Source organism: Maylandia zebra, linkage group LG10 (genome assembly GCF_041146795.1).
Source record: "Maylandia zebra isolate NMK-2024a linkage group LG10, Mzebra_GT3a, whole genome shotgun sequence".
Taxonomy (NCBI): domain Eukaryota; kingdom Metazoa; phylum Chordata; class Actinopteri; order Cichliformes; family Cichlidae; genus Maylandia; species Maylandia zebra.
In genome coordinates this window covers 25,976,483-26,101,302 of record NC_135176.1, presented here as the reverse complement: position 1 = coordinate 26,101,302, position 124,820 = coordinate 25,976,483, and the positions used below count along the sequence as shown (strand labels likewise).

Sequence of the window (124,820 nt, the reverse complement as noted above, 5' to 3'; positions counted from 1 at the left end):
TGTTGCAAATGTCTAGCTAACAAAAAAATAATAATTTTTCTTTATGACTCCACTCTTTAACCATTTATACACAGGGAACACTGACTCACCTATAGTTTGTGATTTAGCATTGATAAACTAAAGGAGCACTGATGGTGGCTTTAAACAGTCACATACGTCCATTAGTTGTGTCAGCTATAAAATAAAAAAAAAACAAAAAAACACAAAAACACAAAAACAAAACACCCATATATTCATTCTGTGCCACTTGTCCAGGCCCGGGTTGCGGGGGCAGTAGACCCTCTCCTCAGCCACCTCCTCCCGCTCTTCCAGGGTGACCCCATGTGTTCCCAAGCCAGCCAAAAGATACAGTCTCTCCAGCACTGCCTCAATATGACATCCCCTAAATACCTCACCTAGGAACCCTTACAAGAGCACCTTTTAATGCACAGAAATGTCGTCTCTATGCCAAACTCCTCGTCAAGCTTCTCACCCTACCTAACACGGTAAGGTGAGACCATTTGTAAAATAACGAACGAATAAAAATCAAGCTCACTCTCAGTTCCAACAAAGTGAAATTTAATATCTACAGAAAATGTGGGAGAAACTAATTTCAGTCAGAGAAAAAAAAAAAAGCACACTTTCTCAGTAACATGACTTGAATATTTTGGTATTGTACTGGAGATCATTTCTAAATGAACTTTTTTCTGATCCTCATTTTAAAATGCAAAATTAATCTGAATTCTAGACAATTAAATTAACTTGTATTCACCATGTCCTCTTCTTCCTTGGAAAAAAAAAAATCACTTGATATTCTCTCCATGAACAGTATTTTTCAGTCTGCCCTTCTCTTTTGTGGCCTACAGGGGGCATACAGTGCACATTTTATGTTTATGAAAAGCTACAGCCTGGCAGTGAAATTCAAAATGTGCAAAACCACTCTCAGCATTTTTTTTTTTTAATAGGAGGAATCCTCAAAATGCTCTTTACAGTAATATTTCCAAAAGGAGATACAAACCTCAAATGTTCACCTGCATTTTTTGAAGCTATGATTGTTTATGCTCCCTCGCCTTAACGTGTATACGCTAAAGTATATACAAGAACTTCAAGACTGTCAAATCAGTAATAAAAACATGTAGAAGGCTTCATCAAGAATACAGGTACAGACAGTATACCCTCTCTGACCTTTAAACAGTTAATCATAGGGGGCTGTTTTTGCTTCACAAAATGTCAAAATAAATACCAGCCTTTACAAAATTAAATAGATTCTGAAGGCAAAAGAATACGTTCACAATGTTTCACAGGTTTAAAATGGCATTTGAACTAATTTGTATGTAAAATCAGGGAAAGAAGAAATGAAGCTTTCTCTACTCAACTTTTTAAAGATCTTTGTCATTTTGTTTCTAACCAGTTCATAGTCTATACAAGTAATATGCATTCAGCTGTAGAATAATATGTCACACAACTTCAGGCTAATGATAAAGACCGTATCACTGAAATCTAAAAACAAACAAACAAACAAACAAACAAAAACCTGACGGATTTTAAAAATTTAGAGATGTTACATCTTGCAGATAACATCCTAAGATTTCTAATGCCCTTTCAAATGAAACAAAAAAAGTTAATGCAATAACAAGCCCACGGATCAAACAGAAGAGGTGTAGCTTTCTGATTGATCTGTTGGAGCTGGGACCCACTGGGGAATGTTCAACAAACTGCAAGGAGTGTTTGTGTTAACTCATATATCGCAACTTTTTCAACACCTGACTCTGCTCGATTTTTTTTCTCTACTCCCAACAGTGTCCGTACAGATGCTGCTGTGATTTTCTTGTACAAATACTGAGATCACAACATGGTTATCTCATTATTTTCTCAAACACATTCTGTTTTTCATCGGTCCATCTATGCATCTATTTTCTGGAGCCCCAGCCTATCGCAGGGCAAACACAGAGAGACGGACAATTTTGTGTCACCAATCACCCTAACATGTACACCTTTAGACTGTGGGAGGAAGCCGGAAGCTTTGAACCCACCTGTAGGGTACTGGTGCTACTTTTTCATCCACCAAATTGACAATCACACTGACTATACACACACATAAAGTGTGTCCTACTTACAAGTTTGGCCATTCACAATAATGACATAATCAAGCAGTGATCTATACCTAATAGAAGACCAGCAAACTTGGCTAACGGTGGAGAAACTCCTTTGTCTACTGATGCTGTGAAATTAAATGGGACCTTCTGCAAAGCCTTGTTTTAAAAAGAAAATATACACCTTCCTAAAGAAAAACTGTGAGAAAACAGTCAAATAACGAATAAAGAAGCGTATATCAGACAATACTTCTCTGGTATATTGTTACTTTGAAAGTTGTTACAATGTTAAAGCCTGCTATGATCTGCACTGAGCATTACAACAGGAAACCTATTCATTACTAGTGAAACGTTCTGACATGGTGTGCGTCTGTGTGACCCAATAAAGGTAAGTACCACAAAGAAAACAAAAGAACTCAGCATGCAGTTAAAGGACTAGTGTCACGCGTAAGGCAGCTGAACATCTCGGTCGACTTCCCCGTTCAAAAGCTCTGCAAAGACGCTGCTCGACGAAGACGCTCATCAGAACAGAAGACAGAAATGTGTTAATGAGCATTTGGTGTTTTTGGCAGTTTCTTCTGTTTTTAAGAGCCACAGCTGTACAGCAGAAGAAGAAAGCGGTGTTTGAGGAGAGCGCATGAGCTTTAAGAAGAGGATAATTAAGCGAAGCATGTATACTGCTTCTACCAACGTTTCCCCTTGCAGTCAATGACACGCTGGGAGGATTTGGTAATTTAACACATGAGCAGCATTGATAACTTTGAGGAGATTTTGACAGGGCTGCTGGAGTGTCTCAATAGTTCCACTTGAAACATTTATCATCGAAATTTCTACTTTGAGGCTATTAGATATGCAACTTCATCATGAACTTCTTTAAAACTGAAGCTCTTCTTTCTTGCTTTCCTCTGTCTCTCATAATCATCGTCATCAATAATATCAATTATCATGCACAGTTTGTCCCGATAACCTACACATTCAAAGTTCATTACCCGCCCCGCCCCTCAAACTTCAATACAACATGCCACAGGGTACAAAACAAAAAGAACACAAAAGGAAAAACAACAGAAATCATCACCTTGACAGGTAACATAGCTTATAATCAGTCTAAGGCAAAAAGACAAACTAAAGAACAAGTAGTGGGTTAGTGAATTTAGGAGCTTTCTGAAAAACACTTTTCGTCCTCGTCCTCACCAGCCTTCGTCGTGGGAAACCCTCTGCACTCCTGCACGGCCTGATTTCCTGGCTGGCGTCTACATGGATTACTGACGTGGGGAACCCTTACACCCTGAAGCTCTCTCCTTTGCCATCAATATGGCGCAGACGCAGATAAACATCAGTGCCAATGCCCTGCATAGACTGAATAGACAGAGAGCCACCGAGGTACTCCGCATAGGCCCTAGACGTGGGTAGGCCGAAGCCAAACCTGTACAACACACAGGCAACAGGTTTAAGGTGATTACGTGAAGTGACAGAATCACACCAGGCTGAAAGTGATTTACTGTAGGTGAAACATTAAGCTGCAGGTAAATACAGGCAGCCATCAGAGCTTTTACTGGCTCATAAAGAAGCCTACTGGAATCATCGAGACTGGATAAAATCAATACTCCTCTCTTATCTTTGACACAAACAGAAGTGCATCAGTAAAGAGCTTACCCATGCATAGGGTTAGACTGATTCCCACTGTTGGTGATGTTGTTGAAGAGGTTGCTCATGCGGGGATCCTGTGCACTCTCCTCAGCTGTGCTGAAGTGGTAGTCCATCACCTTGTCTATGATATTGTGAGGGATACCGCCGCCGCGATCCGAGATCCTGAATTAGAAAGAAATGGCAACAAAAACTTGTAACGATACCTTCTGTTACAGGAAGTCTCCCCTGCAGCAGTGAGGAGCGCACAGATTTGCAAAGGAAGTACAAATTATTGGTCCTACACATTAAAAGAAATCAACTGGGCTGGTTTGGGTATTTGGTCACCATGCCTGGACAGGTAAACCTGCTCAGAGGCTCAGGACACACCTGGATTACAATTCTGGCACTCACCTGATGACAAAATCTATGTCGTTATTAGCGATGGTGACAACCACATCGGGGAGATTGTATGGGGTGTCCAGATGGCTCTCCATGGTGGCCCTGAAGATGCAAATTGAAGATCGATGTGACAACTGTACTCCCATTTAATAACAATCCACTATGCAAAAAAAAAAAAAAAAAATCTTTTTAATAATACTTTTGTTTTTCTACAGTCTGTCAATCAGAGGAGGCAAGAGCAAGTATTCAGCTCATTTAATTGATTAACTGATGCAATCCACTTTTAAATTTAAGTTGTGTGCTAAAAAGCAGATGTGTAGTCTAAACTACATACTTTTTCAGGCTTTTGAGCGAACAGTGAAGATTCTGTTGCAAACCTGTTCTTCTTGTGCATAATACTAAATTAAATTGTGCCAGAGCCACTGTTGTGACACATGAAAATCTCAATTTTTCCAGGTGGATGACACACAATAATCTTTCTAAATGCTGGTCCAATAGCCCAGTAAAAATTTTTTTAAAAGGACCTGTGTGCACACCGACTTGGACTTGGCTTCTATGTCCAAGCTGAAATCAACAACATTCTCTACACTCGTTAAAAGCTACATCAAAAGAGCCAGTCATTTTCCAAACTGCACCCCTTCTCTCCCGCTGTTGCCCTGGAAACCATTAGCAACAGCTACACTGGTGCCAACATTAAGCCAGCTCCAGGGCTCACTCACACCAGTCAAACAGCACCAACTAAAATCTTCACTGCTCTCCCTCAATGATCCTTTATTGCCATCACATTATTGCTCATCTATTATTTTACTGATTCACATAATTTTTCACTGTCAGACAAAAAAAAAAAAACCCAGCCAAATCATTCAATATAACTTTATTTAACACAAGCTGATTTGAGGTCAGTGGACATCTCCGTGGGTGAGTGAGTGGTTAGTTTACCTCATGGCGTTCTTGAGGAGCTCTGGCAGGATGTAATCCAGAGGCAGAGGGATGAACGGGAAGCGAGCTGCTACGTGTCCGTTGATCCTCACCCTGGGCGAGTTACCGTACTGGTGCTCGCAGAGACGTCTATCAAACACCAAGAACATTTCTCATAATATTGAAGACTACAAGGTCAAAAATATATACAAATTCTCTGCTTCCACACAACGACTGAAATGAAACTGTTTCATGACACTTTTTAAAAAAATATTAATGACTTTTTTACCTGATTAAAAAAAAGGAGGAGGAGCCACACGTAGTGTAGGGTGTTACCATGGACAAAGCACTAAGTAAACCTCACAGTTATGGGAAAGGTGTTAGTTTTGTCTGCGTGGGATTAGAAACCAAAGCAGTGGACCTACTAATGCTGCTGGATGACAATTACAGTTCATACAGTTCATTAAATGGAAGTCCAATTTCATTCATACAAATGTTAAACTGTAACGACAGAGAACACGCTGTATCTCTGATTGTTTCTTTGCAAACTTCCTTTGAACTTGGTTAAAACAAGTCTATAAAAGGTCACTTGATTAGATTACCAAAGACAAACAAGAATGAGAGCCCATTCACAGCTCCACATGCCATTTCTGAAAGGTTATCTGATGAACTCTGGTTTGCCTCGGTCAGCACAGAGACAAAGTCACCGAAACGTGAAATAAACTAAGCCGTACCAAACACTCACCTGGCAAAATCCACCCACTTCTCGATGATCTTTTTGGGTGAGAGACGTCTGCATATGATCCCAACAAAATCAGGCTGGAATGAACAAAAAAACAACAACGAAAAAAACAAACATTCTTTTTAGTCAAGTCTAAAAAGTATTTCACAAAATAACTAAATCCCCGCTGATTAATCAACACTGTTGGTTTAATTACACAATAGCGTTTACTTAAATAGCCAGCTGCCAAAACAAACATGACGTATTTTATGCTTCCTTGTAGCTGAAGGTAAACACCATGAAACCAGCAACTTCTATTTGACAGGATCCTGTTGTCCCAACCAGAGATGGGCAGTAACGCGTTACTGTAATCTGATTACTTTTTTTCAGGTAACGAGTAAAGTAAGGGATTACTATTGCAAAAACGGTAATTAGATTACCGTTACTTTCCCGTAGGAACGCTGCGTTACTGCGTTACTAAAACCGTGATTTTTTTTGCGAGAATGTCTCATGACAGTGACGTAAGCGAGTCCGTGACAACAGCTGTGTGCAGATCAACAATGGATCATATATTGAGTGCCGGAGAGAGTATGAGCGTGCAGCGTTTAAAGCGTGGAAGTACTGACCTTGCTTTGAGTTTGATTCCATAAAAAGTGACAAAAACATTAGCGTCCGTTGTGCGTGGGAAGAAAACATCTTTTTACAGCGAAAAAAAACCCCCTAAACTTCCAAGCAAGCACCGAGTAGCTACGACGTAATGGGAAACTCACAGAGAAACTCGCGGATTCTTCAACTGACCGCGGCACACCTGCACCAGGGTAAACCTCCGCCTACCCTACTCCTGCTTTACAGGTGAAAATAGAGCAAAAGGACCGCTAGTCTTTGATGTTATTTATTTTCTGCTGTGTTTTACTTGCATCTATTTGAAAGACTGAGTGTAAACACACAAAAAAAAAAAAAATTATGTGCTGGAATGTGCAGAAAATAGGTTTAAATGTTAAACAAATTTCTTCCAGTCAGAGAATGTTGCATATAATTAAATTTTTGCTTGATGCATAAAGTTAAAAGATTAAAACTGATTAAACAAGTTTTAAAAAAGAGACTTTTCCATTTGATTACATTTTGTATGATGGATTATGCAGAAAAAGTAGAATTGGGCTGAAAGATCTATCGCTTTATCACCTATTCAGGTTGTAAATTGTGTTTTTAAAAAGTAACTAAGTAACTAAGTAATTATTTACTTTTGAAAATAAGTAATCAGTAAAGTAACGGGATTACTTTTTTGGGAAAGTAATCGGTAATTAGTTACTGATTACTTTTTCTAGTAACTTGACCAACACTGGTCCCAACCCAACATTAATCCCATGTTTGCAGAAAAGCTGGACAACTATCACCTTTCCCCTTAACAGTTACCGCATGATTTGCTCTGGGTAACCGTCACCGTTCAGAGGTTTTCAAATCCTTTGAATAACAGTTGCACGTACATTATCTTCATGAAGGGCGAGATGGTGCGTGGCCAGCATTCGTATTCCCAAACGAGAGCACAGCGTTGTATCCAGGAAGTTGCGGATGACCATCTCATCCTGTGACAGCAAATAAAAAAAAGCAACTGAAACTTCACAGTTGAAACTAACTTATCAACTCTAACAGCTTTTGGTGAATCACAGCAAATGTTTTATTTTAGCTCTACCTCCCATAAAGGTTCTGACATAAAGATGTGATTTAATGACCATTAGAAAAGTTTCCAGGTTTTTCCTGTGTAGCTGCAAATGCAAAGACCGCCCTCACTAACTTCTAATGCAGCCCCAGTAATTTAGTTCTGTAAGCAGGCCTGAAATATGACATAAAGAGCCTCAAGAGTGACTCCCTGAAAGCTTTAAGGAGTAAAGAGTTAAAGGCAGATCAGCAGCTTTCTTAAGAAAACACATCATTGTTAGCTGAGAAAGCCTTAAATAGTCTTTCCAAATAATAAAATAGTGTTTAATTAAACTGAATAACAAACAAACTGACATTAATAACCTAACCTGTGCAGACCGAGAGTAAGTTGTTTTAGTAAGGAGTCATTTCCAGCAAATGGTGAATCAGGTCAGTCTTAGTATCTCTGTACCTGGATGTGTCTGCGACACTCCCTGAAGCCCTGTGCCAGCATTGTGACCACATCCTTGTGGTCGTCCAGCAGCTGCCGCACTAGTTTGCAGAAACGAGCCTCCACGTCCTGATCCTTGATCTGCAAACAGAGATGCTTCACACTAAACCCGAGAAACCCGACGTTTAAAGAAACAGCCTGCTCTAAGAAGAGCCTTTTAATTATTTTGGATTTTATATTTATTCTGGCTTGAATGACTCAACGCTTCATGTTTACCTGCTGCACTGATAGAGTCAGCTTCAGTGCAGCAACAGCCTCATACTCAACACTTCTACTGCACAGAGATTTTTTTTTTCTTCTTTCACAGAAACGCTGCTTCCATTTATGAAATTGTCCGTTTCTTTCACGACTAGAGCTTCACATTAACGGTTGTTTAAATCCATAAATGGTGTATTGAGAAATAAATAAAGAATGCACAGGACCAGTGACTGAGAATCAGTCGAGCAATTCTGTGCAAACCGCTGTCATTTTAAAGCCACCAATGAGAGAATTCAAATGTAAAAGCAAAGCAGGTTTCAGGCATACAGATAAAAGCCGGGTGAGCGTGACCTGCCTCTGTAGCACAGAGATGTTTTTAGACACTATGATTTCCCCTGAGAGCTATTGTAGTATAGGTGACTCCAACCCAGAGTCACATTATCTGATCCTTTGTCTCTGTAGTTTCCTCTTAAATCTAGGGACCTTTTATTTTTAGCTAACCTTGCATCTGCCTCATCTCTTTAGAAATGTGTTTATACAAGAGAACAAGAGGAGTCTGAAAGTCTCAGCACAGTGCAGTGTTGCAACGCTCCATAAAGAAGGCACACACCTTTATAGGCACTGAAATAGGTGTTGTTTTTCTTAACCTGACAATGTTAGGGTTACTTATCAGATTTAAGTGTTTACATTAACACAGAGGAAAACACGTTCAGCCAGTTTGAAATCTCCAATCATACATGTGCGAACACACTGAGGAACTGGGTGTACTCGTCTGCTTTGTCCAGACCTAAAAAGAACAGAACACAATGATCACTTTGCTACTGCATGCAGCAGTCAGTGAGACAGTTTGGCACTGATAACCCAGGAAATGCATTACATCTAGCAAGCAAGGATGACTGTGATGGAACACGTGTTATAGCCCTGACAGTACACAAATAAATACAAACAATAATCAGTGTCGTAGAAAAGCTACAAATCCTAAACTCGATAGCAGAGAAGAGTTATCCACTAACCTTCCCTCTACGACCTTTCAATGCCAAACAGAATGATTGGCGAGAAACAGATTTTTATTGACTCGAACAATGCATACGGCTAATGTTTCATTAGTTTTAATAACAGAGTCACGGCTTGTTTACTACTCAAATGAGCCAATCCTAAAGCGGCTGCGGGCAGATTCATCACACGTCTCGACAGGAAAAAGGTTCACACTTCCTGTTTTTGCTCATGAGCAAACCCACTCCCTGAGAAATAAAACTTGAACTTGTGACCCGTGTTTGTGCGCGTGTGTGTTTACTGTTCGTGTTTGAGTGGGTCGGGCACTCACCTCTGGAAAGTCACTGAGCATGTGATAGGCTCTGATATACAGTTCATGCTGTGAGAAAAGAAGAGAGATGCGGGCTATGGTTAGACCGATTTCTCTGTGATCGTTCACTCAGCCAGAAAACATCACACCACAAGCACTGTCCCCCCTGACTGGGCCTCACTGTGTTACTGACAAGTCCATGTGAGGCTTACACGTGGCAACTTTCTCCAAGCATCAGTGGGATGAGTTTTCTGTTACTTGCAGAGTTGAGCAATTTCTCTGAATCAGAATTCTGCATAAATGACTAGACTGGCTTATTAAAATCCATCTGATCATCTTGATGTGCAAAAGTTGGAGAGTTAAAATCAGTTCCAGCAATTATTTCACTTCTGATCAAAGAGCTAAACAGTGAAGGTACAGTCACTCCGACGTCACAAGTAGTGGCACAGAAAAGGAGCTTTTGCTTTATGTAATCGACACAGAGCGGTTCCGTGATACCAGAAAAGGAAGGAATCTGGGTGAAAGTTCACCAGCAACGAGACATGCAGAGGCAGCGAAATACTCCAAGTGCTTGCAGGGGAATTAAAGGCTCAGCGGGAACAATGACAACAACAATTCTTTTGGTGTCAAAGAGTCTGTTATATCCAGACACATGTGTATTTTTCTGGTTAAGTTTTTGAGATCTATGTATAAAGGAGCTTTAAAGGACCTCTGTCTGAAATGGCATCTGAAAAACTAAACAGCCCTGCAAGATCAGAATCCTGCTGATGTGGACAGTTTCTGCTGGAAGAAACATTTCCCATGAAAAATTAGGAAAGTAGAGAATGACAGCATAGTCATTAAGTATGAGTTATTGATATGACAGGCCTAAGTCAGGTGTGAAATAACAGTATCAAAATTATTTACTGGACAGGGTGTGGCACTGATGTCGTTACAGTTAATCAAAAACAACCTTGCCTGCAAAAAGTTTGGAAGACTGTCAGAAACTTAAATAAAACAGTGTTTTCGATGTCATTTAAACCCTATTTATGATTTAAAAATAGTACAATGGCAAATATTACCAAATCTGAGAAATTGCATTGTTTCAAAATATTTTGCATTTGGTGCCAGAAAATCATTCCAAAGTAGTTGCGACAGCTGGCAGGAAAGTGGAAAGTGGCAGGAAAACAAACCACAATTAAGTGCCAAAAGGCTCCTCGAATGGCCACATGAGGTTGTTTCTGAAAGTGGATCAATCTCCATAGACTCCTGTGTTAAAATGACCAACTAAACAGCCCCGGAAAGCATCCAGAAAATAAAAGGTTTTGTGGGACTTTTTTCTGCTTCCTACATTTGGATACTGTTGAAGCTAACCGTTAAGGGCACGGCAGCTTAGACTGACAGGTGTGCTGACACCTTACTGCCTGCGCTCACCTCTGCTAACTCAAATAAGTGAACTGAACCTCTCCACTGTGTTTGCAGTGTTGGTGCCTTCTGAAGTTTTTTTTTTAAATGACAAATAATAAGACAAGCTTTCTGATAATGACCATCCAGGCAGCCTGTGCTTCAGTTTTGTGTATTTGTCTGTTACTAAGCACCACTTATGTGTTTATAAGCATGTTTATGATGCATATTGCAAACCAAGCTTCCTAAAAAAAAACCAAAAAAAAAAAAAAAAAAAAAAAAAAAAATCAGATGATAACTTAAAACCCCATCACTTTGTCCAAATATGGGAACTTCCACCTAAAAATGTCAAATGTGCAATTTGTTGCGGTAATATGCAATGCTCTTCCTGAAAAACAACATCTGGGTGGCAGAAAACAAAACCTGCATTTATTGTTCAGCATTAATAGTACCCAGGACAGTTTTACTACAAACCTGAATACAAACATGTGCTTTCAAATCACAAGCTGCAGCTCCTGCGTCAGCCATTGATGCTCTTTATTTTAATAAAAAAACAGAACGGTACAACATTCCTGGTATGACCCATCTTTACAGGATATGGATATCCCATAAAGAGTCTACAGGTTGTTTGATGTCACCATTATGTGTATAAATAAAACCCCTCCTTTCAGTTCTTGCAGTCGTATTTCAGCTTGGTATTGAACCATAAACCTGCTGTACCTCTTAATGCACAGCCATACCTCCCTGTCCACTCTGACGGGAGTGGACAGGGAGCATCTTAAGAGCGCTTTCTGTCAAGACTTTCCTGCGCAGTATTGTTACTTTCTATTTATATAATCAGTTACAGGGCCCACTTCCTGTATAGCTCAGCAATCTGTAAACTGTATTTGGGTGTGTCTGGAGAGCTGTGCGCTTACCACTTGCAGAATCGTGGGGTTGCAGCCAATAATGAAGGGCAAACTACGGAAACCCTTGATGCGATGAGCGATTCGTACAGGCAGCTCCTTGTGGAGGTACTTGGCACTGCTCTGTGAGCGTAGAAACACACAGAAATAACAATGAAGAGTCTCAGAAGTCTCATTATTGTTACACTTTACAGAAATCCCAGCACGGCTGAAATATTTACCAAGATGTGGTGTCCATCGGCAGACTTCCCAGAATACAACAGGGTTGCTAAAGTCAGTCGAACAGAGGCCTAGGGAGAAAGCGGCACATAAAATTACACACACAATCATAACAGCAGGGTTGAGATTGTGTTTTAGTTTCGAGTGTGCAGCCGTAAAAACACACATGATTGTTATCCACATAAATGACTGGCTGTTTAGCCTGTGACAGATAAAGTCCTTCAGGCAGTTCATGCAGATTTTTAGCTGGGACACTGAAGGACACTCCATACTTGTCTTAGCTGTACACTCTGGTCCAGGTGACGAGCAGAGCTGAGTGTTCGCAAAACATAACGAAACATTTTCACTGCGGTATATAATTTATATTCAGAAAGTCCATAATCTGGCCTTCCAAACTGCAGTAACTCAGAAAACTAAAGCATTACTTTGTGATTGTTTGATGGCGGTTAAGTCTACCCAGACAGAGAGACCTGGAGCTGTGAAAGCAGAAAAGACAGCTGTCTTTATCCAATCACTACATTTCTAAAAAGTCACACATGTAAAAACATTAGCAACTTTTTTTTGTCTGTGAACTTATTTGCCTGGTCGTGAAACAAAGGTTCCTGAGACTAAAAGCTCTGGGCACTTTGAAAAAACTGCAAAAGTGCTTGGAGCGAAACATCTAAAACTCAGCTTGTTATACGCTCGCTGCATGACTGTGTGTTTTATTTCCTCTCGTGAGGCCAAGCCTTCAAAAGCATGCACCGATGTCGAAGGCAGGATATGGATGTACAAAACAGCACTGCTATTTTGATGTGCTTGCAGCAACAATGATGCATTTGCTTAGTGTATTATTATGTTCTCATTTGGTCCATTTTGGTGCTGTAGATAATAGAAAGAACACATGAAACACTCCCTTCATATCTGCACACACAGAGCCTGAAGCAGAAAAACTGGTCTGCAGAGAAAGTTGATAACCAGCTTCGTGATACCTGTTATCACTGACTAGGCCTGTAGATTTTGTTGACTCAATTTGTTAAAACAAAGCCTTAAGACTGTTAAATCACAGTTCTGATAATTGTTTTAATTTAACAAAATGCATTAGAAAGAAAAGACGGTGGCTGCAGCAGACACCCTTCATTGTTTTAAATGCAATTAAATGTTAGCACTTCGCTCTTCTCTACACACAGCCCACAATTAGCTATCCTGTCTGCTAACGCACTGCCAACAGAGAACCATGTTCAGCGCATTACAGCTTCAACATCACCTAGACATCGTTGTTAGACTTTCTTGTAAGAATACGTTTGTTTTCAAGAATTATTTTCCATCTCTATATCGATTAGAATATAATCAGATTTAAAGAAAAAATTATCGATAGAAAGACAGGGAAGATATATATCTCTCAGATAAAGTCAGTGTCTGACAGTGATAGTTACTAGAGCAGGGCGATATGGCCAAAAATATTTATCACGATATATATTTGAAAATTTGCGATAACGATATAACCGACGATATAATTGATGCGAGACAAAATACAACTCCACAACATTACTAGCGCAAAAAGACAACCTTCCATTTATATTCACTTAAACAAGAAGCTGGTTTTTATGTACATTAAAGCTTTATAAAAATGTAACAGTACAAATGCAAATTGCTTGCTGAAAGTTTAACCAAAAGGCATTTCCACTAGAAATGGGCTGACATGTCCTGAGCATAACCATGTATAATATCCACTGAAGTTAAAAAGAGGTGCTTTGCAACATTAAACTGCAGTGTGCAGTACGCATTTTTCGGACCATAAGGTGCACGGGATTATAAGGCACATTAAGCGAAACAAAGCAGTCAGATAAATCAAACTTTATTAAACTCATTCTTCTTGCTTCCTCCACTTCTGTACCATTGATTCCTTAATGTTGAATTCTCTGGCAGCTGCTCTATTCCCATGTTGTTGCAGTATATTAATGACTAACCTCGTATTGTGGATGGATTATCTCAGTTGTTCTCCTGACTGAAGTTTGGTCCGTTTACAGCATCCTGCCATGCGATTGCATTTGTCTCTAACCATGAAGAACCTTCACGTTAACTTTTATAAGTGGAAAAGTGTTAGTGTTCGTCCTCCAGCTTCACTGTTTATGTTATGCTAACATAGCTGTGTCGCTAGCGATCACGTAGCACATCATTATATACCAGCTAGCCCAACTTCAGTAACCCTACAAACGTCACTGCTGTTTAGTTTCCTGTCTTCATTTATGTTGCAAGTGATAGCAGAGGTGTACGTTTGATTTTTTTCAGAAATCTCTCAGTCAGAACATGCAATATCATGCTTAGGTAACTAGCGAGCTAACTTCCGCTAGCTTCCTGCTAACTTCTAACTCCGTTAAATGTAATAACTTTTGTTTTCATGGATGCCTGGAAGTTAAACTTCATAGTTACACCTGGTAAAGCAGCAATGCTGATCGTTTTATTAAAGATGAAAGAATTTAGACTGTTTTTAACTCTAAGTGATGCTGCAGTGTTCGTTTGACCTGAAGTTTACGGAGTTTAGGACCCAGATTACTCCCAGATTTAAGAGCATCTTAGTCCGACAAATACGACAATAACAACGGCCGCTTGCATGTTCTGCAAAAAAATGTGCTTTGTTGTGTATCTGACGGACAAACACCAAACCAGTTCCACATCATGGAAGTTGCACCATTTTTACAAACCAATTCTGGATCATCTGTTTCACTCAACAATCGGCCATGTGCGTATGAAAACAAAGGCACTGCGCATGCGCGTTTTACTCCCATTCTATCGCGATATTTCATTTTCCTATCGTTGCCTAACATTATACCGGTATTACCGTGAACGGTATAATATGGCCCAGCCCTATTAGTTACAGAGGCTAAGATGGAGGTAAGTCACTGTGGTAAAGCAAGTCTAACATTTAATACTGTGCTCAGTCATCACTGACTAATGTATGTAAACTTGCCACATTATAAAACCTTACAACAGGCATGTGCACTATAACAGTGCACATGCATGCATGCAATGTTACGGTGTGCTCCAGTACTTTATAGCACTCCAACTCTGCTCACCAGCTGGAGCAAGTCGTGGCATCAGCTCCAAAATGGATCCGAGGGTGCCACAGCGAGATGCCAGTAGCACAATCTGAGCTAGCTAGAAAGACAAGAACACTAAAGAAATGGTTCATGGTTTGGATTTCCTGTTGAATCACTGCAGTAGCCTGATTAAATCAAACATACTACAGTGTGATAAAAAACATAAAAACTGTAGTAACTGTTAGAATAATGCATCTTTAAATTGCAGGTCCAGTCAATAACATTCATTCACACCCCACAGTAAGATGCAATTTGCAGGTGCACAAGTAAAAAGCATTGTGTAAATACAAGCAGAATGCACAGCTGTATGCCTGGTGATGGTCTACAGATCTGGGAACAGATCTCAAGTTAGAACCCAGGATAAATGGAGCCTAACAGGCACACCTAAGTCAAACAGGCATCAGTTTTATAAGCTCTAGCTGTGTTTACCCCAAAAGGACACTGACACTCCAGTGCTAAACCGACATGCACAAGTGGAGAATGTACAAGTGGAAAAACACTACTCATTGCTCCAGGATCTAAATGCTAAGTAATGTCAGTGCAGTCCTAATGTTTGCAGTAGGTCCTACCTGCGGGTGTAGGACCCACTGGAAACAACAATCTGCTGGATTGGTCGTATTACATTATGTATACTGATGCAAACATTAAGCCATCGCATCGATATCACTGTACAAAACAATAACATTTGTCTTCCGTAAAGTGAAAATGTTGTCGTTGGGTAGTGTTTTGTTTCAATATTTCAATTCCTTCCTCTTTTTTGCTGTAAGAGTACTTCTTATATTCACTCCAGTAAGTGAGTAAGTAAGTAAGTGAAAAAAAACTGAAGAATGTGACCAAAAAAACAAAACAAAACTGAGCCAGGAGGAAGAAAAGCATCTATGCTATTTTTATTGGTAACAATAACAATAATAATAATAATACTAGTTAACATGGCGACATTCATTCAGGAGTTGTGTTTTCTTTCTTTTATTTCACTTTAAGGCAAAGTATTTTAGAGATTGGCAGAACAGATTGTTAGACTTGCTTCTCATTAACTGGGGCAACGTCAGCTCAGCTCCATCGCTGAAACTTTACACCATCAAGTCTCCTGTTACTGGACAATCGTCTTATGTCTATAGTGTAGCTAATATTACAATTTTGCGTTGGCACCTCGTCTGGTCCGGTAAACATCAGCGACAGCAAAGAACCGACGTTATAATTTGTCTAGAAGCTCAGCAGGCTGCAGATAAATTTACCCGGGCGTTGCGTTCAGGTCTTCGGTACCGGGCATGTCAGCCGCTTTACATTATTACTGAATTATTATTATTATTAAATAGACCATTATAATTCAATACACTATATGACTTAAAACAACAACAACAACAAAATAACAGAACAAAGCACGCTCTTTTCTTTTGCTAGAGGAATCTCCGAAATATTAAAGGAAAATTACAAATTACAACTACAGACACTGCAATGTAGGTGACAGCTTTATTCCTCTTATAGAAGGAATTCGTTTTTAAGCTTCTAACTGACAAAACATTAGTTCTGAAGGCTAAAGCACTGCTCTTTTAAGTAGCAGCATGTCACTGTTTTTCCACCTGCCCCTGAACGTAGCACAACCCAGCCGCAGCTAGCTACAGCTAGCTTAGTTACCCAAGAGTTCTGAGACCTTTTCAGGAGAAAAGACCGGGAACCCGTCACATTTATTACCTTTTCTGCAGAAGAATCTATTGCAGACTGGTTATAAAACGACGTGACAGTCTTCGACCGCTCTCGTGCCATCTCTGAATATCCCTGCATCGAGGACGTTGACCGAAATCTCTGGCTCCCCGTGCCTGCCAGCGGCGGTACTGTTTTGGTGGCGGGGGCCAGCAAGAAGGTGCCGAGCCTCGGCCTAGCTCTGCTGGCTGCGCCGCTCAGCATCTCAGCCGCTACACCCGCCAGGGCCAGACGCATCTGGAGATGAGCTGTGTGTGCGAACAGGGCTGCCCTGCTCTCATACAAACACGGAATATCACAGTCGCTACGAGGCCATTAGGGTCGCGTCGTACTAGAGCACAAAGGCATGTATCTCTGAATACAGTTGCGTTGAGGGTGCAGAGAGGGCTTTGTGCGCATTGGCCAGTGGGGAAGAGAGCTGGGGGAACGACATGACAGCTCAGCCAATCAGTCCACCAGAGGCGGAGCGAAGCAACATCAACAACACCCCGGAGCCCAGAGTCTGCAAAGCCCCCCCGCAATGTACTGTTCTGTACTGTACTGTACTGGAGGCAAAGCAGGAACAGCCGATTGTCAAATTGCACCAGTCATAAGTTTTATTGGCCGACTTGAGGCTGAAGGGGACATTTTAACATGTATGTTACTTGTGAATCGTTTATGCAGGTAGAAACGAGCTCAGGACCATTAATTAGAATGCCTTTTGCTACTTAGGATTTTTCCTGTTTGTTGAAAAAAACAAAACGTGGTTCAGGGACCTGCAGTTAGTGTTTGCTGTGTGCCTGTTAAGAAGTGAAAAATGCAAATCCCACAAGTTTCACTTCCTGTTAAATAAATGTAAATAATGATAGAGAATGTCCCAATAATCCGCCCCAAGAACCACGGATTGAACCGCCCAGCCTCTTGCCTTTTACTGCCACCCAACACACTTTGAACCCAATCCTCATTGGGGATCCTGTATGTGGTGAGCCCACAGAAGACCCTGTCCCTCAAGCTCCTTCCCCAGCCCCTGCCCAAGAGTGCAACTCCAGTAACCCTAACCCCCTAACCCTAATCCAGAGTAAACAGGTCCCTTCATTTTTTTTTTTTTTAATCTTTCATGGTACCCTCATCCAGGATTTGCCTTGGGAGACCCTACCAAAGGCAAAAGCCCCCTGACAACCCTGGGATCTTAGGATACATAGATCCCAGAAAATAGCTTCCTCCAAACGGTAGATCGCTTCTTGCTTAGAGATAGGGTGAGGAGTTAATAAGTAATTTGGGAGGGAGTCCCAAATGAGTTTTCCAGGCATGTCCTAACAGAAGGAGGGCCGAAAATAGGTGTCACAGGATAGGTGTTAGAAAATGAAATGATGAATAATAAAGAATGATGTGTCATCATTGTGTAGAATTTTTTCAAACTACTGGTGAGAGGGCACTTCTTAATACCTGCTATATTTCAATGTTAGGAAGATGACTAGGGCAGAAACACTGAAGGTGAAGAGAAAGACTCCCTCGGTCTTGTTTTGCACTCATATAGCCTTACATGAAGTGTGGTTGAATTAATACAAAAGTGCATTCTTTCTAAACTGTTAACAAAGGGACTCTGCTGACCTATGAAGACAAAACAGGACAAAAGTCTGAGGTAAAAGTTTGGACATCCTGCATGGTTGGATAACCTGCTCAGTAAAACTTGTTTGGGGAAGTTTTTTTTTGTAGCAGCAAGTCTTTTGATTCTTGTGTAGAGAATTTACAGCCATCCCTGCCAAAGTCTTGGGTTCCCAGGAGTCTCAGAACACCTTTAGGAGATTTCCTATTATTGTTTAGGTTTGTGGACCGGGAGAGTCACGTCAAAACCTTCATCTTACACTTTCTGAGCTGGTCCATTGTAGATTTTTCATAGTTTTGGAACATTTTCTTCTTTTCATCTTTGTCTTTTACAGATACTTCAATGTTTACTCCTGGAAATCATTTGTGTAATTGAATCCATTCTTCCTTGTAGCACCAAAGTACTCCCAGTAAAATAAGCTGAGTGGTTCTTTTCATCTAATTTTTGAACCCCTTTTCCAAACATATGATTCTGTAATGAAATCTTCTGTTTTTATTGTTTGTTTTTTAAGCATATACATTACTGGGCACAGTGGGTAGCAAGCACCCTTCAAGTAAATTCCTTCCAAAGAATGTAGTCTGTGTTTTCAGAGCTAAGGAAAAAACAACCATGCCAGCCACCAAGTGGTTAAAATGAGAATAGTCAATACCAGGTACAACAGAACAACCTGTTTACATCTTTGCTGTACTTCTTAAGAATTCAGACATTTGATTCAACAACAGAATACACTTAAAAGCCAAAAGCAGTTAGAAGCAAGCTAAAAACTTCTTTAATTAAATAAAATAAAAAAAACAGTCCACTTTCAGCTTTAAAGCATAAAAACACAATAAGCACACTGACATGAGAAGTATTCAGAAAAGTAAATGTTGCAGCAGTTTCACTCTTCAGTGTTATCTGATCATTAAAAAAGTAGCACAGGAAAATAAAAGCCTCAATCATTCACATTCAAAAACTATACTTATCAACAAAGCATATATTTCAAAAAAGAAACAAGCCGCAGACTCTTGACGGCTTAAATCTGAATGAACCAATTTAATGTGAAACATGAAGTTTGTTACAGTGAAAATGTGGATAAACTGTAGCCCTTAAAACATCCTGCAGACACTGAGCAGTCTTATTATGTGGAGTCACAATCTGCTGTGTGCTAGGACTGCTTTTTCTGCAAAAACCAGGTCCTTACTGGTGGAAACAAGGGTGATGGAGGGGTGAGACCTTACCACAACACATCATTAAAGTTAGGAATAATTCTTTGACACGAACTCGTGACCGTTCTGACATTACACACAGATCTGCTAAAAAAAAGTTTAACAAAGCTTTAACTAATTCAAGTTAAACTTAAACCAGCTAAATGGCTTTGTTAATGTTGGGCTCGCTTGTACTTTTACACTGAAGTTTGCACATCCAAACTGTGAAACTGTGCCAGGGAGTAGAAACAAGAAAACAAATTCAGTCATCAGCTGAATTTTGAAGTCCACGGTTCATTATTGTAACCATGTAGATCTAAATGGAGCCGTTTCTGTCCATTCTGGACAAATCAACGGATAATTCTGTCACAGTCAAAGTCACCTAGCTATGATCACCTATAACTCATAACAGCAGCAACTTTAAGTAAAAACAAAAACATCTGAAAATTACAGTTTTATGTTTAAACTCCACATAATACATTATTGTGTAAAAAAAGTAACAGAGTTCTTTTGTTCTTCAGTCTGTGATGCTTTTTGATGCTGATGTAGCATCAACACTCGCAAATTATGAATGTGCACATTTTCAGTAATGGGGCACACTCAGATTCTTTATGGCTGTGCAGTCCATGGTTGCTCAGGGCGACTCCTCTCTCTTCCACACTATCACCATATTCTTGTCACTAAGGGCAACTAGATAGCATAGCTCAGGGTCCATGGCTACGCTGTTGATGGAGGGGCCTTCTACCTTGCCGTGGCCGTTCTTAACTGGGGTCGGCCACTCCAACACCTGCCAAAAACAAACAACATGTTAGTGCTGAGTGGAGAGAAAAGCGAAATGCATCTGAAGTTTAGGCTCATTACACGCAGCCGACGTGAAGCTTTGGAAGTCTCAAATCACTAGTCTTTACATTTCATGTGCAGGCTGAAAGAGGCAAGCAAACTGAGCTCTCTTTAAAGAGTGAAGATGGATAGTGACATTTATTTCATTGAAATGTAGGTTTAAAATGTCTCCATCCTTTACGTTATCTTAATGGCCTGCACAGGCACTCCTGTGCACGATAATCCTGTGTTTATATGTGAGAGCTGGTCATTGTGTAATCTTCCAAAATGAAACAAAAATCAACTACACAGCTCAGATCTCTCATATTTATGGTGGTTGCACACATCTGTTATCAGAGATGCAGACAAAATCTGAGGAAATTATGCTGAAGCTAAAATAATACTTGAATGGCCCGTGTTTATCTATTGTAAGCTTCCTGTGTGCATTCCTGTGCACGTGTATTTCTCTAGGAACAACACAATTAACTGCTTCTGCAAATTTAAATGTCTTGTGAGTGCAAGACAAAGAAACTCTCTCTTTACGGGACTTCAGTGGATTCACACATGAAGGACAATGTTTCAGCCCAGTGCTGAGATCTGGGTATGTTGTGACATCACCAGAAATCCAGCTGGAAAACAAACAAGTGGGCGGATGAAGCTCCATGTGTTTTCACTTTTCAGAGCTAAGATTGTGAAACAACTTTAATAAGACATAAAAGTAAAAGAGAGCAAAAACAAGGACAATGAAGGAAAGTATAACTGATGATTAGGATAACGTTCACTAATCTGAGAGTTTGTTTTGTCTGACTGCAACTACCTCCCAGACTAATTTAATAGACTCATTTTTAGGAAAAAAAAGAACAAAAAAACAATCGATATTTCTCTAAACAAGAATCGTAAGAGAAAGCTACTGTCTGAGAATACAGATACCTCAGTGGGCAGTATGGGTTTCCCAGTGTGGAAGCTGTTTTTCTGGAGGTTGGGGATGTGGTATGTCCATATCTTGCCTTTGTCATCACCGCACACCATGTAGGCTTGACCTAATGATAGGAATGAGAACACAGAAAAGTACACGTGGTGAGTATCTGTGATGTTCTTGGTCTAAGCACTAAAGTAGTTTTTTCACAAGTTACTACCAGGAACCTTTAAATGAACTTTAAAGTCCTTCAGGTCATTAGCTGTCTGCATTTCAAGATCTTCTAAATTAGTTCACAGCATAGAGTGATTGAGTTACATCAGCTGTCCTCTCTGTTGTTTCAGAGCTGCAGGTCTGAGTGTGTGGCTTCGGTGAAGGTGTGCACTCATCTATTTGTGCTTTAGAATGTTTTATTTATCTGATTCACCACAATCTGGAGGGTTAAAATCATAACCCTGGAACGTAATTTAGATTGTAAAGTGAAAACATCCAGTTCTACAGTAAAGCCGACAGTCAGGGCAACTATGGAGTGGCTTCAGACCCAGTCTGGACTGTCCTTCTGTGTCCCAGCTCCCAAAATATCTGTGGTGACCGGAAGATGGCAGTTAATGAGCTTACTGCCTTTGTCTACACTGATGATGACCTGAAATGACGACTGAATGTTAAATGCATCAGAACTGATGAGATGAGGTGAACTTACCAGGACAGGTGTTGAGAGCCAGGTAGGGAATCTGAGTGTTGGTCCACTGCAGCTCAGCCAGAACCACAGCACGCACTGCTTTGCTCTTCTTGTCAGGCCGCTGAACCTTGGTCCTGCTCCAGCTCCACAGGTAGATGCAACCATACAGGTAGTTCTTGGATGCTATCATAATTGACAGAGCGCGCAAAAGATTAGGAAAAAAAATGAGAAAAGGGAAGTCAGGAATAGTAATAAGCAGGAGATTTTAAGCTAGACAATTTTATTTATGTAGCACCAATTTACAACAGAAGTCACCTCAAGGCGATTGATATTGTACAGTGAGACTATGACACTACAGAGTGCCAGAGTCAGATCCTCAAACTTAAATGAAGTCAGGACCAACCTGGACTGACTGCCAACGCCAAGCATCGCTGAAAGGTCTAATTATATCCAGCATGAGTCAATGTTTCCAGCTCAGAGTGGCATGTGTTTAAAGGCACTGTAAATAAAACTACAGTGGTATTGTGGTACACTTACCCACTATGTCATCATTAAGAAAACTCAGGCCGTCCACCGTGTGGTAGTCATGGTCTTTGTCTTCCTTCTTGTATATGGGGAAAGTTATCTCCATTTCTTTTGACCTACCAAGGAGATAAAAACAAAAACACTGTAATTGTTTCTGGGTGGGCCACATATGTATTCATAGTTTTCTCATTAAAACATCAGTGAACAGATATAGTGAGCCAGTATAGTCTAGGTCACTGACTGTCACCAGAATAAAAGGTAGACTGGGAGAGATTCAAATCTCACCTCTTACTGGTGTTGTTGGCACCGAGCTGTGTGTTGTAGCAGTGCAAGCCGTCCTCACAGGCAGTCAGTAGGTGTGCACTGGGAGCAGTGGGGGGCAAGCAGATGTGCAGAGGGGTGGTACCGATTTCCAATACCAGCAGCTGACTGGAGGGTCAAACAGCAAATTTTCAACATCACAGTCTGAACCGTTCATCTTAATGTCAATGGTAGCAGTTTGAAAAAACATAAAAAAATATATTTAAAAATGTATTATTGATAAACAGTTATATATTTTAGAAAAGTCAGTACAACAGATGTGATCTGCTAAAGAAATTGCATCGCAAACACTTTTCCTGGCAGAAAGACTCACACAACTTTGAAGTTGTACTGGCTGTCCACCCCGCCGATATCCCACATCAAGATCTTGTTGTCGTACGATCCCGCTACAAGACAGAAGTTGAGGCGGTGTTACTTTACAAGTAACCCACTTTAAACAAGAGCAAATCAAACTATGTAAAGCCCACTACTCTAACAGGTGAGCAAATTATTGCTAAAGCAATATCAGTGAGATGTGAGGACTTAAGAGCAGGCATAGCTAAGAATACAACTAGAACACAGAGACAGGAGTGTCACTTTCCATAGCCAACTGTTTACAAACGGCATCAGATCCCTAAAACCTTAAAAAATATATCTAACAGAGAGAAAAACATGAGCAGAAAACAGTCCAGCAAACATTCAAAGAGGTGGTAATAATTCCTAACTGGACAATTACACTACATCAGATCACAGCTGAAGCAGAGGTTGATATGTAAACAATGGTAAATGATTACAACAGACATGGGTAATCACCTCGCTATTCATTTGTTTTCTCTTTATAAGTTTAAGCCTGACAAAAGATTTATTTACAAACCATCTGATTCTCTGTCAGAACTTTAAACTCCCAATTTTTATCCATACTCGCTATTATGGTTTGAGTTTGTGTAATTAATTACTCACTGAAGAGGAAGTTTCCCTGCTGGTGGTTAAATCGGAGGACAGACAGCGCCTTTCGGCTGGCTCTGAACTCTCCGTAGGCCACGTTGTTTCTGGGATGAATCAGTTTGACTATCCCTCTCTTCCCACCGGCTGCAAGAATGCTGCAGTGCTGCGCTGAAGCATTGCCTCCTCTGGACATCAGCACTGTAGTCCAGGCCAGGGAGAAGAACTCCTGGTGTAAAGGAAAGCAACAGACAGAGAGCTTTATTGTTTTCTTGCCATTATGAACCAAGTATCCTACGAGTCTGAGCAAAAGACAGAGAGAAAATTCAGGTTTTTAAAGCCTAACTACTGCAGACTAATCCGAATAAATGGAGCATACCTCCCCGGGAACTTTGTACTTCTTCATCACCATCCCCATTTCACAGTCAATCAAACAGATAGAGTCTCCTCCACAAGTAGCGACCAAACGACTTCCTCCAGCGTTGCCTGTTAATAAAGATAAAAAGCCTGAGTTTAATCCCACATTTACAAAAAACAACAACTTTCAAATCTCTTTCTTCTAATCCTTAAAGCTTTGTTTGACTTGGAGATGCCCTGCAACTGTTTTTCAACGTGTATTCAAACAATACCAGCAGAATCAGGCAGTGGCTGGAAAGCACAGGCCCACAGCTGGGTGGAGAAGTCCTCTAAGCTGTCCTGTTTGCTGTGGCACTGAAGAACATGGAGCGGCTTGAGATGCACCGGCTGTTGGAGGAAGGAATCATGAGATGGAGAAGGGAGATAGGGGGAGAAACTTTAATGAAGGCACAATCTGATGATACCTATAGTGATGCTACCAATACTGATGCACACAAAGCTCGAGCAAAAAAAAAAAAGAAAAGTGGGGGGTTCACAGCTATTTTGACAATAAACCAGGTTATTAGACAAAAGAAAAGACCTGTTGGAGCTAAATGAAAAATTAAAGAAGAGCCAAATTACTAAAATTCATCAAGAGGGGACATATGTTCTGTACCAGCTGCCAGATGTACAAGTCTGCATGGAAACACAGACTAATACTGCCACCTACTGGCTGTCTCAAGATACATTTTGACTTCAGGTATGTTTTTTCCTTTTTTTTTTTTTTTTTAGATCTTTTGTCTTGGGAATTCAGGCAGATCAATTTTCCAGTGATCAATGGCATTGGCAGCAAATTTCCTGAGAATCTGACTGGCCAGACTAAAATTTAAATGACTGCATTTAGCAAAGAAGGTATATTTCCCTTACCTGTGTGTCGCTGCGAATTTCTACTGTTTGCAGCATGTCAGCATCTCTCCGTGAATCCTTTTTGCCCAAACTTTCCTTCCGTTTCTTCTGAGCATCATCCTCGCTGGTTTGCTGCTCTTGAAAACTTCTCTTGGGTCTCTCTGATCTCCTCTCTCCCCTGCTCGGGGTAATGGGAGGCCGACTTGTTTTGCTGGGGACATTCCTGATTGTGTCGATTGGATCTTGTGTCTGAGGCTTGAGGCGGAATCTCGACTGGCGTGGACTGTCTGAGGCTGCAGAGGCTGCGGGATCTGTGCGAGGCTTTTTGTGAGGCCTCAGTCTTATGCTGGTGTCTATAACTGATTCAGTTTGTTTCCTCTTCGCAGGCTTCGAGACATCCTGTGTAAGACGAAGCCACTGTATGAACTTTAAATCTTCTAACATCATCATCAGCTGACTACAGAACTTTGGATATAAAAGCATATTCTGGACTAAAGCAGAGACACTAAGTAGGAAGCTGCTGATCTCTGGTGCAACTTCATTAATGCAGCAATATTTAGTGCACACAATGACTCACAGAGTTATTTTGAGTGCCTGTAGTCTCCACGCTATCAACTTCTTTCTTTGGTTCTGTCAGTGAGAGAAGATACTCCTTAGCTAATATCCCCACCTAGGATCCAAAGGAGACAAAGAAGAAGTTATTAAATGTAACAGAAAGCAGCCAAAAACAAGTGCTAAAGCACTCTAAACTTACCCTCCACCTGGTGAAGTCACTGACTGAATTGGGCCCAAATTTAACTTGATAAGAAGCAGTGCTGACAAACTTGCTCTCCAAGACATCTATTTTCTCTGCTGTGATGGGATCAGGGAGGCAGAAGCTATTCTCCCAAAGAGCAGCAATCTAAAATAAACAGCAATAGTTAGGACAGCGATTCCAGGCTACGTGATGAAACGATGACGCATTGCCACATCTGGGCCAGAAGTTGTTTTTTTTTCCAAAACAACAGCTGCTAAAAATCATTTTTTGGTGCATGTTATGACTTTGTACAGTATCAAATGCAGGAACATTAACACCAACACCATGAAGTAGAGCAAAATAAGATATTAGTTCCATACCCTGGTCCTCAGATTATCACTGTAGACATAACGCAAGTGGTTGGCATAAGTACTGACATCTTTACCGTTGTAAATCCTCAGATTGGGCAGCAACACCATCAGCTTGTAAGTGTCACTCACCTGATAACCAAAAGAAACGTTAACAATTAAGTCAGTGTGGCGGCATTTTATGATGAAGGGACCTAAAAAAGCAGTCTCTCTGTGAACACTTTCAAAAATACTGTACATTTGATATGACTGTGCAAATGTGGAAGACACTGGAGATCACAGCAAAAAAGGAAAAGAGTTTAATTCCTCCATTATTTGCAGTTCAGTGAATGATTTATACTTCAGAATTATTATGTAATTACTCATTCTGATCACTGAGCTGACAAAGATCATATATATTTGTTGTGTGCCAGCTATTTGATCTTGTTTATGAGTGGCAGCCAATCAGAAGCAAATGATGAAAATGAGCGGAAACCATTTTTAAAAGAATTTCTCTGCTAATAATACAGTTTTCATTGGGGCACTGGGATAATAAGAATGCAGGGATGTGTTTTGCTTTATCATATGAATCACCTAGAAAAACAACCAGATCCTACAGAGGAGCAAGGATTTCCTTATTTCCATTTATCATCTGCAGGATAGTGGGGGCTGAAACTGTGTCTCTTTCACAGTGGGGGGAAAAGGCTGGACAACAGTCTATCTTAGAGTTGACACAAAAAAGAGCCATTCACACCTACAGGACTTCATTTCACATCATCAGCATGTGTTTGCATTGCAGGAGGAAACCCTTAAGACAGAATACACAAACTCAGCAGACAAAGGCCTGAGCTGGCTGAGGGAGTCAAACACATGAATATTTTATTGTCATGACAACTGATGCAGGGTGCTCCCTTGCAATGCTAACACTAATAATCAGCTGATATGATCATTCAGCAATGTGGCCTGACTCAAATATTTCTCCATGAGCCAAGCCAGACAGCAGTAGGTGTAGATGTATGTGATTTTATGAAATACTGATGACAAGTGTCAGTTATAACCTGTTCATGTATTTGCCATTTGTGCTGTAGCTGCAAAGAGTGACACTAAAACAGGAGTGTAAGGAGAAAACAAAGCGATGTGCTCACAGTGATGTAGAGGTTGCCATCCATCCTCAGCTCTTCTACGTTGCTTAGCGAGTCCAGAGTGGTAACGTCCTCGATCTGGTTGTCGCTCAGGTCCAGGAAACGAAGAGCAGGAAGCTCCAGGTTCTTGGGAAATTCCTGCAGCATGTTTCCAGAAAGATCCAACTTCTCCAGAGACTGGAGACGGGACAGCAGCTTGACAGGTAGATCCTGAAGCTTCAACCTCATCTTAGACAGGCTGAAACACAAAGAGCACCAAAGTTAGTGTTTCCATGGGGTATGAAATAAAATTACATATGACACCGTTTAGTGATTATAGTATTACATCTATAATCATTTATTTAAATCTTATTGCATACACACAAATATCACAAAAGTATAAAAATATTTCCATTAATTCAATGTTTTATTCCAGTTTTTAAATAGCCAACTGGAAAATGTCTTTGACTATTAGGGCCTTAGCTGTTTATGTGCACTCAGCATTGGTATAAATGTCATGGTCATTTAGGGCTTCATAATTTCCAGGGTGGAATGAATGGATACATTTTAATTACTTTAAAAAAAACAAGAATCATCATAAAAATACCATGACAATCATGCCCATGATGAGTGGATGTAAACTTGTCACCACAACTGTAACTAAGCATTACCAGTTTACTTCAGTGCAACTTTAACAGCAAGACAGCAAGACACCTACAGGGCATAATAAGAAGAATAAGAATAAGAAGAATAAGAAGTCCTTACTTCAAAGTCATGATTTGCTCCAGTTTGTTGGCTTTTGGAGAGGCTTTCTCCAGTAAAAGTTTCTCAGTGATTTTTTCCATCACTTATCTGCAGGAAGAAGCACAATTCAGGAGTGAAGATGGCAAACTGAAGCTAGGGCTGAGAGAAGTGTCCTCCTAGTTTGTTTATATTGTCAATCCTGTTCTAATCACACAACCAGAGCACCGCCCACATGGCCAAAACAAACTGACTACATCAAGGACTGAAACTCCGTAAAAGCTCTTTAAGAATATAATTAGATACAAACAATAGGGTAAGGTCTGTAACTGCTTTAGAAGGCCTGATTAGTAATCAACACCACTGATCAGCCTCGAGAACAATGAAAATTCCTGTGGATGAGAAACGCTGTAGTACAGACAAAGACTTAGAAAAGTAGATTTGTGTTTAATATTATTACACAGATATTGTTTACAACTGAGCTTGTTCCACTTGTTTTAGCTGATCTAATTACTCTTTTTTGGCATTTTTTCCATTTAGCAATTAAAATCCCCTCTAGCTCCTCAGCATGATGAATCTGTTAAAGAAATGGAAGATTTCCTCCAAAAACAGTTTACAATAAATTAGCGGCTATTCAACAATAACAGGCTAAATGCGATTTCATAACGCGCTATCCTTTAAGTAACGTTATCATAACGTCTATATATAGATCCATACATACTAAGGTGAGGAAGGATATTTCACTTAAAGAAGATGAGAAAGTGTTATATGAGAATAAGTTTGAGTTTCTTCTAGCTAACCACGTTGCAGTGCCGACAGCCGTATATATCTCTATATATTTATATTTCTCGGCTACAAACACAAATAACAATTATTGGCTTAATTAGAGCAAGCGTTAGTGGTTTTGATTTTATTATTAAACAACTTAAAACTTGCCAATATCTGTGATTAATATCACTTACCAAACACTTGAGCGAACTCAAAACACTCTTGCCGAAACCGAGCTTTCCCGGGGAAATGTTACGTATATCCGGTGGGCGTGGTTTAAACACGAAATTGTTTTTACAGCCTGGGTTTTGCCTGCCAGGCACTAACCTTAACCCTATGACAATTGTACAATAACTTAGTTTTTATTAATATGATTCTTTTTCATTTACGTTAAGCACATTGAGTTTAAGTGTAATTAAAAGTGCTGTATAAATTAAATTGACATTGATTTAAAATTACGTTATTTTAAGTTCTTTGGATCACAAAGAAGTGAAATAGTATTGACATTTCATTCCAAAAAGCCATCATCTGAATATTTTCTGCTTTTGTATAGTTCCAATGTGATAAAACAAAAAAGGTAAAATTCATGTCATTTTTGAATGATTTAGTTGAAGTTGTGCCGTTAATCACCACTCAGAACATTTTCAGGATGTGGTTCAAAAGAAAGGGTCTAGAACTGAAGAGTAGATTATGCTGTCTGTAGCCCCTGAAATGCATTCATTCTGGCACTCCCAGTTTAGAGCAATGAACAATGAAGACTTTAACAGAACGGCAAGGAGGGGCAAGAGGTCTAGGCAGGGTGGCACTGAAGTATATGAAAATCTCCTATATGTTAACGGAGTCAACAAAATATCCGCAAAAACACTTTAAAATTATTTATTGTACCATTATCTGTTCTAAGAAAACAAAGGCAATAAGAGGCTTTTGGACAAACAAGCAAACAGTTTTTACAAGTATTTTAAGGACATAAAAGTTGGAGGGCAGATTTTTAAGGCAGCCACTCCCGACATTTACCCTTATATCACGATCAACAATCTCTCTCTATATATATATGAATATATATATATATATATATATGTGTGTGTGTGTGTGTGTGTGTGTGTGTGTGTGTGTGTGTGTGTGTGTGTGTGTGTGTGTGTGTGTATTTTTTATATTCAGAAATGTGTTTTCTTATTTGCATCCTCTTTTAGCTTTGGTTGGATAATTCTCAAACCCTGAAAATACCCGCATTCTCCGCTAGGTGTCGATAAAAAATGTTTTCGTTTGCTGCCTCTTCCTGACACAAGAAGAAGATGCAGGATGATGGCTCCCGACACCAGTGACGACGTGCCTTCATGCGCTTGTAAAGGTGTCCGCCGGTGTCTCGTTTGCGAAGGGTTGAAAGAGAAAGTACAACCGGAGGCGAGTGAATCAAAGGTACTGTTTTCCAACAGAATACTTATATATTGTGCTTATAACAGTTAAAAAAATAATCAAATACTGCTAACAGCAGCGCACACACAACAAGCTACGGGTGCCCTCTGAGGACATTCCATCCTTATTAAAGGGATATTACTGCGGTTATAAATGTGTGCCAACAGCTAGTGATGGCCAAATGAAGCTTTCCGAAGCACTGAAGCTTGTATTGAAAAACGGTTCATTACTCGAAGCTTTTCAACACAGTCCTCTCCGGTGACATCTGGTGGTGAAAATTTTGAAGAGCAGCTTGAATCTGCAAAATAAAACGGACTGCTCAATTATCACTGCTCACTCAAGAGTGGAGTTCTCTCTGATATTGGGCCACCGTTCCGTTGCTTTGAACATGTAATTGGTTTTGTTTTCTCGATTGGGGGGCTGAAAAAAATGTAATGCGTATCTGCGTAATACATTTTGATCAATAAACTTTCCCTATTTAAACATGCACTATGGTGTGGCCTTTCTTTGCTCATAACTCCTTGATGTTGGTAAATACAATAAGTGAGCAATATATATAATATACATATGAGAATGCACAGCATATTATGGAGTATGCCCCTGCTGTGAAGTCCTGCCTCCATCTACTTGTCGTTTAATCACTGGACAGCTTGACAGGTTCATACAAAATATTAGATTAGGCCAATTCCTATACATATTTTTGACCTAGGGGTGGGATTGATTGTGAACTGGAAAGGGAAAATGCTTAGGGGGCTGAGTATGGCTGCATCGTCACTGATTTGTAGAATCATTTTGATTCGATACAGGATCCGATTCAATTTGATTGGAATCTGGAAAGTTTTGCCTCAGTCAGAACTATTACAATTCTGATCATTTAACAGTATATATCCATAATTTTGTATATGTTAAAAGAAAGCTGACACATGTTAGACTTAATTAGAGATGTAAACAGAGAGTTATGAAACCTGCAGCTGCAGAAGCCAGCGAAAAAAAAAAAGAGGCAAACACAGCGCGGACCCGACGACACATCAAAATCTGATTCTGACGCGTCGGGTCCGCGCTCTGTGTTTACGTTTGTATGCAGAATCCGTAAACCTGCTCCCAGTTACTGTTTTAGCTGTATGGTGTTTGACGACATGTTGTGAGGTTTAACCTGAGATGCTGGCGTTTCAGGCATAATAACGTTAATTTACAAATCGACACGGGATTTTAATGAATCAATATCACTTTATTCAATTTAGCATGGATTGTAATCAGAAAAGCGATAATCAAAACCCACCCCTAATCAAGAACTTGCAAAGTAAAAACATGATCTATGTAAGGTAGCCCTTTTGTTATTTACATTTATGTCAGGGGTAGACATTTGTTCAAACACAAGTAAGAGAAATGAGACAACTGCAGACCGACTCAGAGTGTAATTAGAAAACGTGCGCACGGGTGAATGCCTCTGAGAAGACACACACACTGAGCACAGGCTCGCTTGCTTTATTTATAAGGCAAAAATGGGTTACATAGTACTTCCTCTTTTAACTGTCAGGGAAGAGGTTAAACATTAAATCAGCTTATCTGATCTTTCACACACTGGGATAAGAATACAGAAGTATATCATGCTTTATCTGACATCACAGACACTAAAGGAAAAGAATGCATCATTATATCATGCTGTCAAACATCTCAGACACTGAGGTAAGGAATGCATCAGTTTTCCTTTAACAATAGACTTGGTTAGGTGATTCTTCAACAATAGGGTTGGTTATGTGAAAATATATGAACACACAAAATATAAGGCATACTTGGTTAGAATATAAGGCTTACTTGGTTAGAATATAAGGCTTACTTGATTATATTGTATTATAGAGATTTGGTTATAATGTATAATGTAGAAAATCTCTAACAATTTAAAAAGAGGATTAGTGTTACTGTGCGCTGGCTGAGTCTGTTTCTTTTCTTAGAAATAGTTTCTCCTGCCCTGGAGAAAATCCACTTGCATGGAACAGAAGAGGCTGTGGAGTGCAGGAACCACACTGCAAGCTGGTAGATATGCAGGTATTCCTGGGTCCTGCAGACTATCACCTAAAAACAATAAACAAAATGATTTTCTAAACTGTGTAGCAATGTAATGTACGTATAGTGTCAAATACATTTTTGTAGTCTTCATTAGCTTTAATTCACATGGAAGTGTTCCTAAAGTCATATGCTGTAATGATATTTACATTATGAAAACATGATTTTGGACATTTCAAGTTTTTCACTTCGGCAGATAAAATGAATTGAGCAAAATCAACTCAAAATATTCCCACACGCCAGAACGTCCTCTCTTCCTCGCTGGCTCCATATCTGTCAGTGGAATGATCACCTCGTCGCTATCTGTCACCATCAACACACTCCACGAATCCCGTGGATGATTCACTTCCTTATATCCGTTTGAATCAGGTACCGAAGCAGTTACGTGCGTAATGAAGCTTCGGACGTCACTGGTCACGTGACTTTTGCCAAACGAAGCAAGCCTCGACACAGTGCTTCTGAACCAGTGTGTTGTTTTTTTCGACACACGCTCCGGAGCGTCAGCTTCAAGCGGGCCATCACTACCAACAGCGTTTGTCATTATAACAAAAAGGCATTCACTACAAACTGTCAATTTCATCGCCAAAATAATAATAATTCTAGGAATACATTTGCGTTACTGTATAAATAACGATGTTTTTCTATTTATCTATCTTTCTGTGAAGATTGTCCATCATTTCCTCTACGATCCTCAGTCGAGGCTCGCTGTTGGAAAAGATGCCCAGGCTGCATCCTTCCCCTTTTCTGGGGTCTTTCTGTGGGAGAACTTCATATCAGAAGAGGAAGAGAAGGAGCTCATATGTGCGATGGACCAGGATGTGTGGAAGGAGTCGCAGTCCGGTCGAAGAAAACAGGTTAGCATGTTATCAAATAAAAACAGACAAAACATTTTTGTTTAGACTATGATTTATAGAAGCGATTATCAGGGCTGTAAAGTCAATATACCGGTAAGTGCCAGTCCGAGTTTACTCAGGTCATCAACAGTGATTCACAGAGAGTTTGAGTCATACTTCTCCATGCTGCCTTCAACACTGTTGATTGTTGATCGTGATATTTTAATTCAAAGGCTTCGTGATTCAGTTTCTCGATTGGGTTTCATCATGACTAAAGGGTAAATGTTTCTATGTGTCAGTTAATATTTTTAGAACTGCAGAAATAAACATTCTGTCAGTGGTTACTTTTTAACCTTATCATCTAACTCACAGGTGTCGAACTCCAGGCCTCGAGGGCCGGTGTCCTGCAGGTTTTAGATGTGTCCTTGATCCAACACAGCTGATTTAAATGGCTAAATTACCTCCTCAACATGTCTTGAAGTTCTCCAGAGGCCTGGGGCCCGTTCTTCGTACCTCGCTAAGTAGGTTAGCCGGATTAGATTGTTGACGATTTCGCGTGATCCTGGATCAGTCGGTTCCCCGAAGCTCATCCGGGACTTGCTGTCATAGCAACAGAGCCGTAAGCGTAAACCTGCTCGGGAGCAGGTTTACTTTATGTAAACAGGATTAGATCGCGGCCACGCAGGTATGTCCGCTTCATTTATACGAAAGCAACAGCGATATTTCTCCACTGTTTCACCATAAATAAATATTATCAATGTAACTAAAGATAATGCAGCACTTGATCCTTTTATTGATTTCACACAGATACATACAGGTCATTTCCTAAAAAAGGGAAATGAACTATTAACATTCTATTACATGTATGTGATTATTACAGATGTAATTCATATTTCAGAGTAGTAATTGTAAATTACTTCGTGTAATCAAGATGAGAGACCACGGCTATAAAAGTGAAGGTGGATTTGGGAAGCCTGTCGCAGCCATGTCCTGTCCGTATACACGACCAACCCATTGCGGAAGGTGCAAGATTGATAAGGAGAGTCCTCAGAATTCAGCGTATATTGCGGGACAGACAGGATCCTTTACCTCAGCGCGACAGTGTGCTCATAGAGAGATATCGATATTCCCGTGAGGGTATTATTTACTTAACCAACTTGTTGACGAGGGGGTGCAGGACCACCCACCTGTCTTTTTTTCCTCTGCCCTTTTCTTGGTTGCTGTTATGAACAAACTAACAGAGTATTACAGGCCAGTATTACCTTGCCAAGAGACGCAAAGCAATCTAAGAGATAAATATTACCATTCTGTAGAATACTCCTGTATTCCACTTTTACTTGTTCCCATTTTCTTGTGGGTCCTGTTGTGGCTCTAATGTGAAAGGGGATATAATATAACATATTATAATATAATATAATGCCATATGATATTGGACAATATAGTGTCATATGATAGATCTACCCTACCGCCTACTGGTGTTGGCCAGAGGGGCCGATGGCGCGATATGGCAGCCTGGCTACAACCGTAGCTGCCTCCACCAGTGTGTGAATGTGGGAGTGAATGAATAGTGGTATCGTAAAGCGCTTTGGGTGCCTTGGAAAGCGCTATATAAACCCAATCCATTATTATTATTATTATTAAATTACCTACGAGTTTGATTTGTCAGCAACTTTCTGCCAGCCCCTCTCTCCTTGCTTTTGCAGCCTTTGCAGTGTTCTCTTGCGTTTTCATTAAACTCTGAAACTCCTGAAATCCCTCACTCATGAGTTCTTGCTCTGCTGCCGGAAAATACCGAGCACGCCCCTTCGACATTTTCGCCGACCAATCAGCGGGTTGCCGATCAATGTTTCTACTATCGATGCGTAGCCCCTTTTACGACACCCAGTGATGTCACATTCCTGCGTCCAGCTGTAGTAATCGTCAACAGCAGGTGTGTTCGGGGAACCGGATTAGCGAGCTCACGGTTAGCGCGATGATTTGATCTTGGATGTGTCATTTGATCTTGGATGTAGTAAGCGACGTACGAAGAACGGGCCCCTGGTAATGAACTGATCACTTGATTCAGGTGTGTTGACCCAGAGTGAGATCTAAAACCTGCAGGACACCGGCCCCCGAGGCCTGGAGTTCGACACCTCTGAAACCTGTTCACAAATTATGAAGCTACGTTGATGACATTAACTTGTGGATGTCTAGAATCTTTCTAGAAATGAATAGAGACAAGATAGAAAAATCCAAAAAAGTCAGAGACAGAGAAAATTTGTTCATATTTATTATCCCTTTCTCTGAAACACAATGAACAAGTCAGGCACCTTGGCATCATTTTGGACTGTGGTCTCAGTTTTGATAATCATATTAATAAAATAACCAGAATTGCTTTCTGCTACTTAAAAATGTATAGGTTAGAAAATTCTTATCTTCTATTTGATATATGTAGTATGGAAAGTGTGTGTGTATGTATGTATATATATATATATATATATATATATATATATATATATATATATATATTAGTAATGGAGTCCAATATCGTTGCAGGACTTTGGCCCGAAGGTGAACTTCAAGAAAAAGAAAGTGCGTGTGGGTGGCTTCAGTGGACTCCCTGCTTTGAGCCATAAACTTGTGCTTCGGATGTATCAGGAATCAACTCTAGCTGGCTTCCAGCCAGTGGAGCAGTGCAACTTGGATTATCATCCTGAGCGAGGTGCAGCCATTGATCCACACTTAGACGATTCTTGGCTATGGGGGGAGCGCTTAGTCACCATTAACATGTTGTCAGACACTACACTCACCATGTCTCTGGAGCTGGGCCTGCCAGAGCTGGGACTAACAGGGGAGGTCCATGTAGCTGTGCACCTTCCTCGCAGATGTTTAGTAGTTTTATACGGCGAGGCACGGCATATATGGAAACACGCCATTCACAGGAAGGACATTCATATACGTAGAGTCTGCAGCACCTACAGAGAGCTATCTGCAGAGTTCCTGCCTGGAGGGCAGCAGGCAGACCTCGGAGCCCAGCTGTTGAATATCGCCTTGAACTTCCAAGGCTCTCCGGTTTAATCTAATTTGATGGATCCAGAGGGAGCTGCAATCTAAATCACTTGGACTTGTCTTAAACTGTGAAGATGTGTCCTTTAAGGCACCCTAGGGCTTGTTTGCTGGATCTGTGCCAGCTCCCCAAACAGTGAGCAGTGCTCACGAGGCTTGTGTGCATTAATTAGTTAAACATCTGCTTTGCTGCGAAGCCAAGCTGAAGTCAAATTGCTTTGGAAAAAATGTTGGGGAGAAATTGTTTTAAAATAGCTGCAATGTCATTATTTTATTCCACCACAAACTTCAATTTTCTTTTTGTTTTATGACAAATGGAGAGAAAATATACATACACACTTATTTAGTGTTTGGATGATGGAGAGCACAGCCTTACACATCTCTTTAATGGTTCAAATCTGGTGAATGGTATGGCCAGAGTAGATACCTTAATAATAATAATAATTTAGTAAGCTTGATTATTTTTATTGTGTCAAAATAATTTTAAATATGGCCTTTAAAGTGAATTGTTGCACTGAATTGCATTTCTGTCTCTGTCATTCTTGGAAATAGACGGTCTCAAATTACAGATGTTTAAAAGTGGAAGCTTTTATTGACACATATAAATATGTGTGTGTGTGTGTAGAGAGAGACTGACACAAACCTAATCTTTGACGTTGTGATGATAAGGACAAATCTTTGATGACAAGCTGAATAGAGAATTATATACTTGTTGGGATTGAAGCTTTTTTTTCTCTCCTTCAGAACTGCAGTTGTAATTGTTAAGTTAAACATTTAACAGTAAAGTATGACTTAAAACAAAAACAAATCTGATTGCAAAAGTGAATCAAAAGATCTGTCACCTGAAACAATCATGTGCAATAGCTGCCCTTTAATATCTGGCTTTGTTGAATCAGCAGTGGCTGCGAGTCATTGTTCGGAAACCCAGTTTGTCCAGTTCCCGATGAGTTCTCAGACACAGAGTGAGAACTACAAACAGGATGTGGCCCGCACACTCAAAACTGACTGCCTTTACAAAGTTTTTGTGTTCAAGTCATTCTTCTTGAAGTCATTGTCTATTTAAAAGAAACAGGAAATGTGCAATGGTGTCAAAGCTTTTATTTTTCAGTTCTCTAAATGTGTTTTTGAGGTTGCTGCCGTTATCCACACATTTAGCTTCAGTGGTCACAGATGTCTGTATTCACAACACGTCTCCGGTTCATCCAGCTGGCAACATATGAATTTGATTAAGGACTACAAACATGAAGACAAAACCTTTATTGTTACTGTGTTCAGGATGTAGAGGGATTGGTAGTGCCGCTGCTGCTTAGTGATTTACTTTGTGATATTTAAAGGAAAAAATAAATTATATTGTAAAAGAGAGAACTTTTCAATAAAAAGCCAGGGTCAAATGAATTATTGTCTTCTGTATTTCCTGAATAGACTGTTATTTCTGCTGGGGTTTGGAGCAATTTCTAATAACATTTTTCATGTTGGGGGAAATGAATTGTCACTGGAGAGATTACTTTACTAAACAATACATTTTTAAAAGAAAGCAGTTAAAGTTATGGATTTCTTTTTGCAGCTCATGAGTCCTTTGAAATCACTTGTAAGCTCAGTATTTTTTAAAGATTTTGAATAAATGGCAATTTACTTGAAACAGCAGCTTAATTTAAATGCTATTTTAGCTGTTAGCAGAGTTATAATTGATTTATATTTTCAATTTTTTCTTGTTTCGTTTTTGCTTTTTATTTTTCTAAAAATGTTTAGTTTTAGTTTTTTTGTTTCAGTCTCTTTAATTAGTATTATGTGGAAAGCATATGGGGGGTGCAAGATTGAGGGAAAATTAATATATCATAGTGAACTGAATATTACAGTAAAAACATTTTTTTAAAGCAGTTGACTCATAGTCTAGTTTTGTTTTGTTTTTTTGAGTTAATTTTTTTTACATTTAGATTTAGTTCTTAGTTTAGTTTCAGTTAATTATTATAACTTTGGCTATTTGGCTCTATTACAGGTAATTTACGTTAAGCCAGTTTTAATTTTCCCAGGTTCTGCGTGTTTGTTGACCGTGCTTTTACTTTGAAGGTACGGCCGGACATCCTTGTTTACTTTAGCTGCTGGCTTGCTGTTGGCTGGATCCGCTTCTCAACCTGTTTGTTAATCGCGCTGTGTGGCTTATTAACGCCCCGAGTTTATAATAAGCCGGGCTGATTTCTCAGGGGGAGATTTGACTTGCCGTCGCCGGGAGGCGGTAGGTCTATTTTTGAGGACAGATTAAGCAACACGGTGAGCATGTCCTGAGCTCGGAATCAAACTGAGTGGCTTTTCAAATGTAGCTTGTTAGCTAGCTGCATCGCGTACAGTGTACACACTGCCTTTTTTGTTCTGCTCATGGACAGCCTCTGCATGACAAATTATTACCAGTGTTGAGTGCAGGCAGGGCACGAAGACAGCGATCGTTTTGTTTGAAAACGTGTCAAGAACTGATCTTCGGTTGTCAGCCACCCACCCCCAGCCCCGGGCTAACCCCCGGTCACCGACCGAATTAATGGCCGGAAATCCGAGAAGGGGCGCCGGTCTCATCGGCTTGATGAAGGACGCCTTTCAGCCTCACCAGCAAGCTCTCCAGCCTCACCAGCCCGCAGTGGTCGACAAGAAAATGGTGGAAAAATGCTGGAAACTCATGGATAAGGTACTGACAGTGGTTTTCCGGTAATAAATCCTTTACAAGAAAGGGGTTTGAAACAGTAAACGAAAAACTTCTTACTTGACTTTTTTTCTTTTTGTCTGTAACTCGACATCAGAGACAAATGCAAGGCCACTTTAACTGATTTTCTTTTCTCACATATTGAAAAAAGATTTAGCTCAACTTTTCCATATGCTCCTTCACTTAGCGTGAAACTGCGGTTATATTGAATCATCACTAATTCCCTTTGCATGACATGAATAACCTCCAGGACATCCACACAGGAAGGTGCTTTGGCTTAAATTTTAAACAATAACCTTTAAAGCAGTCTAAACCTGAAGCCTAAAACTGGAGTACAGTGGTGTCTGATTGTCTAATTGGGGTCATTTCTCCTGAATTAGGTCACATTCATATCCCTAAGAGGACACCCTATATTTAGTATTGGATAAGAAGAGGTGTACATGTTGCAGGGGCAAAGCAAGGTTCTCTATAGTCATTGCAGCCTATTTACTTTCTTTTGCAGTTGGCTATAACTAAATCAGATGAGCGGGAAGTGCAGAGAGATGGTGAGACAAGAGCTCACAAGATATTAATGCAAGTGAGCTGATGTAGGAAGTAACAGTGCATCAGATAATAGAGAGTGAACCACGGCATGCATGTGCAGTGTTCTGTGCAGACTCATTTACACCTGTGCTTGTAAATGGCACGTTTGAGGTCAAAAGCTTTCACACCTGGGTGGTATGCTTCAGGGCTGGGTGCTGAAAATTTTTACTGCCTTGCTGTAAAGTTGTATTGTGGGAATACATTGCCATCAAAGTAGCAAAATGAGGAATCCGAGGGTTTGGGGGAAGGGCTGGATCTGATATAAAGAGTGAGTGTGCAAATGTATGCAAAAAAGAAACAAAACCCTACTTGCATGCACAGTTGGTCCACAGCAACGTGGGGAAAAGATGCACTTAAATGAATAGTGACAGCTAAGTTTCTGGTGAAGTTGATGCAAATTTTAGGTATTCAACGTGTTATTGTACTATGAGCCATTTCATGTTTATGGTCACAATATATTGGAAGTTATTTGGTGGGTATGGGAGCATAATTGAGTGCAATTTGATAAGTAACCTTAGTTGTCAGGTGATTAGTCGGGTAGTAAATGTCCGTCACAGATTAAAGAAACAGTTCCTGGTCAAACTTTGATCTACAGCTTGTGCCGCATTATTCTCCGATTACCGAAAAGACTTTATCAAGAACATTATCATCATAAACATTAGGAAATATTGGCTGAAACTTCAAACCATGACATCTGTAAGAATGGCAATTTTGTCCAGTAACATCACATTGCAAAAATCGTGACCCAGTTTTATGAGCTTAAAATTTATAGACACATCCATATCCAAACTTGCGTGCGATAGCTGATGATCTAGCTGGAAAACTGTCACGAAATCTGGGAGGTCTCTTTAAGCGCCCTGAGTATTAAACTGGTTAGTCCTGTATTTAAATGACCTCAGGCTTTTCTCCAGTACCATACTTAGACAAACTTTGTGAAACATGCACATTGCAGCATCTCGCATTGCCACAGCTAAAGGTTTTAATCCTGTTTGTTTTATTGTTTTTTGTTTTTTCGTTGTTTGCAAGTTAAAAAAAATAAAAAAATCTCTGAGCCGTTGCGTTCTCTGTCCAGGTGGTACGTCTGTGCCAGAACCCCAAGGTGGCGTTGAAGAACAGCCCGCCCTACATCCTGGACCTTTTGCCGGATACCTACCAGCATTTACGCACCATTCTGTCCAGGTATGAGGGCAAAATAGAGATCCTCGGCGAGAATGAGTATTTCCGCGTGGTCATCGACAACTTGACGAACAAGACGAAGCAGACCATGAGCCTTTTTAAGGAGGCCAAGGAGAGGATGTACGAGGAGAACTCCCAGCCCAGGTAGGCGCACGTTATATCTGGTCAAAACGATTCATCTTTGTGGGGGGAAACGGAATATTGCACCAGCAGAAAGCCAGGATGCAAAAGCTGTGAAGCAGGGAGTATCTGAATCATGGCACAGTTAAAGAGCTAATCGTTGTTTTTCTTGGCTTCCTATCAATAAAATAATCCCTTAAGCTCATGATGGTACGATAATTCGAGACCGTCTCTGTCCTATGGAGCACAGAACTGAGCTTTTTCACAGCATCTGTTTTGACATGAAATAGTTGGAAAGCACAGATGTTGATGATCACATTAATAAAGATCGTTACCTAAATAGAATAAAAGCTTCACTAATGGACCACCTTTGTCTGAAGGTCTGCTGTCAGCATTGGCTGACTTTTTTTATTTTTATTTTAACCAAAATAAAAAATGGGTTCTTAATGAAAACCTTCTAAACTACCCAAGAAATACAACTCATACTGAGATTTTTTGTGTGCTATTTTTTTTTCTCCATCAGATGATTAAAAAGATTAAAAAAAAAAAAAGCGGCATGCTTGCACATCTCTAACTCGGTGCATTTAAAATGACTAGAAAACTACTGGAATTGCTGATGTCATTTAAGCTCTATAACATTAAACATGCAATCTTTTTGTAAATATTAATTTGAAGTATTGAAAAAGTTTGTCTTTTTTCTCGAAATGTTCTTACAAGTTTCCATCGCTGCGATTAAATCAAACCATATGAAGCAAAGTGAACTTTATAGGGAAGTGATTGCACTTTCGCAATCATGTGTACTTCCTCTGCTTCTCAGAAAGTCTTTGCTAAGCAAAAGTTCATCCTTCCTTTTACGCACTGAATTTTTATCAAGTGTAAGATGTTCTACACAAACAGCTGTGTTGGCATTAGCAAATGCATGTATAGGTCATCGGAAAGCCTTTTAATTGAACCTTCAAAGCTGAGGTCATGCTCAGACGATGTCATAAACATATATATTTTAAAAAGTCGTTGCCCAACTGGCTGTGCTCAGTATGCGTCTGCGACTTTTGGTTCAGTTTTTTGTCATGTGTCACCTTGTGCCTCCTTTTAAACTGATTTACTGTTTAAAAAAGCAAAACAAGTTTGGACTAGATTATGCACCCGCACTGGTTATGTTCAACCCCAATGAGGGTGGACTCACTTCCTCTGAAAAGTAGCGTTTCGTGTAGACTGCTCAAACCAGTTATCTTCAAATGTAAAGCAAACGCAAGTGTAAATGTCAATTTTCAACATTGCTTCCCTTCTTCTGCAGTTATGTTCATCATTTCAGCTCTAAGTGGACATATTTTTATAAATTTGACACTTGAGTTGTCAGGAATGGGGTTCGTTTATCTGGGAGGTGGTGCAGCCGGCCACAAGTAATTTTACAGAAAGTGCTTTATATGCATTTAACAAAATAACACCAGTTGTTTCAACAGCAGAAAAAGAAAAAAGCGAAGAAGAAAATGTCCAGTTGACTATTGTGTTTGTTGAGAAAGAGGAAAAAAATTAACTGTAGATCCATAAAATGTGCCAGAGGAGAGGGAAATGTACGAGACGAGTGGTACCATCTTTGATTCCGCCTGATTGTTTTGTACTCGAAAGTGTCTGGCTGCTGAAAACTTCTATTTCTGTGTGCATGCAAGTGTAACTTCCCCTTTTTATTTAAAACCGAACATGGCGTTATAGAATACTAAAGACATTAGGCTGATGATACCTGTAACTAACTTGTTGCTACGGTTTCCTTTAATTGTCTCTCTTCCTTTTCTCTCACTTAGGCGAAACCTTACCAAGCTGTCTCTGATCTTCAGTCACATGCTAGCGGAGTTAAAAGCCATCTTCCCCAATGGCCTATTTCAGGGTGACAACTTCAGGATTACCAAAGCTGATGCTGCTGAATTCTGGAGAAGGTCATTCGGGGACAAGTGAGTTTTTGTTTCAGCTCTTTATTCTTATTCTTGGGTGATGCTCGAATGACTCATATTTCACAGTAATCCTTATTTATGTCATGCTGGCCATCGATTCCAGTTCATCTCTGGCTGATACAAGCAGTTTTATCTTACTTACTGCTTCCTGCCTCTTGCAAACAAAAGATTTAAACAGAAGTCAGATTACCATATTAGCATAGTCACATTCACGGGCAACATACATACGCAAAGTAAAAAAAACACAACAAAAGCGCTGAAACTGAGCATTTATAGCAGTGGGAGGTCTGGGTTTTGGGGTCATGAGTTAAGGCTACGTAAGATGACCTCATGATTTGAACCTTTGACTGTGAGCATCCCAGCCATTTTATTAGGGGCACCTTGCTTCAGAGATGCCTTCATTTTTGTGGCATTGATTCAACAAGGTGCTGGAAACATTCCTTGCTGATTTTGGTCTATAGTGACATGACAGGATCATAAGGTTGCTGCCACATACCCAGGTTTCCCTATTGGGCTCTGGAGGCCATTTGAATGCTATTGCTTGGATGTTACTTACTGTCATGTTTAGAAAACCAGTTTGATTGGAGCTGTATCACCTGATATGTTATTTTACTGAAAGCAGCTATCAAAAGATGTTAGAGATGTTTGTGGGGGGAAAATCACAGCAGATCAGCAGTTTATGAAATGCTCAGAGCAGCACCAACAAGCATGTCCCATTCAAAGTCCTTTAATCGCTCTTTCTCCCACATTCTGCTCAGTTTGAACTTAAGCAGGCAGTGGTAACCATTAGAGGTGGGAATCACCATACATCCCACGATACGATATTATCACAATACTTAATGCACGATATGATATTATTGCAATTTTTTAAAATATTTTGCGATATTCAGATTCTGTACATAAAGGTAAACTTTATCAATATTCATTTTATCTAATATCAAAGTCTCACACTCAGTCTTTCTCTCATTTCAGTCAGTTTTATTGCTGACAAACTGAATGGTTTGTATTACAGTCTAGTCCAACTTAACTGAATGCAACCATCTGGTACAATTATAGCTATTCTGAACTATGCAATTTATGAAAACTATGCAGCCCCTTCAGCAACTGAAGAATTTGAAAGTAAATGAAAACAAAATATAATTTTACATTAAATAAAAAAGTTTTAAACTTAATTAAAATAAAAAATGTCTTAAATTAAAATAAGTAAACTGTCATGTTTATTGCTGCCAAAAAAAAGTTAATCTTTTGCTCAGAAAAAGGATCAACATGCTCTGAAGTCAGAGCATGTTCCATTCCACAAAAACTTTTTTTTGTAACAAAATATCGATTTCTGCTGTCCCTGTATCGATACATTATTAGCAAACAAAATATCACGATACTTCACAGTATCGATTTTTTCCCACACCCCTAGTAACCATATACATATGTGTCTGCATGCATAAATGCACTGAGTTGCTGTCATGCTCAGATATTAGTATTAATCAGTAGTTGAACACACGTATCTAATAAAGTCACAGTTGAGTGTGTGTATTTGAGGAAAAGCATACCAGGTCCCCTTTAGTCAACTAAAAATACACCTGTGTATATATTTAGAGTTGTGTCTTTATAAAGGTCTGCTGCCTTGTTAGCTAGGTGTTAGCTTAGCAAATCTGCAATTTTATTACATTTTAGGTTCTGTTTAACCCCAAATTCTGTCTTAACTAATAGTGAAAGGCAATGTTCCCACAACAAACATTTGTTTCCTCTCCCTCCCTTCTACCCAGGACTATAGTGCCATGGAGGACATTTCGGCAGGCTCTTCATGAGTTTCACCCTATTAGCTCAGGTCTGGAGGCCATGGCGCTCAAATCCACTATCGACCTCACCTGTAACGATTACATCTCTGTCTTCGAGTTTGACATCTTTACAAGGCTCTTTCAGGTACGTCACAAAGCATTCAGAGTAGTTCACTGTAAAACTGCACAGTTTACTAAAATGTTATTAAAGTGCAAAGGCGGTGAATTACATGAGGACGCTTAAATTTGTTTATTTGTTTAAATTTGAGTCCAGCTTAGTCTCTCCTGTGTAAATGCAGCAGCAGGGTCTGAACCCACTCGCATATGTTTTTCTGTAGTGTTGCCAGCGATCAGAGTTGGTGTTTGTAATTTTATTGCTGCAAACAGATCTTCTGTCCTATATGCATTATAGTCTCATACCTGATTTTTGTTGTGAATTCAACTTCAAAACAGCCGATGTACACAACATAAATAAAATGTTTGCATTTGTGAATCTGTGTCTTGCAGCCATGGTCATCTCTTCTAAGGAACTGGAACAGCCTGGCTGTTACACACCCTGGTTATATGGCCTTCTTAACCTACGATGAGGTGAAGGCTCGACTGCACAGGTTCATCCACAAACCTGGCAGGTAGGCCTCACAGATCAGATATATCCTATAATACTTTTGGGGGGAAATTCCTACTGTATTAAATATTTTGTTGCAGGAGTTTGTAGCTGTTGGTTGAAATAACTCTCTCCCACAGCTATATCTTCAGGCTGAGCTGCACTCGGCTGGGCCAGTGGGCAATTGGCTATGTGACAGCTGATGGGAACATCCTGCAGACCATCCCGCATAACAAACCACTCTTCCAAGCACTCATTGATGGATACAGAGAGGGATTGTGAGTCGAATATCATCGGGGTCAATGAACTAGTATTTAGTGTAGATTTATAGCACTATTAAACTGCAAGCTATCAGGGGAGGGTATTGTCTTTCAGCCTACTGAGTACATGTTACTTTAGGTTACTGAATTAATAGTGTGGAGGGTGGAGTCTTTGTAGTAGTTCCTCAAAATTTAACAAAAAACCTTACGAGGAACAGGTTGGAGAGTGTGGATAAAATGGTGTCACAATCGATGTATAATTAACTAGTTTGTGTCATCCTGCAGAGAAACAGACCTGTTTTGTTGTTTTTTAAGGATTTTATAATGAGAAATTGTTTGGCAGCCTCGATGAATTGTAAAAACATGGCGAGGTTGTTGTTTCTTACTGTTGATTTATAAAATCTGAAACTGACCCTTTTTTCGTGACTTGGTTGCGTTTCTGTGCGCCGTGGTTCTCCAGCTATCTTTTCCCAGATGGCCGTGCACAGAACCCAGACCTGACAGGGTTGTGTGAACCGTCTCCACAGGATCACATCAAAGTTACTCAGGTTTGTTTCTCATGTGCGTGCATGTTTTTAATGCAGAGAACAAATACAGATGCATAAAATGACAGATTTTTAGGAATAAATCTCTACAGGATGAGAGTAACATGAGCAGCCGGTGTTGAACGGTCTCCCTCTTTCCCTCGTTTCTCTGTGTAGGAGCAGTACGAACTCTACTGCGAGATGGGCTCTACTTTCCAGCTTTGTAAGATCTGTGCAGAGAACGACAAGGATGTGAAGATCGAGCCGTGCAGACACCTGATGTGCACCTCGTGTCTGACCGCCTGGCAGGTATGACCTTATCTGCCACCTCTCCATTTAAACTATAAACTTTTATTACACTGATTTGAAGCAGCTCGATAAATCCTGACAGGGATCTTCTTTTTCCTGCTGTAGAATTTTCTTTAAATTCCGTTTTTTGTGTTCAATGGTGCCTTTTTAAATAGGTCAATTAATAATAAGTCTTTGATTTAGATTCATTTTCAGATTGCAAGTGTTTTACTCCACTCTCTGATCTGCATGTTTAAACTTAAGTATAATGTCTTTTTTCTTTTTTAAAAAAATTATTAGTAGTAGTTCTTGCAGTAGAGGAGTCGTGTCATGTTCCTCAGTGTAACTGTTGCAGTCCCCAAACTTATACGTTCGGTTCTTTGAGCCATAAGATCCCACAGTGCTGCTGAGTTTTAATAATGAAAGTGTGAAACAAAGGGAAGCAAAAGAACTCCGGCTAAAACAAACAAACAAAAGAGGAAGGAGACCATGAACGAACCACACCAGACTGTCTGCTTCAGGCGTCACCCCTAAACTACTTTTTTTCTTCCTTTTTTAACTAAGAACCAAAAACAAAATCAAAAAACAGGCCTGTAGCAACAGAAAGGCAGAGGGGAGGGACAGAGATTCCAGTTACTAACCATCAAGCTTCAGCAGCCAATCGGCACTAAGAATAAATCTAAAGTGAGATCAGGTTAACGAGGGTGCTGATAAAAACACAACAAGGTGACGACTGGACCAACGCACCGAGGTCACGTGTAGCTGTAACTTTATTGTTTTATTAACGTGATCTTACAGTCAGTGAAGCTGAAGCACTTTCTTTTTGTACTTCCTTTAATAAAATCCTTCTTGTTACTAACAACTAACAACTTTTCCTCTTCAAACATAAAAGATTAAATAGACTTTACTGGCTGGGAACATAGACTTGCTAAGAGTGACACAAAGGACTTGTTTGCCATGAGTGAGTGATTAAGTGAATTAATTTGATGTGCTGTTTATTCTTGATGGACTTTGGACTTTAGACTTCCTTATATGGAATTTATTTTGATTGTGGTTGACATCAGACGAACAATATAATCGTTGTCTTCCCAAGCACAGTCGTGTTGTTCTCACTACTCTGCTTTCACGACAGAAATGCTCTCCGGGCTAATTTAACAGATTAATTAATCGCAGCATGACTGCAGAGTTCTTTAGACATGGTTTTTGTTGAAGTGCTCCTTCTGCAGATCTTTGATGTACAACATTTATTTGACATCTTCAGTTTTATTTACATTATAATTCATCCTATCCAGGTTGACTCTTTTTGTGGTAGTTTTCATGGTTTCCTCCTTCAGCTTTCATTCTTGAAAAGACTTGCAGCTGTAATTTGGGTTTAAATCAAAGCAAAGCCTTTTACAAATGATGAAAGCTTCAGTCTGCTCCTTTACCTTTACCTCCTAACCTTGCTGTGTCTTTCTGTGTGTGTGCATTTCAGGAATCGGAGGGTCAGGGCTGCCCGTTTTGCCGATGTGAGATTAAAGGCACGGAGCCTATTGTAGTGGACCCCTTTCACCCGAAGGCCAGTGGGGCTTCCTTTGCTGGTTTCCAGGGGTCGAGCAGAGCAGAAGCCGCAGGCAACGAAGAGGAAGAGGATGATCGGCTGGAAGACCAGCAACTTGTCATGAGCAGGCTGGCCTGCACCAAAGTAAGACGAGCACGTACATATATTTAGACGCTCACTGGGTTCTTTATTAGACGCAGCTGTTCGATTGCTTATTAATGCACATAATTAATCAGGTAATTGCTACAACAACTCAGTAAATTTAGCTAATAGATATGGTCAAGATGACCTGCTCAAGTTCAATCAGAGCATCAGAAAAGGAATGAAAGGTGATTTGAGTGATCCTTATCGTGTAAATATCGCTGAGGAATATTACAAGCACTTCATCTGCTACAAAATCTGTAAATCAATGTGTGGGTGTGCAGGTGGAGCGCCCTCCATCTCCAGTGTCTCAGCTGCCTCCGGTGCCTCCGCGACTGGACCTCTTACAGCAGAGGTCCTCTGCCTCCCTTAGTGCACTGAGTCAGGGAGCCACAGCCAAAGTAAGTACACGCCTGAGTGCACTAAAGACAAAAGACTTTGAGACCGACTAGCTGTGGAAAAGAATTCAAAGGGTGGAAAAATAGTTTTTAGAAAAACACTTGCATTGGCCAAAGGTGCATTCAAGACTTACCGGTCACTGAAATATTTTCCCTCTGAATAGTGCCTATAAGAAGAGCCCTGTGCAAACATACAGTTGAACCAGAAGTAATAACTGCTTAATCATATGGAAGTCATATGCAAAGTGTTAAGGCCAACACCTGCTGCTGGGACGCAAACTTCATTACAAGAGCAGTACATTTAGGTCAGAGTAATATCACAAACTAACCACCTCCTATTACCAGCTTTAACTCACTTTTTATATCAATAAATGAATGTATATGAATGGCTAACGATATAAATATCTAATGAATATCTTCTCTAGAAAAGAGCATTTATAGTTTTAGTTGTGATCAAAAGAGCCTGTGAGATAAAGCTGTAATGAGCCCAAGTATATTTTAGTCAATATTTCCTAGAAGCCTTGAAGTTACCACAGTGTGTGTCAGATGTCCATTTGATAGTCAAAAATAATCATGTGTTAATGTGGCTGCAGATTCCTGGAAATTATGTGAATTGGCTAAGTGTTGGTATTCACAACTGCTCAATTGTTTGCGTGTGACTTAAAGATTAATAGTCACGCCTTTTTATTAAACCTCCAGTGTGCTGCCAGCCCTGCTAACACAATTATTGTTAATACCAAAATAGGATGTGTGTGTGTGTGTGTGTACTTGAGTCTTCACATCTCTAACAAAAAACATCCTGTACTGTGTCTTCTGACCCAGATGGTAGCCACTCACAGGGACAAGCCTCTACCTCTGCCTCCAGCACTGAGAGAGCTGCCCCCTCCTCCCCCACCGGAGCGCCCCTCCCTGGTCGGCCAGGAATCCAGACTCCAAAGGAGACCCCTCCCCTCCACCCCGGACCAGCCAGCCTGGGCAGCCAACTACATGGTGCCACGCCCTGCAACGAAGGCCCCGTCGTCCATCCCTCAGAGCAACGGAGCCGGCGCAGAGGGGAGCAAACCGCAGACGGCGATCAATGCTGTGTACTGCCTGGCTGCACTAAGGTGTAGTAGACAGGAAATAATGTAGTGAGACAAGAACTGATGAGGAGCGAATGGATATTTTTCCATCTTTCTTCGACCTTGCCAGCAGCGTTCTTAACATTTGTTTTGGTGATGTAATGTAGAGCCACATCAGTGTTCTGATCTATCAAAATGATGCCTTTTAATATATTTCTAGAACTAGTAAAAAAAAAAAAACTGTCAGTGTGTTTGCGTTTTGTGTTTCCTTCAGGATTTCTCAAATTTGTCATTTACGACTGATGAGAAAAAACACGCTCTGTGATGTCTACCTTTGCTCAGGTCGTTGCCAGGGTCAGCGGTGTCCAGCGGGGAGAAGCTGTCGTCAGACGGTGAAGATAATGAGTACATGAGTCCCACATCCCTTCCAGCTTCCGGTGCCCCGTGGGTAATAACAGGCTCCTTGGTGCCCCCACCACCAACCCAGGGAAACAACCACAATGACATCAGGTAAACGGAACAGCAAGGGGGATGAAGTTGCTTCTATTAGAAGAATGTTTTTCAGGAAAATGACCTCTAAAGGCTTCTCCGCAGCTGGAACGTATTGACACTTAACATGTGGGCTATTTATTTCCCATATTTTTAGGTTTCTGGATTAGTTTTAGTATTCTGACTCAGTTTTTAAAGGCCAAACATAATCAATGACCAGAAGAAGAACACAGCTTAACAGCATTGAAAGTATCACAGTGTAAGGAAAAAAATAGACAACACTGGATTTAGACTACAAGTGAAAGAAAATCAGACCCAAAGGGAGCATAAAAATGACACAATTGGTCCCACTGTCATCTTATTAATGGAGTATGTATAGTGTAAAAGGAAGAACTTTACACCAGATCAGGTCAGATGACTTGAAGCTCCAGGGTGTGCTGTCTTTTGGAACAGGACTATATGGCGCTGTCTTTAAGGGAAAAATATAGATGTTGGGTTGTTGGAAATACCAGCAGATCAACAAACATGCTCAGACCTTCCGGCAGGTAATAAAATGTGCTTATGTGTGTGGTTATGTAATTGTATAGTGAATTGCAGAGAAAAATCTCGCTGGGAAAGGTTACAAGTGAATTTCAAACAGTTCGTAGAGTGAAAAGTGAGGAAGTTGGTCTATAAACAAGTTAAAGGGATAGTCTGACACACAGTAATGCAACCCTCAAATCTGAAGCTGTGTATTTTGTCCAGCAGGGTGCTCTCGAGGTTCCCATTCCTTAGACAGAACTCTCGTTCACTTACTTGCTGTTTTTCACCTCCTTAAATAATTTAAAGGGCATTGCTTGAAGATGACGGCAGCTGCATCTCAGCTTGTCTCTTTGATTAAAATGATGAAAGTGTCTAAAATGTAGGGAATTCGAATGGATAGGAAATCTGCTTAAATTTTAAAACTCGAGAGCTGAAAGTTGGTGTGTGAGCCTACAAAGATGCCTTCACTGGGTCCATGCATGACTAATTAGGCTTAAAATGTGTAATATTTGGAAGCATTCATACCTCTGTGTGATTGGTGGATTTTTGTTTGAAGTAGAGCTAGATGTTTAGCGGTCTATTTGTGATGTTAGCACACTGAAATGATGAGTTTTTGATCAGAGGTTTGGTGATTTAGCTTACAAAGTGTAGATTCAGTCATTGAGAATATTACTTTCTCTGTGAGGATTAGTTTGTGTAAGAGTCAGGCATAAAGGATCGCCAACAATGGCCCTTTTCAAAATCTGCTTCTAATACTTTTTCCTTTCTTTTTGTTTATTTTGGTCATGTAGTGTTACCATGGTAACTAGACAAAATTTCAGATTATGAGTTAAGTGTAAGGGGCTCAGGATGCAGACTTTCCAGGCACACCGCTCTGTCCCCAACCACCTACAGTTCAAACCTGCTGTTTGCATGGGGCATCCTATCAGAAGAAAACTGACTTTAAGGGGACTGTGGCCTGAAAGTATAAATGGCATTATTTATTTATTTAAAATCATGGAAAACTATTTGAGTCCAAGAATAAGATTCTTTAAATGAAAATAAGCACAGTTTGTTCCCCTTTAAATGATTCCTCTATCTCTCTCCGTCTCGCTGTGTGCCTGCAGTGAGGTGGGGGACAGTGACTCTGAGGACCCCCAGGTTTACGAATCCATGTGTAACATCCAGGCCCAGGCTGGCTCGTCGGAGACGACACAGAACTCTGAGCTGGGTAACGTTCTCAGTTTCTCTCTTCAGTGTATGGGAAGTGCTTGATCATTGTGGATTACTAACAGTAATCGGACTATTTGTTCTAGTAGTAGTGGATAAACTGACATCACAGAATTAAGAATATCAGTGTAAAACCTCATTTTTATTTACATTTTTTTCCCCCTCCAAGACCTTCCTCAGCATTCAGCTGTTCCGCCGGACAAAAAGGAGGAGGCCAGTGTGGAGGATGTTTACGAGTATGACTTTCCCAGACCAGTGGTCCCTCCTGCCCCCGCCAGAAGAGCCCTGTCAGATATCGGCGGCCCTTCTTCAGCCTTCAGTAATCTCAACATAGACTCTGCAGTAGATCCCAGTATGTGTGGGTTTTTTTTCTGTTTTTTGTTGTTTTGTTTTTTTTCTCCCCCCTTTTTTTAATTTCTAATGATCAGCAGGTGGCAAAATTTCTGGTTTCAAAAAGGGAGTTGTGGTCATTAGTTACGTCGTACTGAACACAGCGTGATTTATATTTTAATAGTGATCACCAGTATGCTCAGCTTGGGGCTTCAAGATGATGCACGAACAAACCGGTGACATCCAGTTCTCTGTTGTCCACGCTATTAATGTTGTTTTATTGAGCATTTTTCCTCAGGCTGGAAATAAAACAAAAAGTGCCAAACAATTTTTTTGGCATTGAAGCTAATCACAATTAAAGAAAAATCAAAAAGTCCAAACAGAAAAGTAGTTTTAGTTAGACTCTGTAGTGGTGGACAAATGAATATTAATTTGAGAAGTAATTAGGCTACATGAATGTAACTTGAAACTTCTTGTTTAACTTTGGCTTCAGCAAATTACTGCTTTAACCACACTGAAGTCAGTGATGGAAATTGCTTTCATAGATACTCTAACACATAGTGCTGCATGTCAGGCCAGCTTGTGAAACTGCTCAGGCAATTCATGAGGTCAAAGTTGCAACAGAATCCATCGTGCCAGGCTTGAAGCTATGTGCTTCTAGATGAACTACAGGTAGTTTGGACCAATCAGCCTTCTGTTAGGAAGCCACATTCATTCTAGGAGCAAGTGTCACTGCTTGGCAGTTTGCTTGGTAACAGTTATTTTGAAGCCAGAACTTTAATGTCAGTGATAACCTAAAGGCCTTTTTTCCTGCAAGTTTTATTTCTGTGGCACATGCTGTTTCTTTGCCTTTCACAGACTGTTACAGATGATTTATCCAGTGTTTTAGTTTTTTCAGAGTGCGGATACTTTTAACAGTTTTTAAGGACTTCTTAAATGTTTCTGTTTCTCAGATGTTTCAGGTTAGCAAATGTCTGGTTATAAAGGCAAATATTAAATTATTTTTCCCACAAATCATCTACTCATCAGTGCTCATGTGTCAATGTAAATGTGTATTTGACGTGTTTATTTTGTATTTGACTCATCACGTTTCTTATTTTTCTTTCATTTTCTCTCATTTGTTTCAGGTATGTTTGTAGCAGGCGGCGACCCCGAACGTCCCCCAAAACCTCTCCCGCGGCGAGCCAACTCTGACCGACGGCCTCGTCCGTTAAACCGCGAGCCACCTCCGCCGCCGCCAGACCTCCCTGGCCCCTCCTCATCTGCCTCCCCTGTTCCACCTCCGACTATTCCTCCTTCAGGTCCTGGAAGCTTGGCCCTAAACGGGGAGATTGAATGCCTCATATCCCAAGGCTACTCCATCCAGGACATCCAGAAGGCCCTGATGATCGCTCAGAACAACCTCGAGACGGCCAAGAACATCCTGCGCGAGTTTGTCTCCATCCCTTCCACAGCGCACATCGCCACATAGTCACTTTGCGCAGGCTCATCCTCTGTCTCGTCTCTCTCCACTCTGTGCCATTATCATTTACCAAGCACTTTCCTGCAGGGCCACAAGTACTTTCAGAAGGCTTTACTCTGAGGGATGATGCTGCGTCCATGTTATATCTCATCCAAAGTCATTTGTAGTGGGAAAACAGCAACGTGGGGTGGGGTGGGGGGACTATTGTTAAAGACAATGTCAAGCGGCTGAAATTACAGTCTCAGAATCTCTTTTACTTGTAATATTCATTTGGAGATTGAGGGTTTTGGCCTTAAAGGTGAGAGGTCAACTGTAAGTCCGATATGACCTGAACACAGCATAAATGGAGAATCGGAGCCTTTAAAATGGGCTTGCTGTGACCCTGCTGTGATTCGCTGAGTTAGTTAAATGCTGCGGCAGTGTCTCCCCTCAGTCTGCGTGCACGCTCTCATTAAGCTAAGTGTTAAAGCCGTGCAGACTTTGTTCAGCGAAGGTACCCCGCACATAGTCGTGTCCGACTGGGCGTCCCACTGCCTGCAGCCGCTCGGTCTGGTGCTTTTACTGGCTTCTTTGCAAATCGTGGCGTACGAATATGTAGCGATACGGTCTGAAACTGGTGATTAACTGTGTGGCAGTCGTGCTCGTGCTGATGAATGTGAACGTGTAGTCGCGGTGCAGTATTGCAGGGCTTCGATGTCGTACGCGTCGCTGTGGCTCGCTCCGTTTTCGATGGTATCTGACAAGGTGAACACAATTCAGTTGCCGTCTGTCAGCTCCAGGTTCGGTGATAGTTCTATGATGAAATAACAAATTTAATGTTTAAGTACTCTCATAATGTGTTGTGGTGTGCGTAGTACTAACAATGGCTGAGTTTGAGTTCTTTTTAATTCCATCGTTTCCTGCCACCGCTAGAGGTGGCCCGACACTGAAGGCTGGTTTATTTAGTCGCAAAGCTTCTCTCTACGCTCGTAGTTTCTTAGTTATTAACCGAAAGAAGCTCTTAGAACAGCTTCACTCAGTTCACTGGGAAATCACATCAAACTCTAAAGCCTAAAGCAAAAAACAAAAAACTGAAAGTGGGGTGAAGTCACGTGGACTCAGGTACTCAGTAATAAGCCAGGTTATATGTAACGAGCAGATGCTAAAGGACACGCTTCCTCCATCCTCACAGACATTCCATAGAGTGGATTTTCTTTATATTTTTAGGTTTCCTGCAGCATATTTACATACAGCTACCATAGTTAAGATATTAAAATCTGTTTTCTGATTCTTCGATGAGCTCGTTTACGTCCTCTAACTTTAAATTCTGGATATGACTCGAATGTAGCTGCGGTAATTCCATCTGTCCACAGTCCTGTATGACCATTTTGTGGATTTCAGTCACTCTGCAGTTCATAAAACTCTTCATGGGAGGAATGTTGGGGAAAGGCAACAAAAATCTCAGGATTGTATTAATCCGTCAAAGCAATTTACAACACATTACAGCTGTCACAAATGCCAACAAATTTCTAAAACATGTTTTAGAAATTTGTAAAAACTTTTTAAAACAAAATTGTATTATTAGTTATAATGTTAATAATGAACAGAATTCATGTTTTTCAGGCATAGTAGTGAGCCAGTAAAAACTTTCTGTGCAAGAATGCAAGAAAATAAGTATGTGGCATCTTAATTAAAAAAAAAAAAAAATTGTATTTAAACCAAATTAATGGACAACAAAAATAATTATATTCAAGCATTAAAAATAAAATTTCAATCAAATAGCTTGTTTATACTGGTGGATTAACTGGTATGGAGATGATTTCGGTAAATACTAACACTGTTCATTTAGAGCAGCTGGGGCACAAACCTTACATTGGATGGTGGTCTGATAAACGTGTTGTATAGCCAGCTTCTAGATGCGCAAGTGGTAACTCTAAACACGCTCCTGATCACTAGTTTCAAACTTAGAAAGCCAATTTTTGGGGGGCTGATTTGAGCTATTTGCAGATATATTTCACTCTTGGTACTATATAACTGCTACTAAATGGAAATTAAAAAGAAAAGACTAGATGAGCGAAACATCCTTCAAAGATTTATCCGTGATGTTTCGTAGTTTTCCACCAGAGGGCACTCTGTAACTTCCCTGTTGGCAACAGGAATGTTCTGAGCAGAGTGAGAGAGTAAACGAGTGATCCATGACATGTATTGTCTGTATTTGTGTGTGTATAGACTATGCATAACAAATTTGTTTATTTCGGCTGCTGAAAGAAAAACAAACTGTTGATATCAGATTTTTAAATCACTAAATATCAGTTTTGTTTTATCCTATATGGGTTGGGAATAAATGCCCAGAATAAATTGGCTTGAAATTGTCACAAAACCTTTGAACAGGGACTCGTAGACTCTGACTTCTATTTTAACTTTGGTACAAAAAACAAAGAAATCAACAATCTGCTCCAATTTTACTAACACGTTAACTTCTTCGCGTAAAATTTCAAGCATGCGTGCTCTTCATCACACCAAAACTCTGGTACCACCACTAAGGATGAACTTAGATTGTAATACTTGTAGTGTTGCAATCCATTACAAATACTAGCTTTCCTGTAAAATGTCTGAGTTGACGATACGGGACTTTCTCCAAATTCCTGCTGTGACCATGTGCAGCTTCGCTGATTCATGTACGCTACTGTGTAGTTTTACTCCCCTTTTCTCTTCTTTAAAAGCTGCTAAGAAGTAAACATCTGGTGAGATCAACACTCTTCCCATACATACTTTTATGAACTGCTGCTTTTCAGTGCACAGAGACCTTAGGTCCTTAACGCGCCAATAAAATATCCAAATTGACACGTAAAAAGCCCTTTAAAGGTTTGGATTTCTCTCAGGTTATATTTTCTTGTCAATGGACCAAAAAATTCAGCAGCTGCCACTTCCAGGCATCACCACACCTATAGCGTCTGAGATGAGCCCATCGGTGGTATTCAGCGTCATACCTGCATGAAGGCTGTTGGTTTGTCTACTTAAGAAACTAAAGAAAGATTCAGATTAAAGACATTAAAGGAGAACAGTGATCTGATCTGAATCCAAACACAACACAAAAAGAGTTGCAACATCTGGAACATTTATGTTTTTCTGCATGAATATTATTTAAACCATAGGCTGATTTTTGTTGTTGTTCTTACAAGTCCTAAAGGTAGATGACAAGAACCCAGTTTAATCAAATGAGCCTGACAGTGAAAGGAAGCTCACTGTCAGCTGGTCACCTTTTCATTCCTCCGCAGCGACATGTACAGTAAACGTGCCTTCTGTCCATCACAACTTGCACATGCCAGCAGGCAAGCCAAAATAACCCCTCCACATTCACCATTTAAATGTGTTGGAAACTACTGCAGATTGTTTTCAGGTCAAGCGCTCTCTTGATTTCACCATGGTAACACTATATCAGAACTACAGTTTATGCAAATTTACCTTTTTAGATTAAAAAAATTTAACTGACTTAAAAGTGTTTCAGAATAGAGAGAGCTCCACTTTTTAAAGTCAAAATAACAAACTTTAACCCTGATTTGGGTGAAAGGGCAAAGGGTGATTGACTTATATTAAACATGAACTTTATCTGAAAAATGTTTCTCGTAATTATCAGACACTAGGATCTCCCACCCCCAATAAATGTGCTGCTGGATTTGGAGACCGTGCAAAAACCTAATACTTCAAACGGAACTAAATGAAAAGAAATGTTACTAAATTTCTAAATCTGATGCTAAGGGGGAGAAAAAACCCCCAGTAAATCCTGTTAAGAACCCAGAATACCCTGGAGTTGTCCTGCTGTTTTCTGGCTGTCTGTGATGCCACAGAAATGTTGCAGCTTTAATCGCCCCAAACCAAAAGAATCTTAAAACGTGTGCGTGCGCTGCTCCTCCTCCTCATCTTCCTCGAGTTGCCCCAGAACAGAGACCACGAATGTGTCTTCAGTCCCCTCAGCTTTGTTTTCACTCAGTCTTGGCGTTTTGTATCAAGACAACCAACTAAATGGCACTAACTCCAGGACTGTTGTAGTCCTGATGTGTGATGACGCACTCAAGGCTCATTGTCCTGCTGAATCACTGCCAGAGGCTCCTCCGTCTCACACGCTTTCTCTCAGTGTCGCCGGTAACCTCGGCCGGTGTGTTGGTTCTGATCCGCTGATTAACAAGGAGTGTGTGCGTGTGCTTTATTCATGTTAACTAGCCTTCTCAACAGGAACTTGCCTACTAAAAAAAACTGTCTTCATTGCTTTATTATTGTCTATGTAGATATTTTATTTATTGTGTTTTTAATATCCTCGGCATTCATTGTGTTACAATGTTTTCATGCCTAAGCCATTAAGATTTTTAATTAAACTGTATTTTCTTTAACATTTGATCTGTGTGGTTTGTCACTAGACATAAGCAAACAGATTCTCTATTAATGTGTTTGAGCATCAGGTTATTTGCATTTATCAAACTTTATGGGACACGCTAATGAAACGATCCTGCAATAACAATTTTAAGACTTGACAGTACGCTGCAAGACTGTCATCTGCAGTGCATCACATTTGTAAACGTAGTGGGTCTCCAAACATTTACTGCTGCATTATTCTGCATTCATTAGCGGTTATGTTTCTGGCTACATGCTGAAAGTAAAGCCAACGTTCTCCACAAACTCCAGGAGGAGCTGCTATTTCTCCTTTGTTTACTGCTAGAGAACTTGGTTTGTCTGCTTTTATCAGACTCAATTACTGAACAATTCTGCCTGAAGCGAGATTAATGAGAGTGTACTCGACAAATTAAAAGATCAAAAAGGGTTCAGCAGAGTTGAAGGCGACTGTAGAGTCACTGCAGGCAACTTATTAATCTAAAGGTGAGCTGCAACCACTGTGCTATGAATTATGTTACAGTTATGGGACACTGGAGGTGAATACATGTTTTAAAAGTTAGGTTCTCACATGTTTAAACACAAGTTCCACTGTTTCTGCATGCAGACAGTTTTAGTTTTACTCGTCGAGGTTCTGAGATTTATCTTAAATAACATTTTTAAGTCTTTTTCCATGAGTAACATCTGCCTCCTGCTTATTATCTAGACAAAGTTATAATATGGCTTTGTCAGTTTTTTGCATTAGAAAACGTTCCTGTAACATTATACCCAGCAGCCTACATGTGTATAAAGGTATGCATGACAACGGCTGCACATTTCATTCATTCAGTTTCTTTTGTACTTCATGGGGTGGTTTAAATCCACCATCTGGCCAGGGCCATTCTGCATGGAGTTTGCAGGTTCTCCTCATGTCTCCAGGGGTTCTGAGTACTCTAGTTTCCTAAAGATATCCACTTAGTGGGTTATGTTAAGTAGTGATTCTACATTGCTCATGTGCAAATAGCTTTATCTCTGTTGTTGACCTGTCAACGTTGTACACTGCGGGGATAACTCTGGGATAAATGGGGGGAAAAAATTGCATGATAAATCTTCTGCCATCACGTAAGTATGGCTAAGATTGACAAAAGGTGTTTGTTTTAAATCTTCAACTGTATTTGAGAAACAGAGGAGCTGATGTGGGTTGCAAAGTAGCTTGCTTTGAGCAGGTTAAATACTGCAATCTGTGTGAGAGATGCCTATTGGATGTGTAAAAGGGTGTCTGCTGAGCCATCACAGCCTGAACTAACACTGTGCTTAAAATGTTCAGTGTGCATTTTTCCTGTGAGGCACCCAATCACACACAATTTATTTCTGATTTGGGTTCTGAATTTACACTCAGACATCAAACCTATTAAGAACCTCTGAAACAAACCAGCTCACTGGGTTCCTATGTGTTGTTCCCCCACTGTTAAATAAACACTAAATGCTTAAAGCACAAACTTTCAGTGTAGAAAATATGATGTACTTTTGCGCTTTTCCCTCAAAAAAACCCGTCACAGGCAGCAATCCATCCAAGCAGCAAAAATGCAAGACAAAGCCAAAGTACCGAGTCGTAATCATGGTGGCAGCGCCTCCTTTGGAGGCTTTACACTAAATGAAGAGAGAATGGCTGATTTGATTTGCAGCTACATGAGCTAACGCTGCCTGAATTCATTGCAGATGTGAGCTTTGTTTTCTGACCTGCCTCCTTCCAGACTCCAGCTGGAAATCTGAGCTACTGTTGGAGTCACTTCCAGTTCGTGCTGACAGCGGTTTGGAGGCTGCACTCCTTCCTGTCTTCTCACTGTGGGACTGTGCAGAGCTAACACACTGAGCTCACATTTGCTGGGGTTCATATTTAGCCTCTGGGCTCTCACTTCAGAGCTCCCTTATACCTCTGCAAAAGTAATAACACTTTAAATGAAAACTTTAAATGAAACTTTATTTGGCTTTATTTTCTTGCGAAAAATATAAAAAAATGCAAGCTCAAAGAATCACATGTACAGTACTCAATTTACACACGTAGAGAAAAAGAAAGAACACAACATTTTTTTCCCCACCAGTGAAAAAAATCCAGAGCAACAAAACAGAATCAGAAATGTTTCACTGCACACAGGACACTGTCGGCGTTATGGCTTCGTGCAGCTTTTCTAAACCATAATGACAGTTATTGCCTGAGGACAACCTGTACCTGGATATTTCTTCCAACTTCAGCTCAGTGGTACAAAAAAAAGACACAAACCAAAAGCAGATAACAGAAAACACATCACTACTTTGTTAATGTTGCAAGTCATTGGGGCAATGTAGCACTCTCAGCAACAAAGTGTATCTTTTTCACAATGATGTACACAGTGAGCAATATTCACAACACTGGGCCAAAAAAAGGAGCACACCAATATTTTTGCCTCTTTTCCCTCATCAGGCAGCCGGACTGCATTTGTACAGAGTGTTTAAGGTTAGCCACAGTTTCTGCCTCATGTACTATAATTACATGGGAGTAACAGAGTTGAGCACTTACTGAAATATAAATCGTTGAAGGTGTTTCAAAAAGCTTTGAAGATATTTTTCAAGAAACAAATCAACGTGTTGCTGTGTACAGAAGAATGGAGGCATAAACTCTTGTTTACATTGTACAAATGAGTCGAGGAGAAGCAGCTCATCATTTCTGGATACTGTTTTTTAAACACTGTGAGAAGAGTCTTCCAAATATGTTCAGAAAATCAGTAATGTTTAGTTTTCAGACTTCTGGGTTTGCTGAAGATTGTTCAAGCCGTTCTCCTCCAAAATGACAAACTGTAGACTGATATTTCAAGGTTTGAAAAAAAAGCACTTGCTTTAGTTTGGCAGTCCATAACAGAAATCTTAATGTCTGCAATTTATTTTTGTTGAAGGTTTGTGATAGTTTAATGGTAATGCCAAGCCAAGATTATTTTAATCAGTCTGGCACAATGCTGACCAGAAAACTAAATGTTCAAATCTCAGGTCTTCGCATATAATTTCTCAAAGTCTACAAAAACAAAAAGTGTGGCTGCCTGAGGGGGGAAAAAAGCGCAGAGCCTGCAGCCAGACTGGAAAACAGTATCTGCAGCGTGTGTGTTGTCTGGACTCACACATGCAAAAACACTGGGACGCCTTTTCAGGCAACTAGCTCTCAGTGGAAACACAAAGCAAACAGCAAACAAACAAATTCAGTGTATGATGTATTCTCAAAAACATAGGCACAGCAGATCTCTAACCTTTGACCTTTTCACCTTCAGTAATAGTTCAAGGCCACCACTAGCAAGTCTGTACAAACATGTATTTACAAACAGTACACGAGCTTGACAGCAGTTTCCAAAGAAGCTGCCAGTGTGTTGTGTCGTTTTGACGCTCAAATTAGTGTTGGGATTAACCTGCTGATGATCATCGATTCGGGCTGAAATTACTCGTCCTTTTCTTAAAGTCAAACACACTGACACCCTCTCAGTATGACTGTATCATTTGGTCTCTGACAACACGTCCTGCCTTAAACATCACCTGGAACCATGAACACGGATCAACATGCACAAGACCCAGACGCTGCCATGAAATGAAAATCTGAGTGCCAAATTCCTTAAATAACAAAATATATATAATATATACACTTTGATAAAAACAAAAAATAAAATAACATGATGCACGTAAGATGCCATCATACACACTGAACAACAGCAAAGAGCTGAACACAGTTTCAGGAAGTAGTACAAGAACTAATGAATGGAAGAAAACATTCACTCAAAAGAAAATACAGATCTCTATGTACATACCTGTGTGTGTTAATGTGTGTGCGTGTGTGAGTGTAATGTGCATGTATGGTTGCAGTTCTGTGTCGATCATCTGAATACTGCTGTGAACAAAGCACGGTGGGTCGAACGTCCAGACTGTGAGGTGGTGTTACTCTGCAGGTATCAGGTCAGTGGGAGCGTCTCCTGCCTCTGCTGTTCCAACACACACCCACTGCCGGCTTCATTTATCCTGCTGTCTGCTGCACATCTTCACAGGGGCTTCACCGGAGACAAAGAGGAGAGCGTCAGCTTCTCAGATACTCCTCTCAGTCCAGTGATCACACTGAATAAATCCTGTTTCCAGCTGCATGCACTACATGACTGTTATTCTATATTTATCACACATTCAGTGCAGCCCTGAATGTTACCCAGAATGCGACGGCACAAATGTCTAACTTGGATCAAACATTTAAGTTTAACTGAACAGCTACCAAACATGTGAAATTAACCACAATATAGACAATTTTCAACTTCCACAGCCTTGGCAGTTATGTTAAATCTTCACAGAATAAAGGCATTTGATGGCAGTTTTAAAAATGCTGTCACTACAAAAATTGTTGTTGGTGTTTGATGAAATGAAAACTGCAGTCATGGTTCACACAAAATTACTGGCTATACATAGAAGTTGAGTGTAAATTGTGACTGTTCATCCACAACAATAGTTACCTGGTCATTAGGACCCTTTTTGTCTCCGTTGACAGCCTTTAGGAGGACGGCTTCCTCATTCTTTGTGTTGGTCTTCATCTCCACAACAATCTCATCTTTGGTGGTCTTCTCTTTGGTGCTGACGACAGAAAGAGATGTTGGGACATGTATGTCATGGCTAAAGGCCCAGGCATCAGTGCTGGGCTTGATATGATGGCAAATTCCAATTTAGACAGTTTACCTCTGGTTTCATAGACTCAGTAATTCCATTTTTCCTTCTTTTATAGAACATACTAATCTTACACACGACTCAAATAGTCCTTTATTTTTTACACTTGAAGCACTTCACTTTACAGCCAATTCAGAATCACTGCTTAACCTAGCATGCATGTGTTTTAGAGAGCCAAAATCACAGAATTACTTAATCATTTGGAAGAAAAACTGGATGGATGGCTAGATAAATGGCGAGAGTGTAAACCCAAAAATATATAATAAAAAATATATAGTGTACACATTTACTAACACGTTGCAACAGTGCAAACTGGATGCAGGCGTAAAAAATATTGTTGGCAGCGTAGTGGCACGATTGCGTGACCGTGACCCTGTTGCAAATGTATCCCTGTCAGTTCCCTTTTCAAGATGCAAAATATAGGGAGAAAAATATTTAAATAAAGTGCACAAACTGATTTACAAACATCTACGATGTGCAATTTAATTGAGTTGATATTAAACACAGAAAAAGCATGTTTTGTGCTTTATATTGATAAAGAAACAACCTGGGTGTTAGAAAGCAGCACAACTTTTATAAATCACCCAGAAAACTAGCCACACCTGTCAATGCTCTTTAGGGCCTATTTAGTAAATCTGGCCCTCACAGAGTAGCTGGAGGCTTCAGACTGCTCTAGATAGCCTGTTTCAGCCTGTTTTTTCAACTCTTTTATCTCTATGATGCAGACGTTGCTAATATACTAATATCAGGGACATGTGATGCCCGTGAGCACAGAAGCTCCACCTTACATTTTGTTTGCCATGGGCAGCAAGTTATAAAGTTTAAGTGTAAGAATGAGCACAATCGGTCACCTTTAAGCAGAATGAGTAGAGACAATACTTACATCTCCTGCTTGCCAGAGCGTCCACAGGGGATTTTTCCCTTCTTGTGCAGGAAGTAGATTACACTGCCAAGGAAGGCCAGCAGCAGCAGACACACTATGATCACTACAATGATCACCCCACTGCCCTCTGCGTCACAAAAACACAGACAGAGGACACACTGATCATAGGTTCATCTAAAAGGTTAATCAGGTTAACCTAGTTAACTTTATCAATAACGTTTCTGTTTACTGGTTCAACCTGCACATAACAATCACACTACACTGAAGATACATGATTTACTTTAAATCACTCAGTGCTTTCGTGCCTGTTTCATAACATCACTGCAGTCGCCGGAGGAGCTTGTACAGCTTAGACTTTAACAACATGAATATGAAACAGAAAGACGGTGTCACATGTGTGGTGTTGTGAATTTTAAAGCTCTACCAGGGACTTAAAGTGTAAACATTATTGTAACGGCAGCGTTTTCTACTATTCTTCTCTTTAACTTATCTCTTGCAAAACCCTGTAACTATAAGGAAGTATAATGGGGTGTATTTACATACTGCATTACTTGCTGCTCTGCTACAAAGTAGTTTATTTAACAAAGTTCTTCTCTTTACGCGTAAGAAATAATTAACTGACTGTGAAATTATGTCTATTATATTGTCTCTATCATTTAACTGGCAGTGGACGCTGCAGTGCAGCAGGACTGTATGAAAAATCCTTTATTCATTCATTTATAATCATCATTTATTTTGCTCAGCATCTGTGACCCGTAGCCCTAATAATTGACTTCATTTGAATTGCATTATCCATCCAGAATGTAGGGGAGCTGTATTATCACGTCGAAGTCTACTGGAACAGCATTTGTAAGAAGTAATAGACTGGTGGGAAATAATACGAATATTTTAAAGGAAAAACAAATTCTTCCAGGGTAATATTGTATTTTGACTCAATGTGTCATTTCAAGTCCGAAATAGCATTCCTTGATGGCTTTTTCTCACCTCATAAGACTTGCCTGGTTGCATGCCATCATCAAAAAATGTCTTAGACACCTCATGTAGCGGTAACTATCACAAATGTTGTTTTAAGTACTTTGGGGGTGTTTATATGCTGGTCTGTCTGTGACCAATCCTGTCAATGGAATAGTGATGCAGTGATAAAACTTTACCGGTTTAGTAGCTGAAATAAAAGTGAAGGCAGGCATAGTCCAATCAGTGGGCACTGAAGGCATCAGAAACAGAGGCACCATGCCATCACTGGCATCCCACAGCCCTGTTACTCATTAATTTTAGTGTATTTGTAACTCACAATAGCAACAATCGTTATCTGATGCATAAATATGTAATACAAAAGCTTACATCCTTTCCTTTTAATCAAAAGTCTTTAAAAAAACTTTTGCTACATATCATACAGCCACTGGTACATCTGTGTAGTCTCTCTGTGTCAGTTCATTGTATTGTCCGGGTCTTCTATGACTACAAAACTAGCAACAAGGCCAGGTGGTTATAAACTGATCTGCATTTTCTGTTCTTTTAATAAAATAAAAAACAATTAAACGCTTCCACAGTCATGTGTTCCCAAATCTAACTCCAAATTTCTCAGTTTAAATCTCAAATAAATTTTGTAGTTTGTATAAATTCCCTCGACTGCACTGCTCTAAGCCTTCTGAATATATACTCATTGCAATAAAGATGACAGCTCTTTGTGTCACGTTTATCTCCAAACAACAACGACAACAACAACGACAACAACAACATCTACGACAACGTAAAAACTACAAATTTAACCAAGTGGCTTAATAGCCTCTTTAATAGAATTCTTAACCTTTGCATAGGTGCGTGGGATGAGAGGCTATATAACCTTTGGCACTGAAACATAATTTTGCACAAACAATGTGAATGAGACACTCAGCGTGCAAAGACATGGACAGAGAGGTGACATGGGCAGAAGGATTAGAATAAAGTGATACTATTATCTTTCTATTCTGCTTTCCTAGAGAAAGATGCATCCAAAGCCATCCAATGTAAGGGAGAACTACTAAGAAGTTAGTTTTGAGGACTTCTTCAGGTGTTTTTATACCCGTGGACACACTTCACAGTCAGAATTCAAAGGTCATGATATTTTTTTTGCATTTCATCCACTGAAATATCCACGAGTGTCCTGAATCCATATAAAAATTGGGAAGCACACCAAACACGGTGCATAGTGTTAATTCACTCTAAAAATACACATAACTGCAGTATTTTGAGTCCAGCCAATCTCCATGTGAGATAACTACAGCTCCCGATAACGCAGTAAATAAAAGTAAACAAGAATTTACTTCCTATGAGCACTCTACCCTAAATGGAGCACACACTGGGTTTTTTACTGTTGTTTTGGTTCCTTTGTATGGCCCATAGGGCCGATGAAGATTTAACAGTGACTGCTCAGATAACGTCAGAAAATTACTTTAATGCCCCTCGCCACAAATAAGTGCAAATTTTCCAGGTATGTAAAAATCTGCTGTAAAACAAGAGGGGTGTCTGGAAAAGTCAGTAAAAGTGAGACAGTGTCTGTTTTTAGTGTTTAATAAGTTATTTTATTTGTTTTAAAAATTCTGGTATAAATAAATAGTATTTGTACCAGGGCAGAGTGTTTGGTCTACGTACCATTCTAGCTTCTGCTGTGCTTGAATTTGCTGGTGTTACGATTTTTTAGTCTATATCAAACAGAATATTTAATGTGCCCACAGGCCATCCCAAAGATCTGCCAGCGAACCAAAGACAGGACTCGTATCGAGTCACTGAAAAGGATTGATAAATAATGTATGGACTCATCCAACCCTTCACTGGCACACACAAAACTTAAGTCAAAAGCGTGAAAACTGAGACACAAGTTGATAGAAAGTGAACGAAAGAAAAATAGGCGTCTTTAACAAGAAGAGACTGAAGGGCAATAATCTTACCAGGAGTGAAGGGAGCAGTTGTGGTGACCCTGGGAACTGTGAACAAGTAGAACAAAACTTAGAGCGGGTAGCTGTTCATGTCTACCAACATCCGCAGAGCACACACAGACACTCAGATTTAACTGGATTCTTTTCATTTATTATAAAAATCTACTTGGACTGTGTAACACAAGTTTCTGAAGCATGCAAAGCACTTTTCAAAGAATCAATAATGAGTCACTCAAAGATGTTCAAAAAGCTACTTTAACATGCGCCCTTATTCACAAGGGGTCGCCACAGCGGGTAGCTCCACATATTTGATTTAGCAGACTTTTACGCCAGATGCCCTTCTCGACACAAACCCCGAGGGATTTGTGTCTCCTCCTTGGACCGGAGCAGGGATTTTTCACTTGTTAGATATTTGATCATTTAAACAAAGATCAGTTTATTAGCTGGAACAAGGGAAAGTTTCAGATATTGTTTAAAACATAGCTACCAGTTATTGAGTTCAGTTTGGTAGCTGCAGGCTTCTTTCGTTTTATTCAACTGAATGTGCTTTTTTTTTCTTTTACTTCGATCTAAATCTGAGGTTTAATGCAGCAGCCTTCAAGCAATCACAAGACTTAAAGAGATGTTAAAAAAAGAAAGAAAGAAATACTTTGGTTTTTCAAAGATATGTTTGAAAATATCCATGATATCCAAGAATCCATGAGAACCTTTTTATCAGTAATCATAGGGAGACGTGTAATTTTCTGAGAAGCCAAAATAGGTAAGAATCACTGCATTTATGTGATAAACTAAGGTGTGATGTATTTACTGTGGTCTAAACCTCTTAACAATCATTACCACTGACATTCATTCAAATTAAGTCTGATACGAGGTGTCATCATAAAGCCTTTGTGTGACATCCGTGTCACAAATGTCATGTAACATCCGCAAGTACCTTAAGAGGACACATTTTACTATCACAGAGACTGTCGAGGTGGACCGGACAATAAAACAAAAGAAAGCTTTATTCTGTCAAGGAATAGAGCTGCATCTATATTTCTTACAGAAGGAGACACAGACAGAGACTTTAGATGCTACTGTAAAATTTTAAACCCTTTTGCTATCTGTGACTAGAAGTCTGACTTTGTTTATCCCTAATCTAGAACTAACCTGCTCTGGAGCAGATTAGTACAAGCCTTCAGTCAGGAGCATGACCAGGAGCATGCTCAGCACATTCATTTGCAATATGAATTAATTGCTAAGGGTAAGATTATAAAAACCAAACTTCACGAGGAAACCACGTGAGCAAGTGGTGTGCACCACTCTAAGCCATTTTCAGTCATCACTCACCCTACTCGAGTCCCTGTAACTTTGTCCTTCAAACCTAACTTCCAGAGAGAGATTTTAAAGAGGGAGGAAAGGGATTTGGGAAGCTCTGCCCAAGGAATGACTTTAAAGGTGAGATTGGTCAAATTTAAAGCAGGTGTGTTTTTTTGATTTTTTATGGATGGGGGAGTTAATAGCTTCACCTCATGAATGCATTCTGGCCTAACGGGTCTTCTGAAAAAACAAAAAAAAAACAAAAACAGAAGACATGTTAGGCCTGGGCTTCTTGGGCTGAGGAGGAGGGAAAGTTCACCAAACCTTGAATGATTTGGGGGCTGCAATAAGTTCATCAAATAAGAAAGACCCACGCTGAGTTACAATTATAGTGCATGAGAAGTAGTGATGTTTGGTTAAAATGTGACAATCAATTTTTTGGTGTGTCCTCAAAGTGCCTGAAAAATGCATTTAATCTATTTAATACTAAAAAGTCATCTGCTTGTTTTATATCATCTCACAGTACCCTGAGACTCTTCTTTGCAGACATGTATGCACGCAAACATCACCACATATATTTGTACCACATTTTCTCTATATTGCTTATTTTATTGTTTTTTATTATAATATTCATGTTGAAAGTCCAGCGTGTTTTTGAAAGTCGTGTATTTTCAATGTGCAAATACGAAGGAAATCAGACACTAACGTTGTGCACTGGGACGTTACTAATGATTAAGAAAAAGTATGAAGAAGATGTTTGAGGGCTTTCTCCATATGTGAATTCACAAAGCATAATCAACACACCAGCAGTGCCTCTACAAAATGTTTCATTTCTCCAACTGCACGGATAAAAGGAATCAGCATTATGAATACTGAGCAAATGACTTCTGATTAGATTTAGGAAAATAAATGTTTTCTGGAAAAACCATGTTTCCAATCTTTCCTTTTGCACAGTTATTACAGAGCAGGCGGCTAGTAAGTAAATGGAAAATGTATTTGAAGATTTAATGTTAGAACCAGGGCGAGCTAATGATGTTCATTCATTTAGACTTGAAAAGCAAAATAAGTTTTAAGTTTCAGCACTGATGCTGCCTGGAAGAGGTCAGAAAATTCTGTCCTCTTCATAGCTGTACTTTTTAACTCCCTTAATTAGCCAGGAGCCAAATATTGTGCAAGAGTTGTGGCACTGTGTGTAACAGTCCTGTCAAATGGGAATGCAAGCTGGAATTAAACGAGCTAAAAGATGAAAGAAAACTTGTAAAGCTCTTTAGCACCGAGAGTTTCCAAACTAGCATGCTGGAGCAAAGGTTAGCATTGGGAAAACATATATGTAAATGAAGTCATAGTTATAGTGTTCTGGTGTAAGTGAGAGAGAGGCACTTACTGGCTTTGATTTTGAAAATCTTGACGCCAGAGCCCCTGTCACTGGAAACGTTGCACTCAGCGGTGATGTCCGAGGTGACTTTGACCGATACCACGCTGTGAGTCATGTGCTTATGTGTTTTTTTATCCACTTCATGCCAGCTCTGTGGAGACACACAAACACACTAACTAAAGCTGGACTAAAGCTGTTTGAGAATACTGTAATAAATGCTAGCATCATCGTGACATGTAAACAATCATAACAAATCGAGCTAGCTTCGACTGAACATGAACATTGTAGGACAAATGTCATCTCCCACTGTGAAGTAAGTTTGCACTGCGAGGCAGACTAAGTACCTGGCTGCCAGTGATGTTCCAGGAGATGCTTGGCAGTGGATTGCCCAGAGCCTCACAGCTCAGGTTCACCACCCTGCCTTCCACTTCATCTAGCTGGACCTCCTCCTCTGAACCCACCAGTTCAGGACCACCTAGAAGCACACATAAAGAAATGAAGATCATTACATGTCAGTGACAACACGGTCAAACTCTCACAGCCTTAATGAAGTCTTTCTAGTTTAAGTTCTAAGAATCACCACAAATCCCATCACTTGGCTGACATTTACTGTAATTAGTTTTCAGGGCAAATCAGAGGGATGTAAAAACAGAGGGAGCAAGTCATGACCAATAAAGAGAGTGCAACAAAAACATGTCCACATATCTAATGCTGTTTTCACAATTCATTTTTTCCCTCCAGGTCACATAGGTCCTCCTCTCAATAACTTCTCTCAGAGAAACTAAAGGGCTTTGCTGTTATTGCCCCCAGACTCTAGAGTAGTCTGCCAGCCCATGTAACAACCTGTGCAATCAATGACGCTTGTACGTCACCTCTAAAACCTCAAAACTGCCTATTTTAGTCAAACATTTGTCGCTCTTCAATTTCAACAGTTTTTCCACCACTATTAGAGTTTGTGGGGTTTTTTTAACCCTATGTCTAAATTTTATTTTGCCATGTTTATTATATTTTATTGCTGCTATTGTTCTTGTGTTATTGTAAGGAGACCTTGAGGGTCTTAAAGGCGCCTATAAATAAAATGTATTATTATTATTAATATTATTATTATTAGGTATATATTTATTTTTATTTTTGACTTATTCTGAAATTGTTCTTTTTTTTGGAGACCTAGAAAACACTTGGGGTCAACTAATAGTTATAAAATGCATTATATGAATAAAATTGACATGACTTGATATGTGAACTCTGAAGAATGCAAATCAAGTCTGAAGTTGCCCAAAGCGCTCTTTTCTCAAATCCAACAGATGCAGGACACAGAACACAGAAAGCTCGATGCATTCTGCACGCTGAAAATACTTTTCAGCGCGGGGTGGTGTCTGACTAGAGCATGCCAAAGGCAGAACACATGACTGCTGTGAATTCTCCACATAATTATCTGCTCTACCCAAACAAATGGGGAAAATTCTTTAATGTGTTGTCTGAGTGATTTGCACATTTGCAATCTAGAATGGAGCTCCTCGGGGTCATTTCTCGAGTATTTTACAAATGGTGTGTAAAAGCTCGATTCTCAGGCACAGAGATAACAGTCCTGTTTTAGAAACCAAAAACATCCACATTACGAGGTTGCAGGGATGGTAAAGTTGAAGTTGCACAATTGTCACCCAAGAGGTCACAGTTTGTAAAGTGAATAGTTTACTAAATTAAGTTGATTTTCACTCGCTTTAGTTCTGCTTTCAACTACGGGCTGACTGACTAACAGTTACCAGTTACCAACATCCATTATTACTGCAATATATAACTGCACAAAATGCTAAGAAACAATTGCTAAATAGCTACAGTAGTAATTTGTACACTCTTTTCAAAAACCTTAAAACTGAACCTTTGAGTCAATTCATGCAGTTGCAGGATGGTGGAAATTATGAGTGTGACACAGTCAAGGCCCATGAATAGCAGCAAGTTGGTTAAATGGGGGGAAATTATGACTTTTTTTGAGTGGAGCAAACCACAATCTAAAGAAAAGAAGAAAAAAAGCACAGGAAGTCTTGCATAAGCTTGTCTTGTGACTTCAGTTGGATGTCAACAGCCCTCAGTACGAGCACTTCATCTGTCAGTAGACGTTCTCTAACACTAGCATGGTGCCAACCAAGTGTGAAAGACGCCCTCAACCAAACATGTCTTCTCAGAGAAACTAAGTTACTTTGATTTATCTTTATTACAATTTTCCAACCTCACCTAATTTTCACTCTAATATTGTTTATTTCCCATTGGTTTGTCGTTATTATTATTATTTTTTCTTTTTAGTCACGTTTCATCATTTTCTTGGCTCTCCACTGGGACCCAATCTGTGGATCGCACTAAACCATCCAACCAGTAGCATTACTGAGAGTTGAAAAACTGTCTAAAGTCTTTCATCTTTAATAAAATGATCAGCGTTCTGCTCTACCAGGTGTAACAATTGAGTTTAACATCCAGGCATCCATGAAAATGGAATTTATGACCTTTAACGGAGTTAGAAGTTAGCAGGAAGTTAGCTCGCTAGCTTCTATCTAAATACAATATAGCATGTCCTGACTGCGGGGTTTTAGAAACAAATTAAAACGTACAGCTCTGTTATCACTTCCAACATAACTGAAGACAGAAAACTAAACAGCAGTGACGTTTGTAGGGTTACTGAAGTTTGGCTAGCTGGTATATAATGATGTGCTACCTGACCGCTAGCGACACAGCTATGTTAGCATAATATAAACAAGCTAACTTTTTTTCCACTCGATAAAAGTTAACGTGAGTGTTCTCGGTGGTCAGGAACAAATGTAATCGCATGGCAGGATGCTGTAAAAGGACCAAACTTCAGCCAGGAGAACAACTGAGATAATCCATCCACAATACGAGGTTAGTCATTCATATACTGCTGCATGGGCTGGGCTGTAGTTACATCCTAAGGGTTTAAAAACTGAGCTTAAATAAATGATTAGCGGTAATAAAAGCCAAGGGAGGTCAACAGTGATCACTGACTGTTTTAGGAGCTTTTTGAGATTAAATAGAAGAAAATGCATAACATTAAACATGTTAGCGACACAAAAGCCATATTAAACGCAGACTACTTTAGGCCTGGAAGTAGGATTCGTGATGACCGGATAGATAGTTAGTTAGCATATCGTTAAGGCTGGATCAGGTGAGACCGAACCCACCCTTGTTAAGCTGCAATAGCCTTAAGCTTCTGGGAATTTCCCATGATGGACAAATGTTTCTTCTTCACTCACCTCTTTTCATTCTGTGCCTTTATAAACTACTCTGTATTAGTTATTATTAATCTCTGGCCCTTTTCCACAGTCTGTCTTTTGTCTTGTCTCCCCCAACTCACCATCAATCAGGCAGAGGTTAGCCCCTCTGTGAGCCTGGTTATACCAAATATTAAAAAGGTTTCTCCTTTCCAATGTCATCAATGTCACTGCCAAGGTTGTGTGATTGTTGTTGTTTTCTCTGTATTATTGTAGGGTGTCTACATAACTCTCTCTCCCTCTATATACACATATACATTATATATATATATATATATATATATATATATATATATATATATATATATATATATATATATATATATATATATATATATATATTAGGGGTGCAACAATACACAAAATTCACGGTTCGGTTTGATACTTTGGTGTCACAGTTCGATATTTTTTCGATACAAAAAAATGTTCATGCTTTTTTAATTTGTCATTTATTAAATTTATAAATATATATTTTAACTCAAAAGTACAGTTTTTAAATTTAATGTTGCTGAAACAACAAAGTAATAAAAAAATAAATCTATCTGATCGAGAAATCACTCATCTTTGGAAAAGAGAGTTTATTACAGAGAAATGGCTCTTTGCAAAATAAAAGCTAGACCAAAATAGTTCCAAAGTCCAGATCTGAATGAGGGTGGGGGAGGTTCAATTTGCCATGTTGCAACGAGCTTAGCTTCTGTCTTGCTAGCTTGTGCTGCGCTCAGTGGATCTGCGCTCGACAGTACAGCCTAGGCGGAGTAGTCGAACGCAGATCCACTGAGCTCTCAACACAGACAGCATCGTCAGAAGAAAAGTTGATAAAATAAATCTAAAAAAATTGTATTGTTCGATATAAATGCGTACCAAACCAAAAGAACTGTATCAAACGGTTCAATATCGATATGAGTATCGTTGCACCCCTAATACACATATACATATATATATATATATATATATATATATACACACACATTTACATTATATACATATAATACATCAAATTGGGGGGAAAAAAGAAAAACGATTTCCTTGCAAGTAAAAGTGATGGGAAGTTGTTCTAGCAGTGCAGGGGATTACTAACCTTGGACGATGATTTTAACAAAACCGTTGGTTTTCAGGTTAGGCAGGGAGGGGACCGTCACCTCACATTTATACACCCCACTTCTTTCATAGGTGGCATTCTGCAGGTGGAACGTGTTCCCTCGACCCACCACCATCCCATCCTATACATATCCACAGAAAAGATGCACAAACATAAAAAAAGGCTATGATAGCTGGTCAATCCACTGTGGCTACTACAGAAACATCATCTCATCTATTAAATAGACTGGAACAGTCGCAGAAATGTATCTTCCCTTCAAGGAGAACTAGAACAGCAGTGATGTTTACTTACTTCTGTTTCTTTCTTTTTTACTCTGATCAAAGGAAGCAGCTGTAAACTCAGTGTTGTGTTTTAAAGGTTCATACCTTGTACCAGACAGTAGATGTTGAGCGGGAGGACAGAGCATTGCAGGTTGCAGTCAGATCTTCTCCTTTGTGCATTAACTCTTCATCTTTTGGTACCACAACAGCTGTATCCAAATCTGGACACAAGAAAAAGAGACAAAACAAGATATGTGAAAACACAGTTTAAAACAGGCTGTAATTAACAGAGTAAAAGAATCTGTGAATTAAACTTGGTTTTGAACCAAAAAATATGCAAGCCAAGCTTGCCAATTAACAGAAATGCAAAACTCAAAAGTCTGCAAAGACAGGCAGGAATTACGTCCATTGAGCTGTTGGGCAGCTTTGAAGGTTTAATAGTAACAGCAGCTTAACATCCCCCCAAAAAACCCAGAACAGCAATGAAGAAACCATGTACTGTAGAACAAAATACACAGAATTAAAATTAAAAGCCTTTTTTCTAGCAGAAGCAGAAAGATTTACTTTGTGGTAAATACAGGATATGTCGAGTTTAAATCAACATCAGAGCTTCTTACTATAATATAAGAAAAAAATATTTAAAATTAGAGAAAGAAAGTCTTCAGGTTTAGAGGGAAACCTGAGAATTATTAGTAAACTTTCATTTGTACAAAACTGTTTCCTCCCATATGTAAGTATGTATGCCATTCATATCAAGTTGCTCCTTACAATGCACTTTGAGCTCCACTTCTCCTTTGACTTCCATGACGCCATCGCCTTTCAGAGGGTGACATTGGTAGGTGCCGCTATCTTTCCGTGACACTGATGACAGGATCAACACATCCCTACTGCTCTCGAAATTCACATCAGGCTCCTGCAACAAATACTTTCATTTTAATTTTCATCTAAATACATTTTACTTTGGTGTAAAAGCAATAACAGGTAATAATAGTTTGCCTTTGACTTCACTGTACCATATTTGGGCTTGATTAAAAAAAAAAAAAGATAAATGCCTAATTGAAAATATTATTGGCAGGAAGCAAAAAAGCAGTAATTGACTTTTATCTATCAAAAACAGAATCTGTGGTTGGCAAAGAGTTTCCTCAATCCTCTAGTGAATCAAGTAGTCTTTTGTGTCCTCTTAGAGAACGACCAAAGACAGACTCAAAATTAGTAACTTTAAACACAAATATTTGATGAATTAAAAGCAGATCCTTTCTTGTAACCTGCTATCTTAGACAGACAGTCACTTAGAAAAAGAGTTGATTTTTTTGTCCAACTTTACCAAAATCTTCTGAAGGGACAACAACAAAGTCACCCACTATTTATGGGTGAGTCCATTAATAATAAGCACATATGGCCAGACAATTACCAAGTGTACATACGAGAAAGCAAAACTAAAAGGCACATAATGTCTGTTGCATTATTCATTACAGTGCAAAAACATTCTGTATACAGCTATGATACAACTGTTAATACATCATGAAAGGTCTTATGGACATTAAAAGTGATGGGGTGAGTTATTAAAACTTTTCAAGATCTGTTTATCTGAAATTCCAGAAATTGGCTAGAGTCAAGAACACAAATTTTTGTTTCACCTTCATAAATACTAGTATGATCAGGACAGTGCAGTAAGGATCTTGTAACAAAAGAGTTCATTTTACAGTTCTGTTTATCATTCAATGGATGTTCCACACTTCAAACGGCTTGACTGACATCATTTTTTTACCATCTTGTCTGAGTTTTTAGCTGTTACTGTGTGAATAAATCATGTAACCTCGATGATGGCTTAACAAAATGGAGAACTTTTCTTTATTTTCTCAGAAAAAAATCTTTTCCAATTACTCTTATGTGCCCAAGTCAACAACCGCGAATAAAAAACCCTGACAGCCAAGTTAAGAAAAGTTGACAAAAGTGGACAATACAAAAACTCAGCTCACTGCCACTTCAACTTTTCTTAATTCGGCTGAGCTGAGGTTTTTCATTGTCTATAAGTACAATGAGTGCGTGTCTGACATGGGAATGAGTCCTACCCATGAGCCCTGTCATTGTGGCCTCTGGTCTCAGACCCCAGCCTGGACCTGCAGGGTCAGAGCTGACAGAGTCTTCATAGACCTTGCACACTCATGTCTACATGGGTCTCTGTGAGCTATGCATATCAAAAACATTCCCTACATGTCTCTTGTGTGTCACCCATTCTCTCTCTGGGACTTGCAGGATGAGAAAAGGCCGTCCATTCTTACTTCTACTTTGTTGAAAATGAAGTGCGGTGGGGGGTTGCCATCACCCTGGCAACGCAGCTCCACAGTATCCCCCTCTTTGACCAAGCCCTGGGGCGACTCCTTCCAAAGCTCCACCATGGTGGTGGGGTCTGTACGCACACACAAAATCAAATTAAGCAGGCTTATTCAGCAAGCTGTTAAAGTCACTTTATAACGCCATTTCCATATTGCTGACAGCACAGACTGCATTTGGCTCTGCCTGCCAATGAAGGAAAGAGGAGATACTGAGGCTGTTAAAATTCTTATAGGTGACGGAAATTGAAATGAAGTTTGTTTTGATATTTATTTTTAGTGAAACAAGGTCATTTTATGAGTTGAGGACATTTTTAAAAAGTTGGGGCCCAAAGAAGAAACTACTGTACTACTACTGTAAACACCATCTTAGGATGAGTATGGACAGATGCTGTGAAAGACAAGAGACTTATTTTGGGATTTGTGTGATATTGTCTCTGTTTTGATGGCTTTTGTTTTTCATTCTTACAGAATAAACTAAACCAGCATGGTTAAAAATGGTGAGCAATAATAGCTGTAGCTTCAAAAACACCTTTTTGTACATTTCGATACAACAAGCATAAACGTTAACAAGTAATCACTGCAGCTCCTTTGATGTGTGTCTTATGAATATTCCACCGACTGTGAGCAAGTTCAAACAAATTAGCATCTATTACAGTAAAATGAAACACAAGCAGCTTCCTTTGAGGATGAAGCCAGTTACCCAAATACAAAACAAAGGAAAAGGATTTCATATATATCCAAGGTGTTAATATTTCTGTTACGTTATGCTCTGTTATGACACTACATATAAAAAAGTGATAATCAATTAACAACAAATGCTATAAAACAGACCAGAATGTTAGCTACAGTTCAGCTCATGATACATCACAACTCACAGGTTAATGTGATGTTTGAATACTAGAAATAAGGTTGTGAAATCTCTTTTAACAAATTATCCTGTACATAAACAAATTCCCACAAACCCAGTTAACCTGGATAAACTAAAAGTTTATAAATAAACTTGATGAAAGACTAATAAAGTCATAAAGAAATAATTGCTTGACGTTATTGCTTCTAAAGATGGTTCTATAAGCTACTGAATCTTGGGTTATATATTTACTTAGTACACTTATTTTCTTAAGTTTACATGACAATATAAAAACCCTGAGTGTTAACTCACAGTGGACAGTGATGTTGACGCTTGGGGACTCGATTGTCCTGATACCGTCCGGGACAAAGAAGCTGACTTCACAGGAGAAACGGGCATCCTTGTCCTCCTTTTCCACCTTGTATTCCAGAGTGCTCTGGACGCTGTAGAGGTCACTGGACATCCGAGAGCTCAGGATCACTATGTTTACACCTGGAAATTGGACAAGACTAAATGTGAACATGCATCGACCAACACCATTATGTAATTTAATTGCAATATGCACAATGCAGCATCATGCAATCAGCTAATCTGAACAAAGTGCACATATTTTGCTCCTGTTTGAGTCCTTGTTCATGGGAACAGTTACAGAGTTACACTAGGCTAATATTGTGTTCCCATACTAACATGATCACAAGGTAAAAACACAGACATTTAACATGTAGTGGTTAACATTGTTACAACTTCAATCCAGCTTTTAGTATAGCTTGCAGGCAGTTTTTCCTCTAGTGCTGGACATTGTCAAAGGCAGCCTACATAGAGAAATATTTACTGAAGGTGATGGATGTACTGATCCAGTATGACAGCATTCTTTTAGATAACTACACGTATGCATTTTATCATTTCCTAGCTGGTATGTGCAAAAAGGATTTTCTGTTATAGTCCTGTGGGGTGTGTTTGAGAAAACTATAATAAAACAGGAGAAAAGTGAATTTTAAACAAAGGGAGATTTATTTCTTATTTGATCCATCTGCAGTTTGTACTCACGTCCTGATTCGTTCATCAGTGGCTCGCCGTCCCTGTACCAGGTGATGTTAGGTTTAGGGAAGCCGTTTCGTGTCTCACATGATGCAACCTGGGTTAAAGGTCACATAGAGAAATCTTTGCTATCTTTAACTTGGTAATTTATTTGTTTTAGTGACTTTCAGATGCCTCCTTCACATTGCCATCTCAAAGAATATTTATTTGTCAGCATCTAAAATTGAATGGCTCACCTTAGATGGTGTGTCTTTAGTGACAGATATTCCAGTAGTGACACTCTCAATCTCTGGAACATCTGGAGGAGCTGAATAAGAAACAAAAAACAATTGTAGTGGTTTATAATAAATAAAGATAGAGCTCAGTGACATTCTAAATGTTCCTTTAGATCGATTAGCTTGTTTTCTGTGCTTTCTTACCAAATACTCTGAGGTGTGTCTTGCGCACCCCGCTCCCAGCAGCCAGCCCATTAACATGGCAGTAGAATTCCCTCTCGTCAGACAGTCTGACGTCCTGGATTGAGAGTCGAGTTCCTTTCTCGTCAGTAACCACGTTAATGCGGTCGGTGTAATCTGTGCCGCTATCAATCAGTTCTTGATTGGCATCAGCGTAATAGAGCCGTGACCGCGAGCCACCACGTTCAGCCTAGTAGAGAAGGACATACAGTAAGAACATGGCATATTTAAAGTTCAATCACTCTTTTTCAGTCAACTCAGTTTTTCCTACACAGAAAAACAGTTTGCCTAATGGGCAATTCCCTGGCTTTTATTTTGAAAGTTTAGCTGTTGCTAAACAGCTATTCCTACTGACTGGCTCATGTCCCTCTGAGCTAGAAAATCATAACAAGCACTGGCATCCGAAACAAAACGTCCAAAATGGCCAAGTTGGAGTTCATCCTCGCCCCCAACCAGCCGTGGCAGATGGTTGCAGCTCCCTGAACCTGGTTCTGCCTGTTTAAAAACAAGTTTTTCCTTCCCACTGTCACCAAGTTCTTGCTCATAAGGAGTCTGATCACTGGGTTTTCTTAATTTACCGTATTTTCACGACCATAAGGCGCACTTAAAAGTCTTAGATTTTCTTCAAAAAGTACGGCGCGCCCTATAGCGCAGTGCGCCCTGTGTGTTGTAAGGAGGACGTAGTAGAGAACACCATGAGAACGCTAAAGGGTGAAGTGTGGGCGCAACCCTGAAAATGGCAAAGAGACACGCTTATGAAGCACAGTTTAAACTGAAGGCCATCAGCTACGCGGAGGAACATGGAAATCGAGCAGCGGCGAGAGAATTTAAGATTAACGAATCGATGGTTCGCAAATGGAGGAAGCTAGAAAACAAGCTCCGGCAGGTCAAGAAAACGCAGCTGAGTTTCCGCGGACATAAGGCGAGGTGGCCCGAGTTGGAGGAAAGACTCGAGCGGTGGATCATCGAGCAAAGAACGAGCGGGAGAAGCGTTTCGACGGTCACCATTCGGCTAAAAGCAGTTTCACTTTCACTTTTTATGAAACTGTGCCATTTTTCCATCCAGGATTGTAGATGCTTGGGCTAACATGTCTGCTGGCACTGTTGTTCGAGCTTTCGCAAAAGCCGGCATCATTTCTGAGGAGCCGCACGGCACGGAAAGTGACTCTGACAGTGAAGAAAGTGAACCTGGCATGTTTGATGGAGATTTAGCGCAGCTGTTCAGTTCAGACACAGAGGATGAGGACTTCGATGGGTTTGATTGATGATAAAAATGTGAGTACCAAACTTCGTTTTGCTCCCGCTTTATTTTTAAATACGCACACTTGTATGCTTGTGTGTTGTTGATGATGACGATTACTGGTAATAAAAATGTGAGTAAGGTACCAAACTCAGGTTTGCTCCCGCTTTATTTTTAAATACGCATACGGTACTTGTATGCGCCCTATGATCCAGTGCGCCTTATGTGTGTGTTAAATACAGTAATGGCACACATAACTGAGACTACGCCTTTTAGTACAGTGCGTCTTATGGTCGTGAAAATACGGTACCTTAATTTAACTTACCTCAAGTTCCTTGAGCCAACCTTTGCTGTGTTTTGGTGGTATAAATAAAACAGAATTGAATAGAACTCACTTAAGAAGCTTGGATTTTTTATTTTTAAACTGCACATTTGAACCCTATTTACATAAGAAACCCTGCTATGTGAACAGATCTGCATGAATCAAAATAAATCTAAAATGAATGAGAGCCTCAAAGACTTAGGATTGCATGTTACTTCACAAATAGAGCACTTTAAGAAATCTCTGGAAATTACACAAAAGTTTGATGTTGCAACAAAAAAATGGAGCTCAGGGCTCCCTAATGGTGAGGTAATTGCTTGACTTTAAGACTTCATATAACAGCAGTTGATAGTTTCAGATAGTCTGAGCATCAATTTTCACTCACCGCAAACCACTGGATCAAAAATCTGGGCTTGCTGTCACTGTTCGTGGAGGTGTACTGGCAAAGGATCTCAGCCATGTCACCGATGTACACATCCACAGTCTCATTCATAGACAGCTCTACCTTGGCCAACACTGAAAAAGACAGAAATACATCAACTTTATGCTTCCTGTAAGCACTACATGGTTATCAAACATTATTCAGGAATCGTGTAAATCCAGAGAGCATTGTCCAGTGAAATTGGATGTATTCATCCTTACCAAACTTTAATTCTTAAAATATGTTTTACTTCTTAAAGCATTGCTCCTGACAGATGATTGACTGTCTTCTCAAGCCAAACTGAAGCTAGGCTGCCCTGTTAGCACAACAAAGAAGAAAAGGCTTCCTGTCCACATGGCATAATTTTAATCTCCCTTCTGCCTGACTGACTGTAACAAAAAAACCCACAAAAACATCTTGGCCAGAAATGTAGTTCCCTAGGCGCCGTTGGGAGAATGCAGGCAAGAAAAAGACTAGCCAGTTTGACACTGTGCTGTTGATTCAGAGAGCCAAGAGCTTTTTCAGCCATGTTGGACTTGGCTGCTGTTCCAGAGGGGCCCACTCACACAGTGATGAAAAAACAGAAGGATGGCACAATAACGTGTATTTTCTCTGCTTAATCTTGTTTGGAGTTACTTTGCAAAATGGCACAAGATACCCCCACCTTCTTACACTGTCAGGCGTCACCATGCGATAACCATTACAGTAACTTGTATATTTTCATTCACAAGTCAAGCAATCACAGGATAGAACAGATAGAACTTGTATGAACAGTTGCACTTGTGTACCCAGACAGCAAATACCAACCTCTCTTTCACACTGATTTAGCTTAAGTCAACTTTTGTATTGAGCAGATAGCTGCAGAAATAGCCGAGCTGTTGGGTGTGCCATCATCCACCGCAATTTCTTTAGCCACAGCAACACAATCTTGATTCGTAATCTGCCCTACTTCCAGATACTCCTCTGACTTTGTGTACTTCCACAAAATGAATATCAAGTTAAAGATTTGCTGTTTTTACCCACTGAATGCGAGGTCAGCCAAATTTAAATCAAGTTAGTTTGTAGAGTTTTACGGGCCGATTCCCAGAGCAGTTTCAACACATCTTATAAGATTTATTTAGTCCAGGGAATTATTCATGGATATTCCTTTAAGTCTATTAATAATTACTACATACAGATGGGGGGAAACAAATTGCATTGCAATTTTTTTTTAACCAATGGCTTCTAAAACGAAAATAAAAATAATGAGTCAGAGCTACACCATGGTGCCCTCAAGTATGTTTTCAGCGTTGGTTGAAACCGATCAAGCATGAAAGGAGCATTAAGAGTCCAGTTGCCACCCTGCTGCCCCCATTCTGCCGGCTGCTCCCCATCACCATCTTGTCAAGCCCCCCTTCCTCGGCACCAATCATTTTCGCAACTCATTTTTTTCTTTCTGTCCCTCCCTCCTCTGCGTGGGGCTATGCTCAGCCAACCATTCCTTTAAGACAACGGGCGAACTATTGTTCCCCCACCTGGGTGGACCAAATCCCCCCCTTGCACACATAAATAAAAATCCCACACACCAGTCAGCCAAAAAGTGTTATTTTCATCCAAAGCAAAGGTTAGCAACAGTTCATCATGTACTGAATACATTGTTTACTGTGACAAAGATGACGTGAAACGGCTTTGAGACAAGAAACAGATTACGGGCACTGAAGAGCAAAATATGTCACAGAAGTCAGTGTAAAAAATGCTGCGTCTCTTTGGGGCCATGCTGCTAACTTTTCAGCTAATCCGATTAGCAGTGGGGGGATTTAGCTTCGCAAGCCAACCTGGGACCAGTCTTATCTGTTCCTGTTGTGACTTTATACAGCATGGACTAAAGGACAAGCACACATGACCCATGATCTATGGAGCCTGACAACCGAAACTGCTGCCTGTGGGTGTGAATGCGCATACATTTGTGGCAGTCTGCTGTCTGTGTCTGGATGATATAGAGCTAATTAATTCAGGAAAAAAAAAAAAACCACTACTCCAGAATATTTGGATGTGTTGACAGCATGAGGGCTCTGAGTGGACCTTAACTGAGTGGCCTGTCAAGAGGACAATATAGGAGGACTGGAAGACAGACCAGTTACAATGCAAAATTATAAAATAAAACATTAAATATTAAATATAATCCATTATTCAGTCAATTTCCCATAATGACAGCAGTAAAGCAAATGAAACCACCATGCTAGAAACAAGGAACCAGGCGTGGTTGAAACATGAAGCCAAACAAACCAAGTGACTAAAACGGCACTTTCTCAAATGATCATAGTTCAGGCTTGAACTGAAAGAAGAGTTTATCTAAGGAAGCGCTGACTGAGACATTTTGGATTATTTCTGATACCAATGTTTAAAATAACAATTTAGTTTATTCAAATGAATTGAATTTTACTTATTTAGCAACAACAGTCACCTCAAGGTGCCTAAGGTAAAGAGCCTACAATAATACAGAGAAAATTCACATTTCTAATACTAATATTTATTTGTTTAGCAATAAGTTTTCAGTATAAAAACTTAGTTTTCCTCTTTTGTTTAAATATCACTAAGAATATTGTCTGAACATGTGGCTGTTTTAGTTTTCAAAACCTGTTCTCCAATGTTTTTGCATTCAAAGACCAAAAACAATCACAGTTGTTCTCTGCAGACATGTTGGTGTCCTCCATGAAAACTACCAGAGACTGTAGCAATCTGCAAGTAACACTAAGTTTTGGTGCCGCACCTTTTTGTGACCAATTACATCAACCACTCGCCAACCAGTCGGGGAATACACGTCACTGTTTCATCAGAATCAGAATCAGAAACTTTATTGTCATTGTCACGAGAACAACGAAATGAAGAATGGTCCCCGATCATTGCATCATGTAAATGCCTTCAATACAAGTGTCTATGTAGCGTGTAGATGAAGACAATTAAGATTCTTAATTAACATCTCAAATGATAAAGGCTGATGTGTGAAGTATGCACAAATTTATTAACTGCCTTGATACAATATTACTCAGACTAGGGATGTTTAGTCCGTTCTGTTGATCCAGTCTGGAATTGAATTTGTTAGAAAGTTTCAGTGGATTGCTCTCAATGTTCAGCTCAGTGATTCCTTCACATTCATTTAAGAAATTGCTTTACTTATTCTCTTATATATCTTGGCATCCAGAAGCTGAATTAGCATTGAACTGTATACAGATGTTTATGATTCCCACTAAACTGAGCACAGTGAGGTTCAAACTCTGATGTCCTCTTTGGGATAAATAGCAATTTTCATTTTGTGCTACAATGATCCCTGACAGTCCTAATGTATTTATACAGACTTGTGACTATTTTTAATAAGATATAGGAAAAGAAAGAGCACTGGAGAGAATGGGCTGAGGTGGCTGAGATGGTTTGGACATCTGCAGAGGAGGGATAATGGACACAGGACGTTGATTGTCAAGCTGCCAGGCAGGAGGAAAAGAGGAATAACATAGAAAAGATTCACAGATGCAGTGAAGTAGGACATTCAGAGGGCTGGTGTGACAAAGGAGGATGCTAGGGATAAGGTGACATGAGAGAAGTAGGGGAAGACTGGAAAAGTAAGAGAATCCACAGACGAAACCATTTTGTCTGATTTCTGGGTAAGACTCACATGCTCTCACAATACTAATAAGACAATAATACACATTATAAGGGGATAGTTCCAGGATAGCATCTGTGTACAGTCACTCATTATGCACGTCGGACAATACTCAGACAGTATCCTCACATGCTAACTAAGTAAACTGCCATTACTGCAATCTCCATCCCATTAAGGCTGCAAGCTTAGGCCTTTAGCAGATCTGCAGCTCTGCTGCCGATAAGAGTCCAAATCAACTCTGACATCACAAATCTGTAATCCTGCACATGCCTGGTGACCCGTGAAATAGGACTGAGTGCCTATTAGAACAGGATTTTACTGAATGAAAATCAAATTGGTTAAGATATATTTTGGAATATTCAGATATAGTTAAATCAGCACATTTAATGTTATTTATTTAAGCTACTTCAGAGAAAATGTATGAGAAGATTAGCCTTTCAAAATTTCAGAGACCTGGAAACGCCCAGAATAAAAGCTGTACGCGGGCACTGAGTGTCCCCTCGGAGAGTGAAGGGTGTAAAAAGCTAGCATGTAAGTGTGGATGACAGGGTGGAGGATTTCTCAATATGCAACCCTGGTTTGGTGCTGAACACCTGCGGGACACTGTGTACCGCCTGACATCAAAGAGCACACACACACATAGTGAAAGCATACAGTGAAGAAGAGCGCTCCTTGTCCTCCCAATGTGGCTGTTCTTTCAGAAGCAGCATCTGGCACAAATCTCCCAGCAGCCCCTTTCCCGTTGGTGCAGCAACTGTCACCCATGCTCTATTCTTTCACACAGACAGATAAGGAAGTGCTGCAAATCTCCTCAAAGCCACCTCTTTATGCATGTGTGATCTCTCCTTTCATGCAGTAAAGCATATCGCAGCTTCAGGTCAAGACCTCAAACAGTCCTCCATGATCAATGCCGAGGTGAACTCTCTCAGATTCACGACAGTGCACCCTTTAAACTTGGTTGCAAAGCATTTTTAAACTATGTGACCAATTTGCATTGCACATCTTTTGCAGTTCTTTGACTGTGAAGAATTCTCAACTTCAAATGTTGCATATTAACTTTAATCTTATATGATAGCACTGCAAAAAAACCCAAAACATTTACAAGTCCAATGGGATCAGCCTTATCGAGGTTTCTGCACTAAATGAAGGTGACTGATTGTTTTCTGTCAGAACAATACTTACCTATACCGCAAATTAGGGCTGAACGATTATGGAAAATAATCTAATTGCGATTTTTTGCCCCAATATTGCGATTGCGATGCGATATGCGATTATTTTTTAAGGTCTTTGTCTTCTGTATTATTAAACAAAGACAAGCAATACATCATATAGTATGGCCAATACTATATTACATTAATTTTAAACTGTTCTTTCCTGGAAGACAGACCTCTGTTGTGATGACATGAGGTGATGCATGAATTGATGACTGACATTTTTATTTAACTTCTTCAATCACAACAGTATATTTGAACATACACAATAGTTTATTTTTAGCTTACAAACATCTGAGCATAAAGTGCTGACAAGGAACCCTGGTGTAAACATTAAAATGAAAGTCAGTACAATGTGCAGATTGCAGAAATATACATAAAAAAAATCAGTGGCTTTACCACACTCAGTTTTTCGACATCTGTGAACTACTAGACAGTCATTCAATTAAAAAATAATATTAAATAAATAAAACTAATAAATAAAAAATACACACATCTTACTGATCTCTGCAGTCAGTAACATTACACATAAAGTGCAAACATAATAGCAATTGTATAAACACACACACAAACACGCCTTTAAAATTTAAAGGCGTGAAATTGGACGGTCTAGCCTTCTGATTAGCGTCACCGCTGTCTCGGTGGAGTTTAATAAACTCGGCCGTCTGCTTCTTGCTATCTAAAATATAACCAGACACTGGCGTAAATTCTCGACTGTCTCATACTTCTGTTTAATAAGTTTTCTGTTTGACGTTTAGTCAGCTGTGTGAAAACCAAGGAGGAACCCACCCGGGGGATTAATAAAGTTTTATTTTATCTAATCTAATAACTTTAATCTCAGCCAAACCGATTTACTCACGAACAAACAAAACACTGAAAAAAGCCCAACAATAACATTTTTAGGTTGTCTAAGTGACTTATATATCACGTTTAACCCGAGCAGCGAAACTCCGCGGTGATCTGAAAATGATGTGCCGGGAGTTGTGCCGTTCTCGGCCGCATCAGTAACCCTCGAGCTCCCGGCTAGCTGTCGAGCTGGTGGGTAGCAGACGCCTCTGAAAACGTCGAAGCACTTTTGCAAATATGGGATATCTTGATAAACCGAGCAGATATTTGATGTTTACACAACTACTTTCTCGCCTGAAAATATTTTAAAAGTTTATTTTGTGACCCAGAAAGATTAGTATGAGTAATTTTAAAACTTAGTAGCGGCCGCCATTGTTGGAAACTGGAGTTTGGCTGGGCCGCGCTATGAATTCTGGGATATGGTAGTAATTTGGACAGCCTTCGGCGCGTCGCTGTGACGTAATCGGTCTACAAATGCGGCCTCAGGAGGATGCAGCCCATGAATTTGGACATGTCCAGAGTATAATCGCAGCCTTTGTGGTTAGAAAATTGCACTTGATCATGTCGCGATATTATCGCAAATGCGATATATCGTTCAGCCCTACCGCAAATTAGAAAAAAAAAAACTGGTTAAAAGATACATTCTCACTAATGATGTGTCTGCATGTCATCAACGTGCCGAGTTATTGTTTTTGTCATTTGCTTACTAGACTTTTACATCTCCTGACCATGTTCCTTGGTCTATGAGTGAGTTGAAAGTGGCAGGCTGCCCACAGAAACATTACTTATTTGAGATTAAAACTATTTAAATGTCAGCTTTGCTGCACTGGTTTTGAATGTACTTTGGCAAAGCTTCCTACACACCAGGTCTCTCTTTTTTCTTTTATTATTTTCTTTATCACTACCTCAGCCAAAAAGGTTGCGAGTCGGTTCAAGTATGTCTGACTGTCCGTCTGTTTGGCTGGCAAATGGGGCTTAGCCCAACTAAACATTTTTCAGTTCATTTAAATCAACATTTGGATCCAGGAATTTTTCGGAAGGATTGTTTAACCCCGAGGTAAAGGGTAAAAACTGTACTTGTCACAATGTATTTTCACAAATATATATAAATTTTCAATAAGAACATCTGAGAGACATTGTTTTAATATTACAGGGTACAGGGAAAAGGTAGAGATTTGATAGGGTGTTCTTGTCTAATATTTTCATGTGTGTGCGCATGCACGGGTTTGTTGGTATGGATATATATATATAATTGTAGGCTGTGTATCCTTGAGGTGTTAATGGGGTTATTGAAAATGTGTATATGTGCGTATGTGTGTATATACGTATGTATGGATAGATAGAAACATATATGTGTATATATTTATAAAAAAAAAAAAAAAAAAAAAAATTACACATAACATATAATGTAATTGCAAGGAGGTATTTCTGTAGTCTATTGATACTAGATAGTGGAAAAGGGGTGGGATTAAATAAGCTTATGCTTCTTCCTGCTCCTTTTTGAACATGGACGTTATTTGAAGTTGTGGTTGCTCGTTTTCCTTTTGTTTGCTTTGTTCATTTGTCTCTTTTAATTCTATTTTTTTTTATACTTTTTCAACATGTTCAAAATAAAGATTCAATCAATCAATCAATCAATCAATCAATATTCTCATGATGGTCTTTGCAAACATCCAGATATCCTGCAGGATTTGGGGGCTTAGTTCATGCATGATTATGGGATAAAATTTCAGCCATGGTAGAGGTATGCATGACTGCTCTTGTTTAACTCTTATCCACCTTACCACTCAAACCTCTGCTCACATACCTGGAGATGGCTTACAGACATACTGGGAATGTTTCTCATCTTTTCTCAACTGTTTCACCACATCTTCCAATCACCAACAAACACAGTGCCATTTTTGACTTTTCAGGAATTACTAATCATTCCCGCTGGTTAGTAACTTCTTCAGCAGCTGCATACATTTTTAATCATCACACCCGGTGGGTGAAACTTCATTAAAGAAGCAACATGAATGTTTTATTTATGCTTGTATCTGATGTTCAGCACTGAGTGCCGCTTGTTCCTCGGTATCTACTATCCATCAATAGATCCCCTACAGAGCCGCTGGGCTCTGGCACGCAGGCTGCTCCACAGCCACAGGATGGATAATTAAAGGTCAATAGGCTAAACACTGTATCAACATTATGGGGGGTTCCTTTTACTATAAGAGAGAACAAAAACATCTGGAAAATAAGCCTATGGTAAGTCGTTTTGCTAAAAACAAAAACAAAATTACACATATGTTGCGTAGGGGTGGAAACTACAAAGCCACCAGCTAAAAACCTGGAAATACAACCAATATATTACACAGTCATTCCTCTCACCAAACACTGGTTTAATCCAGTGTAACAACTGGATACATGATTTTATAGTTCCTAAATGTTAGTAACAGTAACTGAAGTCAGACTAGGAACAAGAGCAAATGCAGCTCAGCAATCCAGAAATACCCCTGACCACAATGTTGCTACTGCTATTTGGTTTTCTCTTTAAACATAAATATAAATTCAAGAATAAATGGCGTGGTTTCCCTCTACTAAATGGATAGGTTGGATAAAATATTAACCACAAGTTCAAAGAAGGTTCTGACCTATAACGACATGTTTAAAAATCCTTTCCATTAATTAATTTAGTTTTCAAAAGCAGGTCATGCGATCCTGCTCTGTGAAAGGTAGGCAAAAATGATTTCTGAGGTAGACAGAATCTGGAAATGACAGCGATTCCTTCTTCATCTCATATTAACGTGTGTGAAAGACGAGACATTAAGGTAAAAGGGGCCAAATATGAGGCTTTGGCTGTTATCCTAACACTATAAATAGGAGACCTTCTTTCCAATCAAACCTCTGATGACAGCACACTGACTTGCTGCTCTACTCCAACAAAGGCCTTCTTATCCCAGCCCCTGTGGTCATCATCACAGTGCTGAATATCCTTGAAAGCTACAAACTAGGTGCCAACTAAATCAGCTTTCCCTCAACCGCACAGCAAAAAGGCCTGGGATGAATTAAAGTCCCCAGGAGCCAAGAGCTCTGCTAACTTTGAATTCAAAAAGTTATTATAGAACAAAAGCAGCAATATAATCTATATTTTTTGGCACTTTTGGCTTTACTTCATCGTTGGCAGAGTATTTACAAACAGAAAACATGCAGATGTTGTATGTTATGACATGAAACAAGAGTAACTGGCTTGAATAAAACTCATTATATTTTACATTTCAATCAACAGGACATTAGCAGGATTTCTGCAGTCCTGTTTTCTTTGAGTGTGATGTGTTTTCATGAAGTTTATTGCTACAAGATTTACTTCCCTTCTTCGGGATCTTCCAAGCTGATTATATGTTATTCTTTCAATACCAATGCAATTATGTTATTCCTTCAGAAATCAAACTCACTAGTGTAAACCTACGTTATCCACCACAATCGTGGTTTTTTTGCACATTTTGCACACTCAACATGTAGCTGCTGGTTTTAATCTCTCTGAGGATACAGGTCCTATCTCTTATCGTCAAACAGACTAAGGCTTAAAGATGTTCAACATCAATGGATTCTAATCACTAAAGTCTCTCTTTTCTGCTAACCTCAAAATTGGCGACCTTTTTCTTTAAAAGTTAAGTAGATGGTATAAAACAAATCAAACCAACTAACATACACTCTCATTGGAGCACTGTAACCAAGAAAGCCCCCCCCAAAAAACAAAACAAAAAAAAAAAAACACATAAAGAGGAATGATTAATTCCAACTACATAATCATGTATGCAAACAGGTCAAATCTATTTAGTGGGATGTTCTCTGATACAGCCACACACTGATTTGTCAGCCGAGTTTTCACAGAAAAAACAAAACGTACACATTTATCTTTAATGGTGATTACATGCGATGTGACACACCAAGTTGCTCACATAAACACATATTTCTGTGCTTATGAGCTTCCATGTGTTTGAACTTTTGTGGATTGTTTTGTGCATCTGTGTCTGTTTTTATGTGTGTATTAGTATTCAGGCAGGCCTGTGCTACAACAAAGGTCTAATTGTGCTTTCGCTCTCCTTTTATCCCATCACCCAAACATGAGGGGAGCTGTCGGGCAAGCGTGCCACACCCAATTCACCGGGATCAAAATGCTGAACCCCAGCCCCCCCAAATCCCACGCTGAGAACCCTAATGCTCTCAAAGAGAATATCATAGTGATCACAGGTGCACTGCTGTGTTAATGAGGAGAAAAGGCTACTCCCTGTGCCCAGGCCAGTCGTACCCTCCAACATTCACAAAAGCATAATCCAAAACCAATGCTGTTTTGGTATTATTAAAAAACAATCTTAATTCTCATAGCACACTCCCATCAAGAAAATATCTGTAGCCAGCAGTCCAACAACCACGCCCAATTTCACTGGCGACAGGGCAGTTTGAGAATTGGCCACAATCTCTTCAGAAAATCTGGTTTCAGTTTTCACAAATCATCATATTTGCCACTGAACTAACCATTAACGGGAAAACTGAGAGAACTGCTAATCAGATATAGATATAAGCCAAATAATTTGACATAAATAAATGGAAAAGGGAGACAACAAAGGAACATTTTGTGGAAGAATGGTGTTCAACACCAATTTAAAACACCAATTTTTTGCAAAAAGACTGAAATGAGTGGTCCAACACTTAATTTAACACAGGGTTGATTGTGGGGAGTTTAATACACGTTTTCATTTAAAGTTTTCAGTAAATACAGTTGTAGTCAGAAGCTTACATACACTCATCATGGGTAACTTTTTGACTGTACAGGATACATCTTTAATGCCTAAAAACAAAAATTGGATGCACACAGTTGAATCATTTTGGATTTTCTCTAACCCATATGGGGTCAAGTGTATAAATACTAGCTCGAATATATACATACACACTCACTAATACTTGGGTAAATGTTCCTTAGCAAGTTGCACCTTAATACATTTGGTAGCCATCAAGAGGTTCTAGCATAATTCCAGCTGAATATTTGACCAGTCTTGGCAAAGTCAAATTTAGGTTGATATAGGCTTGGGGTCAGGCTACGTTCACACTGCAGGCGAAAGCGCATCAAATCCGATTTTTTTGACCCTATGCGACCCATATCCGATCATGGTTGATCTGATATCCTCATGTTGGTGTTGTTCCCAGATCATCATACTAAATGTTGTTCCAGGATTAACATTGCAAGTGACCAATCAGAATGTTGTGACGTCATACTTTTGCGACTTCGGGAAAAACCGGCGTAAAACAAAAAACCGTACTAAAGCTGCGTGAAACCGCCTCTGTCTGCCGATCAACGGACCCTGACCCTAACCCTTTAATAAACAGTAAGAATCATTTAAACTGCTGTTTTGTCTCTCCTGGCCTCACTTGCGCTGTTCCCTCTGAAGAAGCGAGAGTAATCGCGAAACGTAAGGGATGCCTCTCAGGCCTCTCAGGCCAGCGTGAGCAAGGTTTTTACCTCCCCCAGAATAAGGTAATTAGAAGTTTTAATAGTCTTTTTAGCCCTAGTTTTTAGTGGGAGAGAAACACACTTTTTGTTCTCCCATTCAGGGCTAAATTGAATAATTGAACCAGGGAGTGAGGAACTTATGCCTCCCACTTTTTCATTTTAACTTTTTTAACTCAACTCAGCGGGAATAAGCAAATTAGCCCTCCTGACTGAGAGTTTTAATATTGAATTGGGAATAAGCAAATCCAGCCCTCCCAATTCATATTTTAAAGTTTTAGTGGGATTAAGCAGAATTGGCCCTCCCGGTTTTAAGACTATCCTCTGGGGGAGAGGAAGAGATTTTATTCTTTTAACCCTTTTTAACTTTCTGGATTTTAAGAGGGGAACTCCAATGTTTTTTTACCTGTAATATCCTGTGTGGCATAAAGAGTTTTTGCAGCGTGTGAATGAACCACAGTCAACCAGGAACTCCACAAAAACGACACTGTGTAAAGGAGTAACATTAAGAAGGGACTTGGTTCAAAGACACTTAAAAAGTACAGCACACTGCTTAAAGGCCCTGGAACAACAAGTGACGACGTTTCTGACAAGATCCAGTGGAAGCCTAACCGCAGATGTAAAGGCAGGTGAGTTCCCCGGTAAGACTTTTAATCTTGGAGTCCAGAGTGATGAGGGTTGAAGGAGGAGGCTCAAAGGCTGGTCTGGGAGGGGAGGTGGGGCTGGGGGGAGACAGGGACATGTGTTTTGACGTTCTAGGATTAATTTTAAGCCAAGAAGGCTCTTAAACATTTAACACACAGTAGGAATATGGTCAGGTGTTGTTTTAATTTTTATGGTTTGGGGAGGAGGGAGGGAAGGAAAATAACGAGGGTGGGATTAGGTGGATTATGTTTTAAATAGATTGCTTTATTGAAGTGATTTTTATTGGTCTTATTGGTCTCTTTTAACTTCTTTCTTTTTATCTGGCCTGGCTCGACAGGGACATCCACTCCACATGACAGGATATATAGCTACAGCCGAAACAGGCAGTACATTGGGGAGATGATGAGAAATGTCCCAAATTGGGCCAATGCGGTCTACATAGGAGTAAATACTTCATGTGACTGCACAGATCCCCATTCATTTTAATATATCAGTAAAAAGTGAGGCTTGATTTGAGGCGGCGTAGTTTAAAGTAACACTGCTGCCAATGAAAAAAATCATATCACATAATCATGTGGAGGCATAGATTAGATAAAATGGATGCACTTGGGAGCGGGCTGGATACTTTTAAAGATGAAAAATTAGATAAACTGACCTTAGGACCACCCAGGATGAAGAGAATTTTAACATAAATATCATCCTGTGGGTTTTAGTATTGGGTAGCTTCATTGAGCTGGTCTTTTAAATCCACTTTGGACAGCCTGGCGGTCAGTGGAATGGTCTTGGTTTTATTATAATTCCCTGTGAAAATGTGTTTTAGCTTATTAATGCATTTTTTAACATCGTGAGAGGTAGAATAGGCTTGTGTTTTAAGGTTGTTTTTTTAGGTATAATTATTTATGTTTTAATGATCATTTATGTTTTTTTAAAGTTTTTATAAGTAAGTCCAACCCAAGTAAGGGGACTAACAAGATTACCGATATGTCAGCAGATCTTCCTGAACCTCCAACAATGTACTAACATGGATGTGTAAATAAAAGTGTTGAAAAATAATTGTGTTTGCTGTGTTTCATACCAGCTGCATGACTTTTTATATTTACTAACTCCAAAAACTAAAATTAACTTTCTTATAAAAATGGGTGAGATTTCCCCTATGGAGGTGTGGGAGGGTCTGTTCGCATGTTGGTTTTTAGTTGAGTTTTTATATATATATTTTTTTTAAAAACTTTTTTTATTAAGACCTGAGCACTCTTAGCCATTCCCTTGATAAATGCAACCAAACAGGGACTATATATTGGCATCCTCGCCATATGCCATCATGAGGGATGCCACCAAGACTCACACAAAAAAAAAAAAAAAAAAAAAAAAAAAAAAAAATGAAACTGAGGTGAAGCACATATATCATGCTATAAGATCACAAGGAGAATACGGGTCCAGTCAGCCACTAGGACCGTGCACTGGAGCTCCAAATGGAGACAACTAAGACTTAATCTCCTAATACCTAACCCTTTAATAAACAGTAAGCAGAATTGATACTGTCCTTGCAACATTGGAATTTCATAAATGCACGAATGGCTTGGCGCGCAAAAGAATAACGTCACAACAATGTGATTGGTCACTTGCAATGTTGAACCTGGAACAACATTTTCATGATGGTCTGGGAACAACACCAACACGAGGATATCAGATCATCCATCCGATCATGGTCTGACAGTGTGAACAGCACAAATCGGATATTTCCAAATCCGATCTGGGTCACTTTCGTATGTGGTACTGAATCCTGTCACGGTTCTGGGTCATTTTGACCCAGCTTTTTCAGTTTTTTATATTTTGGTATATTTCTATAGTATTGATTATTATTCCAGATTAAGTTCAGTGTCTGTCTGCCTCCTTGTAAATTGTTTCTTGTTTCCTGTTTTACTTTGGAGGTTCATGTCTGGTGTCAGTGTGTTCGGTTTACGTTTCCCGTCTCGTCAGCTGTGATTTCTCCCAAGTGTGTTCCCCTCCTGTCTCTCATCCCTTGATTACTGCCGTGTGTATATTAGCCCTGTGTTTCCTTTGTTCTCTGTCGCGTTGTTAATGTCTACTCACCCTCAGTCTATGCTCTGTGTTTCGGTCCTTGTTTATCTGCCTGTTAGTTTATGTTTTCCCAGTGTAGTTAGTCCGCTGTTCATCTGCAAATAAAGCTGTTTACTTTGAGTTCAACTTCGCCTCACTGAATCCTGCATTTTGGGTCCTTCCTCCTTGAGGATTTTGAGATTTTACTTATACTGCATAATCTGCAGATTCTGACAGAAATCTGCAACTATCCTTTGAAGCACCGCTCCTCTCTAAAACAGCGGTCCTCCAGGCTTCATGCCCTGGAGGACGGGGCTGTGGCCCCCCCACACCCTCTAGCAGATCATTACATGAAGGAACCTTTTAAAAAAAACAAGCGCGTCCATGCTCACAGGTGTACACACGGGTGATCACACCCACAAACTACACCCTTTTTGGCTTCTACCTCAAAGCACACTGTTCTGTTGATCTTATGTGCTGCACAATAATGTTTAATATTTAGTATTTACTGTCATATTCCCATATATCATTGTGATGTTGTTTATTCTATTACTCTCGTTCTCTTCTGCTTGTTTTCTTTTTTCTTTCTCAGCAGGTGATCCAGGTGATTGATATATGCATTTTTTATTTCTTTTTTTTTTTTTCTCTGCTCATTCTGTTGGTTTTTGTCTTTTGCCCTTCTCCCCCGTCCCTCTTCTCAGCTGTTTCTCTTTCCCTCTTTCTTTCTCCCCTTCTTTCCCCCAGTCAAGTCTGTCCCGTATTCAGTAAATGAAAATAAAATAAACAATAAAAGGTGAATCAAATGGACCATTACGGCAAGGCTGGGATGGTCAATTTGGTAAAGTAAATCCGTTGGGCATCTTTCTTTGCCTTTAGACAATAATTCTGATGGCAAAAGAGCCAAACGGGACAGGCAAAAAAAAAAAAAAAAAAAAAAGAGAGAGAGTTGCACTTTAAAAGGGCTTTAATGGAACCAATTATTGGGAGTATCTTGCCATCTGATTGTTCTTGTTATAAATGTTCCTCCTTCCCTTGTCAGAGTTGGCCATCCCCATAGCCAACCCACCTCACATTTCATCTCTCCCCATTGTATAGTGATGAGAAGGTCGATAAAGTAGTCTTCACAGTCCTTAAACATTTTCCATATTTCCTAATTAGGCCAGGTTGCATGTAAAAATGAAGCCTATGGACAAGTACTTTCTCACACATGCACATACTGAACATATTCACACTTCATAGTGTGTTCACTAGCAAAGTCTGACTGGGAATCTGATGTTTCTCACAGGTAAAGGCAGACTGCACAATACATAGTTGATGTCTAGTGGTTCATTTCATATACTTTACACTTGACCAAAGCTGTCAGTTTGTGCTGTCTGCAGTTGGCATTCCACAAACTTAACATCTGACATACTAGAGAGGTGCTGGACAACCCATCCTTAACACTGGATAGAGGGGACTTACCATAATGTCAGTGGGAGGAAGGATGGAAAGAAGCAGGCAACAGTGGAGAACAGAGGAAAAGGGCCACTAAAGCCTTTGACATTTTGTTCATGCTTGAAATCCTCAAGTTGTTCTACTGAGAATCAGTCGATTCAAGTACTAATTAGCAATCAGAAGAATGTCATGGCTCCAACAGTAATTGTGCATGTGTGTGAAGTTACCCCACAGCTGTCCTAATGTGGCGACTGTTTCTCCCTTCCCTGCCTCTTCTCAGATTTAATGCAACCACTGCTGCACTAAAAACCTTACAAGCTGGAAACTCTTTGACAAAACAAAGTTTAAAAAAAAGAAAAAAAAAACAGCAATAAGAATAATTATTAGGTTATCTACATTATTATGTAAATTGTGGCGTTGCGTTGTGTGTGACGTCTTCTTTTGCACACTTGGGCCACTTTGAGGGTTCACACTAGAGCACGTTTGCTGTTGCATTTTATTTGTAGCGTGAACAAGCAGACAAAAAAATCGGAATTGAGCATTAACACCTGCAGTGTGAACGTAGCCTTAATGTCATCTCTGATGTGTATTTGGGATAATTATCCTCTTTCAAAACCCAACTATATCTAGTTTTCTTAAAGCTGTTGATTTGAATTTGGAGGTAGTCCTCATTCCATTCACGTTGCGCAATGTACCAGTACCACTGACAGTAAAACAATCCCACAGCATGATGCTACCACCACCATGGCTGAGCTGGTACAGCGTTCTTAGGTTTAAAACATCACCTTTATCGTATCGTAGTGAAATATCAATCTTATATATTTAATCTCTGTAATATTCAGGATATTTATAATTGAGCTATTTGTATATACATTAGAGCTATTTCTTTCTTATATTTTGTAACTTTGTAATATATTGTATTATTGAATTTAGTTCACATTGTTACTGCTCTTATTGTCTTCGAGCAACTGCGGCCACATAATTTCCTTAGGGATTAATAAAGTATTCTGAAGATCCTCAACACCACTGGTTGAAACGTAGCTCAAACCATGACAGAGCCTCTACTGTGTTTTACAGAAAGTTGCTTGCCCTCATGTTTACACCTCTCTCCTGTCCTCCTCCCTATATATTGAAGACGATTTCAACCAAAAACTTCAACTGAAATTCAATTTGTCATGAGCACGAGTAAACCTAAATGTTAAATGGACATACTTAACATTTCACTTTCATCAAACCTATTATCTGAATATACATATCACATGTTAAGTAAATACAAAAATCTAGCTGGTTCAAGTAGTTTCTTATCCGCATTTCTCTCTCTTTTTTTCTTTAAATTGTAACTAATAGACTTTTAAAATAATCAGATTTCTAACAGTAACTGCCATCTTGCTTTTACACCATGGCCAATAATACAAAGAACAAGAGATAGCTTGCAGAAGCATTGTTTTCTAACGTTATTTCAATCCTTACTCACTCAAGGACAGAGCTGAGGTTGTCTGATTGTCAGCGAGATTATGCAAAAACAACCAAACCTCATGGAACCAGCAAATTTTGGGGCCGATCTGGTTCTCTTGCTTTACAAATTTTCAAACAGGACATTAGCTGTGGCTCAGGACTCCCCAAGCACACATCTAGGCCAAATAGGTTTCACAGAGATCAGTCACGCCAGCTTTTCACATTTGAAGCAACATTTGAGCAAACATGCATTCAGTTCAGAAGAAGAGAAAAGAGGAAGATGAGAATACAATGATAAGAGGGTCTGAGTATATCTGTCTGGTTGTACCAGAATGTTATCAACCACATCTTCCAACTGCTCTTTGTGATCACACACTCACACAAAGTGAAGAACTGTGGCAGGGATCACACCGGATACGGAGGAAACCCAAAAAAGGGAAGAAAAAAAAAAGGGAAAAAAAACGTGGATGTCAATTTTTTTGTTATCCAGGTTTACTGACTGATCGATCTCTAGGCATGTGTGAGACCTTAAGCATAAAATGACATCTAAATCTTAAATCTGACTGACTTAAGAAATCCTTTTAATTGCACTTCACAACAAAATGAAACAAGTCATCTGTTAATTAATCCAAGTAAATCCAAAAAGACTTTGGAACTGGTTGCCAAAACTTTTTCTTTTTTTTTTCTTTTTTTACAATGGAAACTGAAAATCTGTTAGCAGTAACAACCATTATGCTGTTATGCTATTATGTCACAGTCAATAATATAAAAGAATAAGAGATGACTTGCAGAAACAGTGCTTGCTCAAGTAAACCTGGTCATTACTCTTCCAATGAGAGAGCTGCGGTTGTCTGCTTGTCAGCAAGATTACACAAAACTCCCAAGATGAATTTCATGAAAATTTGTGGACAGAAAAGTGATAAAGAGAGAACATTTATACATTGGCTGTGGCTCAGCCAAGCACCCATTTAGGCCATCTATGTTTTGCTGAGATCAATCATGCCTGTTTTTTATATCTGAAGCCAGGTTTGAACAAGCACGCATTCAGTTCTGCAGTGAGAAAAGATAAAGATGAGAAAGAAGTTATAAGAGGATCTGAAAACATGCATCTACACTCCTGCACTGGAATCTTATCAACCACATCAATCAGCTCCAACTCTTCAGCAGCTATACTGAAGTAGCGATCCCATCAGCTCCAAAAGAAGCCCAAAATAAATATAATTCGTTTATTTTTTGAATGTTAGTGTTTTGTCTAGTTAATCAGTAGATCATTTGTTTGTGGCGCTTTGCAGGTCTTCTGTGGCTGGGTGAACTTGCATTACTTGGTGGTTAGGGGGTGTGCAGCTGAGATATCGGTAAACACTCAGAGACGGGGGAGGGAAACTTGTGGTGGAGGGCAGAGCAAGAAGCAAACAAAGAACATGTAGGTTTTACTGCTACTAGATAACTGCAAGCGTTTAGAAATGCTGCACAAGCAATTACAATGCTTTTTCTATAGCTAAAAATATGTTTATGCTTCACAACTTCTAAGTAATTGCTGGCGATGAATCACAAATCCCAAGACAGCAACATCTCACATAAATTAACCGGTTTTAGAATGTCTTACAATCCCCAGGGTATCCTAAGACACTTTATTTCAGTGATTGAAAACATCTTCACCTTCACCTTCCAGCAGCCTCATTGACAAATTTCCGAGACCTAAAAGTCGTCTATTTTCACAACAAACCTGCCCTGTATTTCACATCAAAACACAGACCTTGCCTCCGGGAAGTAATAAACACTTTCTCCTTTTTCTCTAACAGGAGTCAGATGCGTGCAGTCGGTCAGACACAATGTCAAACACAATGATATATCTGTGTTCAAAACTCATAACCAGCCGCATTGTTTGATATGAAAGTAGTGAGCAGCTCAGCGCCTACTTTATCTTGATCTCCAGACTGGGAGACTCCAGTTCTCAGAGCTCAGCAGACAATATCCACCACTTGTTTTATTCAGTGGGCCGCAGCATGCCAAAACCTTGAGCCAGGGCCATGGTTATGACTGGATTCCTAGTCGTCGGGTGGCAATGTGTCCTGCTGGGTTGGGGAGGATGAGGGCGGCGGGGTTCACGTTGACACAAGCAGCTGTGAATAATAGGAAAGTCGCCCACATTCCCATGCTGCAGGGAACGGGGCAGTTGGGGGGGGGCAGCAACACCTGTGGGCAGCCCATTTGTCAAGTGATTTGTGGGGCAGAGTGTAGAAGCAGTGAGAACAGAGGACCGAGGGCAAATAGGGGTGTGTGTGTGTGTGTGTGTGTGTGTGTGTGTGTGTGTGTGTGTGTGTGTGTGTGTGTGTGTGTGTGTGTGTGTGTGTGTGTGTGTGAATGGAGGATGGGGGGGTAACTTTGTAGAGTATTATTACAGGACCACACACAATGTCATGCCTGTTGATTTCCGCTCTTACACACACCTGTGCAACTTAAAAAAGGCTTCACTTCCTCAAACTACAATTGGAGTGGAAAACAGCAGAATCCAGCTGAACTGGCCTGAAAGCAATGAAACTGTATGCCTGCAAGCTTATCGATTTGTTTTATCAACTAGGGCATGTTTTTCTCACACCTGCAGACTACAAAACACTGATGTCATAGCACCAGAAATTTTCCACACCTGAGCCACATGCGTGTCTTCGTGCTCTGTTTCAATTCTGGGCTCAGACTAAAAAGATAATAAAATAGCTGCGCTGATCCTGAAGATCCTGAACCATGGCAGTGGCATCAATAAAATGCTGTGATCTTATTGCACTTTGTCCTACTCCTGTCCAATATCGACATTCTACATTTTTACTCAGGTACTACCTAAGCTTAAAAGTCCCCAAAGAAAGATGACTCTGGCTAGAGCTGGGCGATAGAACGATAACGATATGTATCGCGATATAACTTTTACTCGATAGAGAAATTAAGCTATCGCGATAGACCTCGCCGCTCTTGTCCTCTTAAAAAAAAAAAAAAAAAAAAAAAAAAAGGTCAGCCAATCCAAATTAAGTAGCGCAGAGCCGAACCAATCACAGCCGCAGCGTCACGTCGCGTGACTTGTTACATACAGCACAAGTGCCAAGCCGCACGTGTGTTTGTTTGGGAAGCAGCCAGCGGGTAATGGAGGAAATGAGTGTGCCGACTAGAAAAATCAACCGAGCGTGACCGAAGAGAAAACAGATGATGGTTCCAATGCCGGAGAGATTGTCGAACGGAAGAGCCATAGAAGTTCCGTAGTGTGAAGGTATTTCGGCTATTTCAAGTCTGACAAAAAACAGAGTAGCGTGCACTGTAAATTGTGCCGAAAGCAAGTCTGGAAATACAATAAACTGGTGCATGCGTCACACTGTGCGCCACGTTATTGTTTCGGTGAAATGAATTTCTACAATACTGTTACTGTTAATTCTACTCTCTGCAGTGTTTAAATGCTTACATATACACACAGTTACTGTCCCTCCACACATACGACTCGGTTCTGCTTCTATGCCCCAGCTTTGTTTACTTTTTCCCACCGAGGCTTCTAGACTTCTGATTGGCCAACATTTCTGCACGGTTAGGAATCTAGCGCCACCTGCTGCTTTGGCATGTTCATAGCAGCATTTTCCTTCATTTCTGCCTTTATGTGTGGACGGGATTATTTTTTAAAACGAAAACGGAAAATCTCCGTTTTCAAAAATACCCGTGTACGTGTGGACGTAGCCTCAGTCTCTGACTGGAAGCGCTAATTCGTCATTCGGCTTTTGTCAGACTAAAGTAACTGTTAAAACTGTTTGAAAAGCTAAGCTATACAAGAAGGAGAGATTGAGAATTTCCTTTTAGTTCTCAGTTTATTTGATATTGACAAAAGTTAGTCAGTTTTGTCTGTTCTTCTGTAAAACAAACTAAGATTTATTTTTAGAATTAATATTTTGTTTCTAAGTGGAATCGACAATTTAGTCTGTTTCGTTTGTTCTATTTTGAAACTTAAACGCTTTAGCGGCTGCCTTTTGTGTAGTTTGCAATATTTGCCTTTATTTATCTGAAAAAGTCTCATGTTCCTTAAGTACATCTACCCTGTTGAACTTATTATGGGAAATAAATATTTAAATAAAAACAAGCTGCTGATTATTTCACATTTTACTTGTGAGCAACGGCACATTTAAATCTTACAAATATAGTTATTTGGCTTATATCGTGATAGATATCGTTATCGCCTGAAATGAAAAAAACATATCGTGATATGAAAAAATCTCATATCGCCCAGCTCTAACTCTGGCACAGTTTATCCATTCAGAGACAAACAGAAAGCTAGTCAGGGCACTATCTACCCTATTCTTACAGCTGGACTTAACACAGTGTAAATTTAATGTAAAGCATTCAGCCTGGCTCTAATGTTCCCAGAGATTTACTCTCAAACTAATTCCAACCATTTAGCGAACAGAAAGAAAATTATGACTATTACAAAGTCCAGCTCATCAATAGTAATAAAGTCAGTGTGTTGAATTTTATTATCAGTGCATTATTTCTTGTCTATGGTGTATATTTTGGTTTACTTTAACCGCTCTCATCATAAGTGCTTCCGAAAGCAGCAGCAGTTTGCAACTTTCAGTGGAAAAAGGATCTGATAAATGCGACCTAGCAGGTCAACACAGTGGAGAACTCAAAAATAACATGATGTGACCACCAGGGATTTATATGGTTTCATTGTTAGAGTGCTTTTAATTAATAAACTAAAAGACTGAACATCCATTATTTAATAAGTGTGGAAAGAACAGTAGCTCACAATAGCAGAAGAATCCACTCTCACAAGTGCCTGTAAGACAAAAGTTAGATAACCCAATTTTATGCTGAAACATGTATAAATTAAGTTCCACAGATGAGCACACTGGGAAAATCCTCTGCTCAGAACACTGCTCTTTGATTAGGCGGTTGATCTTTTAACAGCATCCAATATCAGGGCTGAGGGCGTGGGGGAGGATTTGATATTTAAGCATCTCTTTATCCTCTTCCTTTTGAAATGTCAAGTTCAAAGATCCAGACCAGCAGCCTTGATCTGTGAGCTAAGACGACCCAGAGAACTACCCAGCAACTCCTAACCATCATCACACGACAGCTTCACGGCAAGTAGCAAAACAGTACACATGGAGTTTTATTAACTCTGATTACATTAAAACCAGTAAATAGGCTTTTGATGTTTGCGCCTCGTGCTCAGACAGACCGTCTAAATCAAACCAAAGCTGTGTTTTCTTTGTAAGGAAATGCTCACTGGATGTCTGAGCCTACTCTAATCAAATAGAACTGATTCAATTAGGAAACTTTCCCAGGCAGACTCTCATAATCCCACAGTGTATCTTCAGTTAGTGGAATTTTTAAAGACAAACAAAAAGAAGATTTTGATGTCTGTAATGAAAAGAAGTGATACGCTGACCTTTAGTTTTAAGCAGGGTGCCAGTGCTAGTTAATGAGTTACTGCCAGTTCATCCAAAGCCAAACCAAGCATGATGCACTACTGAACCTGATTTCATGGCTCATGAGAGAAAAAACACAGAAAGGCAGCCCCCCTATGACTAGATAAAATCTAGACCTGCCTTGCATTTAATTTTTTTGCATCTTGCAACCGATGGCAAGCAGCTGCTGTTAACTTCTGAGCGACCACTTTTAATCGCAAGTCGACTGTCTCGTGAGGGCACCCTGCCTCCAAAACAATCACGTTCCGACTTGGGCTGACCGCAATCTCTCCCAGACAGACTGGCGAAGGTTTGCAAATAGCTGCTGTCCAATTTATAGACACAGACAGATTGTAAACATGTTGCAATCAATCTGAGTTAGTCTGCATCAATGAAAGGAACTCAAACATGACACATTTCTCAGATCAGCTGGATGCCAACTGGTTGAACCATGATTTCTGTCACATTGCTTTGTCATTCATTTCTGCAAGTTGTTGGCATGAACTTAAATCTGAACTCAAGAAGAAGCCGATGTTATTTGCACCAGTGTTCACAGTTAATCACTGCATTAAAACAAACTGTTTGTCATGGTTGGCTGTGTGGCAGGCAGGAATTGGACCCAAAATGCAGGACTCACGGAGGCAAAACGTGAACTTGAAAGCAGCTTTAATGCTGACCAAAGGAAAACCAAACAGAAAACCTAAACTGGAAAGCTAGAACTAAAATACACAAGAAAACATCAGGAGAGCCACAGCACGAGAGAGAACTGACGTTAACGACACAACGCAGAACACTGGAGGACACACACTATAAATACCCGGACAGGAACATGAGGGAACGAGGAACAGGTGGGAACACAGCCGGGAGAAATTAGACTAAACGAGACAGAGGAAGCGAAACTAGAAACACTGACATAAGATATGAACCTTCAAAATAAAACAGAAAATCCACAGACTGAACACGGATAACTCTGACCAAGAACAGGAGGAACACAGTACAGGGGTCAGAGTGACATCAGGGGCAAAGGAATACACAAGCTAAGAAATATAGAACAGAAACCAAAACACCAAGAACCAAAAGGAAAACACCATTCAGTCACAAACTGACTCCATCTTATTGTTGTTTCATCGGTCTTGAGGCACCAAAGTTGCCTTTGTTTGTGCCAGTATAACATTTTTCACTTACGTCACCCTCATAGTTCTTTCAAGTTTAGCATTGACATGTCTCTGAACATTTATAAGCAATGCAAGGTGCTTTAAAAATGTGCAAAAACTATAGAATTTGTCTTCCATTTCCAGAGTTTTTGCAGAGAGTTACTGAGTGCATACAAAACCTTTCTTGAACTTGACAGATCATATTTTATTTATCATACATTTCTATCAGTGTAATAGTGACTGCTTTGTTATCAAGACCTATCTTTGAAGCTCAGCTCTCACCATGTAAAGCATTTAAAAAATGAATCAGCTCAGTTAAGACACGTACAGGTGAGATCAGAAAGACAAGGTGATCAAACGATTAGAGCAAATGCTTCTGGCAGACTGAGTCCATAATTTGTTCATATATGAAAAAGATAAGGGGATTAGCATTAGAACACCAAGGTAATATAGCACTGAAAATGCTGAATCGGAGATGAATAAAGTTGCAAAATTAAAGATTCGGTTCATTCAGTGAAGTTTAAAAAGTTTGAAAGTAGGTTAAAGTCAATTCAGTTTCAAAGTATTCAACACCTCAGAGTTTTTTAAGGTTAAGGTACATCTATCGCTATGAACACGTCAGCACTGTGTAAAGCATGACTGCTTCTTATTAAAGGGGCGAACCACTGGTTTAACACAAGAGTATCTGTGCACTAGCCATGGAGAGAATTACCAAACCTGCAGAAATGGTTATACACCATCTCTGGCTCTGAAGTAGCTGAAAAGACCCAGATAATGTAATCTCAGCTTGGGCTTGGAGGACTCAGTTTTTTAAGAAACTACAATTTAAACTCGGGCTGAGGCATTGGAAGAACCAGTCAGAAAGAATTCATGGGAAGTGTGTTAAATATTTCCAGAGTTTGATCCATGCAAAGAAACTAATGCTCTCTGCTGCTTCAAAGTTAACATTCAAATTTTTGTTACCAGCCTATCACAAGTGCTCTAACTTTATAGCAGGATTGTCCTGAGTGCAAATTTCTAGGCATTTTCTGGTGCTAGTCAAACAGAAAATATTCAAAGTATAAATAGTGGCTTTAAAAATAACTCATTTCGCACAGAAAGACCTTTAAAAGCAACAGAATGTCTTGTATTTTTTTCGTGCACAGTGCACAGCCTCCCTGAGGGCCGAGAGTAATGCCTCACTCTACAAAACAAAATTCTTGTGGGAGATAAAGACTCTCCACCACTAAACAAAACTGTCAATACATTTCTCACTAGGTACTTTTTAAAAAAGAATCTCGAACAATTACAAAGACACACAATCTTGTGATAAATGTGTTAAATTGGTAAAAATTAACTAACTAATGAACACTACTGCTGTTATTAGAAAGGACTATTGTATTGTATTGGTCTACTATCCCGCATTAAAATAACCCCAACTCTGACACTGAAAACAAAATAAGGTCTAAACTGATCCTCATCACATGAATAATTGAATATATGGCTACAGCCTTATTTTTCATTAGTTAAAAAAATACTGATTTTTTTTTTCTTATTGTCAGCAAAAGAAGTCAACAGATGAAACCGAACAATTTTACAGCTTCCAATCTTCCAAAGAGTTCAACTGCTGTCTAGAGCCATTAAAAGAAGTGCATCGGTAAAGCAAATGATTAAGATTCACTGCACTGAAGCAAAACACACATTAGATCACTAAACATTTATTAATCCTGAAGAAAGAAAATTCAGAAATTCTCAAAGCAAGAATTAGTGTTGGAAAACTGCTGACTATAGCCTCTGTGTCAAAATGACCTTACAACACACATCATGAGATCTTGCGCAGACTGCTAGCAGAAGGGGAAGTGGAGATGATGGATGATAATCAGATAACATCTTTGTCACTGGGTAATAGGCCCTGCATGGTCGTGACCAAGTTGTAAAGAACCACCAGTCTTGCAGATAATCTCAATAAGGGATGACACAATAAACTGGCTGTCTGATTTCTGGTTAAAATACCATTAAATCAAACATCATGAACATTTGTCTTGGAACTCTCTAAAGCATTGCTTACTCCTCCATAACAATTGGCTCTGTGTGCTGTACCCTTTAACAAGCAGCAGTGTTTTTTTCAGGCCTGTCGATATCAGTGTTCCTGGTCTCTGCTGGGCAGCAGATGCCAAGCTGGCTGGAGGTGGCGGAAGCCCATGGTGTTCTGACTCCTCCGGCCCTGCAGGGGGCTTTGCCTAGTCAGAGACTTCTTCAGCAGGTTTTCTGCTTGTTAACCATACTTGGATACTGTCTGGCATGGTTTCCAAAAATCTAGTCGCCATTACCAAGCTTTTTTTTCCCTCCTTGTGTCTGTAACTATGCGACAGCGTATATGGAAAAGGAGCTTAAACTGAATCAAGCAGCTAATGACTCTGTAACACTTCAGGAGCCATAATTTATTAAATGCAAGCCTGCATGGGGTCTGTTATATCAATTTGACTGCATATTAGATTAGTATGACATGTTGCAACTTAAACACCTCCAACGGGGTCTTAAAGCTGGACATTTGTTGTGGGGTAATGTGGTGTATGTACTTCCAGGAAGACTGAGCAAAGGAGAAACAGGTGGGTCTGTTACTTTACCTTACCTATCTTTCATATAAATGCAACAAAATAAAATATAAGTGCACTGAATTAAACCTTAAAGTTAAGAGACTGCATGTTCACTAAGTATAACTGCATAAAAACCTGTCTATTGCATCCATTTTGAGTCACATATTAAGTTCACAGTCACTTTAACAACAGGTCAACGACAGCAATGACTTGCAGGCTTGTCTGCCTCCATCAGGGCATCTCCACCAGATGCCCAAACCACCCTGAATGACTCCTCTCAAAATGGAGAAACTGTAGTTTGACACTAAATTCTGCTCCTGCCACCCACTAATGTTAGAGGAACTACAGGGAGACTTTGGCTAAGATGAGAGTCATGTTTTTGCTTTGCCTCGAGGGAAAATGGGCAGCTTTGCTGCTGCTCCATCTCCTCTCAAAGCTGAGAAGTGCATTTAGAGAGACAAAACCACTTACCACACACAAAGATTGTTACAGTTTTCTCTGAAGTTTACCGGTTTGTAAAAGCCTGAGAGCCAGAAGTCACCTCACTTTGTCCACTGCATCGTGTCACTGTTACCTATGTCATGGTTTTTCTGAGTTTTTCTGTTATCTGTGGTTTCTATTGTAATCATTAATCTATCTTGCAGTGTGTTTTCGAATGTTCGTTCCTTTTCTAAATGTGTTCTGCGTTCTCTGTGTCTTATTGTCTTGGCTTTATGAGTTTATTCTTTGTCCTGCTTCCAGTTGTCTCCCGTTTTATTTTGAAAGTTAGTTCCTCCTGTGACTTTGTGCTTTTACCTCCCTCCCTTGTTCCTTTTCTGACCTTGTTACTGTCATGATTGAATTCACTTGTGCCTTATTACCCATTTTTCTGGTTTGTGTATTTAATCTTTATTTTCTACCTATGTCAGATCACCATATGGTCTCCCCTTTGTTCCCGTATTGCTGTCTCCCCAGTGGGCTCTGGTGAATTTGCTCCATTCTTCATATTTTTGACCTTCTTAGTACTTCAGGGTTTCCTGCCATCACAGTACAGCATGTTTTCTTTTTTTCAGTATTAATTAAAGTACCTTTCTGCAATACCTGTCAGTCTGCCTTCATCTTTTACTTTTTCACTGCTTTATGAAACATCAAATATGGCATCTTTACATAATGTTAAATGAATGTATCTTAAAATGAAAACTGTTCTTTCAATATCAAGATAAAAATTGTTTTTCCTCCCCAAGACATTTTGCCAAAGGCCAAAGAAAAAAGGAATCTCTAAATCATTATCAGCCATCGCATAATTTACAGAAAACCCTCTGGGTGGTTACCATTTGTCTGTGACAAACATTCACTTTAAAATGTTTGGAGCAAATTAATGACTGCTATGAAGCAAGATAATCCAGTGCAGTAAGCATGATGTCTTCATTTGGTATTGATTCAAGTTCTTTATTAAATTGAGTCCTTTCCAGGGACAAAATAAATCACTAACATGATTTTCATTTGTACGAAGAGAAAAGTCTGCTTGTCATAATACATTTTGGAAAACAAGTAAAACCTTTTAGAAAATAAATACACCACAAGAAATACTAGCAAAAACTGTGTCAAATCTGCATCTTTGCTTGAACAGGATGGTGCCTGCCAACAGCTAACCACGGGTTTTATCTTTATTGTCCTGAACTAAAGCTATTTCAGAGTCTTCAGTCCAGTTTTCACATTGCAAGGGACAGTGTACACCTGGAGTCTTGACATGCCTTTACACTTAAATTGCACTTGTAGAAGAAGACCCCCTGAAGGCAGATTCCAAACGCTGAACTTGAGCTGCAAAGGTAGATCACATTACAGCTCTCATCAGACACGTCTTTAAAATCCATTCCCTGTGTCTGGCAGCGACCAAATCGCCCCTAAAGTCAACTCTGCATCATGTCTCTTTAATAAATCCTGTCTGTGATTTAGTTATCACCCTTCAGCATCTGATTCTTATCTGTGAATACAGCCAGTTGTCACAGCCCACAGCAAGACCAGGAAGATGTTCCAACAAAAGCCTAAATACTCTTGTTATATCTACACATCTCATCCGAATAAACTCATATTAATCCATCTTCATACTGTGGGAAGGCATTCTGTTCAGTTCGAATACGTATTTTTAGATCCTTTACAAATCGAATTCAGCTCATCTCACTCACTGCAAGGCATCTGTCTACAAATCCTCCCACACATTTGCCCCATGACTTCTGGTGGCTGTACACATAGTGTGCACACACAGATTGTAAAAAGATACAAGAATCTCATTTCCAGTAATACAAATGAGTCATTTCAGGAAAATCATTAAAGGAAAGATAAAGAGTCTTTTGTTTAGCCAACATTTAACATTTGCAAGTCCGTTTTTTTTTTTTTGCCATTTAAAATGCAAAAGTTTTTCATTCTTGAAAAAAACAACCTCTTTAGTACCAAAATCAGATATATTTTCTCAAGGCTTAAGAAATACAAACTATTAGTTTGGTGAGGCAATCGACCTTTTAAAGAAAATTTTAAATGCAAAAATAAAAAAACACCAAGTATTAATCTGAAGAACTGGTAGTGAAAGCGAATAAATATTTTGGCCCTGATGTTAAAATGATGTAGAGAAACATTTTAGACAAATTCCTCTGTCCGATCAACAGTAGTTGTTGGTTTTCCTTAATTGCTTAATTTTCTGCCTCTCTTGCGCTTCCTGAGGGACACTTAAACAAAGAGATCAGCCCTCTGGGGAATCAATCACACAAATGCAACAAATGCCCCGCAACCACTTACTGAACAACCAAAAAAGACCAAAATAATTAGCCTGCACTACAAGTCAGCTAAAGGGGAGAAACCCACTCAAAGCATGAAATGTGAGTTAAATCAGACACTTTACCTCTGCAGTGATGGTTGAGCCTTAGGGGCCAGAATAACATTAAAAGACACGACTGACACAGGACTCTCTAATGTTGTTCATCCCCTATGCATAGAATCATGTGCAGACATGCCTCCACACCTTCAGACAAACTTTATTTTGCAAAGCATATAATGTTGGGGGTGTTTTATTATGTTAGCTTACACTAATGTGCAAATTTCACGCTAACAATTCAACAAGAAACCCTGAAATTTTGACAAGTTACAAAAGGCGGTCAAAACCAGCCCCTAAGAAACAGCAACACTGCCAGATGCATGCTATATCCATGGCATGGCACAGCCCATTAGATTGAAGCGAAAACCATGAAAGACTGTCTGGTTAGCCCTGGGGTCCTCATGAATATTCATCTGCACATGCACACACTGAACACAGAGATTTCTTTTCACCATCAAAGTCAGTCTGGATTCAGACTGGTTTCATTTTAATTTAGCAGATGTGAATGCAGGTTTATGTGGCAGGCAACTGACTGGCACAGTGCCAGACATAATGAGCCTCATCATTTTATCTGGAGGGAGATGAATAAGGAAAGACAGTACAGCTAATAATGTAATGGTAAATGCATTTGGCAGGTTATTTTTTTTCACCATGTTTCCTTCCTGATGGTTATAAAACTGTCAAAATCTATGACAAGTCTTTGTTTCCTACAGGCAGAAATAATGATATCAGATATGATATTAGAGGAAAAAACAGCCAACAGGACAACCTGCCCCGACATGGCAAGATGTTCCGTTGGCTAAAAGTCATGACATACAAAAAAGCAAATACATAAAAAAACGAAAGCAGAGGACGGACAAGTAAAGTTAATCAAATTGAAGACAATTTGTTTCTTAGCCGTGAAGCAACAACGGAGAATGACTGTCTTATTGATTTGTTTCTGAAAAAAGAGGGAAGCAGGAAAACCCCCGTTGACCCCATGACCCGTCCCTACCCTTGCTTTACTAACCCATGAACACCCTGAAGCAGTCAAACTGTCACTTTATTTTTGGTATCTGACACAATAATCAGTAACCCATAAGCCTTTGTCCTCTTTGTGTCTTACAGCAGGTATTGTCAGTAACATGTATTTACTATTTTGTTACTTTCCTCATATATAGTGCCGATATCACTTTGCAACTTAATCCTGGTTATGGGCTAAATGGTACTCTAAATATATTTCCCCACAGACACATCGACTGCATTGACAGTTTGACATAAAGTCAAAGAACAAAAGAAATCAGAGGACATGGCATTCACTAGGACAATGGCATGGTCTGAGGGGAAGCCTTGAGCAAATACTTAAGAAGCTTAATGACATCTGCATTGTTCGAAGAAGAATCATATCTCATATCCATTACAAAAAAAACAGAAAAACCAATGACATAGTGCTGTGGTCACATTTCACAAACACCTGAACCCCGCAGGATGGCAAGGGGAATCTCTGCTTCCCACTTTCCAGGAGTAATAATTTATGGACCCTTTTGTAACAAATTGTAAGCAACAATGTTCGTAATTAATGGGTAAATTCTGGCCCAGAGATGTGGCACTCGATCCTTTTTTTAGTGCCTGCTGCTTGAGGTACTATTATAAAATAATTTAGTACTAACCTAATGGTGCAAACAGTAGAAAAAAATTAATATATATAAATATTGCTTCAGTTTCTGCACAATCCAACTTCATTTGGACATGATGGTAAGCTTTAAAGTTGCTGGCTGCAGAAAGACAAAAATCTTAATATCAACGTCCAAAATTAAGCATCTTAATTTCTCAGCTTAACTCTAGGAAATATAAAATATACTAGCTTGCATCAGATTCTACTGCCAAGAATGAAAGAAGGTACAACTAAATCCCAAAACAATCTGGTGTGATTTCAAATCATGTTTCTGGTTAGGAAGTAATTATTCCTGTCACTTGGTTAGGCTTCCCACGTGGAAGGTTATGTTTCATATGCCAAAGTATAATTTCTTTAAAAATCCGACATAAGATTTTACTGATTAACTCAGATGAGAGTAAACTGAAAATTAAACTAAGCTCTATAACCAACGTATGCAGCACAGTATAGAATAAATTCCATCCCTTTGTGTGTGCTCGTGAGAGAACTGTTGATTTCAACAACAGCAAAGCAAATAATCCCAGGCTCTGGCAAATATTAAAAAAAACAAAGCAAAGAAGAGGGCATGAGAGAGGTGTGCAGAGCACAGGGTGTGGGGGGGAGATGGGTCAGAAAAAGGCGGGAAGGAGGCAAAGACCATTGTGGTGTAAAATTTCTCTGTAACACGAGCCCCTGCTTGTTGCCCCACGGCAGATTGTGCCTTGTCCGATGTACTGGCGTCAGGTGTGTGCAGCTGCTCTTTAAGCTCTGTTTGTGGACTAAAAAGGGAGAGAAGAGGGAAAAGGAGAAATGAAAGACTTCTCAATGAAGGCAATACTGGAGGGTTTTTTCGTCTCTCGCCCTGGCACTCAAGGGACTGCTGCCAGGACTTGGACTGTGGCCCAAGACAGTGCCATGTGTCCCACAGATGGGCCTTCTAAATATGAAGGGACATAATGTACAGATGGCCAATTTTGCCTGGGCACAGCTCAAAGACAAATGGCCAAATCTGCTGAAGACTGAAATACTACAAATTTGTCTTATTTTAAGACAAAGAACCCAGTAGTTGTTATGGTACTCCCTGCAGTGTTTTTTCAATAATACTTAGATATTTTACTTATGAAAAAGATACATTTTAAACTTTTAATTGTTATTTTATAATTACAACTAATTCTACTAACAGTATGCAGTATCTATGATTATCAAATCCTGAGGATTCTACATAACATACATAATTATAGAAGACACGGGAGGAGAGTCACAAATAATCATACATTTCTTGGTGAATGGAAATTTTAAGCAATTATTTAGGCTACTGTCAACATTTCAAGCTGCATGTTGTTTCTTTATCATCATTTTCCACTGCAGAAATTCTCAGGCAGTTTAAGATTCCTTTGTGCTCATTCAAACCAAAGAAATTTTCCCCCTGTAGGATGCCTTTCAGCACCGTTTTCAAGGGATAAAAGAAGCAGCTTTTCAGGGCAAGGTGCTTCTGAATGTCTCTGAAAGACTTCTTGCTGGGACTTGACCCTGACTGATTAAACTTGTGACTAGTGTTGTTCTTAATACCATATTTGCAGGGCCCCAGAGAGCCACAAGCAGAAATGTGAACATGTCAAGGTATGGCAAGTTTGTTACTGTGATGTTGTCTCACATTGCCACAGTACACAAATGTTAAAGAAATGGTCTCTGCTATAATTTTTGCTACATTTACAAGTCAGATGCCTACTAAGAGACAAATTTACGAGCAGTAGAAAATGTCGGTATTCTTTTCAGTTCCCCACTGCTGAACAGAAAAGAAGAGAGAGGATGGTGCTTTAAAAAAAAGTCCCCAAAGAGCTATTAAAAATTGTTAAATTGGCAACAGTGAGGTGAAATGAACATGATAACCAATGCTGTGAGTGATAGGGATGTCACACACACAAGCTGAGATGGTAAATACTCCTGGATGAATATCCAAATATGCCGGCAGCATCCCACACGACGGAAGACTACTCCTCCCAAATATCACCAACAACAAAGCACATTTTGCCAAAGTTAACAAAACAACTAGCAAAGTATAAACCACATCATTGCCCTGTGTTATTATTTTTACTCTTGCAATGCAGTCCAAGCCGCTGCAAAATTATAATGCTACTTTGTGAGTTCTGTGGGTGCTACGCTGCAGTGGACATGAAGGATATAAGGAAATGATTTACAGTGCAAGGACACTGTAACTCTTAAGGTGTAACTCTTATGCTCTAACTTTGCTGACATCATCCGCACAGCCAATCCAGCAGGGTAAAATATACCTCTACTTCACTTCACACTGCTCTTACAGTACTGGATAGAAATAATCAATCCTGTGCGAGCAATGCAGCCAAATCCAATATTTGTGAGTCAAAGAAGTGTGATGAAAAAAGCCCCTGAGCACTCTCCCAACAAGACGAGAAAAACCTGAACCTGCAAGATTCCTGAAAAAAACTGAATTCTGCAATGCCTTTTAAGGGAACAAGTATTAAAAAATGAACTTAATGTGTTTCTGGGGAGATTTTTCATGTTTCTGACACTGTGTGATAACAGTTTAACGCTCTGAAGCAACCGTATGACAAATTCTTTACCTCCTGAATGGACACATATCTTCTTAAGTCTCATGAGTAATTTCCTGCATCCTTCACCCTGACTGAGTCTGCTTAGACAACCGTCTCTAGCTCTTAAAAGAGGTCCTATCTTTTCTGAGGTGATTGTTCGCTTTATGGATTTCTCACTGTGGTGAATGATGTGCTTTGAATAACATACCAGGCGAGGATGTTTTGGGGCAGCTCTGAAGCACCAGAAAGGTAGTCGATACAGGAGAGTCCCTCCCAGAAGGATAGGGATCAAACTACAGAGGCAGCTGTTGGAAATAAAATCCCACTCAAACATCAACCATCCACTACACATGCAAGACAAGGCCCTTGAAAAACCTTTCAATTTAGGCTTAAGGGTGATGTCAGCTCTGTTCCTGCCAGCTAAACAGCTAGGGCTTTGATTTCCCAAAACATGTCTTGGATCTTCAGAGCATGCACTGGCTTCAAACCACAAACTGAAACAACAAACACCAATGAGCGCTCAAGCAAAATGCTTTTTTTTTTTTTTTGTTCCAGTCGATTTGCAGCAGAGAAGCAGCCAGGTTGAGCACCTTTTAAAACAAAAGGTATCAAGCCTGCTGTCTTGGTGTTGGCACACATTCAAAATGAAAAAAAAAATAGTTATGTTCTCTGGGAAACTATGATACTTAGATCATCTTTGTTCTCCGACAACAAAGGAAAATGCTTGGTTTACTATCATATACAATATCAAGTCAAATTAAACCACTCAGGTTTAAAGAAAGTGCCAGTCTTTCTGTCAAAAATGTCTTAAAAATCCTAACATTTACTAACATTTAAATAGTCTAAATCAAAACATGCAAACCCCATGTCTTAAAAGTCTGGAATAACACACAAGGTATCCTGCAATCTATTCAGAAGCTTTTAAGTTCGAATGATTAGCTAAAGTAATGAAAAAAAGTTAATGCAATTGCTTGTATTTATTTAATTGTCCACTGTGCTGACCTACATGTTAGCCGAATTAGCTTACATATGCCTAACGCTACAGCAAGTCACCATTATAATACTACAGGGATCAAACAGCACACTCTCTTTAATGAAAACAATGAGCCAATACATTAGATTATATGGCTGTCATGCCTAGCTATCACTCAGGCAAATGCACTAATCCCACATGGACAACTGCAGCCAACAGCTGCACACTTCCTGCCACATCCAGACAAGCCCAGCAGCAAAGCGTAGGCATTCCCAGGCATTCAGCCACGGAGACGGATGAAGAGGAGGTCAGGGAGACCAGCCATTATTTACTAGAGAAGACTGACTCACTGGGATACATTATGACTGCTTTTTTATTTTTCTACATGCTGCAAAAAATATTTTCTTAGAAGTCAAAAATAGACCTGCAGATTTACAGCAAATACATTTTTAATAGCATATTTATATCTCTATGAATTTATTTTCATTTTCAAGTATTTTTCAATATGACCTTGGAGTCAACATGAATTTGAATGTCTCAATTACAGGATTGACTGTTTAATAATTCAACAGTCTGATATTTTTAGAATATAAATAAATGTATATAAACCACAATGAATTATAAATAACATTGTAGAGGACTGCATGGTCATCACTTATTGTCTAAAAATGACATTATTATTTTCATAACTCAACAATTTGAGAAATATTTAAAGGCGACATCTTTAGAAAGCTTGATTGATTGGCTTACTGTCCACGGATATTAAAATATGATATATGATGACAACCAGGAAACACTTACATTTCAGGGTTTGAAACTAGAGCTGGTCCAGCAGTTGTGCTAGACAAATTGCCACTGCTATCTATTCATTATATTTCACATAAATAACAAATTACAAAGTCCTTCAGATGTGTATTAATTCTATCAAAAATGCTTAAAGCCAAAAGAATTTAAGAAAGGCTGAATGTGGGTAAGCATATGAAAGGGAAATAAAAGAAACCTTAATGTCATTTAACACTTCAATACACATAACACCAGCAACATGGTATTGTTTTTGATTAAGCATCATACTTGTAGTACTTCAACAGATTTTCTTCCCCAAGTGATGTTAAAACTGATCAAATGATGTCAATACAACCACTTTTTAAACATCAACCCACCCCTATAGTATGCGGCTATCCGATACACCCATACTATAGGGGTATTATCAGGAGTCACTCCCTAACAGGCAGCTGAATTGTTTGGATACTGAATTTTCTTTAGAGCTGGAATGAGCTGCTCTGTAGGAAAACTTTCAAGTTTACCTCCAAGTGAAAAGTGTGTCTAAGGCCAGTAAAACTGGGATTTGGGGCTAACTTTACAACTTTAGCATTTTCTAGAAGGTGCCCTTAATCGTTTTCAACAACAATGCGAGTTCACGGTACAGCTGGGCAGTATATCAATGTTTTTCTTTGCTTTCTTGTTATGTTTCCAAACAGGATATAAGTTGAGACATTACCAATTGTATTGATATAGCTTGCTTTTGACACTTGGTTCGACTTCTTTATGGTCCAACAATAAATAATATCTCCAAGGTTGAAGGCATATGTTTTAACTGCATGGGTGTCCACAGTAGGTGGTGATTTGTGGAAACACTGTACTTAGAAAGAAATTGCTCTTCTTATTAGGGCTGCAAAAAACACTGATTCTCAGATACTGACCACTGGATTAGGTACTCATTTGCATCAGTATTAATAGCAGCAGTCCTGTTTTTATCTCCTCCAGTTGACACATAACTTCATACAGCCCCTCCCCTCACTAGCATCTGCAGTAGTTGACATTCACAACACTTAACAACACTTTAAGAGGAATTTCGAGAAGCCAATAAAGCTCCAGTTGCAACATTAATTGCTTAACAATGAGTCTTAATTACACTATCCGTGGGTCTGTTCGGATCCCAGTGAGGTAAATTTCAGCTTGCGATGGTCTGTGTGGACATCTGTGTACCTACCTGTTTTTTGTGACAGTATGGACTTGTAGAAAATTTGAATTACAATGCGATCCAAGTGACAGACTTCAAAGAAGCGCAACGGGAATGACTACTCATCTGTTGAGTCTCCAGCTGTCCCTGTCTGCAGCAGAGTATAATCAAGGCATTAGCAATTTACTCAATAGCTACAAACCCAGGGAGTCACAAGGTAGTGTACTCTTAGTGCCCATCCCAAGCCTGAAGGTGCATTTATGTAACAGCCACATTAGCTGACTGTTAATTATCATTAAGGTAACAGCCATGGCTAAACTTTGCAGGTGGGATGTGAATGTTATCAGCCCTGCACGTCTGTAACATTATAATAGACGATGTTAATTTACCAGGATAACAGAACTGTTTGGGTCTAAAAATCATTATGTTTCTCCCAACTGAAGCTAAGAAAAGTCTACCAGCAACCAAACAGAAATTGTGGCAGACTACCTTAACAACTGTGTTTCATCAGCAAACAAAGTATGGAGCCAATTCACCAGAAGCACAGCACTACCTCAGAAAACCTAAAAATACTGACTTTTTCGTTGTTAGCAGTCCCCAAGACAAGCTTAAAATATTTGTCATAAATACACTATGCAATTATGTTAAAACCTTTTTTGCATGATAGTGTCATCGCTGTTCTCTCTTTTTTTTAACTGACTCTTCACTTATAACTGATTTTCTGTCATTTTTTACCTCTTGTAGTATCCAAAATAGTGAGGAGGATTGAGGAATTTCCCAGTATCTGTATTATTATGACAACGATACTCCTTAAACACAACAGACTTCTTTGACAAAAATCGCCATTTCACCCTGCAGATCATGAAAGTTGCTGGTCTACCACTGTGTGACCTTTTTTTAACAGGTTAATCCAGTTTTGAACTAACCCTTTCAAAGACCAAAGTCAAATAACAACACAAACAAACTAACCAGTTGATGCAACAGTAAACCAGCACCTCCTATCTTTTAGCAGGTACGCTGAATAACTGACTTTGTCAACAAAGCACACTGTCTTTGGGTGATGTCACAGTTAGCGGTACACTACGATACAGCTGCTCATTTTAACATCACAAAGAAATATTTATTCAGGTAAGTTGCAGCAGTTTCTTACTAAAGTCTGCGGTACTCACATGTTGTTACACTAACATATATTATATAAAAGCATCTGCCAGTTTTCTGAATGCAAGAGGCATTTTACACACAGAAACTCAGAGCGGATCCCTCCGAGCCTCCAAATGCACCGATGGATAAAACCTTGTTTGGTTAGAAATATTTCATAACAGCATTAACTAAAAAGGCCTGTCTGCTTTCCCTACTCTCTGTTCTGTAAATGTCATCGTAAAAGCTCAGCCACTGCTCAGATTTACTGCTCTACCGCCATTCCCGGACCACTTGCCCATTCTTTTAACAGAACGTGATGATCATATTGATGAACATTGGACTCTGAAATCAATAGTGGGTTGTATACAGTGCATCAACAAAGCTTCATGTTTGGGTTTCTTCTCATGCTCAGGATGGGTTCATTTCCATGCAGCAGAAATGCTTTTAGCCACAAATTGTATTCGAGTAAGTGCCCTTCAAGGTCCATTAGGGAGTAGGTCAGTTTTGACAGGGGCTGGTTTAGAAGCTCTTTAGGGGTCCGGGGTCTCTACCAAAGGCTAATGACCTAATCCAAAAACAGACAGCTTTACTTGGTCTCCAGAGGAGGTAGAGGGGAGATGAGGATTAAATAGAGATAACCCAATTAAGACAAGGCTGATGGAGTAAAAAAAATGTGGATTTAAGGAAAAAAAGAGGGATAAGGTCAGGACAAAGTGAGTTGCGAGAGGGCGGATGGTTTGGGTGGGGAAACTGACTTAATGAGTTTTGATTAATGTGTTTTGCAAATATGATTCTAATAAAAATTTAAAGACACCCATATCAGGTCAATAATTTATCTTTCTTCATTTTTCATGTTCATTTAAAAGGATCAGCCACTGTAATGAAAGCAGTACAGCATTTAACAGTCCAATATAAAGTTGAAAGCACACAGCTGTATCGTCGATATACAACACACTCTAGTTGATCACGTCCTTCAAAATGAGAAGGTGCATGGTGCCATTACCCTACACTGGCTAGATAAACAGTAGAGTTGCAGTTAGCTATCCAAAAACTTCAAGTATTTCCCCAGTTAACCTACTACTTCTACAAAATTCCATAAAAATTAATCATCATAATTTTCCACAGCTCAAGGGAAAAGCTTAAAATAGCTAAAATTGTCAAACAGTACAAAACCCAACAACCCAAAAAGGTTCAAATTGTTTTGAACCTTTAAAAAAAAAGTCAAAATATTGAAATTGAAATGTTTCAGTCCACCCACCTTGTTTTTTAATATGTCATGTAACTTAAAGGGGCACAAAAGGAAGAATTTGCAGTTATTACAAAAGCATTCAGTATTGTACTTCTTTGCAGATTGATTATTCAACAAGCCTCAAACCTTAAACTAATGTTTGCTTACCTGTGAATAGCTTTGATGAGCCCCAAGTCCTTAAGGCATACTGCTTTTCTCTGTCTTATTTTGTACTCAGACAGACCAGACAAACAATACACGAGAACCTTTCACTACCGGGAAACTGTAGGTATTTTTCTCAATTTGAGCCAATCTGGTCAAGAGAATCAAAGAAAATTGTTCATAGAAGCCCCAACTAAAAAGATCTATAAACAGCTTCTAACCTCCACAGCTCCCTGAGGCAATGAGTCACGCCTTTGCAAAAATATTCACAAAAGTTAAACTCAGACTGGCTCTTAAAATGACACAAGCTGAGGATATACAGACACTGAAGCAAACAAACAAACACATTGCACTGCTCTGTGCTTATCTATCCCATCCTTTAACTAAAGAAAAACAAAATGCCCCTGCCTTGAAAACTCAACCCTCTTCTAAATTTGGTGCTGTGGTCTACATAAAGTGTTGTGGTTCTTTAGATGTTCACAGCAGTCGCATTAAACCTTTACCAACTTTCTTCGCAGACCGAGAAGAGTTTTATAACACACGAGCTCCTCAGACGCTCGACGCATGCCCGCGTGCACGCGCTTAGCTCTACGGGCTACAGCTACGCATTTGGTGCTTAATTAGTATCAATTACGCAGTAATGAAACACACCTTTAAAGGCGACGTTTCACGAAGACGACAAGCAACTTAAAAAAAATAAAACATGTAAAACGTGTAGAAGTCAACACCAGGAGGTTCATATATTACTATATTAAAATGAGGATGAAAATTCAACACAGAAGCCAAAAGCTTGTTAACGGAATAAGATAATGAACTCCTCAGAAGCACGCGACATAAAAACACGTCAACGTCTCGAGCAAACGAAACAAACGCTCCGAAAATTGTCGCCGCATCCAAGAAGAGACACGCATCCAATTCTCATTCAAACTCTGCACTCCTCCACGAAACTTTATTCTTTGATAAAAACGCGCAAAAAAAGCAAAACCAAAAATAAACCGTGCTCTTTTACTTCTCGATTTTTTTTTTAACTTACCGCTCACGTGCAACAGGCAGACCTGAAGAAACAGCAGCAGAAACGCTCTACGAAGGAAAGCCATGTCTTTTGCTGCTTGTCCGTATCCACTCCAAAACAAACTGAAGCCAAGTGGTGCGTCGACGAGAAGTTAGCTGCCCGCTGGAGACGGAGGAGAGAAGAGGAGAGAGGACGGGGGGAGGGTGGAGGAGAAGAGAGGGGAGGGGAGGGAGTTCAATTAAAGTCTCAGTGCGGCTGGGATCTCGTATTGTGGGGCCTTAACGTGTGTGGCAGAGGCACAGAGCTTATCGGTGTTTTCTTCTGCTGCAAATTCACGCTGCATAGATTCCTTCTTGGTGGAAAGTCCTCAAGGTCACTGTTTAATATGCCCACCTTATCACGCCTCCGCACCTTTGAGGCCAAATCGCATGGCCTGTTGGCTGTATTCAGTTTAACTTTGCGCTAATGCTAGATCAAGGTTAAAAGTTTATTTATACAGGAGTCTGAAATTTAATTTAGGAGCTACCGGGCTGTAGATTTTTGTAAAATATGCTAATAAGCTGTCCAGATGAGAGTGATGCCACATATCTAGAGCCAGCAGGCAGTTAGCCTCGTTTAGTATAAATTCTGAATGACAGCTTAACAAAAATATGCCTACCAGCATTTATGAAGCTTACCAATTAAGATTATATATCTTGTTTAATAGCCTACATACAGGAAATACGTGTAAAGGGGGAATAAAATGCTCTCATATGAACTAGATTACACTATATCTTAGCCTCTGACTTATCACATTATGTGCAGATTGTAAAATTAAAATAAGCTGACGTGTATTAATTAAAAAGCTTTATAGATGGAGGTTTGTTTGGTTTTTTCTGTTGTGTTTTCTGATGGTTAAGACTGCTGAGATGAGTGTGCCAAACTTAAGACTACTGAGAGGCCAGCGAAGCCTGTTTTTAAGCCGGACAGTGATTTTAAAAAATATTCAGGGTTAGAGGAAAACCTCAACCCTTGACTTGTGCATCTGAAGAACCAGATGGCTCTGTTAAGATGTGGAGGACATTTGGCTGGTATGGTTTGGCTCCCTTTGCCTTTTCAAGGAAGAAGTGCCACTCCAAATAAAAACAAAGCTGTTTTACTCTGCAAGGGGAAATCTTTTTATTGTAATTAGAGATACAGTGCCCACAGGAAGGATGAGGATTTTCACAGTCACCAGAGTTCAAATTATCAACACACTTATGGGAGATTACAGTTTAGACAGCACTATCCACCTACACGGTTGGCAGCAGACCTTATGAACTGGATGTGCAATCAACTTTGACAAGGACATTTGCCTCTAGTCACCTTGCTTTTCAAAATATAAACAACAACACAAAAAGTGCATATTTACAATAATATATGCATAGGACACTCACAGAGAAATGCCTTCACAGTTAAAAAAAATGTCAAAATATTTGTCTTAGATTGAAGATACAACACAGAATGCAAAGAAGACAAACAGGAGATAAAATTTCTTTAAGTGCAGAAGTTTTGTGTAATTATATTATGCCTTTCTTTAATTGAAATATTCAGAAGATTCATCAGAATATTGTTCTGTATTCCTCAACTATCTCATCTGAACATACTTCCCTTCTTTCAAGCTCCCCAACTCCTCAGATATTTCAGACCTGATTCGTAACTACAAGACATCTACTTGTAACCTGGACCCTCATCTAGTCCTCTTTAGAAGTTGCCTCCTCTCTCTGGTCCCTCTCATCTCTGTCAAAACTGCTGCAATAAACCGGATTCTGAAAAAAAAAAAACTGGTGCTGATCCTACCAACTTCCTTTCTAATCAACTTTTCATTTCCAAAATTCTTTTTGCTATTCAACTTCATTCACTTTTATCTCATAACATGTTGTGTGAACAATTTCAGTCTGGTTTTTGCTTTGTTCATAATTCAGTGACTGCACTTACAAAAATTACCAATTACATGGCAGCAGATTTCAGTTTATTCAGTCTATTCTCATCCTTCTTGACTTCAGTGCGGCCTTTGACACTATCAGTCATATCACCCTTCTCAAAAGATTATCTTCCATTGGTATCACTCACACTCTACGTGACTGGTTTAAATCCTACCTATTTGGGTCATAAATATTGATTAACCACCACCTTTGGAAATTCAGGGCTTTGTCCTGGGCCCCTTCCTTTTTATCGTTTATCTTCTTCCCCTTGGCAATATCTTCCATAAATACAACATCAATTTCCGCTCCTGTGCAGATGACACCCAGCTCTACCTCAGTACCAGACTTACATCCACTTTGCCTCCACACTCTCTCATCAACAACATATCTGAAGTAAAATCTCAGTCATCTTCAAAAAAATTTCAAATTAAACACTGACAAAACTGAGGTTCTCCTCATTGGTTTCAGCAGTATCCAAAATTGACCGTTTTTCCTTAGTCATTAAGAATTCCTCTGTGTTCCTCTCCTCACAGGTTAAGAGTGTGAGTGCCATTGTTGACAGTAATTATATTACCTGGTCGGCATATTTGTATCTATGTAACATCAGCCACCTTCACCCCTCCCTCCCTCCCTCCCTCCCCATACTACTTCTATCATTGTTACTTTTCGCCTGGATTACTACAGTTCCCTCTTCTTTGGCCTTACTCACAAATCCCTTCATAAGATTCAGCTGGTCCAGAATTCAGCTGCCCGTATTATCACTAGCACCACTCTACATGCCACATCACTCCTGTTCCGGCTTCACTGGCTCCCACTGAAATTCCACATCAACTTCAAAATTCTCCTACTGGTATTCAAGGCCATCACCCCTCCATATCTGTCTGACCTTCTCCATGTTGTCACTTCCTCTTGTACTCTAAGATCTTCTTCCTTCCTACACCTGACTGTTCCCTCTGCTTGTCTCACAATCAAGGGGTTCAGAGCTTTTAGTTGGCCCGCTCCCCGGCTTATTTTCCAATATCAGATATATTGATTAACCGCCACCTTTGGAATTTCAACTTTAAAGCCCATCTGTTTAAAATGGCTTTTTACCTGTGATCACATTTCCACTTATAGTTTTTATTTGTTTTTCTGCACAAAGCCATCCATTTAGTGTCCTCTTTAGTCATGCTGCCCACCACAATTTTAGAAGAAGCACTGTAAACTACTAAACTGCAATAACTTAGCCCTTAAATTTCAAACTTAACACTCTGAGTGTTTAAGTTTTTCATTGCCGAACTGCATGAATTAGTGTAATTTATAGTCAAAGTGTATCAGAAGAATTCATCTGAGGATGACAGTGACCTCACTGGGCTGGCCTGGACTCCCGAGGCCCATCCATAACCCTGGCATTGTCCACTTCCATCATTAGAACATCCAATGGGGAAATGTATTCTGAAGGAACAATCTTCCAGATTGTTCCAGCACACCACTATTTGTTTTGGCAAATAGTAGCTCAGCACCTTGCAAAGACACTTTATTTTCTCTAACTTGTCATCACTATACACCATTTATAACACGGATGAAAGATACAAATTGTCACTCTTAGATACAGTAAAAAGGATATGGAGCAAACTATGTTTAGGAAGGTACGAAGCCAACATAGACATAAGCTCTTCTGGGCTCTCACATGTTTTGAATGGCCTCGGTTCATTAATGAACTATGTTACTTTTTCCTCTGTTTGAAATCTTTGACCTAAACTAAATTTGCCTACACTGGGAGGGACCTCTTCCACAGTACATGGAAACATCTGATTTACATTCTATCAGTAAAGCAAATTTGAAGGTTCAAACCACCTTGTGGTGCAGTTTGAATTCAATGATGTGTTGTTTTCACCTCAGATAGATAAAAGTGTTAACACTAGACTGTGATTTCAGAGACAGACACTTAGTGTTTGCTTGCTTGTTACTGATGTCCGAGGCAGCAGCTAGTTGAAAACCCCTATCTTCTTTAATCTCTGAGTTACTCATGCAGCAGCTGCTAATGTAAAACTGCAATTCTGGAACCAGCTTTTACGACTTTACTACTAAAAAACAGTCCCTTTAAATCAAAAGCTTTTCAAGGTTATTCCAGTTATCCACTGCTGAGTAGAATATATGCTCATAATTAGTCAAAGACACAGTGAATTTACTGATTATTGCATCTATGCATGGTTGTCAGACACCTGTCTAGGTATGTAGTCTTTTTCACCTGTTTGTCTTTTGTCTTCAGACGGAGGGACATGTGGGTCTACCTTACTCAAGTCTTAGAACTTTGGAGTTTTGTCCAAAAATCACATAACCCATAAAAGGGGGTTAATACTAAGACACCTGGTAAAAAAGACTTTTCTATCTTTATGTCAAACAGTTTTGCTCATATGTCTTCCTCACCTTGAATTATTGAATGAATCCTGTATTTAAATATTTTTTGCTTGATGGAGGTTAACAAATGTATCATCACTCTAAGTTTCATCAACATATATTTAGTTTTGCGAGTTTCAGTGTGCAAACTGAGCAAAGTTTAGACACACTGGACTGCTTCCAATACAGCAGCTCCCAGTGTTTTTAATCGCTGCATGTGGGGTCACCTTGGCTAACAGCTGCAGCAGAAAAGTTTCCTGGAGTTGGTCACCCAGTTGTTCGACCCCCATCATAAGTGAAATTACAGCTATGGGCACGATGCAGGCATTAGGCCTGGAAACAAAAGCCACTTTGCACAAAACACTTAAAAACCCTATAGGTAAAACAGAAAGAGCTTCCAAGCATGCCAGTGATCGGCGCACTCTTTCTACCTCAGTCTGACCTAATTAACTATGTTACTGATAAATACGACCTTCCTTTAAGGTATAAAACCTTGCAGCAGCATTGTAGCCGAAAACTTTGAATGAATTCTTTAATAATTTGCCATACTTACATACAAGATTCCTAACACTAAACAATGTTTTGCTTTATTTACATGGATTTGGCTGCTGTATGGAGTGCTGTGGGAAGGTGTTTGTCTCTTTAAAATCCCTTCAGGCTGTTTCTCTGCATGTTTAGTCAGCAAACTGACTCAACCTACACCTACTTTGCTCACATTTGAGACTTTTATTGTGAAACTGTTACACTATGACTTGTCTGTAGTGATGTTATAGCAATAATTACAAAAAAATGAATGTTTTGTTGCTTTATATTGATCAATCCAGTCATAAATCATCTGACCATTCAAAACAAATGCAAACAGATGTTCTGCTTCATTTAAGCATGAATTTTACATGTTACACACTTAATTGTATGACTGCATTTTTTAAAATAAACTGGATTAGCTAGACAAGACTGGGAAGGTTTGGACAGGTGCAGAGGAACGTTAACGCTCAGTTCATCACTCTAAGATTTCCTGTTGTAACCTTAGTTGCTGCTGGTTTTTGGTGCCATCCACTTTAATATTCTGAATCATGAATTTAACAGCTGTTTGAAAAAGTACATAGATTTTAAAAAAAAATTATTCAAAAATGTATTCACTAAAATGATTTTTTAGTA

At 39.5% G+C, this 124,820-nt stretch overlaps 5 protein-coding genes across 8 annotated transcripts; 2 read left to right on the top strand and 3 right to left on the bottom strand.

Annotated features, from left to right (window-relative positions):
* Positions 1-541: 541 nt before the first annotated feature.
* Positions 542-17,065, bottom strand: bckdk (branched chain ketoacid dehydrogenase kinase). Its single transcript, XM_004573479.5, has 11 exons — positions 16,663-17,065; positions 11,893-11,961; positions 11,684-11,794; positions 9,405-9,452; positions 7,844-7,963; positions 7,221-7,319; positions 5,761-5,834; positions 5,037-5,165; positions 4,110-4,199; positions 3,726-3,881; positions 542-3,495 (listed from the first exon to the last, which is right to left on the bottom strand). The coding sequence occupies exons 1-11, from the start codon at positions 16,906-16,908 to the stop codon at positions 3,351-3,353; spliced, it is 1,287 nt and encodes a 428-aa protein (XP_004573536.1). The 5' UTR covers positions 16,909-17,065; the 3' UTR covers positions 542-3,350.
* Positions 17,066-18,733: 1,668 nt separating this feature from the next.
* On the bottom strand, positions 18,734-28,824 carry lrwd1 (leucine-rich repeats and WD repeat domain containing 1). The gene is made up of 16 exons (XM_004573480.3): positions 28,771-28,824; positions 27,833-27,919; positions 27,092-27,326; positions 25,980-26,099; positions 25,618-25,764; positions 25,441-25,533; positions 24,885-25,262; positions 24,251-24,365; positions 24,001-24,107; positions 23,640-23,850; positions 23,014-23,086; positions 22,665-22,808; positions 22,392-22,495; positions 21,876-22,037; positions 21,190-21,299; positions 18,734-20,227 (listed from the first exon to the last, which is right to left on the bottom strand). The coding sequence occupies exons 2-16, from the start codon at positions 27,910-27,912 to the stop codon at positions 20,075-20,077; spliced, it is 2,232 nt and encodes a 743-aa protein (XP_004573537.3). The 5' UTR covers positions 27,913-27,919; positions 28,771-28,824; the 3' UTR covers positions 18,734-20,074.
* A 1,035-nt stretch (positions 28,825-29,859) lies between these two features.
* alkbh4 (alkB homolog 4, lysine demthylase) lies at positions 29,860-37,326 on the top strand. Of its 2 annotated transcripts, XM_076889398.1 has the most exons (4): positions 29,868-29,992; positions 31,942-32,035; positions 32,719-32,907; positions 35,422-37,326. In XM_076889398.1, exons 2-4 carry the CDS (start codon positions 32,030-32,032, stop codon positions 35,941-35,943), a joined length of 717 nt encoding a protein of 238 aa, XP_076745513.1. In that variant the 5' UTR covers positions 29,868-29,992; positions 31,942-32,029; the 3' UTR covers positions 35,944-37,326. The 2 variants fall into 2 exon arrangements, with proteins under 2 accessions (XP_014264721.2, XP_076745513.1); XM_014409235.3 differs by lacking the exon at positions 31,942-32,035 and having other exon boundaries at positions 29,860-29,992.
* Positions 37,327-38,016: 690 nt separating this feature from the next.
* Positions 38,017-57,414, top strand: LOC101471367 (E3 ubiquitin-protein ligase CBL). The gene is made up of 15 exons (XM_004573481.4): positions 38,017-38,605; positions 40,275-40,522; positions 42,298-42,444; positions 44,208-44,364; positions 44,727-44,848; positions 44,964-45,101; positions 45,544-45,631; positions 45,785-45,916; positions 47,370-47,579; positions 47,861-47,977; positions 48,797-49,080; positions 49,378-49,545; positions 51,153-51,256; positions 51,425-51,607; positions 52,713-57,414. The coding sequence occupies exons 1-15, from the start codon at positions 38,462-38,464 to the stop codon at positions 53,054-53,056; spliced, it is 2,586 nt and encodes an 861-aa protein (XP_004573538.3). The 5' UTR covers positions 38,017-38,461; the 3' UTR covers positions 53,057-57,414.
* A 1,944-nt stretch (positions 57,415-59,358) lies between these two features.
* On the bottom strand, positions 59,359-119,633 carry mcama (melanoma cell adhesion molecule a). 3 transcript variants are annotated; one of them, XM_004573482.5, is made up of 16 exons: positions 119,362-119,632; positions 79,840-79,970; positions 77,857-78,082; positions 77,674-77,744; positions 77,447-77,534; positions 76,712-76,891; positions 75,499-75,626; positions 73,985-74,129; positions 73,322-73,437; positions 72,936-73,077; positions 68,924-69,054; positions 68,589-68,730; positions 65,918-65,953; positions 62,991-63,117; positions 61,900-62,017; positions 59,359-61,452 (listed from the first exon to the last, which is right to left on the bottom strand). In XM_004573482.5, the coding sequence occupies exons 1-16, from the start codon at positions 119,423-119,425 to the stop codon at positions 61,444-61,446; spliced, it is 1,854 nt and encodes a 617-aa protein (XP_004573539.1). In that variant the 5' UTR covers positions 119,426-119,632; the 3' UTR covers positions 59,359-61,443. The 3 variants fall into 3 exon arrangements, with proteins under 3 accessions (XP_004573539.1, XP_076745512.1, XP_004573540.1); XM_076889397.1 differs by lacking the exon at positions 119,362-119,632 and adding an exon at positions 118,335-118,697; XM_004573483.5 differs by lacking the exon at positions 65,918-65,953 and having other exon boundaries at positions 119,362-119,633.
* Between the last annotated feature and the right edge of the window lie 5,187 nt (positions 119,634-124,820).

Excerpts from the sequence above, each read along its gene's own strand:
- alkbh4 (XM_014409235.3), top strand. The coding sequence starts at position 29,876 with ATGATGGCTCCCGACACCAGTGACGACGTGCCTTCATGCGCTTGTAAA. Across the intron at positions 29,993-32,718 it reads CGGAGGCGAGTGAATCAAAG|ATTGTCCATCATTTCCTCTA; the intron begins GTACTGTTTTCC and ends CTTTCTGTGAAG. Across the intron at positions 32,908-35,421 it reads AGTCCGGTCGAAGAAAACAG|GACTTTGGCCCGAAGGTGAA; the intron begins GTTAGCATGTTA and ends ATATCGTTGCAG.
- bckdk (XM_004573479.5), bottom strand. The coding sequence starts at position 16,908 with ATGCGTCTGGCCCTGGCGGGTGTAGCGGCTGAGATGCTGAGCGGCGCA. Across the intron at positions 11,795-11,892 it reads CCGATGGACACCACATCTTG|AGCAGTGCCAAGTACCTCCA; the intron begins GTAAATATTTCA and ends CTACGCTCACAG. Across the intron at positions 9,453-11,683 it reads ACCCCACGATTCTGCAAGTG|CATGAACTGTATATCAGAGC; the intron begins GTAAGCGCACAG and ends CTTTTCTCACAG.
- lrwd1 (XM_004573480.3), bottom strand. The coding sequence starts at position 27,912 with ATGGAAAAAATCACTGAGAAACTTTTACTGGAGAAAGCCTCTCCAAAA. Across the intron at positions 25,534-25,617 it reads GTGACTTCACCAGGTGGAGG|GTGGGGATATTAGCTAAGGA; the intron begins GTAAGTTTAGAG and ends TTTGGATCCTAG. Across the intron at positions 22,038-22,391 it reads TCTTAATGATGACATAGTGG|CATCCAAGAACTACCTGTAT; the intron begins GTAAGTGTACCA and ends CAATTATGATAG.
- LOC101471367 (XM_004573481.4), top strand. The coding sequence starts at position 38,462 with ATGGCCGGAAATCCGAGAAGGGGCGCCGGTCTCATCGGCTTGATGAAG. Across the intron at positions 44,849-44,963 it reads TTCATCCACAAACCTGGCAG|CTATATCTTCAGGCTGAGCT; the intron begins GTAGGCCTCACA and ends TCTCTCCCACAG. Across the intron at positions 45,917-47,369 it reads CGTGTCTGACCGCCTGGCAG|GAATCGGAGGGTCAGGGCTG; the intron begins GTATGACCTTAT and ends TGTGCATTTCAG.
- mcama (XM_004573482.5), bottom strand. The coding sequence starts at position 119,425 with ATGGCTTTCCTTCGTAGAGCGTTTCTGCTGCTGTTTCTTCAGGTCTGC. Across the intron at positions 77,745-77,856 it reads GACACACCTCAGAGTATTTG|CTCCTCCAGATGTTCCAGAG; the intron begins GTAAGAAAGCAC and ends TTTCTTATTCAG. Across the intron at positions 63,118-65,917 it reads AACTGCTCCCTTCACTCCTG|AGGGCAGTGGGGTGATCATT; the intron begins GTAAGATTATTG and ends TTTGTGACGCAG.